Source organism: Salmo salar, chromosome 05 (genome assembly GCF_965601325.2).
Source record: "Salmo salar chromosome 05, fSalSal1, whole genome shotgun sequence".
Lineage (NCBI taxonomy): Eukaryota > Metazoa > Chordata > Actinopteri > Salmoniformes > Salmonidae > Salmo > Salmo salar.
In genome coordinates this window covers 84,454,863-84,599,041 of record NC_138295.1, presented here as the reverse complement: position 1 = coordinate 84,599,041, position 144,179 = coordinate 84,454,863, and the positions used below count along the sequence as shown (strand labels likewise).

Here is a 144,179-nt window from a genome sequence, read left to right as displayed (position 1 = left end):
CCCTGTTCAGAGTGTCCGGCAACAATGCCCTGTCCAGAGTGTCCAGCAACAGTGCCTCGTCCAGAGTGTCCGGCAACAGTGCCTCGTCCAGAGTGTCCGGCAACAATGCCCTGTCCAGAGTGTCCGGCAACAATGCCCTGTCCAGAGTGTCCAGCAACAGTGCCTCGTCCAGAGTGTCCGGCAACAGTGCCTCGTCCAGAGTGTCCGGCAACAGTGCCCCGTCCAGAGCTTCCGGCGACAGTGCCCTGTAGAGAGATGGCCCACAGTCCGGAGCCAGCAGAGACAGCCCACAGTCCGGAGCCGAGAGAGACGGCCCACAGTCCGGAGCCGAGAGAGACGGCCCACAGTCCGGAACCGAGAGAGACGGCCCACAGTCCGGAACCGAGAGAGACGGCCCACAGTCCGGAACCGAGAGAGTCACCCTACAGTCCGGAACCAGCGCAGCCAGAGTCGCCCTTCAGCCCGAGGTCTCCAGCAACGCACATCAGCCCGAGGTCTTCAGCGATGCGCCATAGCCCAGAGACTTCGGGAGGGGTAATATTTAATAAGTATTTAGCGGGGGTGGACAGGTTAGGTTGGGGAGTAAGGCCGGAGCCTGAGCCACCTCTGTAGGAGGAGGTTGGGGAGGGGGGGGGGGGTGTAGCACAAGAACCGTCGGTGACGGTGGCCACCCTCCCTTTCCTCCCTTTAGTTTGGGATTATTTTTGTTTTGGGGTTTATTTTTTTGTGTTTATTTTTTGTGTGAGGTGCATCTGGGGTCTGCACCTTTGGGGGGGTACTGTCACGTCCTGACCAGTATAAGGGGTTATTTGTTATTGTAGTTTGGTCAGGATGTGGCAGGGGGTGTTTGTTTAGAGTGTTTCGGGGTTTGTTGGGCTATGTTCTGTTTTAAGAGGGGTGTTTGTTTAGAGTGTTTCGGGGTTTGTTGGGCTATGTTATTATTTAAGAGGGGTGTTTGTTTAGAGTGTTTCGGGGTTTGTTGGGTTATGTTCTATGTTAGTATATTTCTATGTTTATCTAGTATGTCTAGTTCTAAGTTTAGTTAATGGGGTTGACCTTCAATTGGAAGCAGCTGCTCCTAGTGGCTTCTAATTGAAGGTCCTATTTAAGATGGGTGTTTTTCTGTGGGAGTTTGTGGGTAGTTGTTCCTTGTTTAGTGTTTGTTGCACCTGACGGGACTGTTTCGTGTTGTTCTTTTTTGTATACGTATTTAGTTGTTTTCCTTCTTCAAAATAAAAAGAAGATGAGTATACATATTCCCGCTGCATTTTGGTCAAATCCTTACGACACCCGTGACAGCCACACAGGACCATATACCCTGACATTCAAACTATCTTAGTGATACACATCAAGCTCTATTTCAGACTGCTCTCTGTCTGACCTCCTAGTATCTGACCATGTTGATGGCCCAGCTGCAGAGGCGGTGGACTTGGTCCTGACTAGGTCAGGGTGAAACTCTGGGTTCCTCATGTACTTCTGCTGCACCACCACCAGACATGACTCAGCGATGTACTCCTTGTCATACGACACCAGCGAAGGTCATCCACCTGGAAACCACAGGGAGACATGTTTGCATCAAGATACAATACCTATTCATGTAGAAAGGGTGATGTATTGTTGTCAGTCAAGTGGAACTAACACAGCTTTTGACTGTAAAACACGTCTTGCACATGTTGATGATGTCACAAGGCAGACTAATGTTGGATTGGTTGATGGACTTGTTGAGCCAACATAATAAAGACAATCCAAGAACATTCATCTTTGAGCCCAGAGGACCGTACAGTACAGTGGCGCTGGCTCCTTTCAGAACTATATTCAAAGAGCCATCATGCAGCTGAATTGTGAGGATGAGACATGCAGGGTACATACAGGGTCAAGGCCCAGACCCAGATTACACTGGCATCCCTCAGACAGACGATGATGTGATTGACACAGTGACGGGTGGTAACCTTGGTTACCTTGCCCCTAAAGGCCCGGGCTGCCTTCCAGCTCCTCTGCTTGGGAACGAAGCCACACGGAGCCAGCAGCACCATCACCGCCACCTTGATCACCGCCGCCGGAGGGTTTGGCGAACGATTTCAGCTCCTTGGACACAGATACAATGTACCACCAGGTAGTTATTGCAGAATATAATTGATCTATCAATGACTTTCCTGGCTTTATGACAGTTGAATAAATCAATCAAGAACCATATACAACAAACCAAAAGGATCATTAGCTTGATTTAGACACAGCAAGTACTGTAAATAACTGGTTCATTTACAGGTTGACTGGTTACCTTATTAGATATGTGGCTTAGCGACAATTGCTCTATAATCTATGACATGATTTGAGTATTGTACCTTGTTAAGGCTGTCCAGCACTGCAGTAGCAGCCTGCAGAACGGGCTCTGCCTTGGCCAGGTCAGTCTCACAGTCCCTATGCTTCAGTGAATCCTCTGTCTGGATGACAGACAGCTGAACAGAGGACACAGACAATGTCAGCTAAGTCACTTAGCTAAGTCACTCCTTCAACTGTGAGGGCTTGATCTTTTTTTGTGAAATAGTGAAATGAGTGAAATAATAGACCTGGGTGAAAAACATAATGTCAAGTATTTGTCTTGAAATATTTGAGATGCGCTTGATTGAGATTGGGGTTTGCACTTTTAGGACTATTCTATTGTCCATTGCACCGGGCAAAAGTAGATCAAGCGCGAATCAAGTATTAAAAATGCCATCTAGTAATATAGATATTTGATATGTAATTGAGCCATGTCTGATTGGATATTTAACAAGATGACCTGCTACATCTGCAGCCTCTCTCTGGTAGCTACATCTCAGTCTGCTGTCCAATCTAACTGACGAGAGCTTCTGCATCAGCGTTCTTCAGGGTCAGATCCTCTTCTTGGGATGCCAGTTTGGCTTTTAGCTCCTTAACCTACAGTAAACCACACAGTCCCATAAGAGGATCCCATCTCAGACTGCACCCTTTTCCCTATCTAGTGCACTACTTTTGACCAGAGTCCATAGGGCTGTGGTCAAAAGTAGGTCCCATAGGGCTGTGGTGACTTTTTCCACATTTTGTTACATTACAGCCTTACTCAACAACAAAAAATCTATACACAATCAATCTACACACAATACCCCATAATAACATCACAATACCCCATAATGACAAAGCAAAAACAGCCATTTCTGCACATTTATTAAAAATGTAAAACTGAAATATAACATTTACATAAGTATTCAGACTCTTTACTCAGTACTTTATTGAAGCACCTTTGGCAGTGATTACAACCTCGAGTCTTCTTGGGTATGATGCTACAAGCTTGGCACACCTGTATTTGGGGAGTTTCTCCCATTCTTCACTGCGGATCCTCTCAACCTCTGTCAGGTTGGATGGGGAAAGTCGCTGCACAGCAATTTTCAGGTCTCTCCAGAGATGTTCGATCGGGTTCAAGTCCGGGCTCTGGCTGGGCCACTCAAGGACATTCAGAGACTTGTCCCGAAGCCACTCCTGCATTGTCTTGGCTGTGTGCTTAGGGTCGTTGTCCTATTCGAAGGTGAACCTTCGCCCCAGTCTGAGGTCCTGAGCGCTCTGGATCTCTCTATAATTTTCTCAGTTCATCTTTCCCTTGATCCTGACTAGTCTCCCAGTCCCTGCCACTGAAAAACATCCCCACATCATGATGCTGCCACCACCATGCTTCACCGTAGGGATGGTGCCAGGGTTCCTCCAGACATAATGCTTGGCATTTAGGCCAAAGAGTTCAATCTTGGTTTCATCAGACCAGAGAATCTTGTTTCTCATGGTCTGAGAGTCCTTTGGGTGCCTTTTGGCAAACTCCAAGCGGCCTCTCATGTGCCTTTTACTGAGGAGAGGTGTCCATCTGGCCATTCTACCATAAAATCCAGATTGATGGAGTGCTGCAGAGATAGTTGTCTTTCTGGAAGGTTCTGCCATCTCCACAGAGGAACTCTGGAGCTCTGTCAGAGTGACCATCTGGTTCTTGGTCACCTCCCTGACCAAGGCCCTTCTCCCCCGATTGCATAATTTGGCCGGGCAGCCAGCTCTAGGAAGAGTCTGGATGGTTCTAAACTTCTTCCATTTAAGAATGATGGAGGGCACTGTGTTCTTGGGGACCTTCAATGCTGCAGACATTTTTTGGTATCCTTCCCCAGATCTGTGCCTCGACACAATCCTGTCTTGGAGCTCTACGGACAATTCCTTCAACTTCATGGCTTGGTTTTTGCTCTGACATACACTGTCAACTATGGAACCTTATATAGACAGGTGTGTGCCTTTCTAAATCATGTCCAATTAGTTGTATTTAACACAGGTGGACTCTAATCACATTGTAGAAACATCTCAAGGATGATCAATGGAAACAGGATGCACCTGAACTCAATTTCGAGTCTCATAGCAAAGGGTCTGAATACTTATGTAAATAAGGTATCTGTTTTGAAATTGTAATAAATTAGCAAAAATGTAAAAAATATCTGTTTCGCTTTGTCATTATGGGGTATAGTGTGTAGATTGATGACGACATGTTTTTTTATTTAATCCATTTTAGAATAAGGCTGTAAAGTAATAAAATGTGGAAAAAGTCAAGGGGTCTGAATACATTCTTAAGGCACCGTACAGTATATAGAGAATAGGGTACCATTTGAGCAATACATGAATATCATCATACTTTGGATAATGAATCTGATTTATGTCACGTCTGTGTTAATGATATTATAATACATCTTCTGATGGCATTTTTTTTTTTGCAATAAAAACTGATTAAATAAATGGAAATCCAATGTTGTACTCTTTCCGGCAATAGCTATAAAATGTGATTTACGTACATTTCAAGGTTTATCAGCAGCATTCAATCAGTGGAAAGGCAAAAGGCATTATACAAATGTGCTACTCAAACCTCCTCTGATCTCGTCCCACAGCCTTGAGGTTCTGATATTAACAAAACGTTAAAGCCTGCCTCTCAAATGGCACCCTATTCCCTACATTCCAAATGGCACCGTATTCCTTACATTCCAAATGGCACCCTATTCCCTACATTCCAAATGGCACCCTATTCCATACATTCCAAATGCACCCTATTCCCTACATTCCAAATGTCACCCTATTCCCTACATTCCAAATGGAACCCTATTCCATACAATCCAAATGCACCCTATTCCCTACATTCCAAATGGCACCCTATTCCCTACATTCCAAATGGCACCCTATTCCCTACATTCCAAATGGCACCCTATTCCATACATTCCAAATGGCACCCTATTCCATACATTCTAAATGGCACCATATTCCATACATTCCAAATGACACCCTATTGCATACATTCCAAATGGCACCCTATTCCCTACATTCCAAATGGCACCCTATTCCATACATTCCAAATGCACCCTATTCCATACATTCCAAATGGCACCCTATTTCCTACATTCCAAATGGCACCCTATTCCATACATTCCAAATGGCACCCTATTCCATACATTCCAAATGGCACCTTATTCCCTACATTCCAAATGGCACCTTATTCCCTATATAGTGCAGAGGGCCTGGTTTAAAGTAGTGCACCATAGGAAATAGGGTGCCATTTGGGACGCACTCAGACTCCTACCTGAGCGGCGGTAGTCTGGAGCTTCTGAAGGCCGCTGACGAGGCGCTTCATCTTCCCACGGATCTGAGCCCGGCTCTTCCCCAGGAACTTGCTGTACAGGGTGATCTGCTGGAGAAAGCTCTTTTGGAGTGGTGTAATTGTACTTCTTCTCATCGTGCCGGGTATTTTTCACTTGCCTGGTTGACACTGGTGTGAACATAGGCCATGAAAAGACTAATGGATTTCTGGACGGCTGGCTGTAAAAATAAGCAGAGGTGGGGAGGGGGGGAGGGAGAAGCACAGCAGGGGCTCTCTGGATTGAGTGGAGTTTAACGTCCCCAAGCTGATGGGCCCTGAAATATTATCTTCATAAATTCTGAATTCATCTACAAGTTTTGCCATTTTACTTGGCCAGCCTCGACTTACTCAATCTCAAATTTAGGGCCAGCTAGCAGGACTGATTAGGCTTTGAAACCACTGGGAAAATAATGTGTTTAAGGCCTGTGACATGCAGTGCATAACGCAGAGGCTCTGTTTACATTATCCCTCATGTCCTTCAACTTTCTTTTACACAGTACTCTACTACACACAGTGTTGAAGCTACAGCATAGCCCTACTGACTGGGTATTTATCATAGTACTGCTCAATGAACCACCATGTCACAATTAATCACATGCCATTAGCGATCAATTAATGCAAAAACAAAGTGGCACAGAGAACAGGGCTAAAACCTGAACATCACTCACAAAAGGCCATTGTACGTGATCCAGGAACCAGTGGGAAAAATCATTAGTAATTAAGATCTGACATAATGCCTTTTGACAAAGTGTTGCATGTTCAGTTGAGACGCGGAGCAGCAAAGTTCTCATTGATTTACCTAGTTCATCCATTATTTGTGGCTTGTGCATTTTTTAAACTCCATTTAATTGAGCATTTATTTAATTGGGTTTCGCTACTTCTTTAACAAGACAAACATGTTTAAATATTGATCGCTTTATATGTAATTTCTCACAAATAATTCTTTGATTTCAGGTTTCAACTTCTCATACAAGGCAGGCGTATTTCCATGTTTTCCTTTGATGGATGTTTTCAGCGCTGCCAGACTCAAGTGCTTGGAGTTGAGGCCAGTGACCCTCTGTTCAGCTGCTGGAAGTGGGTCATTCAAATCATACAGCTTTGGAGTAACACATTGTACTGGAGAAAAGGTCAATACCATTGCCACGTGCGCACACACAGTGAGAGAGACACAAATTCACACACACATACACTCCTACAGTCTTGTCCCACAGCTCTCCACAGCAGCAGCATGTAAAGGCCCTTCCTGTTAGTGCGGTGACAGCTGTGCCTCCTGAGAGGGTTGTCATTACCATATTAATCACTCTGCTCTTATTAACATAAATGATCCTGGGTACTGATCGTTCCACTGCCATGAGGGAAAACGATACGTCTACTCTGCACACACACACACACACACACACACACACACACACACACACACACACACACACACACACACACACACACACACACACACACACACACACACACACACACACACACACACACACACACACACAGTAGTCATCTGCCATGCGACCAGCCATTTGTCAGTAGCTCAGTGAGTCTCAGTGGAGAAGTAATGATGAGGGATCTATGGTAAAGTTAATACAGCTGCACTGCTGTAATTACAAGATGTTCATTAAAAGTCTAACTGACTAAGTCTTAAACCCTTTACGAGTGTCATTAGGAAGGACATGGCCAAAACACACTACAGCACAGTGTAAACTGTTGTTCTAATCTAGGACAGTAATTACAACTAACTACGTCTAACCTGTATAGCAGAATGCTGTAGTCAACCTGACTGTACTGTATGTAGCTCTATTCTTGTGTATTTTATTTCATTAATCTCCTTACTATTTTAATATTTTCATTGATTTCTTAACTCTGCGTTGTTGGGATGGGCTCGTAAGAAAGCAGTTCATGGTAAAGTCTACACCAGTTGTATTCCACGCATGTGAGAAAATGTACTTTGATTTGATTTGATTTTAACATAGACCACAGAGATAAAATCCAGATCAAAAACACCATCACATCAGTACAACTACACGGCCTTGTAGTGTTATTCATCTACAGGAACAGACCTGAGCTGTGTAAAACACCATCACATCAGTACAACTACACGGCCTTGTAGTGTCATTCATCTACTGGAACAGACCTGAGATGTGTAAAACACCATCACATCAGTACAACTACACGGCCTTGTAGTGTCATTCATCTACTGGAACAGACCTGAGATGTGTAAAACAACATCACATCAGTACAACTACACGGCCTTGTAGTGTCATTCATCTACTGGAACAGACCTGAGCTGTGTAAAACACCATCACATCAGTACAACTACATGGCCTTGTAGTGTCATTCATCTACTGGAACAGACCTGAGCTGTGTAAAACACCATCACATCAGTACAACTACACAGCCTTGTAGTGTCATTCATCTACAGGAACAGACCTGAGCTGTGTAAAACACCATCACATCAGTACAACTACACGGCCTTGTAGTGTCATTCATCTACTGGAATAGACCTGAGCTGTGTAAAACACCATCACATCAGTACAACTACACGGCCTTGTAGTGTCATTCATCTACAGGAACAGACCTGAGCTGTGTAAAACACCATCACATCAGTACAACTACACGGCCTTGTAGTGTCATTCATCTACTGGAACAGACCTGAGCTGTGTTAAACACCATCACATCAGTACAACTACACGGCCTTGTAGTGTCATTCATCTACTGGAACAGACCTGAGCTGTGTAAAACACCATCACATCAGTACAACTACACGGCCTTGTAGTGTCATTCATCTACTGGAATAGACCTGAGCTGTGTTAAACACATTTCACATAGTTTCGTAAATCACTCAAAATGTATGATGAATTTCGTCCGTTTTGAATTATTTAAAAGAAATGGAAAACAGTCTGAACCCAGCCCTGGTAAAGAAGACTACAGTACCTTGTTGAAAGTGTCCAGTACATTTAATAAAGCTGTCTAGTAGCTACCAGGCCTCACCTCAATGTCCTCAGTCTCCTGGATGAACCTGAGGCTGACAGACTGCAGGGCCTCAGGGGGCCAGCAGTGGAACCAGTCCATGGTGGTGCAGTGGACCAGCGCGGGGAAGAGACGGGCCCTGAGACGCAGGGCACTGCCCACAGGAGACAGACACAGAACAAGCTAGAGAGAGACACTATCCGCATGGCAGGAAGAAGGAAGTGAGGTTCAGACAGACATGGACACATGGCACCCTATTCCCTATTTAGTGCACTACTTTTGACCAGGCCCCATAGGGAGGCCCATATGGTCCTACTATGTTCATTGCGGCTGCGTCCCAAACAGCACCCTGTACTCCACAAACCATGAACATACAGGCCCTGGGAGAGACGGGGCTCTGGGTGGCTAACCACCAGACACTTTTGGCAGACATGGTAAACACACAGACACATATGTGCACATTTCCCAACACAGACATAAAAGGATGTATGCCCAAATGCACATACTGTATGACAACACACACGCAGTCATAGACCACTGAAATGGCAGATGCATCCAAATAGGAAACATCCTCTTTTAACAGAGTGAGACAAACTGGCAGCCTGTCCATTCTACCTCCCTCTCGCTTTCCCTCTCACTCTCCTTCCTTCCTTCCTTCCTTCCTTCCTTCCTTCCTTCCTTCCTTCCTTCCTTCCTTCCTTCCTTCCTTCCTTCCTTCCTTCCTTCCTTCCTTCCTTCCTTCCTTCCTTCCTTCCTTCCTTCCTTCCTTCCTTCCTTCCTTCCTTCCTTCCTGCCTTCCTGCCTTCCTTCCTTCCGCCTCCTTCCTTCCTTCCTCTCTTCCTCTCTTCCTCTCTCCCCCCTCTCCCTCACTCGCTCTTTCCATCTCTCGCTCTCTCCTTCTCTTTCAGTCCGTTGTGGGGCATGTCAGGCATGTGTAGTTTGGATCTAACAGACAGGACACCCCAGTAGAGGCCTATTGGGGTCCATGGATGGATTAGCTGGACCAGGAACATGTGCAGTGTCTGAGACAACTCGTTCCTTCCTCTCCTTCAGCCCCCGTGTCTCTGTCTGGCTCTGGCAAGGCATCGAAAAATAACAACCATTCAACAGGGCACAATTCAAGGAGCCATGTCTTAACCGACTATCTCCCTCTAGATTCTGAGGGGAATTTACGGGAAGCAAACTACCTACAGGTTAGAAAGAGTCAAGTGTCTGACTGAACTGGACCTTGAGTTTGAGCCGGACTTGGTCGATGAAAAATCTCCAGCAGTCGTCTCTGGTGTCCAGCAGGCCCAGCCCCTGGACCTCAGTCCTCCCCCTGCTACAATATCACTGAACAGGTCAGAGACCTCACCTGGAGAAACAGACACACAGTCAACACCACCAAAAGAGACAGGGGAGGGAGGGATTGATTGATAACTGTAATTCCCAGTGACTTGCAGGGTCAGTAGAGAACACAGTAACAGTCAGGGTCAGTAGAGACAGAACACAGTAACAGTCAGGGTCAGTAGAGAACACAGTAACAGTCAGGGTCAGTAGAGAACACAGTAACAGTCAGGGTCAGTAGAGAACACAGTAACAGTCAGGGTCAGTGAGAGAACACAGTAACAGTCAGGGTCAGTAGAGACAGAACACAGTAACAGTCAGGGTCAGTAGAGAACACAGTAACAGTCAGGGTCAGTAGAGAACACAGTAACAGTCAGGGTCAGTAGAGAACACAGTAACAGTCAGGGTCAGTAGAGAACACAGTAACAGTCAGGGTCAGTAGAGAACACAGTAACAGTCAGGGTCAGTAGAGAACACAGTAACAGTCAGGGTCAGTAGCAGAACACAGTAACAGTCAGGGTCAGTAGAGAACACAGTAACAGTCAGGGTCAGTAGAGAACACAGTAACAGTCAGGGTCAGTAGAGAACACAGTAACAGTCAGGGTCACTAGAGAACACAGTAACAGTCAGGGTCAGTAGAGACAGAACACAGTAACAGTCAGGGTCAGTAGAGACAGAACACAGTAACAGTCAGGGTCAGTAGAGAACACAGTAACAGTCAGGGTCAGTAGAGAACACAGTAACAGCCAGTGTCACTAGAGAACACAGTAACAGTCAGGGTCAGTAGAGAACACAGTAACAGTCAGGGTCAGTAGAGAACACAGTAACAGTCAGGGTCAGTAGAGAACACAGTAACAGCAGGGTCAGTAGAGAACACAGTAACAGTCAGGGTCAGTAGAGACAGAACACAGTAACAGTTCAGGGTCAGTAGAGAACACAGTAACAGTCAGGGTCAGTAGAGAACACAGTAACAGTCAGGGTCAGTAGAGAACACAGTAACAGTCAGGGTCAGTAGAGAACACAGTAACAGTCAGGGTCACTAGAGAACACAGTAACAGTCAGGGTCAGTAGAGACAGAACACAGTAACAGTCAGGGTCAGTAGAGAACACAGTAACAGTCAGGGTCAGTAGAGAACACAGTAACAGTCAGGGTCAGTAGAGAACACAGTAACAGTCAGGGTCAGTAGAGAACACAGTAACAGTCAGGGTCAGTGAGACAGAACACAGTAACAGTCAGGGTCAGTAGAGACAGAACACAGTAACAGTCAGGGTCAGTAGAGAACACAGTAACAGTCAGGGTCAGTAGAGACAGAACACAGTAACAGTCAGGGTCAGTATAGAACACAGTAACAGTCAGGGTCACTAGAGACAGAACACAGTAACAGTCAGGGTCAGTAGAGAACACAGTAACAGTCAGGGTCAGTAGAGACAGAACACAGTAACAGTCAGGGTCAGTAGAGAACACAGTAACAGTCAGGGTCAGTAGAGACAGAACACAGTAACAGTCAGGGTCAGTAGAGAACACAGTAACAGTCAGGGTCAGTAGAGCAGAACACAGTAACAGTCAGGGTCAGTAGAGAAGAACACAGTAACAGTCAGGGTCAGTAGAGAACACAGTAACAGTCAGGGTCAGTAGAGAACACAGTAACAGTCAGGGTCAGTAGAGAACACAGTAACAGTCAGGGTCAGTAGAGAACACAGTAACAGTCAGGGTCAGTAGAGAACACAGTAACAGTCAGGGTCATAGAGAACACAGTAACAGTCAGGGTCAGTAGAGACAGAACACAGTAACAGTCAGGGTCAGTAGAGACAGAACACAGTAACAGTCAGGGTCAGTAGAGAACACAGTAACAGTCAGGGTCAGTAGAGAACACAGTAACAGCCAGTGTCACTAGAGAACACAGTAACAGTCAGGGTCAGTAGAGAACACAGTAACAGTCAGGGTCAGTAGAGAACACAGTAACAGTCAGGGTCAGTAGAAAACACTAACAGTCAGGGCCAGTAGAAAACACAGTAACAGTCAGGGCCAGTAGAGAACACAGTAACAGTCAGGGTCACTAGAGAACACAGTAACAGTCAGGGTCAGTAGAGACAGAACACAGTAACAGTCAGGGTCAGTAGAGAACACAGTAACAGTCAGGGTCACTAGAGAACACAGTAACAGTCAGGGTCAGTAGAGACAGAACACAGTAACAGTCAGGGTCAGTAGAGAACACAGTAACAGTCAGGGTCAGTAGAGAACACAGTAACAGTCAGGGTCAGTAGAGAACACAGTAACAGTCAGGGTCAGTAGAGACAGAACACAGTAACAGTCAGGGTCAGTAGAGAACACAGTAACAGTCAGGGTCAGTAGAGACAGAACACAGTAACAGTCAGGGTCAGTAGAGAACACAGTAACAGTCAGGGTCAGTAGAGAACACAGTAACAGTCAGGGTCAGTAGAGACAGAACACAGTAACAGTCAGGGTCAGTAGAGAACACAGTAACAGTCAGGGTCAGTAGAGAACACAGTAACAGTCAGGGTCAGTAGAGAACACAGTAACAGTCAGGGTCAGTAGAGACAGAACACAGTAACAGTCAGGGTCAGTAGAGAACACAGTAACAGTCAGGGTCAGTAGAGAACACAGTAACAGTCAGGGTCAGTAGAGACAGAACACAGTAACAGTCAGGGTCAGTAGAGAACACAGTAACAGTCAGGGTCAGTAGAGAACACAGTAACAGTCAGGGTCAGTAGAGAACACAGTAACAGGCAGGGTCACTAGAGAACACAGTAACAGTCAGGGTCAGTAGAGAACACAGTAACAGTCAGGGTCAGTAGAGAACACAGTAACAGTCAGGGTCAGTAGAGACAGAACACAGTAACAGTCAGGGTCAGTAGAGAACACAGTAACAGTCAGGGTCAGTAGAGAACACAGTAACAGTCAGGGTCAGTAGAGAACACAGTAACAGTCAGGGTCAGTAGAGAACACAGTAACAGTCAGGGTCAGTAGAGAACACAGTAACAGTCAGGGTCAGTAGAGACAGAACACAGTAACAGTCAGGGTCAGTAGAGACAGAACACAGTAACAGTCAGGGTCAGTAGAGAACACAGTAACAGTCAGGGTCAGTAGAGAACACAGTAACAGTCAGGGTCAGTAGAGAACACAGTAACAGTCAGGGTCAGTAGAGAACACAGTAACAGTCAGGGTCAGTAGAGAACACAGTAACAGTCAGGGTCAGTAGAGAACACAGTAACAGTCAGGGTCAGTAGAGAACACAGTAACAGTCAGGGTCAGTAGAGAACACAGTAACAGTCAGGGTCAGTAGAGAACACAGTAACAGTCAGGGTCAGTAGAGACAGAACACAGTAACAGTCAGGGTCAGTGAGAGAACACAGTAACAGTCAGGGTCAGTAGCAGAACACAGTAACAGTCAGGGTCAGTAGAGACAGAACACAGTAACAGTCAGGGTCAGTAGAGAACACAGTAACAGTCAGGGTCAGTAGAGAACACAGTAACAGTCAGGGTCAGTAGAGAACACAGTAACAGTCAGGGTCAGTAGAGACAGAACACAGTAACAGTCAGGGTCAGTAGAGAACACAGTAACAGTCAGGGTCAGTAGAGACAGAACACAGTAACAGTCAGGGTCAGTAGAGAACACAGTAACAGTCAGGGTCAGTAGAGACAGAACACAGTAAGCAGAGCTGGTTGTTCTGTTTTTTTACTCCAGTCCTCAGCTAAATCCACCTACACTGTAGAGCATAAGAGTGTGTCGACCAGGAACCCAACAGAAGAAAAGGCTTAATGAAAGGGGAAGGGGTGTTCCCTCGTGTGCCATAATAAACACAACCCAGATAGACAGTGGAAACACTCTAACTATCTTCAAGCAGTGAAAGTTGTGGTGTAATCTGAAAATACACATTCAACACGATGGTGCTCATTGAAGAATTTGGAGGTGTCCAAGATCAATGAAGTGGCTCATCACCATGACGCTGCAGAGAGAGAGAGAGAGAGAGAGGACTCTGGTTTGCGTCCCAAATTGCAACCTATTCGCTATACAATGCTCTATAGGTCCTAGTCAAAAGTAGTGCACTACATAGGGAATTAGGAAGCCATTTGATAGGCAGATGTGATCTTTAAACAGATGATTAAAGAGATAAGGCATGCCTCACCAATGAGCTATTTAAATATTTTCCAGGGCTCTTTAATAGCATCTGACAATGATTCCTGTGGGAGTTGAGAGAGAAGAGAGAAAGAGAGAGTGAGAGAGAGAAAGAGAGAAAGAGAGAGAAAGAGAGAGTGAGAGAGAGAAAGAGAGAGAGAGAGAGATAGAGAGCGAGAGAGAAAGAGAAAGAGACAGAGAGAGAACAGAGTGAACAGGACTAGATGAGATCAATACAACTGCTAGCAGCCAGAGGGGTATTGATCCTAGAGAACTGTGTCTAAAAGAAACATTGATCTCTCTTAATGAATCACAGACATTTTGCATTATTATTCTCCTGTGCTGCGGTTCACCGCACAACATGGCGGATTGTGATTGGCCGGGATAAAGATATTTATTATACTACACAAAGTTTTAATATTGACAGATAAATGTCTCTTGGTGTTGAAATCCTGCTCTGCCGCGTGATATCTATTCACATATTCATTGTAATCACTTATCATGCAAAACGATCTACGATAAATTCTGTCAGGCTTTACATCCATTATTAATGACTATGTTAATCATGATGACCTCTCAAACCAAGAAGACCTTCTGTGTTTACCTTGAGGTTCTGTGTGGTGTAGGCCTTCCTCGGGTGTGTGTGTTTACCTTCAGATTCTGTGTGGTGTAGGCCTTCCTCGGGTGTGTGTGTTTACCTTCAGGTTCTGTGTGGTGTAGGCCTTCCTCGGGTGTGTGTGTTTACCTTGAGGTTCTGTGTGGTGTAGGCCTTCCTCGGGTGTATGTGTGTGTTTACCTTGAGGTTCTGTGTGGTGTAGGCCTTCCTCGGGTGTGTGTGTTTACCTTGAGGTTCTGTGTGGTGTAGGCCTTCCTCGGGGTGTGTGTGTTTACCTTGAGGTTCTGTGTGGTGTAGGCCTTCCTCGGGGTGTGTGTGTGTGTGTGTGTGTGTGTGTGTGTGTGTGTGTGTGTGTGTGTGTGTGTGTGTGTGTGTGTGTGTGTGTGTGTGTGTGTGTGTGTGTGTGTGTTGACCTTGAGGTTCTGTGTGGTGTAGGTCTTCCTTGGGTGTGTGTGTGTGTGTGTGTGTGTGTGTGTGTGTGTGTGTGTGTGTGTGTGTGTGTGTGTGTGTGTGTGTGTGTGTGTGTGTGTGTGTGTGTTGACCTTGAGGTTCTGTGTTTTGTGTAGGCCTTCGTCAGGGCATGACCTCACGGAGACTCCAGGATATAAATGACCCTACAGCTGTGGATGAACACAAAACATGCTCAACTCTATTGTCTTAAAAAACACTTCCTGAAAAGGGTGTTCCATGATCCTGCCTTCAAGACAACTGAGGTTACCTCATTGATAATACTTCTGAATACCTCCAGAAAAAAGATAGATGACTCAATTATGCTCTGTTTTGAAAAAAATCAGTTTGTCTGCTTATTTCAACGTTATACATTTTTTTGTGTTTTAAAAGATGTAAAAAAAAGAAAGTTGAAGCAATTCGTCTTCATCTTTAATGACACACAATATTTTGTGAAAACACTTTTACAGTGAGTTTATTATACTACCCGTTTTATAATACAGTGGTTCCCAAACTAAGGGTTGGGAGTCTAAGTTGGTCACGGGATGATTTTCTTTTTATCACACACTTTCGGTATGACAAAACACTTTCAGTGTAAATTGAAATGACGAAAAACCATATAGAAAGTGTGTACAAAGATAATGGACCTACAGTTGAAGTCGGAAGTTTACATACACTAAGTTGACTGTGCCTTTAAACAGCTTGGAAAATTCCAGAAAATTATGTCATGGCTTTAGAAGCTTCTGATAGGCTAATTGATATATTTTGAGTCAATTGGAGGTGTACCTGTGGATGTATTTCAAGGCCTACCTTCAAACTCAGTGCCTCTTTGCTTGACATCATGGGAAAATCAAAAGAAATCAGCCAAGACCTCAGAAAAAAATAATTTGTAGGCCTCCACAAGTCTGGTTCATCCTTGGGAGCAATTTCCAAATGCCTGAAGGTACCACGTTCATCTGTACAAACAATAGTACGCAAGTATAAACACCATGGGACCACGCAGCCATCATAAAAATAGAACTGTTTGGCCATAATGACCATTGTTATGTTTGGAGGAAAAAGGGGGAGGTTTGCAAGCCGAAGAACACCATCTCAACCGTGAAGCACGGGGGTGGCAGCATCATGTTGTGGGGGTACTTTGCGGCAGGAGGGACTGGTGCACTTCACAAAATAGATGACATCATGAGGTAGGAAAATTATGTGGATATATTGAAGCAACATCTCAAGACATCAGTCAAGAAGTTAAAGCTTGGTCAGAAATGGGTCTTCCAAATGGACAATGACCCCAAGCATACTTCCAAAGTTGTGTCAAAATGGCTTAAGGACAACAAAGTCAAGGTATTGGAGTGGCCATCACAAAGCCCTGACCTCAATCCCATCGAAAATTTGTTGGCAGAACTGAAAAAGCATGTGCGAGCAAGGAGGCCTACAAACCTGACTCAGTTACACCAGCTCTGTCAAGAGGAATGGGCCAAAATTCACCCAACTTATTGTGGGAAGCTTGTGGAAGGCTACCCGAAATGTTTGACCCAAGTTAAACAATTTAAAGGCAATGCTACCAAATACTAATTAAGTGTATGTAAACTTCTTACCCACTGGGAATGTGATGAAAGAAATTAAAGCTGAAATAAATTATTCTCTCTACTATTATTCTGACATTTCACATTCTTAAAATGAGGTGGTGATCCTAACTGACCTAAGACAGGGACTTTCTGCTAAGATTAAATGTCAGGAATTGTGAAAAACTGAGTTGAAATGTATTTGGTTAAGGTGTATGTAAACTTCCGACTTCAACTGTATATCTATATTTTTTTATAATAGCATAGAATCTTTGAGAATGTACAATCAACAAAATGAAACCTAGACAAACTGGCCCCTGTTGATTTGGTCATAAGGCAAGTCAGTTAAGAACAAGTTCTTATTTTCAATGATGGCCTAGGAACAGTGGGTTAACTGCCTTGTTCAGGGGCAGAATGACAGATTTTTACCTTGTCAGCTCAGGGATTCGATCTTGCAACTTCTCAGTTGCTAGTCCAGCACTTTACCACTAGGCTACCTGCCTCTAACCACTAAGCTACCTGCCTCTAACCACTAGGCTACCTGTCTCTAACCACTAGGCTACCTGCCTCTAACCACTAGGCTATCTGCCTCTAACCACTAGGCTACCTGCCTCTAAACACTAGGCTACCTGCCTCTAACCACTAGGCTACCTGCCTCTAAACACTAGGCTACCTGCCTCTAACCACTAGGCTACCTGCCTCTAAACACTAGGCTACCTGCTGCCATGTTTACCAGGTTTGGTACCAAACTCCAAAGCACTCTGTCAGCGTGTCCATCTGGAGTTTGGTGAAAAGCTGCAGGTCTCTGGTCTCCACCAGTCTGTCTGACTACACCCTGCTAGACTCATGGATCCACAGCTGTACCAGGTCACTGTCCTGTCTCACACACTCTGGCCCTAAAAACAGAAGGCCCTACAAACACACACATGACCAATGTTCATCAAAATACCACTTTTAACTTAGCATAGTTTATATTGATCATAGCTAAACGAAAAGATGTGTCAGATCCGTTCAAAGCAGGACAAGAGAACCGTGGGTGAATGTCTGCCGCCTGGACTTATTGTGAAAGGTGTCAGGTGATGTCACTTTTACAGTAGTGTTCAGGGTATATAGTGTTCAGGGTATATAGTGTTCAGAGTTTATAGTGTTTAGGGTATATAGTGTTTAGGGTATATAGTGTTTAGGGTATATAGTGTTTAGGGTGTATAGTGTTTAGGGTATACAGTGTTTAGGGTATATAGTGTTTAGGGTATGTAGTGTTCAGGGTATATAGTGTTTAGGGTGTATAGTGTTCAGGGTATGTAGTGTTTAGGGTATATAGTGTTTAGGGTATAGAGTGTTTAGGGTATATCGTGTTTAGGGTGTATAGTGTTCAGGGTATATAGTGTTCAGGGTATATAGTGTTCAGGGTATATAGGTTCAGGGTGTATAGTGTTTAGGGTATATAGTGTTTAGGGTATATAGTGTTCAGGGTATATAGTGTTCAGAGTTTATAGTGTTTAGGGTATATAGTGTTTAGGGTATATAGTGTTTAGGGTATATAGTGTTTAGGGTGTATAGTGTTTAGGGTATACAGTGTTAGGGTATATAGTGTTTAGGGTATATAGTGTTCAGGGTATATAGTGTTTAGGGTGTATAGTGTTCAGGGTATGTAGTGTTTAGGGTATATAGTGTTTAGGGTATATAGTGTTTAGGGTATAGAGTGTTTAGGGTATATCGTGTTTAGGGTGTATAGTGTTCAGGGTATATAGTGTTCAGGGTATATAGTGTTCAGGGTATATAGTGTTCAGGGTGTATAGTGTTTAGGGTATATAGTGTTTAGGGTATATAGTGTTTAGGGTATATAGTGTTCAGGGTATATAGTGTTCAGGGTATATAGTGTTTAGGGTGTATAGTGTTTAGGGTATATAGTGTTTAGGGTATTAGTGTTTAGGGTATATCGTGTTCAGGGTATATAGTGTTTAGGGTGTATAGTGTTTAGGGTATATAGTGTTCAGGGTATATAGTGTTTAGGGTGTATAGTGTTCAGGGTATATCGTGTTTAGGGTATATAGTGTTCAGGGTATATAGTGTTTAGGGTATAGAGTGTTTAGGGTATATTACTTTAACACAACCATCATCATTAGCTGAAAGATGTTGGCGAGGTCTCGTAGGTTGAAGATGTAATGGAACTTGACTGCAGTGGGGCAGGAAGTTGTGGAGCATGCTGTGGTGGAGGGCTACTGCAGTCTGGAGCACGGAGGGGGCTGTCTTCAACACAGCTGAGGGGGCCACCTGCTGCAAATGACCAATCCGGATGTGACTATAGATGGAGTCCTGCACCTCAGCCGACGGGAAGTTCACAGAAAACACTGAGACATGCCTCTTTATAGGGGAGAAAACTCCCCACATAGGAGTCAATAGGAGAACTGTCTCAGTCTTCAGTATCTATGCTGCAATAGTCTATGTGCCGGGGGGCTAGGGTCAGTCTGTCCTATCTGGTGTAATTCTCCTGTCTTATCTGGTGACCTGTGTGATCATAGGTATGCTCCCTCCCTCCCTCCCTCCCTCCCTCCCTCCCTCCCTCCCTCCCTCCCTCCCTCCCTCCCTCCCTCCCTCCCTCCCTCCCTCCCTCCCTCCCTCCCTCCCTCCTTCCCAGGGGACCTGAGCCTTAGGAACATGCTCTTCAGGACTACCTGGCCTGACGACTCCTGGCTATCCCTGTCCCCAGTCCTGCTTGTAGTGCTGCTGATCCAGTTTCAGCTGTTCTGCCTGCAGCTATGGAACCCTGACCTGTTCACCAGACATGCTACTTTAGGATATTTATAAAATAAGCTATTTATCCTCTGTGGCTACATTTTAGGCTTCCTCGTGGTGTAGTAGGCTATTCTGAATGATTACATTTCTTTCTAAACAGACAGCATTAACTCCATAACGTTGGCAAACTTATTTCAATTTATCAGGCGTCCTGCAAGTCTGCTGTTGATGAAGTATGTCATATACTTCCCCTGCCATTGTTTAGTTGAGGTACGCGCCACCTGGAAAATAATCTAGAGGAAACACTGATCTAACCACTGACACAGCACAATGACAACTGTTTGATTGATAGAGCAGTGTTCCATGCTGTGTCATGTAGGGATTAGGTATTATGGTGTGTCTCTTGAATCATGCATAGTAGAACAAGAAACGATTTGTATTTTTGTAGCTTTTATAACCTATAAAGCAAAACAAATTGTATGTGTCACACGCGCTGAATACAACCGGTGTAGACCTTACCGTGAAATGCTGTCACGTCCTGACCAGCAGAGGGGGCAATTGTATTAGTTTTGGTCAGGACGTGGCAGGTTTTTGTGTGTCAAGTGTTGTGTTGGTGATTAGGACTCCCAATTGAAGGCAGGTGTGTTGAGTTGCCTTTGATTGGGAGTCCTATATAGTATTGTGTGTTTTTCTTTGGGGTTGTGGGTAGTTGTTCTTGCATTGCGTTTCGTGTTCCTGCAAGACTGTTCCTGTCGTGAGTATCATTGATTGCTTTTTCCCTGTGGATGCTTTACTTTTGTATATTAAAAACTATGAGTATCCACATTCCCGCTGCGCCTTGGTCCATTTTTGAAGACAGCTGTTACAGAACTACCCACCACCAAGGGACAAAGCAGCGGACGAACGAGGAGGAAGGATGGACATGGGCAGAGTTAAAGATGAGCGTTTCCAGGGCTATGGAAGAGTTAAGTAAACTCGAGAGGCAGCCCCAATAATTTTTTTTGGGGGGGCACAAGGGCAGTTTTGCGGGGCAGGAATGGAGCCCCAGGCCAGCTCCCCGCACTAGCCCTGAGGTGCGTGTCTCCAGGCTGGCACGTCCAGTACCAGCCCCACGCATCAGGCGTCTAGTGTGTCAGCCCAGCCTCGCCAGTCAGGAGCTGCCAGAGTTTCCCGCCAGTCAGGAGTCGCCAGAGCTGCCCGCCAGTCAAGAGTCGCCAGAGCTGCCCGCCAGTCAGGAGTCGCCAGAGCTGCCCGCCAGTCAAGAGTCGCCAGAGCTGCCCACCAGTCAGGAGTCGCCAGAGCCGCCCGCCAGTCAGGAGTCGCCAGAGCCGCCCGCCAGTCAGGAGTCGCCAGAGCCGCCCGCCAGTCAGGAGTCGCCAGAGCCGCCCGCCAGTCAAGAGCCGCCAGAGCCGCCCGCCAGTCAGGAGCCGACAGAGCTGCCCGGAGATGCCAGAGTGGCCCGTCTGCCCGGAGATGCCAGAGTGGCCCGTCTGCCCGGAGATGCCAGAGTGGCCCGACTGCCCGGGTCTGCCAGAGTGGCCCGACTGCCCGTGTCTGCCAGAGTGGCCCGACTGCCCGGGTCTGCCAGAGTGGCCCGACTGCCCGGGTCTGCCAGAGTGGCCCGACTGCCCGGGTCTGCCAGAGTGGCCCGACTGCCCTCCGGGTCTGCCAGAGTGGCCCGACTGTCCTCCGGCCCTGCCAGAGTGGCCCGACTGTCATCCGGCCCAGCCCGAGTGGCCTGCCTGTCCTCCGGCCCAGCCCGAGTGGCCCGCCTGTCCTCCGGCCCAGCCAGAGTGGCCCGACTGCCCAGGTCTGCCAGAGTGGCCCGACTGCCCGGGTCTGCCAGAGTGGCCCGACTGCCCTCCGGGTCTGCCAGAGTGGCCCGACTGCCCTCCGGGTCTGCCAGAGTGGCCCGACTGCCCTCCGGGTCTGCCAGAGTGGCCCGACTGTCCTCCGGCCCTGCCAGAGTGGCCCGACTGTCCTCCGGCCCAGCCCGAGTGGCCCGCCTGTCCTCCGGCCCAGCCCGAGTGGCCCGCCTGTCCTCCGGCCCAGCCCGAGTGGCCCGCCTGTCCTCCGTCCAGCCCGAGTGGCCCGCCTGTCCTCCGTCCAGCCCGAGTGGCCCGCCAGTCCTCCGGCCCATTCCGAGTGGCCAGCCTGTCCTCCGGCCCAGCCCGAGTGGCCCGCCTGTCCTCCGGCCCAGCCCGAGTGGCCCGCCTGTCCTCCGGCCCAGCCCGAGTGGCCCGCCTGTCCTCCGGCCCAGCCCGAGTGGCCCGCCTGTCCTCCGGCGCAGCTATCAGCGCCACCGAAGTGGGCGACGCCGAAGGTGGAGCAAGGTCCATGTCCCGCACCTGAGCCACCTCCGTCGTTGACGGCAGCCACCCTCCCTTCCCTCCCTTATTGTTTAGGGGTTATTGTTTATGGGTTTAGTTGGGGTATTGGGGATTTTTTTTTTTTTGTAAGGTGCATTCCGGGGTCTGCACCTTGAGGGGGGGTACTGTCACGTCCTGACCAGCAGAGGGGGCAATTGTATTAGTTTTGGTCAGGACGTGGCAGGTTTTTGTGTGTCAAGTGTTGTGTTGGTGATTAGGACTCCCAATTGAAGGCAGGTGTGTTGAGTTGCCTTTGATTGGGAGTCCTATATAGTAGTGTGTGTTTTTCTTTGGGGTTGTGGGTAGTTGTTCTTGCATTGCGTTTCGTGTGCCTGCAAGACTGTTCCTGTCATGAGTATCATTGATTGCTTTTTTCCCTGTGGGTGCTTTACTTTTGTTTATTAAAAACTATGAGTATCCACATTCCCGCTGTGCCTTGGTCCATTTTTGAAGACAGCTGTTACAAATGCTTACTTACAAGCCCTTAACCAACAATGCAGTTTTAAGAAAAATAAAGTAAAAAAAAAGTAAGACAATAAAATAACTATGAGGCTATATATAGGTGGTACCGGTACGGAGTCAATGTACAGGTTAGTCAAGGTCATTTGTACATATAGGTAAAGGTAATGTGACTATGCATAGATAATAAACAGTGAGTAGCAGCAGTGTAAAATCAAGGGGTGTGGGTGGGTGGGCTCAATGCAAATAGTCTGGGTGGCCATTTGATGAATTGTTCAGCAGTCTTAGGGCTTGGGGGTAGAAGCTGTTAAGGAGTCTTTTGGACCTAGACTTGGCACTCCGGTACCGCTTGGTGTGCGGTAGCAGAAAGAACAGTCTATGAAATGGGTGCTTGGAGTCTTTGACAATTTTTTGGGCCTTCCTTTGACACCGCCTGGCATATAGATCCTGGATGGCAGGAAGCTTGGCCCTTGTTTATTTGGGGTAAGCGCCATCTGGGGTAAAACGCGTTGTCGTGCCCTCTTCACGACTTTCTTGGTGTGTTCGGACCATGATAGTTTGTTGGTGATTGTTGGTGATAACAAGCTAGGATTTGAAAAAGTACTAATTTCTATGTTATATAAGCAATAACTGACATACTTTTCTCTGTATGTATTTTTGAATTACTTTCAGTATTACACCAATGCAAATTAAAATGTCAATATGAACAATGAAGAACTAAAGAAAACTTACTTGTTGGTGTACATAAATATGTTTGAATTACTACCCAAGAAGGAGCAGGATTTGTCGGGAACTTGTGCCTCTATTTGGACCATGTAATTCAGTATGGAGAGCATATTTCATTGGAAGGTCAGCTAACTGAATGATACACAATAGCGTCTGGAGCAGAGTCCCAGGCCTGGCATTCCCAGGAGATGTGTGCACGGCGCCTATTGACTTTTAAATGAGCTGCGTTTGACATTGACCTTTTTGTACACCAGAGACAGAATACTAACAGACTGCTGTAATTCATTCAGGGCATGGTGATGTAGAGGAACTTATTCACAGAGATCCTACTGATACCTCTCTATGAAGAGCAGCTTCAGATTAGACCAGCCCTCCTTTATTTCTCTATGCTCTGTGTTATAGAGTCTGGTTATCAAGCCCTCTGGACTGAATTAAACCACACACAGAATGAGCAGACAACAACAGGATCATGTGATCCAGAGAAGAGGGGAAATGTAGCAAGTGAAGTTGACTTTCAGGATGAGCTAGATTAACTAGATGAACAAAACAAAACAACCCATAACCCAAATATTCTAAACATGGGGTCAGTAGTTTGATTGTACTGTCATTGAGTCATAGCCAGTGTCCCAAATGGCACCCTATTCCCTATACAGTGCACTTATTTTGATCAGGGCCCATATGGGGCTTATATAGAGAATAGTGTGCCCTTTGGGGTGCACCAAAGCCCCCAGGCGGGAGGTATAATGTCAGTGTTGGTGATGGATCTCTCTGGAGCTCTACTGTACGTCAGCGTTATGATGAAATATCACCCAGGGTTCACAGTCAAGGTTCTGATCGTATTCTCACCCAGAGAGGAATCTATTTTTTTTAAAATCTTCACAGAGAAAAGAGCATGCAGCACCTCAGAGATTAAACTAGTAGCCTATGCAATAATGATAATCAACCCTATATACAACTAACCATTTCATAATGTTCAGTTTAAACAGTGTACATTTAAATATGATCAATTTCATTGTTTGACATTGCTGATGTATACGGGGTGTTGTGGCTTGGGAAGGTGGGAGGTGGTGGTAAAATCACAAAGACGCCTCAAGCTGATGTGATGACAGTTGCCTGCTGGTGATAAAGGCTACGTCGCCGTCTGTTGGTCTTGTTCCATAGTACTCAGAGGGGAAAGACGTGACTCCTCTTTAAAGGTCCAATGCAGCCATTTGTATCTCAATGTCAAATCATTTCCCGGTAACAATTATGTACCTTATTAAAATGGTCAAAAATAAACAAAAATTAGTCTTACCATCTTAGCAAAATGCAATTTCTCAAGCAATAATTTTGCTAGGACTGTCTGGGAGTGGTCTTAGAGACGGTCATAATTGGAGGAGCCTAATGGGAGGGATGTGTAACCTGAAAATGTCCTGTTATTGGCAGAGAAGAGGGCAAACTCTTTGTTATTGGTCTATTAACTTATACAGCATGGTGATGTCACCAGGCGGTTCAAAAACCCCACCCAGCCACACAAGTTGAAATTCCACACAAGCTGACATTTCAGGAGGCCTTTTCAAACAGCTCTTACACTAAAAGTTCATTATCATAATTCTCCCAATTTCACAGTATTATTCCAACCTCATAGTGTGGAAATATATAAAAAACACAGGACCACATTTCTAACTGCACTGCCCCTTTAAAACCACACACCTGTGTGAAACGGATATGACTGATGCACATTTTGTGTTGTTAAACTCATTAAATTACACACTTCTATGAGCACATTCACCAATTAACGTCACCACGGTAATCTTTAGTTGGAGTCCCACATAGAAGGATTCTGTCTTCTCACCCGGTAACCAACGCACTCCGACGCAAATAGCTGTTGTCTTGCACTTAATTCCTTCCTGGGAGCCAAAGTGGCTTCTACACTGTCAGGCTACAACAACAGAACAGCCAGCAGATGGAAGATTGATTCTGTGGGTTTGTTGTATCCTCCACGGGGAAATGAAGCCTTCCCTCCGCTCTCTAGGGTTGTGTCCCAAATTGACAACCTATTCCCTCCCTACATAGTGCACTACTTTGGACCAGATGTAGTCCAAAAGTAGTGCACTATATAGGGAATAGGGTGCCATTTGGGACACAGCCTAGGTCTTCATCTGCCTCCTCTCTTCCCCCCATTAGCGTGCGGCGGCGGCAGCTAGGCATTGATTATGTGACGGGTAAATGAGGGGGTGCCCAGGATGTTGGGGAGGAAATGGCAGGGTGTACAGCCTGGCCCAGCAGGGGGAATGTTAGCAGAGGCATGTTAAAGGCCACACAGGGCACCTGGTTAAGGCCAATGAGGGCATCGGGCTGGGGCACAGATGCTTCTAGGGAACTGGAGGAAAGCTGGTCTTGTTTGTTGTTGTACTAGGCTGTATGCAAAGTGTGCAGATAGTAATATTTGATAGATTTTTGTTTGGTGAATAGCAACCTCGAGGATGAAGACTGAATATTTAAGGCATTATTTCTGAGAGAGCATGTTGTATTTTAGTTACGAAACCTGAAACCCAAAAAAGTTATTTAAAAAAAAATCTGAGTTAAGTGTTAACGTCAATGTCTGTGTTCATCGCTTGACCATATAGTGATAGTAGTTTCAGATTATGAATCAGCGTGAAGCGAACCCGCGCACATGCGCAGACGCTGTGCGACTGTGAGAACCAAGTCTTGCATCTCGCTCATCTCAATTCTGCGGTGCTGCTCGTGGCTGCGTCATTTCACTGAGTCTACCTAAATATGCATCCGCACTTCTTTCCAAAGAAACTCAACACACTGTATTCATAAAACAAAACATTTGATTTATTATTTAACATCTCAAAATAATTGTAAAAAATGAAAAGCATAAAGAAAATAGTGATGAGAGAGAGAAGAGCAGTGACTTTGTATTGCTTTTGTTGCCCTTTTGGAAATAATATTTGTTAGTACATGCTGATTTGGGCATTGTAGCGACATGTAGAATACAACTACTTCACAAGGAAATGTTTTTTGTTACATGCATATTTTTCTTGGTGGTCAATCCATGGCTTTACCACATCATGCAGACCAGTTCCTAACCCATTGGAACCCCACGGCAGGTAAAAAACAGCAAAATTATACCCTATTCCCTACATAGTACACTACCTGGTCAAAAGTAGTGCACAACGAGCAAATAAATAAGTATATTATTATAATAATAAATAATTCTCCAATCTCCATGTCCAACCAGGGAATGCACAACATACTACAGTATATAGATAGAATCTATAGTACATGACCAGCCTCTAAACACTATACACACCATAGATATAGAACTGTTCCATCTCTGTGATACACACGTTACATATCAGGGGAATCCACAACAGGAGAGCTGATGGTGCTATTGATGGTCTATATCATGGTCTAATTTCTTTTCAAAACCAGTGAAACATTCACAAAGAGGATTCTCTAGAATAGGATACGACATCCTGTAGGTGGATACATGTACAGTTTATTACAATGTTGGGAAGCCATTTCTATAAGATGAACTAATACTGAAAGAAAAAGGCAAAGGCATTTTAACTGGACAAGAATGTTCAAAGGCAAAAGTGTTGACTTGGTGTATTGCTGTTTCTTTATAGTGCCAGATACAGAGACATGACAGGCAATGTAAGGATCTGATGCCTCAAGCTATGTCTCTGATTGTCCACAGCTATGACCATAACTGTGACATAACCCTTCTACTACTGTTGAGGATGGTTTTATTACATTATCTGTAACTGTAACATAACCTTTCTGCTGTTGAGGATGGTTTAATTACATTATCTATAACTGTGACATAACCCTTCTACTACTGTTGAGGATGGTTTATTACATTATCTATAACTGTAACATAACCCTTCTGCTGTTGAGGCTGGTTTTATTACATTATCTATAGCTGTAACATAACCCTTCTACTGTTGGGGATGGTGTATTACATTATCTATAACTGTAAAATAACCCTTCTGCTGTTCAGGATGGTTTATTACATTATCTATAACTGTAACATAACACTTCTACTGTTGAGGATGGTGTATTACATTATCTATAACTGTAAAATAACCCTTCTGCTGTTCAGGATGGTTTATTACATTATCTATAACTGTAACATAACACTTCTACTGTTGAGGATGGTTTATTACATTATCTGTAGCTGTAAGGTTTATTACATTATCTATAACTGTAACAAAACCCTTCTGCTGTTGAGGATGGTTTTATTACCTCTCACTTTACTCAGAAAAAACATATACAAGAAACAGAATTTCAGTCATTGAGCCTATTTTGAATGCAAATTTTTTTCAGCATTTGGAAGTGACATTTATGCAATAATGACACACACACACACACACACACACACACACACACACACACACACACACACACACACACACACACACACACACACACACACACACACACACACACACACACACACACACACGTTTCAATATAGTTGTTTAAACCCATTTAGCTTAATAACAGCAGTCTAGTGTGTGGTGGTCCTGCACTGGAGGTCTGTCAAGTGTAGTGTCTTGGTGTTCAGGTCCACAGAAGGTTGATGCTTTCATTCATTGTGTGTAGATAGATAATCAAGGTGTGGTCACCTGTTTGGAAGCAGATAACAACAACCTGAAGCTATCAATACAGAGTGACTGAAGCAGGGTCCGTATTCATAAAGCATCTCAGAGTAGGATCATTGGTGTAGTGGAGGGTAAACGCAATGTACCCATCTTTTTGGGGGAGGGCCCCAACAATGTACCCACCTTTCACAGAAAAATGCATTGAAAGAATAGGAAGCGTTACTTTTTTCACTGCAACCAGCGATCCAAGTTCATCCACCTATTTATCTACCAGGACATCACTGAGTAGGAGTGCTGATCTAGGTCTCTGTCCATTCATTATGATCCAAAAGGCTAAACTGATCCTAGATCAGCACTCCTATTCTGGGATCCTTTGATCAATACGGGTCCAGATCTATTTGTTAAACTGAGAAGCTCTTTGGTTACCTCTGCTCCATCGTTGCTCAGTATTCCAGTATGCCTTTTGGCGCCATCTTGTGGTTGGCCAGCACCACACAGTCATCGCTCTGTCGGCTCTGGCCAACCCTTTACCTCGGGCTTTCGTTCCAGCCCTGCATTAACCAACCTAATTCAACTCATCAAAGTCCTGCTGTGTGTGCAGCTGATTAATAGAATCCGGTGTGTGTGTGTGTGTGTGTGTGTGTGTGTGTGTGTGTGTGTGTGTGTGTGTGTGTGTGTGTGTGTGTGTGTGTGTGTGTGTGTGTGTGTGTGTGTGGTGTGTGCGTGTGTGTGTGTGGGGGGGGGGGGGTGGTGTGTGTTTGCGTGTGTGTGTGTGTGTGGGGGGGGGGGGGGGTGGTGGTGTATGTGTGTGTTTGGTGTGTGTGTGTGTGGTGGGGGGGGGGGGGGTCTGTTAGAGCTGGGCTCTATAGGGTTGGCCAACCCATGTTTCTCTAAGTTGATAACAGAGTCCTGAGGGGTGTTTCCAGAGACTAGCTGGTACCCTTCTCCTTGGTGGTCTGACGTTGAGGGGTGGAGAGAGGGAGGGAGGCAGGCTCAGAGAGTGTATGTGTGGTCTATCTATACACGGGGTTCCAGTCTGTGGGACAGTTCAAACAGAGTCTGCTGATTGTCAATGATGTGAAGGTAATCGACATAGGCCTGCACCTCCGGACTGCTCTTCTGGGGCATCCCGTTCCCTAGGAGGTAAACCACACAGTAAATATACACACACACTTACAGACACACACACACACACACACACACACACACACACACACACACACACACACACACACACACACACACACACACACACACACACACACACACACACACACACACACACACACACACACACACACACACACACACACACACACACACACACACACACACACACACACACACACACACACACACACACACACACACACACACACACTTACACACACGCACTTACACACACACACTTACACACTTACACACACTTACACACATGCTAGCTGAGCATTATCCATGGCAGGAGATAGTTGTTGGTGCACAGTCTTCATTACTGTAAGTGACTGTGTACCGTAGGGAGTTCTCAGCATTAATGACTCAATCAATTTACTATAGTAACATATAATGCTGTTATTGATGAACTGATGATCTAATTGGATTCTGTTATTCTGCTGACTGCTGTAGTTGAGTCGTCTTTACTGTACAACAACTGTAGAAAGTCAACACTGTGACCTGTCTACTGTGTTATAGTGGATGACTGTAGAAAGTCAACACTGTGACCTGTTTACTGTGTTATAGTGGATGACTGTAGAAAGTCAACACTGTGACCTGTCTACTGTGTTATAGTGGATGACTGTAGAAAGTCAACACTGTGACCTGTTTACTGTGTTATAGTGGATGACTGTAGAAAGTCAACACTGTGACCTGTCTACTGTGTTATAGTGGATGACTGTAGAAAGTCAACACTGTGACCTGTTTACTGTGTTATAGTGGATGACTGTAGAAAGTCAACACTGTGACCTGTCTACTGTGTTATAGTGGATGACTGTAGAAAGTCAACACTGTGACCTGTTTACTGTGTTATAGTGGATGACTGTAGAAAGTCAACACTGTGACCTGTCTACTGTGTTATAGTGGATGACTGTAGAAAGTCAACACTGTGACCTGTCTACTGTGTTATAGTGGATGACTGTAGAAAGTCAACACTGTGACCTGTCTACTGTGTTATAGTGGATGACTGTAGAAAGTCAACACTGTGACCTGTCTACTGTGTTATAGTGGATGACTGTAGAAAGTCAACACTGTGACCTGTCTACTGTGTTATAGTGGATGACTGTAGAAAGTCAACACTGTGACCTGTCTACTGTGTTATAGTGGATGACTGTAGAAAGTCAACACTGTGACCTGTCTACTGTGTTATAGTGGATGACTGTAGAAAGTCAACACCGTGACCTGTTTACTGTGTTATAGTGGCTGACTGTAGAAAGTCAACACTGTGACCTGTCTACTGTGTTATAGTGGATGACTGTAGAAAGTCAACACTGTGACCTGTTTACTGTGTTATATTGGATGACTGCAGATAGTCAACACTGTGACCTGTTTACTGTGTTATAGTGGATGACTGTAGAAGGTCAACACTGTGACCTGTTTACTGTGTTATAGTGGCTGACTGTAGAAAGTCAACACTGTGACCTATTTACTGTGTTATAGTGGATGACTGTAGAAAGTCAACACTGTGACCTGACTACTGTGTTATAGTGGATGACTGTAGAAAGTCAACACTGTGACCTGACTACTGTGTTATAGTGGATGACTGTAGAAAGTCAACACTGTGACCTGTCTACTGTGTTATAGTGGATGACTGTAGAAAGTCAACACTGTGACCTGTTTACTGTGTTATAGTGGATGACTGTAGAAAGTCAACACTGTGACCTGTTTACTGTGTTATAGTGGATGACTGTAGAAAGTCAACACTGTGACCTGTTTACTGTGTTATAGTGGATGACTGTAGAAAGTCAACACTGTGACCTGTTTACTGTGTTATAGTGGCTGACTGTAGAAAGTCAACACTGTGACCTGTTTACTGTGTGTAAGTAATGACATGAGTATGGAGGTTCAAGGATAGCTCATCAAAGTTGATTGTCATTTCTGATCAAAGACTGTGTGAGAGTAAGACACACACACACACACACACACACACACACACACACACACACACACACACACACACACACACACACACACACACACACACACACACACACACACACACACACACACACACACTTCACCCACCCATGTGATCCTCCTGACAGTGTCTGATGAGACGCACCGTGTCGGCTATCATGTGCTGCAAGAGGAGATGGACACCATACACATCAAATACACATCCATCACATATTTTAGATGACCTGGTTCTGCGTTATAGACTGTCTATAGTTGAGGAAACATTGGGTACACTGACATGTTCAACCCCCTCCGTCATACTGGAGCAACTTACCAGCTTTTCAAAATTGACCAGGTTTTCGAGAAACGTTTTGTTGCCCTCGTGAATGAAGGTGATATCTGAGAGAAAGGGAACAATATAGCAGGGTTAAAATATTGAGTGCTAGATCATCGATCCTGATTTAGTTTAGCTCACAATATTTCTGTCTGCATTACAGACCACTGCAGGGTTTAGGAGGTAGTGATGACAGTAACGTTACAGACCACTGCAGGGTTCAGGAGGGAGTGATGACAGTAACATTACAGACCACTGCAGGGTTCATGAGGGAGTGATGACAGTAACATTACAGACCACTGCAGGGTTCAGGAGGGAGTGATGACAGTAACATTACAGACCACTGCAGGGTTCAGGAGGGAGTGATGACAGTAACATTACAGACCACTGCAGGGTTCAGGAGGCAGTGATGACAGTAACATTACAGACCACTGCAGGGTTCAGCAGGCAGTGATGACAGTAACATGACAGTAACATTACAGACCACTGCAGGGTTCAGGAGGCAGTGATGACAGTAACATGACAGACCACTGCAGGGTCCAGGAGACAGTGATGACAGTAACATTACAGACCACTGCAGGGTTCAGGAGGTAGTGATGACAGTAACATTACAGACCACTGCAGGGTTCAGGAGGCAGTGATGACAGTAACAGTACAGACCACTGCAGGGTTCAGGAGGCAGTGATGACAGTAACATTACAGTAACATTACAGACCACTGCAGGGATCAGGAGGCAGTGATGACAGTAACATGACAGTAACATTACAGACCACTGCAGGGTTCAGGAGGCAGTGATGACAGTAACATTACAGTAACATTACAGACCACTGCAGGGTTCAGGAGGCAGTGATGACAGTAACATTACAGTAACATTACAGACCACTGCAGGGTCCAGGAGACAGTGATGACAGTAACATTACAGACCCCTGCAGGGTTCAGGAGGTAGTGATGACAGTAACATTACAGACCACTGCAGGGTTCAGGAGGCAGTGATGACAGTAACATTACAGACCACTGCAGGGTTCAGGAGGGAGTGATGACAGTAAACTTACAGTAACATTACAGACCACTGCAGGGTTCAGGAGGGAGTGATGACAGTAACATTACAGACCACTGCAGGGTTCAGCAGGCAGTGATGACAGTAACATTACAGTAACATTACAGACCACTGCAGGGTTCAGGAGGCATTGATGACAGTAACATTACAGAAACATTAGACCACTGCAGGGTTCAGGAGGCAGTGATGACAGTAACATTACAGACCACTGCAGGGTTCAGGAGGGAGTGATGACAGTAACATGACAGTAACATTACAAACCCCTGCAGGGTTCAGGAGGCATTGATGACAGTAACATTACAGAAACATTACAGACCACTGCAGGGTTCAGGAGGGAGTGATGACAGTAACATGACAGTAGCATTACAGACCACTGCAGGGTTCAGGAGGCAGTGATGACAGTAACATTACAGTAACATTACAGACCACTGCAGGGTTCAGGAGGCAGTGATGACAGTAACATTACAGTAACATTACAGACCACTGCAGGGTCCAGGAGACAGTGATGACAGTAACATTACAGACCCCTGCAGGGTTCAGGAGGTATTGATGACAGTAACATTACAGACCACTGCAGGATTCAGGAGGCAGTGATGACAGTAACAGTACAGACCACTGCAGGGTTCAGGAGGCAGTGATGACAGTAACATTACAGAAACATTACAGACCACTGCAGGGTTCAGGAGGCAGTGATGACAGTAACATGACAGTAACATTACAGACCACTGCAGGGTTCAGGAGGCAGTGATGACAGTAACATTACATAAACATTACAGACCACTGCAGGGTTCAGGAGGCAGTGATGACAGTAACATTACATAAACATTACAGACCACTGCAGGGTTCACGAGGCAGTGATGACAGTAACATGACAGTAACATTACAGACCACTGCAGGGTTCAGGAGGCAGTGATGACAGTAACATTACAGTAACATTACAGACCACTGCAGGGTTCAGGAGGCAGTGATGACAGTAACATTACAGTAACATTACAGACCACTGCAGGGTCCAGGAGACAGTGATGACAGTAACATTACAGACCCCTGCAGGGTTCAGGAGGTAGTGATGACAGTAACATTACAGACCGCTGCAGGGTTCAGGAGGCAGTGATGATAGTAACAGTACAGACCACTGCAGGGTTCAGGAGGCAGTGATGACAGTAACATTACAGTAACAGTACAGACAACTGCAGGGTTCAGGAGGCAGTGATGACAGTAACATTACAGTAATATTACAGACCACTGCAGGGTTCAGGAGACAGTGATGACAGTAACATTACAGACCCCTGCAGGGTTCAGGAGGCAGTGATGACAGTAACATTACAGACCGCTGCAGGGTTCAGGAGGCAGTGATGACAGTAACATTACAGACCAGCTGCAGGGTTCAGGAGGCAGTGATGACAGTAACATTACAGTAACATTACAGACCACTGCAGGGTTCAGGAGGGAGTGATGACAGTAACATTACAGTAACATTACAGACCACTGCAGGGTTCAGGAGGCAGTGATGACAGTAACATACAGTAACATTACAGACCACTGCAGGGTTCAGGAGGCAGTGATGACAGTAACATGACAGTAACATTACAGACCACTGCAGGGTTCAGGAGGCAGTGATGACAGTAACATGACAGTAACATGACAGTAACATTACAAACCCCTGCAGGGTTCAGGAGGCATTGATGACAGTAACATTACAGAAACATTAGACCACTGCAGGGTTCAGGAGGCAGTGATGACAGTAACATTACAGACCACTGCAGGGTTCAGGAGGCAGTGATGACAGTAACATGACAGTAACATTACAGACCACTGCAGGGTTCAGGAGGCAGTGATGACAGTAACAGTACAGACCACTGCAGGGTTCAGGAGGCAGTGATGACACTAACATTACAGTAACATTACAGACCACTGCAGGGTTCAGGAGGCAGTGATGACAGTAACATGACAGTAACATTACAGACCACTGCAGGGTTCAGGAGGCAGTGATGACAGTAACATTACAGTAACATTACAGACCACTGCAGGGTTCAGGAGGCAGCGATGACAGTAACATTACAGTAACATTACAGACCACTGCAGGGTCCAGGAGACAGTGATGACAGTAACATTACAGACCCCTGCAGGGTTCAGGAGGTAGTGATGACAGTAACATTACAGACCACTGCAGGGTTCAGGAGGCAGTGATGACATTAACAGTACAGACCACTGCAGGGTTCAGGAGGCAGTGATGACAGTAACATTACAGTAACATTACAGACCACTGCAGGGTTCAGGAGGCAGTGATGACAGTAACATTACAGTAATATTACAGACCACTGCAGGGTTCAGGAGTGAGTGATGACAGTAACATTACAGTAACATTACAGACCACTGCAGGGTTCAGGAGGTAGTGATGACAGTAACATTACAGACCACTGCAGGGTTCAGGAGGCAGTGATGACAGTAACATTACAGACCACTGCAGGGTTCAGGAGGCAGTGATGCCAATAGCATTACAGTAAAATTACGGACCACTGCAGGGTTCAGGAGGCAGTGATGACAGTAACAGTACAGACCACTGCAGGGTCCAGGAGACAGTGATGACAGTAACATTACAGACCACTGCAGGGTTCAGGAGGCAGTGATGACAGTAACAGTACAGACCACTGCAGGGTTCAGGAGGCAGAGATGACAGTAACATTACAGTAACATTACAGACCACTGCAGGGTTCAGGAGGCAGTGATGACAGTAACATGACAGTAACATTACAGACCACTGCAGGGTTCAGGAGGCAGTGATGACAGTAACATGACAGTAACATTACAGACCACTGCAGGGTTCAGGAGGCAGTGATGACAGTAACATGACAGTAACATTACAGACCACTGCAGGGTTCAGGAGGGAGTGATGACAGTAACATGACAGTAACATGACAGTAACATTACAAACCCCTGCAGGGTTCAGGAGGCATTGATGACAGTAACATTACAGAAACATTAGACCACTGCAGGGTTCAGGAGGCAGTGATGACAGTAACATTACAGACCACTGCAGGGTTCAGGAGGCAGTGATGACAGTAACATGACAGTAACATGACAGACCACTGCAGGGTTCAGGAGGCAGTGATGACAGTAACATGACAGTCACATTACAGACCACTGCAGGGTTCAGGAGGGAGTGATGACAGTAACATGACAGTAACATAACAGACCACTGCAGGGTTCAGGAGGCAGTGATGACAGTAACATTACAGTAACATTACAGACCACTGCAGGGTTCAGGAGGCAGTGATGACAGTAACATTACAGTAACATTACAGACCACTGCAGGGTTCAGGAGGCATTGATGACAGTAACATTACAGAAACATTAGACCACTGCAGTGTTCAGGAGGCAGTGATGACAGTAACATTACAGACCACTGCAGGGTTCAGGAGGGAGTGATGACAGTAACATGACAGTAACATTACAAACCCCTGCAGGGTTCAGGAGGCATTGATGACAGTAACATTACAGAAACATTACAGACCACTGCAGGGTTCAGGAGGGAGTGATGACAGTAACATGACAGTAACATTACAGACCACTGCAGGGTTCAGGAGGCAGTGATGACAGTAACATTACAGTAACATTACAGACCACTGCAGGGTTCAGGAGGCAGTGATGACAGTAACATTACAGTAACATTACAGACCACTGCAGGGTCCAGGAGACAGTGATGACAGTAACATTACAGACCCCTGCAGGGTTCAGGAGGTATTGATGACAGTAACATTACAGTCCACTGCAGGATTCAGGAGGCAGTGATGACAGTAACAGTACAGACCACTGCAGGGTTCAGGAGGCAGTGATGACAGTAACATTACAGAAACATTACAGACCACTGCAGGGTTCAGGAGGCAGTGATGACAGTAACATTACAGACCACTGCAGGGTTCAGGAGGTAGTGATGACAGTAACATTACAGACCACTGCAGGGTTCAGGAGGCAGTGATGACAGTAACAGTACAGACCACTGCAGGGTTCAGGAGGCAGAGATGACAGTAACATTACAGTAACATTACAGACCACTGCAGGGTTCAGGAGGCAGTGATGACAGTAACATGACAGTAACATTACAGACCACTGCAGGGTTCAGGAGGCAGTGATGACAGTAACATGACAGTAACATTACAGACCACTGCAGGGTTCAGGAGGCAGTGATGACAGTAACATGACAGTAACATTACAGACCACTGCAGGGTTCAGGAGGGAGTGATGACAGTAACATGACAGTAACATGACAGTAACATTACAAACCCCTGCAGGGTTCAGGAGGCATTGATGACAGTAACATTACAGAAACATTAGACCACTGCAGGGTTCAGGAGGCAGTGATGACAGTAACATTACAGACCACTGCAGGGTTCAGGAGGCAGTGATGACAGTAACATGACAGTCACATTACAGACCACTGCAGGGTTCAGGAGGGAGTGATGACAGTAACATGACAGTAACATAACAGACCACTGCAGGGTTCAGGAGGCAGTGATGACAGTAACATTACAGTAACATTACAGACCACTGCAGGGTTCAGGAGGCAGTGATGACAGTAACATTACAGTAACATTACAGACCACTGCAGGGTTCAGGAGGCATTGATGACAGTAACATTACAGAAACATTAGACCACTGCAGTGTTCAGGAGGCAGTGATGACAGTAACATTACAGACCACTGCAGGGTTCAGGAGGGAGTGATGACAGTAACATGACAGTAACATTACAAACCCCTGCAGGGTTCAGGAGGCATTGATGACAGTAACATTACAGAAACATTACAGACCACTGCAGGGTTCAGGAGGGAGTGATGACAGTAACATGACAGTAACATTACAGACCACTGCAGGGTTCAGGAGGCAGTGATGACAGTAACATTACAGTAACATTACAGACCACTGCAGGGTTCAGGAGGCAGTGATGACAGTAACATTACAGTAACATTACAGACCACTGCAGGGTCCAGGAGACAGTGATGACAGTAACATTACAGACCCCTGCAGGGTTCAGGAGGTATTGATGACAGTAACATTACAGTCCACTGCAGGATTCAGGAGGCAGTGATGACAGTAACAGTACAGACCACTGCAGGGTTCAGGAGGCAGTGATGACAGTAACATTACAGAAACATTACAGACCACTGCAGGGTTCAGGAGGCAGTGATGACAGTAACATTACAGACCACTGCAGGGTTCAGGAGGTAGTGATGACAGTAACATTACAGACCACTGCAGGGTTCAGGAGGCAGTGATGACAGTAACAGTACAGACCACTGCAGGGTTCAGGAGGCAGAGATGACAGTAACATTACAGTAACATTACAGACCACTGCAGGGTTCAGGAGGCAGTGATGACAGTAACATTACAGTAACATTACAGACCACTGCAGGGTTCAGGAGGCAGTGATGACAGTAACATTACAGACCCCTGCAGGGTTCAGGAGGCAGTGATGACAGTAACATTACAGACCGCTGCAGGGTTCAGGAGGCAGTGATGACAGTAACAGTACAGACCACTGCAGGGTTCAGGAGGCAGTGATGACAGTAACATTACAGTAACATTACAGACAACTGCAGGGTTCAGGAGGCAGTGATGACAGTAACATTACAGTAATATTACAGACCACTGCAGGGTTCAGGAGACAGTGATGACAGTAACATTACAGACCCCTGCAGGGTTCAGGAGGTAGTGATGACAGTAACATTACAGACCACTGCAGGGTTCAGGAGGCAGTGATGACAGTAACATTACAGACCACTGCAGGGTTCAGGAGGGAGTGATGACAGTAACATTACAGTAACATTACAGACCAATGCAGGGTTCAGGAGGGAGTGATGACAGTAACATTACAGACCACTGCAGGGTTCAGCAGGCAGTGATGACAGTAACATGACAGTAACATTACAGACCACTGCAGGGTTCAGGAGGCAGTGATGACAGTAACATGACAGTAACATTACAGACCACTGCAGGGTATCAGGAGGGAGTGATGACAGTAACATGACAGTAACATGACAGTAACATTACAAACCCCTGCAGGGTTCAGGAGGCATTGATGACAGTAACATTACAGAAACATTATACCACTGCAGGGTTCAGGAGGCAGTGATGACAGTAACATTACAGACCACTGCAGGGTTCAGGAGGCAGTGATGACAGTAACATGCGTACACGCCCTGCAGGGCAGGGGCAGTGTGACAGCAGACGCCACTGCAGGGTTCAGGAGGCAGTGATGACAGTAACATTACAGTAACATTACAGACCACTGCAGGGTTCAGGAGGCAGTGATGACAGTAACATGACAGTAACATTACAGACCACTGCAGGGTTCAGGAGGCAGTGATGACAGTAACATTACAGTAACATTACAGACCACTGCAGGGTTCAGGAGGCAGTGATGACAGTAACATTACAGTAACATTACAGACCACTGCAGGGTTCAGGAGGCAGTGATGACAGTAACATTACAGACCCCTGCAGGGTTCAGGAGGTAGTGATGACAGTAACATTACAGACCACTGCAGGGTTCAGGAGGCAGTGATGACATTAACAGTACAGACCACTGCAGGGTTCAGGAGGCAGTGATGACAGTAACATTACAGTAACATTACAGACCACTGCAGGGTTCAGGAGGCAGTGATGACAGTAACATTACAGTAATATTACAGACCACTGCAGGGTTCAGGAGTGAGTGATGACAGTAACATTACAGTAACATTACAGACCACTGCAGGGTCCAGGAGACAGTGATGACAGTAACATTACAGACCCCTGCAGGGTTCAGGAGGTATTGATGACAGTAACATTACAGACCACTGCAGGATTCAGGAGGCAGTGATGACAGTAACAGTACAGACCACTGCAGGGTTCAGGAGGCAGTGATGACAGTAACATTACAGAAACATTACAGACCACTGCAGGGTTCAGGAGGCAGTGATGACAGTAACATGACAGTAACATTACAGACCACTGCAGGGTTCAGGAGGCAGTGATGACAGTAACATTACATAAACATTACAGACCACTGCAGGGTTCACGAGGCAGTGATGACAGTAACATGACAGTAACATTACAGACCACTGCAGGGTTCAGGAGGCAGTGATGACAGTAACATTACAGTAACATTACAGACCACTGCAGGGTCCAGGAGACAGTGATGACAGTAACATTACAGACCCCTGCAGGGTTCAGGAGGTAGTGATGACAGTAACATTACAGACCGCTGCAGGGTTCAGGAGGCAGTGATGACAGTAACAGTACAGACCACTGCAGGGTTCAGGAGGCAGTGATGACAGTAACATTACAGTAACATTACAGACAACTGCAGGGTTCAGGAGGCAGTGATGACAGTAACATTACAGTAATATTACAGACCACTGCAGGGTTCAGGAGACAGTGATGACAGTAACATTACAGACCCCTGCAGGGTTCAGGAGGTAGTGATGACAGTAACATTACAGACCACTGCAGGGTTCAGGAGGCAGTGATGACAGTAACATTACAGACCACTGCAGGGTTCAGGAGGGAGTGATGACAGTAACATTACAGTAACATTACAGACCACTGCAGGGTTCAGGAGGGAGTGATGACAGTAACATTACAGACCACTGCAGGGTTCAGCAGGCAGTGATGACAGTAACATGACAGTAACATTACAGACCACTGCAGGGTTCAGGAGGCAGTGATGACAGTAACATGACAGTAACATTACAGACCACTGCAGGGTTCAGGAGGGAGTGATGACAGTAACATGACAGTAACATGACAGTAACATTACAAACCCCTGCAGGGTTCAGGAGGCATTGATGACAGTAACATTACAGAAACATTATACCACTGCAGGGTTCAGGAGGCAGTGATGACAGTAACATTACAGACCACTGCAGGGTTCAGGAGGCAGTGATGACAGTAACATGACAGTAACATTACAGACCACTGCAGGGTTCAGGAGGCAGTGATGACAGTAACAGTACAGACCACTGCAGGGTTCAGGAGGCAGTGATGACAGTAACATTACAGTAACATTACAGACCACTGCAGGGTTCAGGAGGCAGTGATGACAGTAACATGACAGTAACATTACAGACCACTGCAGGGTTCAGGAGGCAGTGATGACAGTAACATTACAGTAACATTACAGACCACTGCAGGGTTCAGGAGGCAGCGATGACAGTAACATTACAGTAACATTACAGACCACTTCAGGGTCCAGGAGACAGTGATGACAGTAACATTACAGACCCCTGCAGGGTTCAGGAGGTAGTGATGACAGTAACATTACAGACCACTGCAGGGTTCAGGAGGCAGTGATGACATTAACAGTACAGACCACTGCAGGGTTCAGGAGGCAGTGATGACAGTAACATTACAGTAACATTACAGACCACTGCAGGGTTCAGGAGGCAGTGATGACAGTAACATTACAGTAATATTACAGACCACTGCAGGGTTCAGGAGTGAGTGATGACAGTAACATTACAGTAACATTACAGACCACTGCAGGGTTCAGGAGGTAGTGATGACAGTAACATTACAGACCACTGCAGGGTTCAGGAGGCAGTGATGACAGTAACATTACAGACCACTGCAGGGTTCAGGAGGCAGTGATGCCAATAGCATTACAGTAAAATTACGGACCACTGCAGGGTTCAGGAGGCAGTGATGACAGTAACAGTACAGACCACTGCAGGGTCCAGGAGACAGTGATGACAGTAACATTACAGACCACTGCAGGGTTCAGGAGGTAGTGATGACAGTAACATTACAGACCACTGCAGGGTTCAGGAGGCAGTGATGACAGTAACAGTACAGACCACTGCAGGGTTCAGGAGGCAGAGATGACAGTAACATTACAGTAACATTACAGACCACTGCAGGGTTCAGGAGGCAGTGATGACAGTAACATGACAGTAACATTACAGACCACTGCAGGGTTCAGGAGGCAGTGATGACAGTAACATTACAGTAACATTACAGACCACTGCAGGGTTCAGGAGGCATTGATGACAGTAACATTACAGTAACATTACAGACCACTGCAGGGTCCAGGAGACAGTGATGACAGTAACATTACAGACCCCTGCAGGGTTCAGGAGGTAGTGATGACAGTAACATTACAGACCACTGCAGGGATCAGGAGGCAGTGATGACAGTAACATTACAGACCACTGCAGGGTTCAGGAGGGAGTGATGACAGTAACATTACAGTAACATTACAGACCACTGCAGGGTTCAGGAGGGAGTGATGACAATAACATTAAATACCACTGCAGGGTTCAGCAGGCAGTGATGACAGTAACATGACAGTAACATTACAGACCACTGCAGGGTTCAGGAGGCAGTGATGACAGTAACATGACAGTAACATTACAGACCACTGCAGGGTTCAGGAGGGAGTGATGACAGTAACATGACAGTAACATGACAGTAACATTACAAACCCCTGCAGGGTTCAGGAGGCATTGATGACAGTAACATTACAGAAACATTAGACCACTGCAGGGTTCAGGAGGCAGTGATGACAGTAACATTACAGACCACTGCAGGGTTCAGGAGGCAGTGATGACAGTAACATGACAGTAACATTAAAGACCACTGCAGGGTTCAGGAGGCAGTGATGACAGTAACATGACAGTCACATTACAGACCACTGCAGGGTTCAGGAGGGAGTGATGACAGTAACATGACAGTAACATAACAGACCACTGCAGGGTTCAGGAGGCAGTGATGACAGTAACATTACAGTAACATTACAGACCACTGCAGGGTTCAGGAGGCAGTGATGACAGTAACATTACAGTAACATTACAGACCACTGCAGGGTTCAGGAGGCATTGATGACAGTAACATTACAGAAACATTAGACCACTGCAGGGTTCAGGAGGCAGTGATGACAGTAACATTACAGACCACTGCAGGGTTCAGGAGGCAGTGATGACAGTAACATGACAGTAACATTACAAACCCCTGCAGGGTTCAGGAGGCATTGATGACAGTAACATTACAGAAACATTACAGACCACCTCAGGGTTCAGGAGGGAGTGATGACAGTAACATGACAGTAACATTACAGACCACTGCAGGGTTCAGGAGGCAGTGATGACAGTAACATGACAGTAACATTACAAACCCCTGCAGGGTTCAGGAGGCATTGATGACAGTAACATTACAGAAACATTACAGACCACTGCAGGGTTCAGGAGGGAGTGATGACAGTAACATGACAGTAACATTACAGACCACTGCAGGGTTCAGGAGGCAGTGATGACAGTAACATTACAGTAACATTACAGACCACTGCAGGGTTCAGGAGGCAGTGATGACAGTAACATTACAGTAACAGTACAGACCACTGCAGGGTTCAGGAGGCAGTGATGACAGTAACATTACAGAAACATTACAGACCACTGCAGGGTTCAGGAGGCAGTGATGACAGTAACATGACAGTAACATTACAGACCACTGCAGGGTTCAGGAGGCAGTGATGACAGTAACATTACATAAACATTACAGACCACTGCAGGGTTCACGAGGCAGTGAAGACAGTAACATGACAGTAACATTACAGACCACTGCATGGTTCAGGAGGCAGTGATGACAGTAACATTACAGTAACAGTACAGACCACTGCAGGGTTCAGGAGGCAGTGATGACAGTAACATTACAGTAACATTACAGACAACTGCAGGGTTCAGGAGGCAGTGATGACAGTAACATTACAGTAATATTACAGACCACTGCAGGGTTCAGGAGGGAGTGATGACAGTAACATTACAGTAACATTACAGACCACTGCAGGGTTCAGGAGGTAGTGATGACAGTAACATTACAGACCACTGCAGGGTTCAGGAGGCAGTGATGACAGTAACATTACAGACCACTGCAGGGTTCAGTAAGCAGTGATGACAGTAACAGTACAGACCACTGCAGGGTTCAGGAGGCAGTGATGACAATAACATTACAGTAACATTACAGACCACTGCAGGGTTCAGGAGGCAGTGATGTCAGTAACATGACAGTAACATTACAGACTACTGCAGGGTTCAGGAGGCAATGATGACAGTAACATTACAGTAACATTACAGACCACTGCAGGGTTCAGGAGGCAGTGATGACAGTAACATTACAGTATCATTACAGACCACTGCAGGGTTCAGGAGGCAGTGATGACAGTAACATTACAGTAACATTACAGACCACTGCAGGGTCCAGGAGAGAGTGATGACAGTAACATTACAGACCCCTGCAGGGTTCAGGCGGTAGTGATGACAGTAACATTACAGACCGCTGCAGGGTTCAGGAGGCAGTGATGACAGTAACAGTACAGACCACTGCAGGGTTCAGGAGGCAGTGATGACAGTAACATTACAGTAACATTACAGACAACTGCAGGGTTCAGGAGGCAGTGATGACAGTAACATTACAGTAATATTACAGACCACTGCAGGGTTCAGGAGGGAGTGATGACAGTAACATTACAGTAACATTACAGACCACTGCAGGGTTCAGGAGGTAGTGATGACAGTAACATTACAGACCACTGCAGGGTTCAGGAGGCAGTGATGACAGTAACATTACAGACCACTGCAGGGTTCAGGAGGCAGTGATGACAGTAAAAGTACAGACCACTGCAGGGTTCAGGAGGCAGTGATGACAGTAACATTACAGTAACATTACAGACCACTGCAGGGTTCAGGAGGCAGTGATGACAGTAACATGACAGTAACATTACAGACTACTGCAGGGTTCAGGAGGCAGTGATGACAGTAACATTACAGTAACATTACAGACCACTGCAGGGTTCAGGAGGCAGTGATGACAGTAACATTACAGTAACATTACAGACCACTGCAGGGTCCAGGAGACAGTGATGACAGTAACATTACAGACCCCTGCAGGGTTCAGGAGGTAGTGATGACAGTAACATTACAGACCACTGCAGGGTTCAGGAGGTAGTGATGACAGTAACAGTACAGACCACTGCAGGGTTCAGGAGGCAGTGATGACAGTAACATTACAGTAACATTACAGACCACTGCAGGGTTCAGGAGGCAGTGATGACAGTAACATTACAGTAATATTACAGACCACTGCAGGGTTCAGGAGGGAGTGATGACAGTAACATTACAGTAACATTACAGACCACTGCAGGGTTCAGGAGGTAGTGATGACAGTAACAGTACAGACCACTGCAGGGTTCAGGAGGCAGTGATGACAGTAACATTACAGTAACATTACAGACCTCTGCAGGGTTCAGGAGGCAGTGATGACAGTAACATTATAACATTACAGACCACTGCAGGGTTCAGGAGGCAGTGATGACAGTAACATTACAGTAACATTACAGACCACTGCAGGGTTCAGGAGGCAGTGATGACAGTAACATTACAGTAACATTACAGACCACTGCAGGGTTCAGGAGGCAGTGATGACAGTAACATTACAGTAACATTACAGACCACTGCAGGGTTCAGGAGGCAGTGATGACAGTAACATTATAGTAACATTACAGACCACTGCAGGGTTCAGGAGGCAGTGATGACAGTAACATTACAGTAAAATTACGGACCACTGCAGGGTTCAGGAGGCAGTGATGACAGTAACATTACAGTAACATTACAGACCACTGCAGGGTTCAGGAGGCAGTGATGACAGTAACATTACAGTAACATTACAGACCACTGCAGGGTTCAGGAGGCAGTGATGACAGTAACATACAGTAACATTACAGACCACTGCAGGGTTCAGGAGGCAGTGATGACAGTAACATTACAGACCCCTGCAGGGTTCAGGAGGCAGTGATGACAGTAACATTACAGAAACATTAGACCACTGCAGGGTTCAGGAGTCAGTGATGACAGTAACATTACAGACCACTGCAGGGTTCAGGAGGCAGTGATGACAGTAACATGACAGTAACATTACAGACCACTGCAGGGTTCAGGAGGCAGTGATGACAGTAACATTACAGTAACATTACAGACCACTGCAGGGTTCAGGAGGCAGTGATGACAGTAACATTACAGTAACATTACAGACCACTGCAGGGTCCAGGAGACAGTGATGACAGTAACATTACAGACCCCTTCAGGGTTCAGGAGGTAGTGATGACAGTAACATTACAGACCACTGCAGGGTTCAGGAGGCAGTGATGACAGTAACATTACAGACCACTGCAGGGTTCAGGAGGGAGTGATGACAGTAACATTACAGTAACATTACAGACCACTGCAGGGTTCAGGAGGGAGTGATGACAGTAACATTACAGACCACTGCAGGGTTCAGGAGGCAGTGATGATAGTAACATGACAATAACATTACAGACCACTGCAGAGTTCAGGAGGGAGTGATGACAGTAACATGACAGTAACATGACAGTAACATTACAAACTCCTGCAGGGTTCAGGAGGCATTGATGACAGTAACATTACAGAAACATTAGACCACTGCAGGGTTCAGGAGTCAGTGATGACAGTAACATTACAGACCACTGCAGGGTTCAGGAGGCAGTGATGACAGTAACATGACAGTAACATTACAGACCACTGCAGGGTTCAGGAGGCAGTGATGACAGTAACATGACAGTAACATTACAGACCACTGCAGGGTTCAGGAGGGAGTGATGACAGTAACATGACAGTAACATGACAGTAACATTACAAACCCCTGCAGGGTTCAGGAGGCATTGATGACAGTAACATTACAGAAACATTATACCACTGCAGGGTTCAGGAGGCAGTGATGACAGTAACATTACAGACCACTGCAGGGTTCAGGAGGCAGTGATGACAGTAACATTACAGTAACATTACAGACCACTGCAGGGTTCAGGAGGGAGTGATGACAGTAACATGACAGTAACATTACAGACCACTGCAGGGTTCAGGAGGCAGTGATGACAGTAACATTACAGTAACATTACAGACCACTGCAGGGTTCAGGAGGCAGTGATGACAGTAACATTACAGTAACATTACAGACCACTGCAGGGTTCAGGAGGTAGTGATGACAGTAACATTACAGACCACTGCAGGATTCAGGAGGCAGTGATGACAGTAACAGTACAGACCACTGCAGGGTTCAGGAGGCAGTGATGACAGTAACATTACAGAAACATTACAGACCACTGCAGGGTTCAGGAGGCAGTGATGACAGTAACATGACAGTAACATTACAGACCACTGCAGGGTTCAGGAGGCAGTGATGACAGTAACATTACAGTAACATTACAGACCACTACAGGGTTCAGGAGGCAGTGATGACAGTAACATTACAGTAACATTACAGACCACTGCAGGGTCCAGGAGACAGTGATGACAGTAACATTACAGACCCCTGCAGGGTTCAGGAGGTAGTGATGACAGTAACATTACAGACCGCTGCAGGGTTCAGGAGGCAGTGATGACAGTAACAGTACAGACCACTGCAGGGTTCAGGAGGCAGTGATGACAGTAACATTACAGTAACATTACAGACCACTGCAGGGTTCAGGAGGCAGTGATGACAGTAACATTACAGTAATATTACAGACCACTGCAGGGTTCAGGAGGGAGTGATGACAGTAACATTACAGTAACATTACAGACCACTGCAGGGTTCAGGAGGTAGTGATGACAGTAACATTACAGACCACTGCAGGGTTCAGGAGGCAGTGATGACAGTAACAGTACAGACAACTGCAGGGTTCAGGAGGCAGTGATGACAGTAACATTAAAGTAACATTACAGACCTCTGCAGGGTTCAGGAGGCAGTGATGACAGTAACATTAGAGAAATGTTACAGACCACTGCAGGGTTCAGGAGGCAGTGATGACAGTAACATTACAGTAACATTACAGACCACTGCAGGGTCCAGGAGACAGTGATGACAGTAACATTACAGACCCCTGCAGGGTTCAGGAGGTAGTGATGACAGTAAAATTACAGACCACTGCAGGGTTCAGGAGGCAGTGATGACAGTAACAGTACAGACCACTGCAGGGTTCAGGAGGCAGTGATGACAGTAACATTACAGTAACATTACAGAACACTGCAGGGTTCAGGAGGCAGTGATGACAGTAACATTACAGACCACTGCAGGGTTCAGGAGGCAGTGATGACAGTAACATTACAGTAACATTACAGACCACTGCAGGGTTCAGGATGCAGTGATGACAATAGCATTACAGTAAAATTACAGACCACTGCAGGGTTCAGGAGGCAGTGATGACAGTAACAGTACAGACCACTGCAGGGTTCAGGAGGCAGTGATGACAGTAACATTACAGTAACATTACAGACCACTGCAGGGTTCAGGAGGCAGTGATGACAGTAACATTACAGAAATGTTACAGACCACTGCAGGGTTCAGGAGGCAGTGATGACAGTAACATTACAATAATATTACAGACCACTGCAGGGTTCAGGAAGCAGTGATGACAGTAACATTACAGTAACATTACAGACCACTGCAGGGTCCAGGAGACAGTGATGACAGTAACATTACAGACCACTGCAGGGTTCAGGAGGCAGTGATGACTGTAAAATTACAGACCACTGCAGGGTTCAGGAGGCAGTGATGACAGTAACAGTACAGACCACTGCAGGGTTCAGGAGGTAGTGATGACAGTAACATTACATTAACATTACAGACCACTGCAGGGTTCAGGAGGCAGTGATGACAGTAACATTACAGTAATATTACAGACCCCTGCAGGGTTCAGGAGGCAGTGATGACAGTAACATTACAGTAACATTACAGACCACTGCAGGGTTCAGGAGGTAGTGATGACAGTAACATTACAGACCACTGCAGGGTTCAGGGGGCAGTGATGACAGTAACATTACAGTAACATTACAGACCACTGCAGGGTTCAGGAGACAGTGATGACAATAGCATTACAGTAAAATTACAGACCACTGCAGGGTTCAGGAGGCAGTGATGACAGTAACAGTACAGACCACTGCAGGGTTCAGGAAGCAGTGATGACAGTAACATTACAGTAACATTACAGACCACTGCAGGGTTCAGGAGGCAGTGATGACAGTAACATTACAGTAACATTACAGACCACTGCAGGGTTCAGGAGGGAGTGATGACAGTAACATTACAGAAACGTTACAGACCACTGCAGGGTTCAGGAGGCAGTGATGGAAGTAACATTACAGACCACTGCAGGGTTCAGGAGGCAGTGATGACAGTAACATTACAGTAACATTACAGACCACTGCAGGGTTCAGGAGGCAGTGATGACAGGAACATTACAGACCACTGCAGGGTTCAGGAGGCAGCGATGACACTAACATTACAGTAACATTACAGACCACTGCAGGTTTCAGGAGGCAGTGATGACAGTAACATTACAGACCACTGCAGGGTTCAGGAGGCAGTGATGACAGTAGCATTACAGACCCCTGCAGGGTTCAGGAGGCAGTGATGACAGTAACATTACAGTAACATTACAGACCACTGCAGGGTTCAGGAGGCAGTGATGAGAGTAACATTACAGACCCCTGCAGGGTTCAGGAGGGAGTGATGACAGTAACATTACAGTAACATTACAGACCACTGCAGGGTTCAGGAGGCAGTGATGACAGTAACATTACAGACCACTTCAGGGTTCAGGAGGCATTGATGACAGTAACATTACAGTAACATTACAGACCACTGCAGGGTTCAGGAGGTAGTGATGACAGTACCATTACAGTAAAATTACAGACCACTGCAGGGTTCAGGAGGCAGTGATGACAGTAACAGTACAGACCACTGCAGGGTTCAGGAAGCAGTGATGACAGTAACATTACAGTAACATTACAGACCACTGCAGGGTTCAGGAGGCAGTGATGACAGTAACATTACAGTAACATTACAGACCACTGCAGGGTTCAGGAGGGAGTGATGACAGTAACATTACAGAAACGTTACAGACCACTGCAGGGTTCAGGAGGCAGTGATGGAAGTAACATTACAGACCACTGCAGGGTTCAGGAGGCAGTGATGACAGTAACATTACAGTAACATTACAGACCACTGCAGGGTTCAGGAGGCAGTGATGACAGGAACATTACAGACCACTGCAGGGTTCAGGAGGCAGCGATGACAGTAACATTACAGTAACATTACAGACCACTGCAGGTTTCAGGAGGCAGTGATGACAGTAACATTACAGACCACTGCAGGGTTCAGGAGGCAGTGATGACAGTAGCATTACAGACCCCTGCAGGGTTCAGGAGGCAGTGATGACAGTAACATTACAGTAACATTACAGACCACTGCAGGGTTCAGGAGGCAGTGATGAGAGTAACATTACAGACCCCTGCAGGGTTCAGGAGGGAGTGATGACAGTAACATTACAGTAACATTACAGACCACTGCAGGGTTCAGGAGGCAGTGATGACAGTAACATTACAGACCACTGCAGGGTTCAGGAGGCATTGATGACAGTAACATTACAGTAACATTACAGACCACTGCAGGGTTCAGGAGGTAGTGATGACAGTACCATTACAGTAACATTACAGACCCCTACAGGGTTCAGGAGGGAGTGATGACAGTAACATTACAGACCACTGCAGGGTTCAGGTGATAGTGATGACAGTAACATTACAGTAACATTACAGACCACTGCAGGGTTCAGGAGATAGTGATGACAGTAACATTACAGACCACTGCAGGGTTCAGGAGGTAGTGATGACAGTAACATTACAGACCACTGCAGGGTTCAGGAGGGAGTGATGACAGTAACATGCAATGTTTTCTGAGGCACCTTTCAGTAGCAGAGGAAGGAAAGGGATCTTCGGCGTTTTGGTCTTCCTGAAAGTGTCCCTGTAGGCTTTGTGGTTGAGAGAGGGGTCCTGTGAAGACATGTTGAGACAGATGTGATGCTTGTCTTTGGGGAGAAACGTGGTCTTCTGCGTCCCAAATGGCAACATATTCCCTATATAGTGAATACTTATGATCAGGGCCCATAGGGATCTGGTCAAAAGTAGAACACTATGTAAGGCATAGGATGCCATTTGGGACTCAAATATGTGCACTGCAGAAGCCCTCACAACCCCTAACATCTGTTACTGTGTCCCAAGAGACCAGACCTAGTGATAATTAACAAGCCTCCTGCTTTTATTAACTCAACAGTGAAAACAAATAGCCTATTTAATGACCAGATAACCCAATATGTTCCCAGTACTATACGTACAACCCAGAATTCCATGGATAGTCCCATTCATTATTACAGGATCTCTACACAATACAAAATCATGAACTTACCGTCAACATCTCCAGCTCCAAAAACACTTTTTTCAATTTTCCTGGAACTTTCTGATGGAAAGAAAAACAGGTTGAGTTGCCACAACATTTACTGGATCTCCTCAGACCTCCTCCTTGTCCTGTGAAAAGATTTGCACACCCTCCTCCCTCATACAATATTATTACCACCATAAATAACAATGACTGTGGCAACCCTGTGTTTATAAACGTAGATATCAACTTTGCTACTTCAGCATGGTTTGTTGGTACAGTTGATGCCACGCAGGGATATGGGCCAGAAGGTTGAGGGTTCGTCGACCACCACAGACGAGCTCACTCTCCCTGCTTGTCTCATTACACTACGATCAGAGCCGGCAGCAGACAATGATCAGCTAAGAGGAAATCAGATTTTTAACAGTTTGATGCTATATTTATAATTATATAAAATATTTGCAGTGAATTTTCCAACAGTGGAGGCTGCTGATGGGAGGACGGCTCATAATAATGGCCAGAAAGGAGAAAATGGAATGTCGTCAAACACCTGGAAACCATGCATTTCATGTATTTGATACCATCCCACTAATTCTGCTCAGGCCATTACCACAAGCCCGTCCTCCCCAATTAAGGTACCACCAACCTCCTGTGTTTTCCACCAACAGGTTTCTGTGCCAATGCACCACACACAACCAATATGAAATGCATAAATGCATACTGCTTACTGACTGAGCGCTTATCATCATGGTTTGTGTTTTCAACTCCACAAGTAGAGAATGTCTATCTGACAGAGAACATCCCCCCTACCTTATAGACTTACTCAGTATCGAAGGCTTGGCTTCACAATCTACGAATGTCATTCAACTTTTTGCTGTTTTGAAACAGATGTCTCTTTCCATTGATCGAATGGCCGTTGCTCAGTTAAGATGCTGGAATTACACTGAGTGTACAAAACATTAGGAACTGCTCTTCCCATGATATAGACTGACCAGGTGAATCCAGGTGAAAGCTATGATCCCTTATTGACGTCACTGTTAAATCCACTACAATCAGTGTAGATGAAGGGGAGGAAACAGGTTAAAGAAGGATTTCTAAGCTTTGAGACAATTGAGATATGGATTGTGTATGTGTTCCATTCAGAGGGTGAATGGGCAAGACAAAGATTTAAGTGCCTTTGAACAGGGTATGGTAGTAGGTGCCAGGCACACCAGTTCGTGTGTCAAGAACTGCAATGCTGCTGGGTTTTCACAATCAACAGATTCCTGTGTGTATCAAGAATGGTCTACCTTCCAAAGGACATCCAGCCAACTTGACACAACTGTGGGAAACATTGGAGTCAACATGGGAGAGCATCCCTGTGGAACGCTTTGGACATCTTGTAGTGTCCATGCCCCGACGAATTGAGGCTGTTCTGAGGGCAAAATGGGGTGCAACTCAATATTAGGAAGGTGTTCCTAATGTTTTCTACAGTCAGTGTATAGTGGGGGGTGCAACTCAATATTAGGAAGGTGTTCCTAATGTTTTGTACACTCAGTGTATAGTGGGGGGGTGCAACTCAATATTAGGAAGGTGTTCCTAATGTTTTGTACACTCAGTGTATAGTGGGGGGTGCAACTCAATATTAGGAAGGTGTTCCTAATGTTTTGTACACTCAGTGTATAGTGGGGGGGGTGCAACTCAATATTAGGCAGGTGTTCCTAATGTTTTGTACAGTCAGTGTATAGTGGAGTGGGGTGTGCAACTCAATATTAGGAAGGTGTTCCTAATGTTTTGTACACTTGGTGTATATTCGAGTGGAGTGGATGAATGTGAGCAGGTAGCCTACAGGAGACTTTTGAAGTAGCGTTATCAGGCTGAAACATTGTGACTATATTTAGGCGTTAGGTTCTAGGTCTAGAAATAGATGGGAAAGGAGGCAGAACGCATGTTAAGTTTCCCTGAATAACTGGGCCTGCTGGGAGCACAGGCCTATGTGGAGAAGACTTAGGAGAATGATGATCCGTATCAGAAGTAAAAATCCAGCCAGACTGACCTGCTACTGTGCTTTTCTAGAATCTGTCCAGAGTCGACCCACAACTGATCCATGGAATGAAACATTCAATTAACAAGGCTATTGCGCCATTATTCAAATGGAATTTTCACTGCCGATTACAGCCTAGAGTAGAATTGTACTCAATTGAAAACAGTAATGCACTTTTTCATTGCATTGTGGTGTTGTACTGTACTATAATCTAGGTAAGATAACTGTATTGTCCCTAAACAAGATCAATAGGGGAGGTTTTTGAGCTGCATGTTTCAGGTCTTCACTGTTCTTTGATGATGTAATGATGCCTCTCAGCTACTCTTCTATCGAGTGGATTTACATTGAACATTGGTGAAGATTTGAATGATTTTATGTGTGGTATGATTGCTAATTAGCATTTTGCAGATCTGGATAAACATCCACCCACCGCTACTGTCGCTATGAATAGAGGACAGGATAGACAGTTGACGGGTAGACTATATATGATTCATCTACTACTGTAGTCACTATGAATAGAGGACAGGATAGACAGTTGACTGGTAGACAATATATGATTCATCTACTACTGTAGTCACTATGAATAGAGGACAGGATAGACAGTTGACTGGTAGACAACATTGACATATGGTTTAGTAAGAGTGTAGAAAAGCATAGTGCATAAGGGATGTACCAAAACATCTCCTCTGTGCCCAATAAAAACACACTACCCTCCTCTGTGCCCATTAAAAACACACTACCCTCCTCTATGCCCAATAAAAACACACTACCCTCCTCTGTGCCCAATAAAAACACACGACCCTCCTCTATGCCCAATAAAAACACACTACCCTGCTCTGTGCCCAATAAAAACACACTACCCTTCTCTGTGCCCAATAAAAACACACCACCCTCCTCTGTGCCCAATAAAAACACACTACCCTCCTCTGTGCCCAATAAAAACACACTACCCTCCTCTATGCCCAATAAAAACACACTACCCTACCCTCTGCCCAATAAAAACACACTACCCTCCTCTGTGCCCAATAAAAACACACTTCCCTCCTCTGTGCCCAATAAAAAACACACTACCCTCCACTCTGCCCAATAAAAACACACTACCCTCCCCTCTGCCCAATAAAAACACACCACCCTCCTCTGTGCCCAATAAAAACACACTACCTTGCTCTGTGCCCAATAAAAACACACTACCCTCCTCTGTGCCCAATAAAAACACACTACCCTCCCCTCTGCCCAATAAAAACACACTACCCTCCTCTGTGCCCAATAAAAACACACTACCCTCCTCTGTGCCCAATAAAAATTCACTACCCTGCTCTAGTGCCCAATAAAAACACACTACCCTCCTCTGTGCCCAATAAAAACACACTACCCTGCTCTAGTGCCCAATAAAAACACACTACCCTCCTCTGTGCCCAATAAAAACACACTACCCTTCTCTATGCCCAATAAAAACACACTACCCTGCTCTGTGCCCAATAAAAACACACAACCCTCCTCTGTGCCCAATAAAAACACACTACCCTCCTCTGTGCCCAATAAAAACACACTACCCTGCTCTGTGCCAAATAAAAACACACTACCCTCCTCTGTGCCCAATAAAAACACACTACCCTCCTCTGTGCCCAATAAAAACACACTACCCTGCTCTATGCCCAATAAAAACACACTACCCTCCTCTATGCCCAATAAAAACACACTACCCTCCTCTATGCCCAATAAAAACACACTACCCTCCTCTGTGCCCAATAAAAACACACTACCCTGCTCTGTGCCCAATAAAAACACACAACCCTCCTCTGTGCCCAATAAAAACACACTACCCTCCTCTGTGCCCAATAAAAACACACTACCCTCCTCTGTGCCCAATAAAAACACACTACCCTCCTCTGTGCCCAATAAAAACACACTACCCTCCTCTGTGCCCAATAAAAACACACTACCCTGCTCTATGCCCAATAAAAACACACTACCCTCCTCTATGCCCAATAAAAACACACTACCCTCCTCTATGCCCAATAAAAACACACTACCCTCCTCTGTGCCCAATAAAAACACACTACCCTGCTCTGTGCCCAATAAAAACACACAACCCTCCTCTGTGCCCAATAAAAACACACTACCCTCCTCTGTGCCCAATAAAAACACACTACCCTCCTCTGTGCCCAATAAAAACACACTACCCTCCTCTGTGCCCAATAAAACACACTTCCCTCCTCTGTGCCCAATAAAAACACACTACCCTCATCTGTGCCCAATAAAAACACACTACCCTCCTCTGTGCCCAATAAAAACACACAACCCTCCTCTGTGCCCAATAAAAACACACTACCCTCCTCTATGCCCAATAAAAACACACTACCCTACCCTCTGCCCAATAAAAACACACTACCCTCCTCTGTGCCCAATAAAAACACACTTCCCTCCTCTATGCCCAATAAAAATACACTACCCTCCACTCTGCCCAATAAAAACACACTACCCTCCCCTCTGCCCAATAAAAACACACCACCCTCCTCTGTGCCCAATAAAAACACACTACCTTGCTCTGTGCCCAATAAAAACACACTACCCTCCTCTGTGCCCAATAAAAACACACTACCCTCATCTGTGCCCAATAAAAACACACTACCCTCCCCTCTGCCCAATAAAAACACACTACCCTCCTCTGTGCCCAATAAAAACACACTACCCTCCTCTGTGCCCAATAAAAATTCACTACCCTGCTCTAGTGCCCAATAAAAACACACTACCCTCCTCTGTGCCCAATAAAAACACACTACCCTGCTCTAGTGCCCAATAAAAACACACTACCCTCCTCTGTGCCCAATAAAAACACACTACCCTTCTCTATGCCCAATAAAAACACACTTCCCTCCTCTATGCCCAATAAAAACACACTACCCTCCACTCTGCCCAATAAAAACACACTACCCTCCCCTCTGCCCAATAAAAACACACCACCCTCCTCTGTGCCCAATAAAAACACACTACCTTGCTCTGTGCCCAATAAAAACACACTACCCTCCTCTGTGCCCAATAAAAACACACTACCCTCCCCTCTGCCCAATAAAAACACACTACCCTCCTCTGTGCCCAATAAAAACACACTACCCTCCTCTGTGCCCAATAAAAATTCACTACCCTGCTCTAGTGCCCAATAAAAACACACTACCCTCCTCTGTGCCCAATAAAAACACACTACCCTGCTCTAGTGCCCAATAAAAACACACTATCCTCCTCTGTGCCCAATAAAAACACACTACCCTTCTCTATGCCCAATAAAAACACACTACCCTGCTCTGTGCCCAATAAAAACACACAACCCTCCTCTGTGCCCAATAAAAACACACTACCCTCCTCTGTGCCCAATAAAAACACACTACCCTGCTCTGTGCCCAATAAAAATACACTACCCTCCTCTGTGCCCAATAAAAACACACTACCCTCCTCTGTGCCCAATAAAAACACACTACCCTGCTCTATGCCCAATAAAAACACACTACCCTCCTCTATGCCCAATAAAAACACACTACCCTCCTCTATGCCCAATAAAAACACACTACCCTCCTCTGTGCCCAATAAAAACACACTACCCTGCTCTGTGCCCAATAAAAACACACTACCCTTCTCTATGCCCAATAAAAACACACAACCCTCCTCTGTGCCCAATAAAAACACACTACCCTCCTCTGTGCCCAATAAAAACACACTACCCTCCTCTGTGCCCAATAAAAACACACTACCCTCCTCTGTGCCCAATAAAAACACACTACCCTCCTCTGTGCCCAATAAAAACACACCACCCTCCTCTGTGCCCAATAAAAACACACAACCCTGCTCTGTGCCCAATAAAAACACACTACCCTCCTCTGTGCCCAATAAAAACACACAACCCTCCTCTGTGCCCAATAAAAACACACTACCCTCCTCTGTGCCCAATAAAAACACACTACCCTCCTCTGTGCCCAATAAAAACACACTACCCTCCTCTGTGCCCAATAAAAACCCACTACCCTCCTCTGTGCCCAATAAAAACACACTACCCTCCTCTATGCCCAATAAAAACACACTACCCTCCTCTATGCCCAATAAAAACACACTACCCTCCTCTATGCCCAATAAAAACACACTACCCTGCTCTGTGCCCAATAAAAACACACTACCCTCCTCTATGCCCAATAAAAACACACTACCCTCCTCTGTGCCCAATAAAAACACACTACCCTCCTCTGTGCCCAATAATAACACACTACCCTCCTCTGTGCCCAATAAAAACACTCTACCCTCCTCTGTGCCCAATAAAAACACACTACCCTCCTCTATGCCCAATAAAAACACACTACCCTGCTCTGTGCCCAATAAAAACACACTACCCTGCTCTGTGCCCAATAAAAACACACTACCCTGCTCTATGCCCAATAAAAACACACTACCCTGCTCTATGCCCAATAAAAACACACTACCCTCCTCTATGCCCAATAAAAACACACTACCCTCCTCTGTGCCCAATAAAAACACACTACCCTCCACTGTGCCCAATAAAAACACACTACCCTCCTCTGTGCCCAATAAAAACACACTACCCTCCTCTGTGCCCAATAAAAACACACTACCCTCCTCTGTGCCCAATAATAACACACTACCCTCCCCTCTGCCCAATAAAAACACACTACCCTGCTCTGTGCCCAATAAAAACACACAACCCTCCTCTGTGCCCAATAAAAACACACTACCCTCCTCTGTGCCCAATAAAAACACACTACCCTCCTCTATGCCCAATAAAAACACACTACCCTCCTCTATGCCCAATAAAAACACACTACCCTGCTCAGTGCCCAATAAAAACACACTACCCTCCTCTATGCCCAATAAAAACACACTACCCTCCTCTGTGCCCAATAAAAACACACTACCCTCCTCTGTGCCCAATAATAACACACTACCCTCCTCTGTGCCCAATAAAAACACACTACCCTCCTCTGTGCCCAATAAAAACACACTACCCTCCTCTATGCCCAATAAAAACACACTACCCTGCTCTGTGCCCAATAAAAACACACTACCCTGCTCTGTGCCCAATAAAAACACACTTCCCTTCTCTGTGCCCAAAAAAACACACTACCCTCCCCTCTGCCCAATAAAAACACACTACCATGCTCTGTGCCCAATAAAATCTAAAATAAAATAATCCTCAAAGCAACAACAAAACGTTAGACAACTCTCTCCTATTTTGAACTAACCAGCACATTTCAAACTGTCCCTTGGCAAAAGACAATCAAGACTAGTTTATTTGAAAAGCTTAAAAGACATCCCATCACAAATAGTCACATACAGAAGCAGACAAACACTGACCTCCCAGGTCTGACTTAGGCGGCTAACTGCTGCTGTGTTCAGACCCATAACGATGGCAAAGAAAGAGTTGAGGTTCCTCTGGGCTTTACAGCTGAAGAAACAAAGAGTGACACTGTTAACACCAGCTTCATACAGTAATGATACAGGAATACAAACTGTAATTCCTCACTAAACCACAGGAGGGGGCATCCTGTCCATGCATACCTCACTATAATAGAGTATTGTGCAGAGTTCTGTAGTTGACGTATTGGGCCCTTAGTGAAATGGACCAGTCATACTGCTCTACTTCTGTAGAAGAAAACTTTAGCACATTTTGAGGATGTAACAACTCTGCTCTAAATGCTGGATCCCACTATGTTGTGGTCAGAGAGGAGAGGATAGGAGAGGAGAGGATAGGAGCTCACTGGGCAGCGATCTTGATGAACTTCTTGATGAGTTGGACTCTGTTGCAGAGCGTAGGACACATCAGGACTTCTGTCATCACCCACAGCTGTACCTCATTGCAGCGCTGCAGCAGCAGCTCCAGCGCCACCGTGTGGCCACCGCTGGCATGACGGCTGAACGTGAAGTACACCAGCTCTTGCTGTAGTGGAGAGAGACAGGACAGGGCAGGACAGGACAGGGCAGGACAGGACAGGGCAGGACAGGGCAGGACAGGACAGGACAGGGCAGGACAGGACAGGGCAGGACAGGGCAGGACAGGGCAGTACAGGACAGGGGTGAGCTTGTAGAAAGCTTTGAATCACTAATATATTTAACTATGTCCTAAATGGCACCCTATTCCCTTTATAGCGCACTACTTTTGACCAGAGCTCTATTGGCCCTGGTAAAAACAAAAGGTGCACTATAGTGAATCGGGTGCCAATTGGGACGCATACATAGTGTAGGTGATGGACAAAAGATGATGTCACGGACCTCATGTATTGAGTTGAAGACACTCCAGTCAAAGTTTGTAAGGGTGACAGCCACGTCCCATGTGTTCATACTCAGCATGCGAGCTGACCTCTGTTGTAGCTCTGCGTTGTCTGTGAACGGGTTCTGAGAGGAGAAATGAATATGATATATGTTCTGTCGGGTTATGTAAGAACATGTTCTTTTCTGGTGTGATATGACCCTGTGGGATATAGGCTGGAAGCATATCCAGTAGGAATCAGGTATATAATGTGATAAACCAAATGCAGAAGTAGCTTGATAGGAGGCCTGAGGACTGTCACCTCTGCTAGATTCATTCACATTGTAGCCTGCTGAGGAACTGCATTGAAGTGGACTCATTGTGATTCCTACCATGACTTCACTCAGATCCTTTCTGCACACATGCAGCCTCCCCACTGCTGTCAGCGAATCAGAGTAGAGCCTGTCCTGAGGCTTCAGGAGGAGTTTCTCTGGAGAGAGGAAGCATCACACACAGCACAGCCGTTATAAATATGTCAGCCAGCGTGTCACCTGCTATCTGGGGTAGATAAGTGTCCCAGTGCCGGGTTGGTTCTGTTCTGCAGTAGTCAGTCAGTGTAGGGTTGGTTCTGTTCTACAGTAGTCAGTCAGTGTAGGGTTGGTTCTGTTCTGCAGGACTCAGTCAGTGTAGGGTTGGATCTGTTCTGCAGGACTCAGTCAGTGTAGGGTTGGTTCTGTTCTGCAGTAGTCAGTCAGTGTAGGGTTGGTTCTGTTCCACAGTAGTCAGTCAGTGTAGGGTTGGTTCTGTTCTGCAGGACTCAGTCAGTGTAGGGTTGGTTCTGTTCCACAGTAGTCAGTCAGTGTAGGGTTGGTTCTGTTCCACAGTAGTCAGTCAGTGTAGGGTTGGTTCTGTTCTGCAGGACTCAGTCAGTGTAGGGTTGGTTCTGTTCTGCAGGACTCAGTCAGTGTAGGGTTGGATCTGTTCTGCAGGACTCAGTCAGTGTAGGGTTGGTTCTGTTCCACAGTAGTCAGTCAGTGTAGGGTTGGTTCTGTTCCACAGTAGTCAGTCAGTGTAGGGTTGGTTCTGTTACGCAGGACTCAGTCAGTGTAGGGTTGGTTCTGTTCTGCAGGACTCAGTCAGTGTAGGGTTGGTTCTGTTCTACAGTAGTCAGTCAGTGTAGGGTTGGTTCTGTTCTGCAGGGGTCAGTCAGTGTAGGGTTGGTTCTGTTCTACAGTAGTCAGTCAGTGTAGGGTTGGTTCTGTTCCACAGTAGTCAGTCAGTGTAGGGTTGGTTCTGTTCTGCAGGACTCAGTCAGTGTAGGGTTGGTTCTGTTCTACAGTAGTCAGTCAGTGTAGGGTTGGTTCTGTTCTGCAGGACTCAGTCAGTGTAGGGTTGGTTCTGTTCTGCAGGACTCAGTCAGTGTAGGGTTGGTTCTGTTCTGCAGGACTCAGTCAGTGTAGGGTTGGTTCTGTTCTACAGTAGTCAGTCAGTGTAGGGTTGGTTCTGTTCTGCAGGACTCAGTCAGTGTAGGGTTGGTTCTGTTCTGCAGGGGTCAGTCAGTGTAGGGTTGGTTCTGTTCTACAGTAGTCAGTCAGTGTAGGGTTGGTTCTGTTCTACAGTAGTCAGTCAGTGTAGGGTTGGTTCTGTTCTGCAGGACTCAGTCAGTGTAGGATTGGTTCTGTTCTACAGTAGTCAGTCAGTGTAGGGTTGGGTCCTGTTCTACAGTAGTCAGTCAGTGTAGGGTCGTTTCTGTTCTACAGTAGTCAGTCAGTGTAGGGTTGGGTCCTGTTCTACAGTAGTCAGTCAGTGTAGGGTTGGTTCTGTTCTACAGTAGTCAGTCAGTGTAGGGTTGGTTCTGTTCTACAGTAGTCAGTTAGTGTAGGGTTGGTTCTGTTCTACAGTAGTCAGTCAGTGTAGGGTTGGTTCTGTTCTGCAGTAGTCAGTCAGTGTAGGGTTGGTTCTGTTCTACAGTAGTCAGTCAGTGTAGGGTTGGTTCTGTTCTACAGTAGTCAGTCAGTGTAGGGTTGGTTCTGTTCTGCAGGACTCAGTCAGTGTAGGGTTGGTTCTGTTCTACAGGACTCAGTCAGTGTAGGGTTGGTTCTGTTCTGCAGGACTCAGTCAGTGTAGGGTTGGTTCTGTTCTACAGTAGTCAGTCAGTGTAGGGTCGGTTCTGTTCTACAGTAGTCAGTCAGTGCAGGGTCGGTTCTGTTCTGCAGTAGTCAGTCAGTGTAGGGTTGGTTCTGTTCTACAGTAGTCAGTCAGTGTAGGGTTGGTTCTGTTATACAGTAGTCAGTCAGTGTAGGGTTGGTTCTCTTCTAAAGTAGTCAGTCAGTGTAGGGTTGGTTCTGTTCTGCAGTAGTCAGTCAGTGTAGGGTTGGTTCTGTTATACAGTAGTCAGTCAGTGTAGGGTTGGTTCTGTTCTGCAGGACTCAGTCAGTGTAGGATTGGTTCTGTTCTACAGTAGTCAGTCAGTGTAGGGTTGGTTCTGTTCTACAGTAGTCAGTCAGTGTAGGGTTGGTTCTGTTCCACAGTAGTCAGTCAGTGTAGGGTTGGTTCTGTTCTACAGTAGTCAGTCAGTGTAGGGTTGGTTCTGTTCTGCAGGACTCAGTCAGTGTAGGGTTGGTTCTGTTCTGCAGGACTCAGTCAGTGTAGGGTTGGTTCTGTTCTACAGTAGTCAGTCAGTGTAGGGTTGGTTCTGTTCTACAGTAGTCAGTCAGTGTAGGGTTGGTTCTGTTCTACAGTAGTCAGTCAGTGTAGGGTTGGTTCTGTTCTACAGTAGTCAGTCAGTGTAGCCACAGCGGCTGACAACAGAAAACGACTACATGTCGGGACAGCAGGACTTTGTTCATTCCTGCTCGCTTTAGGTGGACAGACTTTATATGTGTATACTGTATCCTAGTCCAGGCTCATCCTATATAACTACTGCTGTACACACCTTTTCTATTCATATACTGTCCATACTGTCTTTACACATCATTATATGTACATAATATACATGCACAGTATCAGTCAAAAGTTTGGACACAACTACTCATTCAAGGGATTATCTTTATTTGACTATTTTGTATATTGTAGAATAACAGTTAAAACATCAAACTATCAAATTACACATGGAATCATGTAGTAACCAAAAATGTATTTTATACTTGAGATTATTCAAAGTAGCCACCCTTTGCCGCCTTGATGACAGCTTTGAACACTCTTGGCATTCTCTCAACCAGCTTCATGAGGAATGTTTTTCCAACAGTCTTGAAGGAGTTCCCACATATGCTGAGCACTTGCTGGTTGCTTATAATTTACTCTGCGGTCCAACTCATCCCAAACCATCTCAATTGGGTTGAGGTTGGGTGATTGTGGAGGCCAGGTCATCTGATGCAGCACTCCATCACTCCCCTTCTTGGTCAATTAGCCCAAATGGGCATTGTCCTATTAAAAAACAAATTATAGTCTCACTAAGCACAATCCAGATGGGATGGTGTATCGCTGCAGAATGCTGTGGTAGCCATGCTGGTTAAGTGTGCCTTGAATTCTAAATAAATCACAGACAGTGTCACCAGCAATGCAGCCCCACACCATCACACCTCCTCCTCCATGCTTCACGGTGGGAACCACACATGCTGAAATCATCCATTCACCTACTCTGCATCTCACAAAGACATGGCAGATGGAAGCATAAAATCTCAAAGGACAGATTTCCACTGGTCTAATGTCCATTGCTCGTGTTTCTTGGCCCACACAAGTCTCTTCTTCTTATTGGTGTCCTTTAGTAGGGGTTTCTTTGCAGCAATTCGCCCATGAAGACCTGATTCACTCAGTCTCATCTGAACAGTTGATGTTGAGATGTCTGTTACTTGAACTCTGTGAAGTATTTATTTGGGCTGCAATCTGAGGTGCAGTTAACTCTAATGAACTCTAATGAATCTTCTGCAGCAGAGGTAACTCTGGGTCTTCCTTTCCTGTGGCGGTCCTCATGAGAACCAGTTTCTTCATAGCGCTTGATGGTTTTTGCGACTGCACTTCAAGAAACTTTCTTGAAGTTCTTGAAATGTTCCGCATTGACTGACCTTCATGTCTTAAGGTAATGATGGACTGTCATTTCTCTTTGCTTATTTGAGTTGTTCTTGCCATAATATGGACTTGGTCTTTTACCAAATAGGAATATCTTCTGTATACCACCCCTACCTTGTCACAACACAACTAATTGGCTCAAACGCATTAAGAAGGAAAGAAATTCCAGAAATTAACTTTTAACAAGGCACACCTGTTAATTGAAATACATTCCAGGTGACTACCTCATGAATCTGGTTGAGAGAATGCCAAGAGTGTGCAAAGCTGTCATCAAGGCAACGGGTGGCTACTTTGAAGAATCTCAAATATAACATTGCTTGTTCTGATATTTCTTGAGTTCTCTGTATTTTTTGGGATTCTCTGTGTGTGTGTATTGTGTTTTTATTTATATTATGTTTTGTATTGCTAGGTATTACTGCACTGTTGGAGCTAGAAACACAAGCATTTCGCTGCACTTGTGGTAACATCTGCAAATCTGTGTACGCGACCAATAAACTTTTGATTTGATAGGATTTCAACAAGCAGGCAGTCAGACAGACAGACCATTGGAACTCTGGTGAATCCCTGTGTGTGTTATGTTGTGGTTAGTTACCTCAACGGTAAATGACAACCAACAGGACCAGCTACTCCAGGTATGGTTAGGTTAGGGTAAGATTAGATACCTCCAGGGTAGGTGACAGTCAGTAGGATCATTTCCTCCAGTGTGTTGTGTATGGTTAGGTTAGGGTTAGATTAGATACCTCCAGGGTAGGTGACAGTCAGCAGGATCATTTCCTCCAGTGTGCTGTGTATGGTTAGGTTAGGGTTAGATTAGATACCTCCAGGGTAGGTGACAGTCAGCAGGATCATTTCCTCCAGTGTGTTGTGTATGGTTAGGTTAGGGTAAGATTAGATACCTCCAGGGTAGGTGACAGTCAGCAGGATCATTTCCTCCAGTGTGTTGTGTATAGTTAGGTTAGGGTTAGATTAGATACCTCCAGGGTAGGTGACAGTCAGCAGGATCATTTCCTCCAGTGTGTTGTGTATGGTTAGGTTAGGGTTAGATTAGTTACCTCCAGGGTAGGTGACAGTCAGTAGGATCATTTCCTCCAGTGTGTTGTGTATGGTTAGGTTAGGGTTAGATTAGATACCTCCAGGGTAGGTGACAGTCAGCAGGATCATTTCCTCCAGTGTGCTGTGTATGGTTAGGTTAGGGTTAGATTAGATACCTCCAGGGTAGGTGACAGTCAGCAGGATCATTTCCTCCAGTGTGTTGTGTATGGTTAGGTTAGGGTAAGATTAGATACCTCCAGGGTAGGTGACAGTCAGCAGGATCATTTCCTCCAGTGTGTTGTGTATAGTTAGGTTAGGGTTAGATTAGATACCTCCAGGGTAGGTGACAGTCAGCAGGATCATTTCCTCCAGTGTGTTGTGTATGGTTAGGTTAGGGTTAGATTAGTTACCTCCAGGGTAGGTGACAGTCAGCAGGATCATTTCCTCCAGTGTGTTGTGTATAGTTAGGTTAGGGTTAGACTAGATACCTCCAGGGTAGGTGACAGTCAGCAGGATCATTTCCTCCAGTGTGTTGTGTATGGTTAGGTTAGGGTTAGATTAGATACCTCCAGGGTAGGTGACAGCCAGCAGGACCAGCTCCTCCAGGGGGACATCCAGTCTCTCAGCCACCTCCTGCAGCAGCCCCTGGGCCACAACACTGGCCAGGCTCCTCACACTCAGATATGAGTCCATGCTCACGTACACATGACACAACACTGAGGAGGGAGGGAGAGGGAGAGGAAGGAAGGAACGAGAGACAGAGCGAGAAAGAGAACACTGTTTATCCCATAGAAGTAGAACGAATAGAATGGAGTTCGAACTACTGACCATAGCAATTTGAATGGTCAACTTATGGGTGTTCTCAAATGGCTAACCTGCTACATAAAGTGGTACATGAGGTGATGTGTGTGAAGAGGCTGGACCGACTGACACTTTTCTGAACAATGAAATTCTCAATGCTTTCATGTTCAATGATGTCATAATTCACATGCATCACCTCATGTACTGACATCATTGAACATGAAAGCATTGGGATTTTCATTGTTCAGAAAAGTCTCATTCTGCCCAGCCTCAAGGATTTCCATTGTTACTCTGTCTACTCACAGTGCTTGCTACCTTAAAAAGAATGGCTCTGAGATGCTCTATACAGAACGTCATCAGCCGACACAAACTTTGGAAACAATGCATGTTGGGAGGAATGTAGGAAGAAGAAATAGAAAGACAGGGGCTGCATCCCAAATGGCCATAGGGCCCTGCTCAAAAGTAGTGCACTATATAGGGAATAGGGTGCCATTTGAGACGCAGGCAGATTTTAGGACCGACTCACCTTCCCTGGTCTCCCTTTGTGTTCTTCTGGACGGGAGCCCGTTCTCTTTCAGGCTCAGTTGGTGGGAAAGAGCTTTGCTCTAAATGGAAGGACATACAGGGAATTCAGAACACATTCATACTGTGTGAGTAAACATTCTAACTCTTCTGGACTCTTGTGGTTTCTGCAGGAAACAAGAGGACAATAGTATTTAATGACCCAAACGGTTGCAAATAGGCTATAAGGAAACCTGGCTATTTAAAAGTAAACACATCCCTACAACATATCCTCAACTAGATTCAGCCGCGGGCCCATTTTTTTCTTGAGCGGATGATTAGGAGGCCAGAACATAATTACAAATAATTTGTAGACTGTAAATTGACCGCAAGAAGCCCAAACTGTCACATCCTGACCAGAAAAGGGGCTGTTTGTTATTGCAGGTTGGTCAGGGCGTGGCAGGGGGTGTTTGTTTAGGGTGTGTCGGGGTTGTTTGGGTTATGTTCTATGTTAGTGTATTTCTATGTTATTTCTAGTTGGTATATTTCCTCTGTTTCACTTTCTGTTGGTTAGGTCTACGTTAGGCACGCACCTGTTTTGTATTAGTTGTTAGTGGGGGGGGGGTCTATTTAGTCTAGCTAGGTAGGATTGTTTTTTGTGCGTGATTGTTCTATGTCAGGACGTATGTTGTTTGAGGAACAAGTGTTACCCTCTGCCTGTGATTTTCGCAGAGGTTATTGTGGGCTGCGTCCCTGCATTGTGTTGGGCTGGGTTTTTGAGCATTTGTTTTATGCGGCCTGCCCTACCTAGTTTTCGGTCTGAGTGGATACCCATTAAAAGTGTGTTCACAGATTTTTCTGTCTCCTGCGCTTGACTTCACCTCTCCTGCTTCCTTGAGCCACCCCCTGACACTAACAGATTTCCAGAATGAAAAACCACGGTGCTGATTTGCTGTAGTTTTAACTCAGAAAACTTGGGGGCCAACTCTTACCACAGGGGGTTGGTGGAACCTTAATTAGGGAGGATGGGCTCGTGGTAATGGCTGGAGTGGAATGGTATCAAGTACATCCAACACATGGTTTCCATGGTTTCCATGTGTTTGATGCTATTCCATTCGCTGTCCTCCCCTCAGCAGCCTCCTGTGACTCATACAATAGCTCCATTACCTCTCATGCAGTTTGTCCTCTTACCTTTCTGTGGGGTGAATACTCATCTCATGCAGTTTTGTCCTCTTACCTTTCTGTGGGGTGAATACTCATCTCATGCAGTTTGGCCTCTTACCTTTCTGTGGGGTGAATACTCATCTCATGCAGTTTTGTCCTCTTACCTTTCTGTGGGGTGAATACTCATCTCATGCAGTTTGGCCTCTTACCTTTCTGTGGGGTGAATACTAATTTCATGCAGTTTTGTCCTCTTACCTTTCTGTGGGGTGAATACTCATCTCATGCAGTTTGGCCTCTTACCTTTCTGTGGGGTGAATACTCCTCCGCTGTACTGGAGAGAGAAACAAAATCAAACAATTAGACCATGAGACAAGAACGACAAAAAAAAACAATACACACACTCGTTTGGACCGTTTCAATCAACTCTTTTTTTTTTTTTTTTTTCACCTTTATTTAACCAGTTAGGCAAGTTGAGAACAAGTTTTCATTTACAATTGCAACCTGGGCAAGATAAAGCAAAGCAGTTTGACACATACAACAACACAGAGTTACACATGGAGTAAAAACAAACCTACAGTCAATAATAGTAGTAGAAAAATAAGTCTATATACAAAGTGAGCAAATGAGGTGAGATAAGGGAGGTAAAGGCAAAAAAGGCCATGGTGGCGAAGTAAATACAATATAGCAAGTAAAACACTGTAATGGTAGATTTGCAGTTTAAGAAAGTGCAAAGTAGAAATAGAAATAATGGGGTGCAAAGGAGCTAAATAAATAAATAAATACAGTAGGGGAAGAGGTAGTTGTTTGGGCTAAATTATAGCTGGGCTAAGTACAGGTGCAGTAATCTGTGAGCTGCTCTGACAGCTGGTGCTTAAAGCTAGTGAGGGAGATAAGTGTTTCCAGTTTTAGAGATTTTTTATGTTCGTTCCTGTCATTGGCAGCAGAGAACTGGAAGGAGAGGCGGCCGAAGGAGGAATTGGCTTTGGGGGTGACCAGAGAGATATACCTGCTGGAGCGCGTGCTACAGGTGGGTGCTGCTATGGTGACCAGCGAGCTGAGATAAGGGGGGACTTTACCTAGCAGGGTCTTGTAGATGACCTGGAGCCAGTGGGTTTGGCGACGATTATGAAGCGAAGGCCAGCCAACGAGAGCGTACAGGTCGCAGTGGTGGGTAGTATATGGGGCTTTGGTGACAAAACGGATGGCACTGTGATAGACTGCATCCAATTTATTGAGTAGGGTATTGGAGACTATTTTGTAAATGATGTCGCCGAAGTCGAGGATCGGTAGGATGGTCAGATTTACGAGGGTATGTTTGGCACCATGAGTGAAAGATGCTTTGTTGAGAAATAGGAAGCCAATTCTAGATTTAACTGGATTGGAGATGTTTGATGTGAGTCTGGAAGGAGAGTTTACAGTCTAGCCAGACACCTAGGTATTTGTAGTTGTCCACATATTCTAAGTCATAACCGTCCAGAGTAGTGATGCTGGACGGGCGGTAGTACTGTGATTTTAACCTGGTAGTACTGTGATTTACCATTTATCAACTAGTAACCTGGTAGTACTGTGATTTTCCATCAATCAACTAGATTAGTCAAGGCTAGGTGACATGAGTCACGGTCCTGATTAGAAAAGTCAAGGTTAGGTGACATGGGTCATGGTCCTGATTAAAGGTGCAATATGTAGAAAACGGTCCACCATTTCCTGGTTGCTAACATTCAAATAGTTTGCCTAATTTCAGTTTATGTGACAAAACAAGCAATGTATGGTGTAGAGAATCATTGTACCATCTAAACCGCTGTGAAATATATTTTCAATAACCAAAAATATTGTATTTTCAGCTGTTTGAAGCTGGTGTACAAAACCGAAAGTAATCTCAAAAACGGGAAGCACAGAAATAGCACCCATAGAACAGATTTACCACTCCTTAGACTTGCTTTCAATTATAATAACAGATTTATAACTCACATTTCTATGTGAATTTGGTAGGGAGGGAGTAGGTGAGGAGAAGGAAGGTAGGAGGGATGAGGGGAGGGTTGACATGGGATGTGTCCCACTCAATGGACACATGTTCTATATTCTGGGTGTTCTTGGATGTGTGCGTTTGTCAGCAAGGAAGGAATCCTCAATGCTATTGGCAATATTAGAACCAACAGTAGAAATGGAACAACAGGCCTCTCTGTCACAGGTTGTGCTTTCCCAGATATTCTTCCTACGTGTCTTAGACCCCGGATACAGAAGGAGAGGAACTCAGAGACCCCAACAGCACAACAACACATACCCCAAACAGTACAACAACACAGCCCCAAACAGTACAACAACACAGCCCCAAACAGGACAACAACACAGCCCCAAACAGGACAACAACACATCCCCAAACAAGACAACAACACAGCCCCAAACAGGACAACAACACAGCCCCAAACAGGACAACAACACAGCCCCAAACAGTACAACAACACAACTCCAAACGGGACAACAACACATCCCCAAACAGTACAACAACACAGCCCCAAACAGGTTGACAACACAGCCCCAAACAGTACAACAACACACTCCCCAAACAGTACAACAACACTCTCCCCAAACGGGACAACAACACAACCGCAAACGAGACAACAACACAGCCCCAAACAGTACAACAACACAGCCCCAAACAGTACAACACAGCTCCAAACAGCACAACAGCACAGCCACAAACAGCACAACAACAACAGCCCAAATTAGCACAACAGCCCCAAACAGAGCAACAACACAGGCCCAAACACTGCAACTACTCTTAATTTATCAATGGATTAATTTAGTATGAATACAGTTGAGATCATAAAAACAGCCCTCGACAGTACATGTTTCCATTCATGGGTGGTGGTGTTGGAGGACACATGACTCTCTCTGCCTCTAGGACAGTTGATCTATATTCATAAGTGTTTTCAGTTTTGACTCACTCTTTTAGTACAAAAAAACGCATCTCAAATGTCACCCTATTCTCTTTACAGGCCAATAGGGAGTAGTGTGATAGGCCTATAGGGCTCTGGTCAGAATTAATGCACTATACAGGGAAAAGTGTGCCATTTGACATGCACACAAAGTCACATTTCCTATTTACCAGCTACATGTTCGGAATTCACACTTAGGAGAAATAATCCACACATACATTACACATAAACACACTATATATCCAAAAGTGTGTGGACACCCCTTGAAATTAGTGCATTCGGCTATTTCAGCTATCTCAGCCACACCTGAAATAGCCAGTGTATAAAATCAAGCACATAGCCATTTCCATAGACAAACATTGGCAATAGAATGGCCTTACTGAAGAGCTCAACATGGGGCTGTCATAGGATGCCACCATTCTAACAAGTCAGTTAGTAAAAATGTGTGCCCTGCAAGAGCTGCCCTGGTCAACTGTAATTGCTGTTATTGTGAAGTGGAAATATCTAGGATCAACAACGGCTCAGCCGCGAAGTGGTAGGCCACACAAGCTCACAGAACGCGTAGCTCTTCTGTTCTCGGTTGCATCACTCACCACTGATTTCCGAACTGCCTCCGGAAGCAATGTCAGCACAAGAACTGGTCATCGGGAGCTTCATGAAATGGGTTATTGTGGCCGAGCAGCTGCGTACAAGCCTAAGATCACCATGCGCAATGCCAAGCATCGGCTGGAGTGGTGTAAAGCTAGCCGCCATTGTAATCTGGAGAAGTGGAAACACGTTCTCTGGAGTGATGAATCACGCTTCACCATCTGGCAGTCCGACAGACTAATCTGGATTTGGCAGATGCCAGGAGAACGCTACCTGCACGAATGCATAGTGCCAACTGTAAAGTTTGGTGGAGGATGAATAATGGTCTGGGGCTGTTTTGCATGGTTTGGGCTAGGCCACTTAGTTCCAATGAAGGGAAATCTTAACGCTACATTATACAATGACATTCTAGACGATACTGTGCTTCCAACTTTCAAATCAAATAAAATCAAATGTATTTATTAAGCCCTTCTTACATCAGCTGATATCTCAAAGTGCTGTACAGAAACCCAGCCTAAAACCCCAAACAGCTAGCAATGCAGGTGTAGAAGCACGGTGGCTAGGAAAAACTCGCTAGAAAGGCCAGAACCTAGGAAGAAACCTAGAGAGGAAGCAGGCTATGAGGGGTGGCCAGTCCTCTTCTGGCTGTGCCGGGTGGAGATTTGTGGCAACAGTTTGGGGAAGGCCCTTTCCTGTTTCAGCATGACAATGCCCCCCTGCACGAAGCAAGGTCCATACAGAAATGGTTTGTCGAGATCGGTGTGGAAGAGCTTGACTGGCCTGCACAGAGCCCTGACCTCAACCCATCAAACACCTTTCAGAAGAATTTGAACGCCGACTGTGAGCCAGGACTAATTGCTCAACATCAGTGCCCGACCTCACTAATGATCGTGTGGCTGAATGGAAGCAAGTCCCCGCAGCTATGTTCCAACATCTATTGGAAAGCCTGGAGGCTGTTATAGCAGCAAAGGGGGGGGGGGGCAACTCCATATTAATGTCAATGATTTTGTAATGAGATGTTCGACGAGCAGGTGTCCACATACCTTTGGTCATGCAGTGTAACTAATTCATCATATAACATTTTTCCATTATTCAATTCCTATGGCCACTCACTGTCTGCGATGCAGCCGCAAGAGTTTCTGTAGGTCCTTCTGCTCCTTCTCTAGAGTTGGATACTCATAAAGGTCATCCAGGAGGAAACGATACAATGTCTGAAACACAAAGACAACATCTAATGTCTGTTTTCAATGTCTGATACACAAAGACAACATCTAATGTCTGTTTTCAATGTCTGAAACACAAAGACAACATATAATGTCTGTTTTCAATGTCTGATTCACAAAGACAACATCTAATGTCTGTTTTCAGCCTCCCATATACAAAGACAACATCTAATGTATGTTTTCACCCTCCCATATCATCATGATATCACTTATTTTAGGGTCATCTCACTGTCCCATATCCTTAGCCTAGCCCCACATTTGTCTTCCCAACTCCTTATAAATGACTAGAGGAGTTTGAAAGAAAGCACAAACAAATCTGGAAACAGGCTATAATACCCCTTCTTCTTCTCCTCCCTCGCTCTGTCATACCTTCATGAAGAGTTTAACATGCTCGTCTTCTCGTAGGAAGTCTCTGTACAGTGTTGTCCACTGTGTCACCAGGTGCAGGACCTGACGTTTCCTGTCCAGAACCTCCTTCCCTTTGTCTTTCCCCTGGTGGTGTCTCCTTGAACAATAGGTGGGCTCCATGAGTTAAGGCATCAGCACAGCAGGAGAGCGGGCTCGCAGTAGGCGTTGTGTGTATTGACATTAGCTAGGCCAACATGATCAACACCGCTATTTTTAATGTAGTCTAGAGGTATACTGTAGTCTAGAGATAAGGGTTGTGTACTGTAGTCTAGAGGTAAGGGTGGTATACTGTAGTCTAGAGGTAGGGGTGGTATACTGTAGTCTAGAGGTAATGAAGTGTAGTCTAGAGGTAAGGGTGGTATACTGTAGTCTAGAGGTAATGTACTGTAGTCTAGAGGTAAGGGTGGTATACTGTAGTCTAGAGGTAATGTACTGTAGTCTAGAGGTAAGGGTGGTATACTGTAGTCTAGAGGTAATGTACTGAAGTCTAGAGGTAAGGGTGGTATACTGTAGTCTAGAGGTAATGTACTGTAGTCTAGAGGTAAGGGTGGTATACTGTAGTCTAGAGGTAATGTACTGTAGTCTAGAGGTAAGGGTGGTGTACTGTAGTCTAGAGGTAATGTACTGTAGTCTAGAGGTAAGGGTGGTATACTGTAGTCTAGAGGTAATGTACTGTAGTCTAGAGGTAAGGGTGGTGTACTGTAGTCTAGAGGTAATGTACTGTAGTCTAGAGGTAAGGGTGGTATACTGTAGTCTAGAGGTAATGTACTGTAGTCTAGAGGTAAGGGTGGTGTACTGTAGTCTAGAGGTAATGTACTGTAGTCTAGAGGTAAGGGTGGTATACTGTAGTCTAGAGGCTACAGTATATCACCCTTACCTCTAGACTACAGTACACAACCCTTATCTCTAGACTACAGTATACCACCCTTACCTCTAGACTACAGTACACAACCCTTATCTCTAGACTACAGTATACCACCCTTACCTCTAGACTACAGTACCTTGCCTCTAGACTACAATACCTTACCTCTAGACTACAGTACCTTGCCTCTAGAATACAGTACCTAATCTCTAGACTACAGTACCTTACCTCTAGTCTAGAGGTGAAGTACTGTAGTGTAGAGGTAAGGTACTGTAGTCTAGAGATAAGGTACTGTAGTCTAGAGGTAAGGTACTGTAGTCTAGAGATAAGGTACTGTATTCTAGAGGTAAGGTACTGTAGTCTAGAGGTAAGGTACTGTAGTCCAGAGATAAGGTACTGTAGTCTAGAGATTAGGTACTGTATTCTAGAGGTAAGGTACTGTAGTCTAGAGGTAAGGTACTGTAGTCTAGAGGCAAGGTACTGTAGTCTAGAGGTAAGGGTGGTATACTGTAGTCTAGAGATAAGGGTTGTGTACTGTAGTCTAGAGGTAAGGGTGGTATACTGTAGTCTAGAGATAAGGGTTGTGTACTGTAGTCTAGAGGTAAGGGTGATATACTGTAGTCATGAGGTAAGGGTGGTATACTGTAGTCTAGAGGTAAGAGTTGTGTACTGCAGTCTAGAGGTAAGGGTTGTGTATTGTAGTCTAGAGAAAAGGTACTATAGTCTAGAGGTAAGGGTTGTTTACTGTAGTCTAGAGGTAAGGGTTGTATACTGTAGTCTAGAGTTAAGGGTGATATACTGTAGTCTAGAGGTAAGAGTTGTGTACTGTAGTCTAGAGGTAAGGGTGGTATAGTGTAGTCTAGAGTTAAGGGTGATATACTGTAGTCTAGAGGTAAGAGTTGTATACTGTAGTCTAGAGGCAAGGTACTGTAGCCTAGAGATGAGGTACTGTAGTCTAGAGGCAAGGTACTGTAGTCTAGAGGTGAGGTACTGTAGTCTAGAGGTGAGGTACTGTAGTGTAGAGTTAAGGTACTGTAGTCTAGAGATAAGGTACTGTAGTCTAGAGGTAAGGTACTGTAGTCTAGAGGTAAGGTACTCTAGTCTAGAGATAAGGTACTGTAGTCTAGAGGTGAGGTACTGTAGTGTAGAGGTAAGGTACTGTAGTCTAGAGATAAGGTACTGTAGTCTAGAGGTAAGGTACTGTAGTCTAGAGATAAGGTACTGTATTCTAGAGGTAAGGTACTGTAGTCTAGAGGTAAGGTACTGTAGTCTAGAGATAAGGTACTGTAGTCTAGAGATTAGGTACTGTATTCTAGAGGTAAGGTACTGTAGTCTAGAGGTAAGGTACTGTAGTCTAGAGGCAAGGTACTGTAGTCTATAGGTAAGGGTGGTATACTGTAGTCTAGAGATAAGGGTTGTGTACTGTAGTCTAGAGGTAAGGTACTGTAGTCTAGAGGTAAGGGTGGTATACTGTAGTCTAGAGATAAGGGTTGTGTACTGTAGTCTAGAGGTAAGGGTGGTATACTGTAGTCTAGAAATAAGGGTTGTGTACTGTAGTCTAGAGGTAAGGGTGGTATACTGTAGTCTAGAGGTAATGGTGGTATACTGTAGTCTAGAGGTAAGGTACTGTAGCCTAGAGATACGTTACTCTAGTCTAGAGGTAAGGGTGGTATACTGTAGTCTAGAGATAAGGGTTGTGTACTGTAGTCTAGAGTTAAGGATGGTATACTGTAGTCTAGAGATAAGGGTTGTGTACTGTAGTCTAGAGGTAAGGGTGATATACTGTAGTCTAGAGGTAAGAGTTGTGTACTGTAGTCTAGAGGTAAGGGTTGTGTATTGTAGTCTAGAGAAAAGGTACTATAGTCTAGAGGTAAGGGTTGTGTACTGTAGTCTAGAGGTAAGGGTTGTTTACTGTAGTCTAGAGGTAAGGGTTGTATACTGTAGTCTAGAGGTAAGGGTGGTGTACTGTAGTCTAGAGGTAAGGGTTGTATACTATAGTCTAGAGGTAAGGGTGGTATACTGTAGTCTAGAGGTAAGGGTTGTGTACTGTAGTCTAGAGATAAGGGTGGTATACTATAGTCTAGAGGTAAGGGTGGTATACTGTAGTCTAGAGGTAAGGGTTGTTTACTGTAGTCTAGAGGTAATGGTGGTATACTGTAGTCTAGAGGTAAGAATTGTGTACTGTAGTCTAGAGGTAAGGGTTGTGTATTGTAGTCTAGAGAAAAGGTACTATAGTCTAGAGGTAAGGGTTGTGTACTGTAGTCTAGAGGTAAGGGTTGTTTACTGTAGTCTAGAGGTAAGGGTTGTATACTATAGTCTAGAGGTAAGGGTGGTATACTGTAGTCTAGAGGTAATGGTGGTATACTGTAGTCTAGAGGTAAGGGTGGTATACTGTAGTCTAGAGATAAGGGTTGTGTACTGTAGTCTAGAGGTAAGGTACTGTAGTCTAGAGGTAAGGGTGGTATACTGTAGTCTAGAGATAAGGGTTGTGTACTGTAGTCTAGAGGTAAGGGTGGTATACTGTAGTCTAGAAATAAGGGTTGTGTACTGTAGTCTAGAGGTAAGGGTGGTATACTGTAGTCTAGAGGTAATGGTGGTATACTGTAGTCTAGAGGTAAGGTACTGTAGCCTAGAGATACGTTACTCTAGTCTAGAGGTAAGGGTGGTATACTGTAGTCTAGAGATAAGGGTTGTGTACTGTAGTCTAGAGGTAAGGATGGTATACTGTAGTCTAGAGATAAGGGTTGTGTACTGTAGTCTAGAGGTAAGGGTGATATACTGTAGTCTAGAGGTAAGAGTTGTGTACTGTAGTCTAGAGGTAAGGGTTGTGTATTGTAGTCTAGAGAAAAGGTACTATAGTCTAGAGGTAAGGGTTGTGTACTGTAGTCTAGAGGTAAGGGTTGTTTACTGTAGTCTAGAGGTAAGGGTTGTATACTGTAGTCTAGAGGTAAGGGTGGTGTACTGTAGTCTAGAGGTAAGGGTTGTATACTATAGTCTAGAGGTAAGGGTGGTATACTGTAGTCTAGAGGTAAGGGTTGTGTACTGTAGTCTAGAGATAAGGGTGGTATACTATAGTCTAGAGGTAAGGGTGGTATACTGTAGTCTAGAGGTAAGGGTTGTTTACTGTAGTCTAGAGGTAATGGTGGTATACTGTAGTCTAGAGGTAAGAATTGTGTACTGTAGTCTAGAGGTAAGGGTTGTGTATTGTAGTCTAGAGAAAAGGTACTATAGTCTAGAGGTAAGGGTTGTGTACTGTAGTCTAGAGGTAAGGGTTGTTTACTGTAGTCTAGAGGTAAGGGTTGTATACTATAGTCTAGAGGTAAGGGTGGTATACTGTAGTCTAGAGGTAATGGTGGTATACTGTAGTCTAGAGGTAAGAGTTGTGTACTGTAGTCTAGAGGTAAGGGTTGTGTATTGTAGTCTAGAGAAAAGGTACTATAGTCTAGAGGTAAGGTAGTGTAGTCTAGAGGTAATGGTTGTGTACTGTAGTCTAGAGGTACGGGTTGTTTACTGTAGTCTAGAGGTAAGGGTTGTATACTATAGTCTAGAGGTAAGGGTTGTGTACTGTAGTCTAGAGGTAAGGGTGGTATACTGTAGTCTAGAGGTAAGGGTTGTATACTGTAGTCTAGATGTAAGGGTGGTATACTGTAGTCTAGAGGTAAGGGTTGTATACTGTAGTCTAGAGGTAAGGGTTGTATACTGTAGTCTAGAGGTAAGGGTTGTATACTGTAGTCTAGAGGTAAGGGTTGTATACTGTAGTCTAGAGGTAAGGGTGGTATACTGTAGTCTAGAGGTAAGGGTTGTGTACTGTAGTCTAGAGGCAAGGGTTGTGTACTGTAGTCTAGAGGTAAGGGTGGTATACTGTAGTCTAGAGGTAAGAGTTGTATACTGTAGTCTAGAGGTTAGGGTTGTGTACTGTAGTCTAGAGGTAAGGGTGGTGTACTGTAGTCTAGAGGTAATGGTTGTATACTGTAGTCTAGAGGTAATGGTTGTATACTGTAGTCTAGAGGTAAGGGTTGTATACTCTAGTCTAGTGATAAGGGTGGTGTACTATATTCTAGAGGTGACCACCACAGCCGGAAGTAGAAGGATATTGTCCCAGAAGAGCTTGACACAGATCACTGGTTGACATGAACACCAGGTATGTCAGCAGGAAGTCATCCAGGAGGGGCTCTGTAAAACAGGAAACACATAATTTACAACAGCATCCAATAGAACTGGCTAAAACTCAGTAGTGGAAAAAGTACTCAATAGTAATACTTAAGTAAAAGTAAAGACACCTTCATAGAAATGACTCAAGTAAAAGTGAAAGTCACCCAGTAAAATACTACTTGTGTAAAAGGCTAAAAGTATTTGGTTTTAAATATACTTAAGAGTCAAAAGTAAATGGAATTGCTAAAATGTACTTAAGTATCAAAAGTAAAAGTATAAATAATTTCAAATTCCTTATATTAAGCAAACCAGACAGATCAAATAGCCAGGGGTACACTTCAACACTCAGATATAATTTACAAACGAAGCATTTGTGTTTAGTGAGTCCGCCAGATCAGAGGCAGTAGGGATGACCAGGGATATTCTCTTGATAAGTGTGTGAATTGGACAATTTTTGGGTGTCAGGCTAAATGTATGGAGTAAAAATTATATTATTTTCTTTAGGAATGTAAAAGTAAAAAAAATATAAATAGTAAATTACAGATACTCAAAAAAACAACTAAAGAAGTACTTTAAAGTATTTTTACTTAAGTAGTTTACACCACTGCTAAAACGTATTCAAATCCAATGTAATTGGATAGAATTGAATGAATTGAATACATTTATTAAACATTTTAAATGTAAAGCTTGTATGATCATTAAAGCTACCTTCAAGTATCAGTAGGTTTCTTCAAAGATGCAGACCATCCAAAAATGTGCTCATAAATATATATATATATATTTCTGATCTCTGAAAAGTGAATTCCACCCTCTGACCTCTTTTGTAACGTTGATCTTTTCCTATATGAATCTAAACTCCTCCCACCGCCTGTTACGGTTGGCTCCAACGCCATCCAGCTCTCTGCTCCACCTACAGCCTCTCTATGTTCCCACTGTGTCCAGCTCTCCTCCCACTTACAGCCTCTCTATGTTCCCACTGTGTCCAGCTCTCCTTCCACCTACAGCCTCTCTATGTTCACACTGTGTCCAGCTCTCCTTCCACCTACAGCCTCTCTATGTTCCCACTGTGTCCAGCTCTCCTTCCACCTACAGCCTCTCTATGTTCCCACTGTGTCCAGCTCTCCTTCCACCTACAGCCTCTCTATGTTCACACTGTGTCCAGCTCTCCTCCCACCTACAGCCTCTCTGTGTTCCCACTGTGTCCAGCTCTCCTTCCACCTACAGCCTCTCTATGTTCCCACTGTGTCCAGCTCTCCTTCCACCTACAGCCTCTCTATGTTCCCACTGTGTCCAGCTCTCTGCTCCACCTACAGCCTCTCTATGTTCCCACTGTGTCCAGCTCTCCTTCCACCTACAGCCTCTCTATGTTCCCACTGTGTCCAGCTCTCTGCTCCACCTACAGCCTCTCTATGTTCCCACTGTGTCCAGCTCTCTGCTCCACCTACAGCCTCTCTGTGTTCACACTGTGTCCAGCTCTCCTTCCACCTACAGCCTCTCTATGTTCCCACTGTGTCCAGCTCTCTGCTCCACCTACAGCCTCTCTATGTTCCCACTGTGTCCAGCTCTCCTTCCACCTACAGCCTCTCTGTGTTCCCACTGTGTCCTGCTCTCCTCCCACCTACAGCCTCTCTATGTTCACACTGTGTCCAGCTCTCTGCTCCACCTACAGCCTCTCTATGTTCCCACTGTGTCCAGCTCTCTGCTCCACCTACAGCCTCTCTATGTTCACACTGTGTCCAGCTCTCCTTCCACCTACAACCTCTCTGTGTTCACACTGTGTCCAGCTCTCCTTCCACCTACAGCCTCTCTATGTTCCCACTGTGTCCAGCTCTCCTTCCACCTACAGACTCTCTATGTTCACACTGTGTCCAGCTCTCCTTCCACCTACAGCCTCTCTATGTTCCCACTGTGTCCAGCTCTCCTTCCACCTACAGCCTCTCTATGTTCATACTGTGTCCAGCTCTCTGCTCCACCTACAGCCTCTCTATGTTCCCACTGTGTCCAGCTCTCCTTCCACCTACATCCTCTCTATGTTCCCACAGTGTCCAGCTCTCTGCTCCACCTACAGCCTCTCTATGTCCCCACTGTGTCCAGCTCTCTGCTCCACCTACAGCCTCTCTATGTTCCCACTGTGTCCAGCTCTCTGCTCCACCTACAGCCTCTCTGTGTTCCCACTGTGTCCAGCTCTCCTCCCACCTACAGCCTCTCTATGTTCCCACTGTGTCCAGCTCTCCTTCCACCTACAGCCCTCTATGTTCCCACTGTGTCCAGCTCTCTGCTCCACCTACAGCCTCTCTGTGTTCCCACTGTGTCCAGCTCTCCTTCCACCTACAGCCTCTCTATGTTCCCACTGTGTCCAGCTCTCTGCTCCACCTACAGCCTCTCTATGTTCACACTGTGTCCAGCTCTCCTTCCACCTACAGCCTCTCTGTGTTCCCACTGTGTCCAGCTCTCCTTCCACCTACAGCCTCTCTATGTTCCCACTGTGTCCAGCTCTCCTTCCACCTACAGCCTCTCTGTGTTCCCACTGTGTCCAGCTCTCCTTCCACCTACAGCCTCTCTATGTTCCCACTGTGTCCAGCTCTCTGCTCCACCTACAGCCTCTCTATGTTCACACTGTGTCCAGCTCTCCTTCCACCTACAGCCTCTCTATGTTCCCACAGTGTCCAGCTCTCTGCTCCACCTACAGCCTCTCTATGTTCACACTGTGTCCAGCTCTCCTTCCACCTACAGCCTCTCTGTGTTCCCACTGTGTCCAGCTCTCTGCTCCACCTACAGCCTCTCTGTGTTCCCACTGTGTCCAGCTCTCTGCTCCACCTACAGCCTCTCTATGTTCCCACTGTGTCCAGCTCTCTGCTCCACCTACAGCCTCTCTATGTTCACACTGTGTCCAGCTCTCCTCCCACCTACAGCCTCTCTATGTTCCCACTGTGTCCAGCTCTCCTTCCACCTACAGCCTCTCTATGTTCCCACTGTGTCCAGCTCTCCTTCCACCTACAGCCTCTCTATGTTCCCACAGTGTCCAGCTCTCCTTCCACCTACAGCCCTCTATGTTCCCACTGTGTCCAGCTCTCTGCTCCACCTACAGCCTCTCTATGTTCCCACTGTGTCCAGCTCTCTGCTCCACCTACAGCCTCTCTATGTTCCCACTGTGTCCAGCTCTCCTTCCACCTACAGCCTCTCTATGTTCCCACTGTGTCCAGCTCTCCTTCCACCTACAGCCTCTCTATGTTCCCACTCTGTCCAGCTCTCCTTCCACCTACAGCCTCTCTATGTTCCCACTGTGTCCAGCTCTCCTCCCACTTACAGCCTCTCTATGTTCCCACTGTGTCCAGCTCTCCTTCCACCTACAGCCTCTCTATGTTCCCACTGTGTCCAGCTCTCCTTCCACCTACAGCCTCTCTATGTTCACACTGTGTCCAGCTCTCCTCCCACCTACAGCCTCTCTGTGTTCCCACTGTGTCCAGCTCTCCTTCCACCTACAGCCTCTCTATGTTCCCACTGTGTCCAGCTCTCCTTCCACCTACAGCCTCTCTATGTTCCCACTGTGTCCAGCTCTCTGCTCCACCTACAGCCTCTCTATGTTCCCACTGTGTCCAGCTCTCCTTCCACCTACAGCCTCTCTATGTTCCCACTGTGTCCAGCTCTCTGCTCCACCTACAGCCTCTCTATGTTCCCACTGTGTCCAGCTCTCTGCTCCACCTACAGCCTCTCTGTGTTCACACTGTGTCCAGCTCTCCTTCCACCTACAGCCTCTCTATGTTCCCACTGTGTCCAGCTCTCTGCTCCACCTACAGCCTCTCTATGTTCCCACTGTGTCCAGCTCTCCTTCCACCTACAGCCTCTCTGTGTTCCCACTGTGTCCTGCTCTCCTCCCACCTACAGCCTCTCTATGTTCACACTGTGTCCAGCTCTCTGCTCCACCTACAGCCTCTCTATGTTCCCACTGTGTCCAGCTCTCTGCTCCACCTACAGCCTCTCTATGTTCACACTGTGTCCAGCTCTCCTTCCACCTACAGCCTCTCTGTGTTCACACTGTGTCCAGCTCTCCTTCCACCTACAGCCTCTCTATGTTCCCACTGTGTCCAGCTCTCCTTCCACCTACAGACTCTCTATGTTCCCACTGTGTCCAGCTCTCCTTCCACCTACAGCCTCTCTATGTTCATACTGTGTCCAGCTCTCTGCTCCACCTACAGCCTCTCTATGTTCCCACTGTGTCCAGCTCTCCTTCCACCTACATCCTCTCTATGTTCCCACAGTGTCCAGCTCTCTGCTCCACCTACAGCCTCTCTATGTCCCCACTGTGTCCAGCTCTCTGCTCCACCTACAGCCTCTCTATGTTCCCACTGTGTCCAGCTCTCTGCTCCACCTACAGCCTCTCTGTGTTCCCACTGTGTCCAGCTCTCCTCCCACCTACAGCCTCTCTATGTTCCCACTGTGTCCAGCTCTCCTTCCACCTACAGCCCTCTATGTTCCCACTGTGTCCAGCTCTCTGCTCCACCTACAGCCTCTCTGTGTTCCCACTGTGTCCAGCTCTCCTTCCACCTACAGCCTCTCTATGTTCCCACTGTGTCCAGCTCTCTGCTCCACCTACAGCCTCTCTATGTTCACACTGTGTCCAGCTCTCCTTCCACCTACAGCCTCTCTGTGTTCCCACTGTGTCCAGCTCTCCTTCCACCTACAGCCTCTCTATGTTCCCACTGTGTCCAGCTCTCCTTCCACCTACAGCCTCTCTGTGTTCCCACTGTGTCCAGCTCTCCTTCCACCTACAGCCTCTCTATGTTCCCACTGTGTCCAGCTCTCTGCTCCACCTACAGCCTCTCTATGTTCACACTGTGTCCAGCTCTCCTTCCACCTACAGCCTCTCTATGTTCCCACAGTGTCCAGCTCTCTGCTCCACCTACAGCCTCTCTATGTTCACACTGTGTCCAGCTCTCCTTCCACCTACAGCCTCTCTGTGTTCCCACTGTGTCCAGCTCTCTGCTCCACCTACAGCCTCTCTGTGTTCCCACTGTGTCCAGCTCTCTGCTCCACCTACAGCCTCTCTATGTTCCCACTGTGTCCAGCTCTCTGCTCCACCTACAGCCTCTCTATGTTCACACTGTGTCCAGCTCTCCTCCCACCTACAGCCTCTCTATGTTCCCACTGTGTCCAGCTCTCCTTCCACCTACAGCCTCTCTATGTTCCCACTGTGTCCAGCTCTCCTTCCACCTACAGCCTCTCTATGTTCCCACAGTGTCCAGCTCTCCTTCCACCTACAGCCCTCTATGTTCCCACTGTGTCCAGCTCTCTGCTCCACCTACAGCCTCTCTATGTTCCCACTGTGTCCAGCTCTCCTTCCACCTACAGCCTCTCTATGTTCCCACTGTGTCCAGCTCTCCTCCCACTTACAGCCTCTCTATGTTCCCACTGTGTCCAGCTCTCCTTCCACCTACAGCCTCTCTATGTTCACACTGTGTCCAGCTCTCCTTCCACCTACAGCCTCTCTGTGTTCCCACTGTGTCCAGCTCTCCTTCCACCTACAGCCTCTCTATGTTCCCACTGTGTCCAGCTCTCCTTCCACCTACAGCCTCTCTATGTTCCCACTGTGTCCAGCTCTCCTTCCACCTACAGCCTCTCTATGTTCCCACAGTGTCCAGCTCTCTGCTCCACCTACAGCCTCTCTATGTTCCCACTGTGTCCAGCTCTCCTTCCACCTACAGCCTCTCTATGTTCCCACTGTGTCCAGCTCTCCTTCCATCTACATCCTCTCTATGTTCCCACAGTGTCCAGCTCTCTGCTCCACCTACAGCCTCTCTATGTTCCCACTGTGTCCAGCTCTCCTTCCACCTACAGCCTCTCTGTGTTCCCACTGTGTCCAGCTCTCTGCTCCACCTACAGCCTCTCTGTGTTCCCACTGTGTCCAGCTCTCCTTCCACCTACAGCCTCTCTATGTTCCCACTGTGTCCAGCTCTCCTTCCACCTACAGCCTCTCTGTGTTCCCACTGTGTCCAGCTCTCCTCCCACCTACAGCCTCTCTATGTTCACACTGTGTCCAGCTCTCTGCTCCACCTACAGCCTCTCTATGTTCACACTGTGTCCAGCTCTCCTTCCACCTACAGCCTCTCTATGTTCCCACTGTGTCCAGCTCTCTGCTCCACCTACAGCCTCTCTATGTTCCCACTGTGTCCAGCTCTCCTTCCACCTACAGCCTCTCTATGTTCCCACTGTGTCCAGCTCTCTGCTCCACCTACAGCCTCTCTATGTTCCCACTGTGTCCAGCTCTCCTTCCACCTACAGCCTCTCTATGTTCCCACTGTGTCCAGCTCTCTGCTCCACCTACAGCCTCTCTATGTTCCCACTGTGTCCAGCTCTCCTTCCACCTACAGCCTCTCTATGTTCACACTGTGTCCAGCTCTCCTTCCACCTTCAGCCTCTCTGTGTTCCCACTGTGTCCAGCTCTCCTTCCACCTACAGCCTCTCTATGTTCCCACTGTGTCCAGCTCTCCTTCCACCTACAGCCCTCTATGTTCCCACTGTGTCCAGCTCTCTGCTCCACCTACAGCCTCTCTATGTTCCCACTGTGTCCAGCTCTCCTCCCACCTACAGCCTCTCTATGTTCCCACTGTGTCCAGCTCTCCTTCCACCTACAGCCTCTCTGTGTTCACACTGTGTCCAGCTCTCCTTCCACCTACATCCTCTCTATGTTCCCACTGTGTCCAGCTCTCCTTCCACCTACAGCCTCTCTATGTTCCCACAGTGTCCAGCTCTCTGCTCCACCTACAGCCTCTCTATGTTCCCACTGTGTCCAGCTCTCTGCTCCACCTACAGCCTCTCTATGTTCACACTGTGTCCAGCTCTCTGCTCCACCTACAGCCTCTCTATGTTCCCACTGTGTCCAGCTCTCCTTCCACCTACAGCCTCTCTATGTTCCCACTGTGTCCAGCTCTCCTTCCACCTACAGCCTCTCTATGTTCCCACTGTGTCCAGCTCTCCTTCCACCTACAGCCTCTCTATGTTCCCACTGTGTCCAGCTCTCCTCCCACTTACAGCCTCTCTATGTTCCCACTGTGTCCAGCTCTCCTTCCACCTACAGCCTCTCTATGTTCCCACTGTGTCCAGCTCTCCTCCCACCTACAGCCTCTCTGTGTTCCCACTGTGTCCAGCTCTCCTTCCACCTACAGCCTCTCTATGTTCCCACTGTGTCCAGCTCTCCTTCCACCTACAGCCTCTCTATGTTCCCACTGTGTCCAGCTCTCCTTCCACCTACATCCTCTCTATGTTCCCACTGTGTCCAGCTCTCCTTCCACCTACAGCCTCTCTATGTTCACACTGTGTCCAGCTCTCCTCCCACCTACTGCCTCTCTGTGTTCACACTGTGTCCAGCTCTTCTTCCACCTACAGCCTCTCTGTGTTCACACTGTATCCAGCTCTCCTTCCACCTACAGCCTCTTTGTGTTCACACTGTGTCCAGCTCTCCTTCCACCTACAGCCTCTCTATGTTCATACTGTGTCCAGCTCATTTAGTACTGACCTGGAAGAACACCATGGAGTTTTTCAATCACTACACTATTGAAAGTATTGAAAGTAATGTCTATTGAAATTAATTTCTTCATTGAGCAATGTGTAAAATGTATTAGCAAACCTTTGGACGGACACAAAATAAGGACCAATCTGGCAACCCCAATGCATTGTGGGGAAAAAAAGTTACATTTGAAAATATTAATACAATCATTGAGAAAAGCATCCCCCATGCAGAGAATTTATGAATATTTATCCCCTACACAATGTCTAAGTGTTGTGATAGCAATATGCAAAAGCACATTGGCTTAAAGAAATCATTAAGGAAAAAGGATTTTAATTAGATAAGGGTGACAGGTCTCAACCAGTGAAAGTAATGACTCCTAACAATCAGTGAAAGATCCTCGTGCAATGTGAAAATGACTCTGGAACACATATAGAGCCCGTCCCAAATGGCAACTTATTCCCTTGTGTTCCACTTTTGACCAGGGCCCATCTAGGGAATTGGGTCCTATTTGGGACACAGCTTATAGACTTTGGAAATGAGAATGTTAATTAATGAACACAGGAATGGAACACAGGTTGACAGAGAGAGAGAGATTGAGAGGGGATCTGAATGTGTGTGAGTTGATCTTTCTACTGGTCCTGACCTAGTCGACTCATCGTTATTCTAAGTTACTCAGGTAATGACTCACACGCTTTCCAATGATGATTGTTCCATTTTCATTTGCTCCCTGGATACTTAAGCTATGTCCAATGACTTTCTCCTTCCCCTGTAGCCTGACGTTACTGGTCTGTTCTGTCTGCTACAGGAAGTACCAGGGAAGATAAGGCAATAGGTTGTCAAGCTGCTGCTTGACTCTCTAACCGCCAGTGCAGTCGATGCTCTAAATCAAATTAGATTTGTTGTGGCAATCTGATGTTTGCCTAGCCTTAACCCATTGCTTTAATGTGTTTTCAAGCATCATTGACGTCGCTGCGTCCTTGTGTGCAGACATCTCAAGGTTACAGGACATGTCATTCCTAGATATTGGCTTTGATTTCATTCTTAACAAGGTCTCTGAACGTGGGTTCAGGTGAGGATGATCTAATTAACAGATTTGTCAATGTGAATATACCAACTCAGCTAGAAAATCTATTCATTTTAGTTTTTTTTAAATAATTTGTTGTGTGTTTCTTTGGTGAAAGTGCACCATTGTGAAAATAAACCGTTCCATTTGAGAGGAATTTCAAGGGATCTCATCAGAGAACTAGTCCGTGATTATTTGCTGTGTTTGTCAGTGGCATTAAGAGGTTTGTTGTTTGTTTGTAACTGCATATTTATGTCTTGAGCGTCCCGGAAACTATTATTACATAGGAAACAGGAGAAGAAGACATTTGGAAGTCCAAAAGCTTGGGGTGGGTTGACATTCTGTGTCGTGCAGGGCCAGAACTGATCGTCCAAGTTATGCAAGTCATTGAGAGGAAGGAGAGTGCCTGTGCCTGTGAGTGTGTGTGTGTGTGTTTGTGCATGCCTGTGAGTGTGTGTGTGTGTCGGTGCATATGCTTGTGAGCGTGTGTGAGTTTGTCTGTGCATGCCTGTGAGTGTGTGTCTGTGCATGCATGTCAGTGTGTGTGTGTCTGTGTGTGTCTGTGCATGCCTGTGAGCATGTGTGTGTGTCTGTGGATGCATGTCAGTGTGTGTATGTCTGTGCATGCCTGTGAGTGTATGTGTGTCTGTGCATGCCTGTGAGTGTGTGTGTGTCTGTGCATGCCTGTGAGTGTGTGTGTGTCTGTGCATGCCTGTGAGCATGTGTGTGTGTTTCCAGAAAGGGTGCCATGCCGCCAGGCCACAGAGTAAAGACAAGCTGTTCAAATCCTATTAGTCAGAATGTATTCCCTCCTCAGCTCTGTGTAAGTGTGCCTCACAGCCCAGTATTGTACATTCTCCCCTTTAATTTCACACTTACTTCCCAGGGCTTTGTGTGCTGCGTTCAGCTCCACAGAACACTACTCCCACCCTCACGTCATTATGTTAATCCACAGCACAGCATACAGCTGTAGACACATCAGTCACTCAGCTCTTTATGAGGAGAAACATGCCCACAGAGCTACATTCAACACACACACTAAAACACTGCATACTGGTACTGGCTACTACAGCAGACAACTCCCAAGACCCAGACACACATCTTGTATGATGTGCAAGAACACACACACACACACACACACACACACACACACACACACACAAGCTAATGCACACACACACACACACACACACACACACACACACACACACACACACACACACACACACACACACACACACACACTTCTTGTACAGTTGTGAATAAAATGACATTAAATTAAATCTCTTGTGCCTGTTCTTTCCAGATAACCCTGACCTGACCCGTCTGAGCAGTATCCATAATAAACACTACTATCCACTGACCTGACCCGTCTGAGCAGTATCCATAATAAACACTACTATCCACTGACCTGACCTGTCTGAGCAGTATCCATAATAAACACTACTATCCACTGAGCTGACCCGTCTGAGCAGTATCCATAATAAACACTACTATCCACTGAGCTGACCCGTCTGAGCAGTATCCATAATAAACACTACTATCCACTGAGCTGACCCGTCTGAGCAGTATCCATAATAAACACTACTATCCACTGAGCTGACCCGTCTGAGCAGTATCCATAATAAACACTACTATCCACTGACCTGACCCGTCTGAGCAGTATCCATAATAAACACTACTATCCACTGACCTGACCCGTCTGAGCAGTATCCATAATAAACACTACTATCCACTGACCTGACCCGTCTGAGCAGTATCCATAATAAACACTACTATCCACTGACCTGACCCGTCTGAGCAGTATCCATAATAAACACTAATACCACTGAGCTGTAGGATGGACCAGCAGTATCCATAATAAACACTAATACCCACTGAGCTGTAGGATGGGTCAGCAGTATCCATAATAAACACTACTATCCACTGAGCTGTAGGATGGGCCAGCAGTATCCAACCTGGTATGATGACTCCTTGCTGTCCCCAGTCCACCTGGCCGTGCTGCTGCTCCAGTTTCAACTGTTCTGCCTGCGGCTATGGAACCCTGACCTGTTCACCGGACGTGCTTGTTGCACCCTCGACAACTACTATGATTATTATTATTTGACCATGCTGGTCATTTATGAACATTTTAACATTTTAACATTTTGACCATGTTCTGTTATAATATCCACCCTGCACAGCCAGAAGAGGACTGGCCACCCCTCATAGCCTGGTTCCTCTCTAGGTTTCTTCCTAGGTTTTTGGCCTTTCTAGGGAGTTTTTCCTAGGGAGTTTTTCCTAGCCACCGTGCTTCTTTCACATGCTTTGCTTGCTGTTTGGGGTTTTAGGCTGGGTTTCTGTACAGCACTTTGAGAATATCAGCTGATGTACGAAGGGCTATATAAAAATAAATTTGATTTGATTTGATTTTGATTAATAACCACTGAGCTGTAGGATGGACCAGCAGTATCCATAATAAACACTACTATCCACTGAGCTGTAGGATGGGCCAGCAGTATCCATAATAAACAATACTATCCACTGAGCTGTAGGATGGACCAGCAGTATCCATAATAAACACTAATACCCACTGAGCTGTAGGATGGGTCAGCAGTATCCATAATAAACACTACTATCCACTGAGCTGTAGGATGGACCAGCAGTATCCATAATAAACACTACTATCCACTGACCTGACCCGTCTGAGCAGTATCGATAATAAACACTACTATCCACTGACCTGACCCGTCTGAGCAGTATCCATAATAAACACTACTATCCACTGACCTGACCCGTCTGAGCAGTATTCATAATAAACACTGCTATCCACTGACCTGACCCGTCTGAGCAGTATCCATAATAAACACTACTATCCACTGACCTGACCCGTCTGAGCAGTATCCATAATAAACACTACTATCCACTGAGCTGACCCGTCTGAGCAGTATCCATAATAAACACTGCTATCCACTGACCTGACCCGTCTGAGCAGTATCCATAATAAACACTACTATCCACTGACCTGACCCGTCTGAGCAGGATCCATAATAAACACTACTATCCACTGAGCTGACCCGTCTGAGCAGTATCCATAATAAACTCTACTATCCACTGAACTGACCCGTCTGAGCAGTATCCATAATAAACACTACTATCCACTGACCTGACCCGTCTGAGCAGTAGCCATAATAAACACTACTATCCACTGAGCTGACCCGTCTGAGCAGTATCCATAATAAACACTACTATCCACTGAGCTGACCCGTCTGAGCAGTATCCATAAAAAAACACTACTATCCACTGAGCTGTAGGATGGACCAGCAGTATCCATAATAAACACTACTATCCACTGAGCTGTAGGATGGACCAGCAGTATCCATAATAAACACTACTATCCACTGAGCTGTAAGATGGACCAGCAGTATCCATCATAAACACTACTATCCACTGAGCTGTAGGATGGACCAGCAGTATCCATAATAAACACTACTATCCACTGAGCTGTAGGATGGACCAGCAGTATCCATAATAAACACTACTACCCACTGAGCTGTATGATGGACCAGCAGTATCCATAATAAACACTACTATCCACTGAGGTTTAGGATGGGCCAGCAGTATCCATAATAAACACTACTATCCACTGAGCTGTAGGATGGACCAGCAGTATCCATAATAAACACTAATACCCACTGAGCTGTAGGATGGACCAGCAGTATCCATAATAAACACTAATACCCACTGAGCTGTAGGATGAGCCAGCAGTATCCATAATAAACACTACTATCCACTGAGCTGTAGGATGGACCAGCAGTATCCATAATAAACACTACTATCCACTGAGCTGTAGGATGGGCCAGCAGTATCCATAATAAACACTAATACCCACTGAGCTGTAGGATGGACCAGCAGTATCCATAATAAACACAACTATCCACTGAGCTGTAGGATGGGCCAGCAGTATCCATAATAAACACTAATACCCACTGAGCTGTAGGATGGGCCAGCAGTATCCATAATAAACACTACTACCCACTGAGCTGTAGGATGGGCCTGCAGTATTCATAATAAACACTACTATCCACTGAGCTGTAGGATGAGCCAGCAGTATCCATAATAAACACTACTATCCACTGAGCTGTAGGATGGACCAGCAGTATCCATAATAAACACTAATACCCACTGAGCTGTAGGATGGGCCAGCAATATCCATAATAAACACTAATACCCACTGAGCTGTAGGATGGGCCAGCAGTATCCATAATAAACACTACTATCCACTGAGCTGTAGGATGGACCAGCAGTATCCATAATAAACACTACTATCCACTGAGCTGTAGGATGGACCAGCAGTATCCATAATAAACACTACTACCCACTGAGCTGTAGGATGGACCAGCAGTATCCATAATAAACACTACTATCCACTGAGGTGTAGGATGGGCCAGCAGTATCCATAATAAACACTACTATCCACTGAGCTGTAGGATGGACCAGCAGTATCCATAATAAACACTAATACCCACTGAGCTGTAGGATGGGCCAGCAGTATCCATAATAAACACTAATACCCACTGAGCTGTAGGATGGACCAGCAGTATCCATAATAAACACTACTATCCACTGAGCTGTAGGATGGACCAGCAGTATCCATAATAAACACTACTATCCACTGAGCTGTAGGATGGACCAGCAGTATCCAGTAATAAACACTACTACCCACTGAGCTGTAGGATGGGCCTGCAGTATCCAGTAACAAACACTACTACCCACTGAGCTGTAGGATGGGCCTGCAGTATCCATAACAAACACTACTATCCACTGAGCTGTAGGATGGGCCAGCAGTATCCATAATAAACACTACTATCCACTGAGCTGTAGGATGGGCCAGCAGTATCCATAATAAACACTACTACCCACTGAGCTGTAGGATGGGCCAGCAGTATCCATAATAAACACTACTACCCACTGAGCTGTAGGATGGGCCAGCAGTATCCATAATAAACACTACTATCCACTGAGCTGTACCCGGCTGGACCAGCAGTATCCATAATAAACACTACTATCCACTGACCTGACCCGTCTGAGCAGTATCCATAATAAACACTACTATCCACTGACCTGACCCGTCTGAGCAGTATCCATAATAAACACTACTATCCACTGACCTGACCCGTCTGAGCAGTATCCATAATAAACACTACTATCCACTGACCTGACCCGTCTGAGCAGTATCCATAATAAACACTACTATCCACTGACCTGACCCGTCTGAGCAGTATCCATAATAAACACTACTATCCACTGAGCTGACCCGTCTGAGCAGTATCCATAATAAACACTACTATCCACTGACCTGACCCGTCTGAGCAGTATCCATAATAAACACTACTATCCACTGACCTGACCCGTCTGAGCAGTATCCATAATAAACACTACTATCCACTGAGCTGACCCGTCTGAGCAGTATCCATAATAAACACTACTATCCACTGACCTGACCCGTCTGAGCAGTATCCATAATAAACACTACTATCCACTGACCTGACCCGTCTGAGCAGTATCCATAATAAACACTACTATCCACTGACCTGACCCGTCTGAGCAGTATCCATAATAAACACTACTATCCCCTGAGCTGTAGGATGGGCCAGCACTATCCATAATAAACACTAATACCCACAGAGCTGTAGGATGGGCCAGCAGTATCCATAATAAACACTAATACCCACTGAGCTGTAGGATGGGCCAGCAGTATCAGTAATAAACACTACTACCCACTGAGCTGTAGGATGGGCCTGCAGTATCCATAACAAACACTAATAACCACTGAGCTGTAGGATGGACCAGCAGTATCCATAATAAACACTACTATCCACTGAGCTGTAGGATGGGCCAGCAGTATCCATAATAAACACTACTATCCACTGAGCTGTAGGATGGACCAGCAGTATCCATAATAAACACTAATACCCACTGAGCTGTAGGATGGGTCAGCAGTATCCATAATAAACACTACTATCCACTGAGCTGTAGGATGGACCAGCAGTATCCATAATAAACACTACTATCCACTGACCTGACCCGTCTGAGCAGTATCCATAATAAACACTACTATCCACTGACCTGACCCGTCTGAGCAGTATCCATAATAAACACTACTATCCACTATGCTGACCCGTCTTTGCAGTATCCATAATAAACACTACTATCCACTGACCTGACCCGTCTGAGCAATATCCATAATAAACACTACTATCCACTGAGCTGACCCGTCTGAGCAGTATCCATAATAAACACTACTATCCACTGACCTGACCCGTCTGAGCAGTATCCATAATAAACACTACTATCCACTGACCTGACCCGTCTGAGCAGTATCCATAATAAACACTACTATCCACTGACCTGACCTGTCTGAGCAGTATCCATAATAAACACTACTATCCCCTGAGCTGTAGGATGGGCCAGCACTATCCATAATAAACACTGATACCCACAGAGCTGTAGGATGGGCCAGCAGTATCCATAATAATCACTACTACCCACTGAGCTGTAGGATGGGCCTGCAGTATCCATAATAAACACTACTATCCACTGAGATGTAGGATGGGCCAGCAGTATCCATAATAAACACTACTATCCACTGAGCTGTAGGATGGACCAGCAGTATCCATAATAAACACTAATACCCACTGAGCTGTAGGATGGGCCAGCTGTATCCATAATAAACACTAATACCCACTGAGCTGTAGGATGGGCCAGCAGTATCCATAACAAACACTACTATCCACTGAGCTGTAGGATGGACCAGCAGTATCCATAATAAACACTAATACCCACTGAGCTGTAGGATGGGCCAGCAGTATCCATAATAAACACTAATACCCACTGAGCTGTAGGATGGGCCAGCAGTATCCATAATAAACAGTACTATCCACTGAGCTGTAGGATGGACCAGCAGTATCCATAATAAACACTAATACCCGCTGAGCTGTAGGATGGGCCAGCAGTATCCATAATAAACACTACTATCCACTGAGCTGCAGGATGGGCCTGCAGTATCCATAATAAACAATACTATCCACTGAGCTGTAGGATGGGCCAGCAGTATCCATAATAAACACCACTATCCACTGAGCTGTAGGATGGGCCAGCAGTATCTATAATAAACACTACTACCCACTGAGCTGTAGGATGGGCCTGCAGTATCCATAATAAACACTACTATCCACTGAGCTGTAGGATGGGCCAGCAGTATCCATAATAAACACTAATACCCACTGAGCTGTAGGATGGACCAGCAGTATCCATAATAAACACTACTATCCACTGAGCTGTAGGATGGGCCAGCAGTATCCATAATAAACACTACTATCCACTGAGCTGTAGGATGGACCAGCAGTATCCATAATAAACACTAATACACGCTGAGCTGTAGGATGGGCCAGCAGTATCCATAATAAACACTACTATCCACTGAGCTGCAGGATGGGCCTGCAGTATCCATAATAAACACTACTATCCACTGAGCTGTAGGATGGGCCAGCAGTATCCATAATAAACACTACTATCCACTGAGCTGTAGGATGGGCCAGCAGTATCCATAATAAACACTAGTATCCACTGAGCTGTAGGATGGGCCAGCAGTATCCATAATAAAGGATGGGCCAGCAGCATCCATAATAAACACTAATACCCACTGAGCTGTAGGATGGGTCAGCAGTATCCATAATACATACTACTATCCACTGAGCTGTAGGATGGACCAGCAGTATCCATAATAAACACTAATACCCACTGACCTGTAGGATGGGCCAGCAGTATCCATAATAAACACTACTATCCACTGAGCTGTAGGATGGGCCAGCAGTATCCATAATAAACACTACTATCCACTGAGCTGTAGGATGGGCCAGCAGTATCCATAATAAACACTAATACCCACTGAGCTGTAGGATGGGCCAGCAGTATCCATAATAAACACTACTATCCACTGAGCTGTAGGATGGACCAGCAGTATCCATAATAAACACTACTATCCACTGAGCTGTAGAATGGGTCAGCAGTATCCATAATAAACACTACTATCCACTGAGCTGTAGGATGGACCGGCAGTATCCATAATAAACACTACTATCCACTGACCTGACCCGTCTGAGCAGTATCCATAATAAACACTACTATCCACTGACCTGACCCGTCTGAGCAGTATCCATAATAAACACTACAATCCACTGACCTGACCCGTCTGAGCAGTATCCATAATAAACACTACTATCCACTGACCTGACCCGTCTGAGCAGTATCCATAATAAACACTACTATCCACTGACCTGACCTGTCTGAGCAGTATCCATAATAAACACTACTATCCACTGAGCTGTAGGATGGGCCAGCAGTATCCATAATAAACACTACTACCCACTGAGCTGTAGGATGGACCAGCAGTATCCATAATAAACACTACTATCCACTGAGCTGTAGGATGGGTCAGCAGTATCCATAATAAACACTACTATCCACTGAGCTGTAGGATGGGCCAGCAGTATCCATAATAAACACCACTATCCACTGAGCTGTAGGATGGGCCATCAGTATCCATAATAAACACTACTACCCACTGAGCTGTACGATGGGCCTGCGGTATCCATAATAAACACTACTATCCACTGAGCTGTAGGATGGGCCAGCAGTATCCATAATAAACACTTATACCCACTGAGCTGTAGGATGGACCAGCAGTATCCATAATAAACACTACTATCAACTGAGCTGTAGGATGGACCGGCAGTATCCATAATAAACACTACTATCCACTGAGCTGTAGGATGGGCCAGCAGTATCCATAATAAACACTACTATCCACTGAGCTGTAGGATGGACCAGCAGTATCCATAATAAACACTAATACCCGCTGAGCTGTAGGATGGGCCAGCAGTATCCATAATAAACACTACTATCCACTGAGCTGCAGGATGGGCCTGCAGTATCCATAATAAACACTACTATCCACTGAGCTGTAGGATGGGCCAGCAGTATCCATAATAAACACTACTATCCACTGAGCTGTAGGATGGGCCAGCAGTATCCATAATAAACACCACTATCCACTGAGCTGTAGGATGGGCCAGCAGTATCCATAATAAACACTACTATCCACTGAGCTGTAGGATGGGCCAGCAGTATCCATAATAAACACTACTATCCACTGAGCTGTAGGATGGGCCAGCAGTATCCATAATAAAGGATGGGCCAGCAGCATCCATAATAAACACTAATACCCACTGAGCTGTAGGATGGGTCAGCAGTATCCATAATACATACTACTATCCACTGAGCTGTAGGATGGACCAGCAGTATCCATAATAAACACTAATACCCACTGACCTGTAGGATGGGCCAGCAGTATCCATAATAAACACTACTATCCACTGAGCTGTAGGATGGGCCAGCAGTATCCATAATAAACACTAATACCCACTGAGCTGTAGTATGGGCCAGCAGTATCCATAATAAACACTACTATCCACTGAGCTGTAGGATGGACCAGCAGTATCCATAATAAACACTACTATCCACTGAGCTGTAGGATGGGTCAGCAGTATCCATAATAAACACTACTATCCACTGAGCTGTAGGATGGACCGGCAGTATCCATAATAAACACTACTATCCACTGACCTGACCCGTCTGAGCAGTATCCATAATAAACACTACTATCCACTGACCTGACCCGTCTGAGCAGTATCCATAATAAACACTACAATCCACTGACATGACCCGTCTGAGCAGTATCCATAATAAACACTACAATCCACTGACCTGACCCGTCTGAGCAGTATCCATAATAAACACTACTATCCACTGACCTGACCCGTCTGAGCAGTATCCATAATAAACACTACTATCCACTGACCTGACCTGTCTGAGCAGTATCCATAATAAACACTACTATCCACTGAGCTGTAGGATGGGCCAGCAGTATCCATAATAAACACTACTATCCACTGAGCTGTAGGATGGGTCAGCAGTATCCATAATAAACACTACTATCCACTGAGCTGCAGGATGGGCCTGCAGTATCCATAATAAACACTACTATCCACTGAGCTGTAGGATGGGTCAGCAGTATCCATAATAAACACTACTATCCACTGAGCTGCAGGATGGGCCTGCGGTATCCATAATAAACACTACTATCCACTGAGCTGTAGGATGGGCCAGCAGTATCCATAATAAACACTAATACCCACTGAGCTGTAGGATGGACCAGCAGTATCCATAATAAACACTACTATCCACTGAGCTGTAGGATGGACCGGCAGTATCCATAATAAACACTACTATCCACTGAGCTGTAGGATGGGCCAGCAGTATCCATAATTAACACTACTATCCACTGAGCTGTAGGATGGACCAGCAGTATCCATAATAAACACTAATACCCGCTGAGCTGTAGGATGGGCCAGCAGTATCCATAATAAACACCACTATCCACTGACCTGACCGTCTGAGCAGTATCCATAATAAACACTACAATCCACTGACCTGACCCGTCTGAGCAGTATCCATAATAAACACTACAATCCACTGACCTGACCCGTCTGAGCAGTATCCATAATAAACACTACTATCCACTGACCTGACCTGTCTGAGCAGTATCCATAATAAACACTACTATCCACTGAGCTGTAGGATGGGCCAGCAGTATCCATAATAAACACTACTACCCACTGAGCTGTAAGATGGACCAGCAGTATCCATAATAAACACTACTATCCACTGAGCTGTAGGATGGGTCAGCAGTATCCATAATAAACACTACTATCCACTGAGCTGTAGGATGGACCGGCAGTATCCATAATAAACACTACTATCCACTGACCTGACCCGTCTGAGCAGTATCCATAATAAACACTACTATCCACTGACCTGACCCGTCTGAGCAGTATCCATAATAAACACTACTATCCACTGACCTGACCCGTCTGAGCAGTATCCATAATAAACACTACTATCCACTGAGCTGTAGGATGGACCAGCAGTATCCATAATAAACACTAATACCCACTGAGCTGTAGGATGGGCCAGCAGTATCCATAATAAACACTAATACCCACTGAGCTGTAGGATGGGTCAGCAGTATCCTTAATAAACACTACTATCCACTGAGCTGCAGGATGGGCCTGCAGTATCCATAATAAACACTACTATCCACTGAGCTGTAGGATTGGCCAGCAGTATCCATAATAAACACTACTATCCACTGAGCTGTAGTATGGGCCAGCAGTATCCATAATAAACACCACTATCCACTGAGCTGACCCGTCTGAGCAGTATCCATAATAAACACTACTATCCACTGACCTGACCCGTCTGAGCAGTATCCATAATAAACACTACTATCCACTGACCTGACCCGTCTGAGCAGTATCCATAATAAACACTACTATCCACTGAGCTGTAGGATGGACCAGCAGTATCCATAATTAACACTAATACCCACTGAGCTGTAGGATGGGCCAGCAGTATCCATAATAAACACTAATACCCACTGAGCTGTAGGATGGGCCAGCAGTATCCATAATAAACACTAATACCCACTGAGCTGTAGGATGGGTCAGCAGTATCCATAATAAACACTACTATGCACTGAACTGTAGGATGGACCAGCAGTATCCATAATAAACACTACTATCCACTGACCTGATCCGTCTGAGCAGTATCCATAATAAACACTACTATCCACTGACCTGACCCGTCTGAGCAGTATCCATAATAAACACTACTATGCACTGACCTGACCCGTCTGAGCAGTATCCATAATAAACACTGCTATCCACTGACCTGACCCGTCTGAGCAGTATCCATAATAAACACTACTATCCACTGACCTGACCCGTCTGAGCAGTATCCATAATAAACTACTATCCACTGAGCTGACCCGTCTGAGAAGTATCAATAATAAACACTGCTATCCACTGACCTGACCCGTCTGAGCAGTATCCATAATAAACACTACTATCCACTGACCTGACCCGTCTGAGCAGTATCCATAATAAACACTACTATCCACTGACCTGACCTGTCTGAGCAGTATCCATAATAAACACTACTATCCACTGAGCTGTAGGATGGGCCAGCAGTATCCATAATAAACACTACTACCCACTGAGCTGTAGGATGGACCAGCAGTATCCATAATAAACACTACTATCCACTGAGCTGTAGGATGGGTCAGCAGTATCCATAATAAACACTACTATCCACTGAGCTGTAGGATGGGCCAGCAGTATCCATAATAAACACCACTATCCACTGAGCTGTAGGATGGGCCATCAGTATCCATAATAAACACTACTACCCACTGAGCTGTACGATGGGCCTGCGGTATCCATAATAAACACTACTATCCACTGAGCTGTAGGATGGGCCAGCAGTATCCATAATAAACACTTATACCCACTGAGCTGTAGGATGGACCAGCAGTATCCATAATAAACACTACTATCAACTGAGCTGTAGGATGGACCGGCAGTATCCATAATAAACACTACTATCCACTGAGCTGTAGGATGGGCCAGCAGTATCCATAATAAACACTACTATCCACTGAGCTGTAGGATGGACCAGCAGTATCCATAATAAACACTAATACCCGCTGAGCTGTAGGATGGGCCAGCAGTATCCATAATAAACACTACTATCCACTGAGCTGCAGGATGGGCCTGCAGTATCCATAATAAACACTACTATCCACTGAGCTGTAGGATGGGCCAGCAGTATCCATAATAAACACTACTATCCACTGAGCTGTAGGATGGGCCAGCAGTATCCATAATAAACACCACTATCCACTGAGCTGTAGGACGGGCCAGCAGTATCCATAATAAACACTACTATCCACTGAGCTGTAGGATGGGCCAGCAGTATCCATAATAAACACTACTATCCACTGAGCTGTAGGATGGGCCAGCAGTATCCATAATAAAGGATGGGCCAGCAGCATCCATAATAAACACTAATACCCACTGAGCTGTAGGATGGGTCAGCAGTATCCATAATACATACTACTATCCACTGAGCTGTAGGATGGACCAGCAGTATCCATAATAAACACTAATACCCACTGACCTGTAGGATGGGCCAGCAGTATCCATAATAAACACTACTATCCACTGAGCTGTAGGATGGGCCAGCAGTATCCATAATAAACACTAATACCCACTGAGCTGTAGTATGGGCCAGCAGTATCCATAATAAACACTACTATCCACTGAGCTGTAGGATGGACCAGCAGTATCCATAATAAACACTACTATCCACTGAGCTGTAGGATGGGTCAGCAGTATCCATAATAAACACTACTATCCACTGAGCTGTAGGATGGACCGGCAGTATCCATAATAAACACTACTATCCACTGACCTGACCCGTCTGAGCAGTATCCATAATAAACACTACTATCCACTGACCTGACCCGTCTGAGCAGTATCCATAATAAACACTACAATCCACTGACATGACCCGTCTGAGCAGTATCCATAATAAACACTACAATCCACTGACCTGACCCGTCTGAGCAGTATCCATAATAAACACTACTATCCACTGACCTGACCCGTCTGAGCAGTATCCATAATAAACACTACTATCCACTGACCTGACCTGTCTGAGCAGTATCCATAATAAACACTACTATCCACTGAGCTGTAGGATGGGCCAGCAGTATCCATAATAAACACTACTATCCACTGAGCTGTAGGATGGGTCAGCAGTATCCATAATAAACACTACTATCCACTGAGCTGCAGGATGGGCCTGCAGTATCCATAATAAACACTACTATCCACTGAGCTGTAGGATGGGTCAGCAGTATCCATAATAAACACTACTATCCACTGAGCTGCAGGATGGGCCTGCGGTATCCATAATAAACACTACTATCCACTGAGCTGTAGGATGGGCCAGCAGTATCCATAATAAACACTAATACCCACTGAGCTGTAGGATGGACCAGCAGTATCCATAATAAACACTACTATCCACTGAGCTGTAGGATGGACCGGCAGTATCCATAATAAACACTACTATCCACTGAGCTGTAGGATGGGCCAGCAGTATCCATAATTAACACTACTATCCACTGAGCTGTAGGATGGACCAGCAGTATCCATAATAAACACTAATACCCGCTGAGCTGTAGGATGGGCCAGCAGTATCCATAATAAACACCACTATCCACTGACCTGACCGTCTGAGCAGTATCCATAATAAACACTACAATCCACTGACCTGACCCGTCTGAGCAGTATCCATAATAAACACTACAATCCACTGACCTGACCCGTCTGAGCAGTATCCATAATAAACACTACTATCCACTGACCTGACCTGTCTGAGCAGTATCCATAATAAACACTACTATCCACTGAGCTGTAGGATGGGCCAGCAGTATCCATAATAAACACTACTACCCACTGAGCTGTAAGATGGACCAGCAGTATCCATAATAAACACTACTATCCACTGAGCTGTAGGATGGGTCAGCAGTATCCATAATAAACACTACTATCCACTGAGCTGTAGGATGGACCGGCAGTATCCATAATAAACACTACTATCCACTGACCTGACCCGTCTGAGCAGTATCCATAATAAACACTACTATCCACTGACCTGACCCGTCTGAGCAGTATCCATAATAAACACTACTATCCACTGACCTGACCCGTCTGAGCAGTATCCATAATAAACACTACTATCCACTGAGCTGTAGGATGGACCAGCAGTATCCATAATAAACACTAATACCCACTGAGCTGTAGGATGGGCCAGCAGTATCCATAATAAACACTAATACCCACTGAGCTGTAGGATGGGTCAGCAGTATCCTTAATAAACACTACTATCCACTGAGCTGCAGGATGGGCCTGCAGTATCCATAATAAACACTACTATCCACTGAGCTGTAGGATTGGCCAGCAGTATCCATAATAAACACTACTATCCACTGAGCTGTAGGATGGGCCAGCAGTATCCATAATAAACACCACTATCCACTGAGCTGACCCGTCTGAGCAGTATCCATAATAAACACTACTATCCACTGACCTGACCCGTCTGAGCAGTATCCATAATAAACACTACTATCCACTGACCTGACCCGTCTGAGCAGTATCCATAATAAACACTACTATCCACTGAGCTGTAGGATGGACCAGCAGTATCCATAATTAACACTAATACCCACTGAGCTGTAGGATGGGCCAGCAGTATCCATAATAAACACTAATACCCACTGAGCTGTAGGATGGGCCAGCAGTATCCATAATAAACACTAATACCCACTGAGCTGTAGGATGGGTCAGCAGTATCCATAATAAACACTACTATGCACTGAACTGTAGGATGGACCAGCAGTATCCATAATAAACACTACTATCCACTGACCTGATCCGTCTGAGCAGTATCCATAATAAACACTACTATCCACTGACCTGACCCGTCTGAGCAGTATCCATAATAAACACTACTATGCACTGACCTGACCCGTCTGAGCAGTATCCATAATAAACACTGCTATCCACTGACCTGACCCGTCTGAGCAGTATCCATAATAAACACTACTATCCACTGACCTGACCCGTCTGAGCAGTATCCATAATAAACTACTATCCACTGAGCTGACCCGTCTGAGAAGTATCAATAATAAACACTGCTATCCACTGACCTGACCCGTCTGAGCAGTATCCATAATAAACACTACTATCCACTGACCTGACCCGTCTGAGCAGTATACATAATAAACACAACTATCCACTGACCTGACCCGTCTGAGCAGTATCCATAATAAACACTACTATCCACTGACCTGACCATTCTGAGCAGTATCCATAATAAACACTACTATCCACTGAGCTGTAGGATGGACCAGCAGTATCCATAATAAACACTAATACCCACTGAGCTGTAGGATGGACCAGCAGTATCCGTAATAAACACTACTATCCACTGAGCTGTAGGATGGGCCAGCAGTATCCATAATAAACACTACTATCCATTGAGCTGTAGGATGGGCCAGCAGTATCCATAATAAACACTACTATCCAGTGAGCTGTAGGATGGGCCAGCATTATCCATAATAAACACTACTATCCACTGAGCTGTAGGATGGGCCAGCAGTTTCCATAATAAAGGATGGGCCAGCAGCATCCATAATAAACACTAATACCCACTGAGCTGTAGGATGGGTCAGCAGTATCCATAATACATACTACTATCCACTGAGCTGTAGGATGGACCAGCAGTATCCATAATAAACACTAATACCCACTGAGCTGTAGGATGGGCCAGCAGTAACCATAATAAACACTACTATCCACTGAGCTGTAGGATGGGCCAGCAGTATCCATAATAAACACTACTATCCACTGAGCTGTAGGATGGGCCAGCAGTATCCATAATAAACACTAATACCCACTGAGCTGTAGGATGGGCCAGCAGTATCCATAATAAACACTACTATCCACTGAGCTGTAGGATGGACCAGCAGTATCCATAATAAACACTACTATCCACTGAGCTGTAGGATGGGCCAGCAGTATCCATAATAAACACTACTATCCACTGAGCTGTAGGATGGGCCAGCAGTATCCATAATAAACACTACTATCCACTGAGCTGTAGGATGGGCCAGCAGTATCCATAATAAACACTACTATCCACTGAGCTGTAGGATGGGCCAGCAGTATCCATAATAAACACTACTATCCACTGAGCTGTAGGATGGGCCAGCAGTATCCATAATAAACACTACTATCCACTGAGCTGTAGGATGGGCCAGCAGTATCCATAATAAACACTACTATGCACTGAGCTTTAGGATGGACCAGCACTATCCATAATAAATACTAATACCCACTGAGCTGTAGGATGGGCCAGCAGTATCCATAATAAACACTAATACCCACTGAGCTGTAGGATGGGCCAGCAGTATCCATAATAAACACTACTATCCACTGAGCTGTAGGATGGACCAGAAGTATCCATAATAAACACTAATACCCGCTGAGCTGTAGGATGGGCCAGCAGTATCCATAATAAACACTACTATCCACTGAGCTGCAGGATGGGCCTGCAGTATCCATAATAAACACCACTATCCACTGAGCTGTAGAATGGGCCAGCAGTATCCATAATAAACACTACTATCCACTGAGCTGTAGGATGGGCCAGCAGTATCCATAATAAACACTACTATCCACTGAGCTGTAGGATGGGCCAGCAGTATCCATAATAAAGGATGGGCCAGCAGCATCCATAATAAACACTAATACCCACTGAGCTGTAGGATGGGTCAGCAGTATCCATAATACATACTACTATCCACTGAGCTGTAGGATGGACCAGCAGTATCCATAATAAACACTAATACCCACTGACCTGTAGGATGGGCCAGCAGTATCCATAATAAACACTACTATCCACTGAGCTGTAGGATGGGCCAGCAGTATCCATAATAAACACTAATACCCACTGAGCTGTAGTATGGGCCAGCAGTATCCATAATAAACACTACTATCCACTGAGCTGTAGGATGGACCAGCAGTATCCATAATAAACACTACTATCCACTGAGCTGTAGGATGGGTCAGCAGTATCCATAATAAACACTACTATCCACTGAGCTGTAGGATGGACCGGCAGTATCCATAATAAACACTACTATCCACTGACCTGACCCGTCTGAGCAGTATCCATAATAAACACTACTATCCACTGACCTGACCCGTCTGAGCAGTATCCATAATAAACACTACAATCCACTGACCTGACCCGTCTGAGCAGTTTCCATAATAAACACTACAATCCACTGACCTGACCCGTCTGAGAAGTATCCATAATAAACACTACTATCCACTGACCTGACCCGTCTGAGCAGTATCCATAATAAACACTACTATCCACTGACCTGACCTGTCTGAGCAGTATCCATAATAAACACTACTATCCACTGAGCTGTAGGATGGGCCAGCAGTATCCATAATAAACACTACTATCCACTGAGCTGTAGGATGGGCCAGCAGTATCCATAATAAACACTACTATCCACTGAGCTGTAGGATGGGCCAGCAGTATCCATAATAAACACTACTATCCACTGAGCTGTAGGATGGGCCAGCAGTATCCATAATAAACACTACTATCCACTGAGCTGTAGGATGGGCCAGCAGTATCCATAATAAACACTACTATCCACTGAGCTGTAGGATGGGCCAGCAGTATCCATAATAAACACTACTATCCACTGAGCTGTAGGATGGGCCAGCAGTATCCATAATAAACACTACTATCCACTGAGCTGTAGGATGGGCCAGCAGTATCCATAATAAACACTACTATGCACTGAGCTTTAGGATGGACCAGCACTATCCATAATAAATACTAATACCCACTGAGCTGTAGGATGGGCCAGCAGTATCCATAATAAACACTAATACCCACTGAGCTGTAGGATGGGCCAGCAGTATCCATAATAAACACTACTATCCACTGAGCTGTAGGATGGACCAGCAGTATCCATAATAAACACTAATACCCGCTGTGCTGTAGGATGGGCCAGCAGTATCCATAATAAACACTACTATCCACTGAGCTGCAGGATGGGCCTGCAGTATCCATAATAAACACCACTATCCACTGAGCTGTAGAATGGGCCAGCAGTATCCATAATAAACACTACTATCCACTGAGCTGTAGGATGGGCCAGCAGTATCCATAATAAACACTACTATCCACTGAGCTGTAGGATGGGCCAGCAGTATCCATAATAAAGGATGGGCCAGCAGCATCCATAATAAACACTAATACCCACTGAGCTGTAGGATGGGTCAGCAGTATCCATAATACATACTACTATCCACTGAGCTGTAGGATGGACCAGCAGTATCCATAATAAACACTAATACCCACTGACCTGTAGGATGGGCCAGCAGTATCCATAATAAACACTACTATCCACTGAGCTGTAGGATGGGCCAGCAGTATCCATAATAAACACTAATACCCACTGAGCTGTAGTATGGGCCAGCAGTATCCATAATAAACACTACTATCCACTGAGCTGTAGGATGGACCAGCAGTATCCATAATAAACACTACTATCCACTGAGCTGTAGGATGGGTCAGCAGTATCCATAATAAACACTACTATCCACTGAGCTGTAGGATGGACCGGCAGTATCCATAATAAACACTACTATCCACTGACCTGACCCGTCTGAGCAGTATCCATAATAAACACTACTATCCACTGACCTGACCCGTCTGAGCAGTATCCATAATAAACACTACAATCCACTGACCTGACCCGTCTGAGCAGTTTCCATAATAAACACTACAATCCACTGACCTGACCCGTCTGAGCAGTATCCATAATAAACACTACTATCCACTGACCTGACCCGTCTGAGCAGTATCCATAATAAACACTACTATCCACTGAGCTGCAGGATGGGCCTGCAGTATCCATAATAAACACCACTATCCACTGAGCTGTAGAATGGGCCAGCAGTATCCATAATAAACACTACTATCCACTGAGCTGTAGGATGGGCCAGCAGTATCCATAATAAACACTACTATCCACTGAGCTGTAGGATGGGCCAGCAGTATCCATAATAAAGGATGGGCCAGCAGCATCCATAATAAACACTAATACCCACTGAGCTGTAGGATGGGTCAGCAGTATCCATAATACATACTACTATCCACTGAGCTGTAGGATGGACCAGCAGTATCCATAATAAACACTAATACCCACTGACCTGTAGGATGGGCCAGCAGTATCCATAATAAACACTACTATCCACTGAGCTGTAGGATGGGCCAGCAGTATCCATAATAAACACTAATACCCACTGAGCTGTAGTATGGGCCAGCAGTATCCATAATAAACACTACTATCCACTGAGCTGTAGGATGGACCAGCAGTATCCATAATAAACACTACTATCCACTGAGCTGTAGGATGGGTCAGCAGTATCCATAATAAACACTACTATCCACTGAGCTGTAGGATGGACCGGCAGTATCCATAATAAACACTACTATCCACTGACCTGACCCGTCTGAGCAGTATCCATAATAAACACTACTATCCACTGACCTGACCCGTCTGAGCAGTATCCATAATAAACACTACAATCCACTGACCTGACCCGTCTGAGCAGTTTCCATAATAAACACTACAATCCACTGACCTGACCCGTCTGAGCAGTATCCATAATAAACACTACTATCCACTGACCTGACCCGTCTGAGCAGTATCCATAATAAACACTACTATCCACTGACCTGACCTGTCTGAGCAGTATCCATAATAAACACTACTATCCACTGAGCTGTAGGATGGGCCAGCAGTATCCATAATAAACACTACTATCCACTGAGCTGTAGGATGGGTCAGCAGTATCCATAATAAACACTACTATCCACTGAGCTGCAGGATGGGCCTGCAGTATCCATAATAAACACTACTATCCACTGAGCTGTAGGATTGGCCAGCAGTATCCATAATAAACACTACTATCCACTGAGCTGTAGGATGGGCCAGCAGTATCCATAATAAACACCACTATCCACTGAGCTGTAGGATGGGCCAGCAGTATCCATAATAAACACTACTACCCACTGAGCTGTACGATGGGCCTGCGGTATCCATAATAAACACTACTATCCACTGAGCTGTAGGATGGGCCAGCAGTATCCATAATAAACACTAATACCCACTGAGCTGTAGGATGGACCAGCAGTATCCATAATAAACACTACTATCCACTGAGCTGTAGGATGGACCGGCAGTATCCATAATAAACACTACTATCCACTGAGCTGTAGGATGGGCCAGCAGTATCCATAATTAACACTACTATCCACTGAGCTGTAGGATGGACCAGCAGTATCCATAATAAACACTAATACCCGTTGAGCTGTAGGATGGGCCAGCAGTATCCATAATAAACACCACTATCCACTGACCTGACCGTCTGAGCAGTATCCATAATAAACACTACAATCCACTGACCTGACCCGTCTGAGCAGTATCCATAATAAACACTACAATCCACTGACCTGACCCGTCTGAGCAGTATCCATAATAAACACTACTATCCACTGACCTGACCCGTCTGAGCAGTATCCATAATAAACTACTATCCACTGAGCTGACCTGTCTGAGAAGTATCAATAATAAACACTGCTATCCACTGACCTGACCCGTCTGAGCAGTATCCATAATAAACACTACTATCCACTGACCTGACCCGTCTGAGCAGTATACATAATAAACACAACTATCCACTGACCTGACCCGTCTGAGCAGTATCCATAATAAACACTACTATCCACTGACCTGACCCGTCTGAGCAGTATCCATAATAAACACTACTATCCACTGAGCTGTAGGATGGACCAGCAGTATCCATAATAAACACTAATACCCACTGAGCTGTAGGATGGACCAGCAGTATCCGTAATAAACACTACTATCCACTGAGCTGTAGGATGGTCCAGCAGTATCCATAATAAACACTACTATCCACTGAGCTGTAGGATGGGCCAGCAGTATCCATAATAAACACTACTATCCACTGAGCTGTAGGATGGGCCAGCAGTATCCATAATAAACACTACTATCCACTGAGCTGTAGGATGGGCCAGCAGTTTCCATAATAAAGGATGGGCCAGCAGCATCCATAATAAACACTACTATCCACTGAGCTGTAGGATGGGCCAGCAGTATCCATAATAAACACTACTATCCACCGAGCTGTAGGATGGGCCAGCAGTATCCATAATAAACACTAATACCCACTGAGCTGTAGGATGGGCCAGCAGTATCCATAATAAACACTACTATCCACTGAGCTGTAGGATGGACCAGCAGTATCCATAATAAACACTACTATCCACTGAGCTGTAGGATGGGCCAGCAGTATCCATAATAAACACTACTATCCACTGAGCTGTAGGATGGGCCAGCAGTATCCATAATAAACACTACTATCCACTGAGCTGTAGGATGGGCCAGCAGTATCCATAATAAACACTACTATCCACTGAGCTGTAGGATGGGCCAGCAGTATCCATAATAAACACTACTATCCACTGAGCTCTAGGATGGGCCAGCAGTATCCATAATAAACACTACTATCCACTGAGCTGTAGGATGGGCCAGCAGTATCCATAATAAACACTACTATCCACTGAGCTGTAGGATGGGCCAGCAGTATCCATAATAAACACTACTATCCACTGAGCTGTAGGATGGGCCAGCAGTATCCATAATAAACACTACTATCCACTGAGCTGTAGGATGGGCCAGCAGTATCCATAATAAACACTACTATGCACTGAGCTTTAGGATGGACCAGCACTATCCATAATAAATACTAATACCCACTGAGCTGTAGGATGGGCCAGCAGTATCCATAATAAACACTAATACCCACTGAGCTGTAGGATTGGCCAGCAGTATCCAAAATAAACACTACTATCCACTGAGCTGTAGGATGGGCCAGCAGTATCCATAATAAACACTACTATCCACTGAGATGTAGGATGGACCAGCAGTATCCATAATAAACACTAACACCCACTGAGCTGTAGGATGGTCCAGCAGTATCCATAATAAACACTACTATCCACTGAGCTGTAGGATGGACCAGCAGTATCCATAATAAACACTAATATCCACTGAGCTGTAGGATGGGCCAGCAGTATCCATAATAAACACTAATACCCACTGAGCTGTAGGATGGGCCAGCAGTATCCATAATAAACACTACTACCCACTGAGCTGTAGGATGGGCCTGCAGTACCTCCATAATAAACAGTAATACCCACTGAGCTGTAGGATGGACCAGCAGTATCCATAATAAACACTACTATCCACTGAGCTGTAGGATGGGCCAGCAGTATCCAAAATAAACACTACTATCCACTGTGCTGTAGGATGGACCAGCAGTATCCATAATAAACACTAATACCCAATGAGCTGTAGGATGGGTCAGCAGTATCCATAATAAACACTACTATCCACTGAGCTGTAGGATCGACCGGCAGTATCCATAATAAACACTACTATCCACTGACCTGACCCGTCTGAGCAGTATCCATAATAAACACTACTATCCACTGACCTGATCCGTCTGAGCAGTATCCATAATAAACACTACTATCCACTGACCTGACCCGTCTGAGCAGTATCCATAATAAACACTACTATCCACTGAGCTGACCCGTCTGAGCAGTATACATAATAAACACTGCTATCCACTGACCTGACCCGTCTGAGCAGTATCCATAATAAAAGCACCTATCCACTGACCTGACCCGTCTGAGCAGTATACATAATAAACACAACTATCCACTGACCTGACCCGTCTGAGCAGTATCCATAAGAAACACTATTATCCACTGACCTGACCTGTCTGAGCAGTATCCATAATAAACACTACTATCCACTGAGCTGTAGGATGGGCCAGCAGTATCCATAATAAACACTAATACCCACTGAGCTGTAGGATGGGCCAGCAGTATCCATAATAAACACTACTACCCACTGAGCTGTAGGATGGGCCTGCAGTATCCATAATAAACACTACTATCCACTGAGCTGTAGGATGGGCCAGCAGTATCCATAATAAACACTACTATCCACTGAGCTGTAGGATGGACCAGCAGTATCCATAATAAACACTAATACCCACTGAGCTGTAGGATGGGCCAGCAGTATCCATAATAAACACTACTATCCACCGAGCTGTAGGATGGGCCAGCAGTATCCATAATAAACACTACTATCCACTGAGCTCTAGGATGGGCCAGCAGTATCCATAATAAACACTACTATCCACTGAGCTGTAGGATGGGCCAGCAGTATCCATAATAAACACTACTATCCACTGAGCTGTAGGATGGGCCAGCAGTATCCATAATAAACACTACTATCCACTGAGCTGTAGGATGGGCCAGCAGTATCCATAATAAACACTACTATCCACTGAGCTGTAGGATGGGCCAGCAGTATCCATAATAAACACTACTATGCACTGAGCTTTAGGATGGACCAGCACTATCCATAATAAATACTAATACCCACTGAGCTGTAGGATGGGCCAGCAGTATCCATAATAAACACTAATACCCACTGAGCTGTAGGATTGGCCAGCAGTATCCAAAATAAACACTACTATCCACTGAGCTGTAGGATGGGCCAGCAGTATCCATAATAAACACTACTATCCACTGAGATGTAGGATGGACCAGCAGTATCCATAATAAACACTAACACCCACTGAGCTGTAGGATGGTCCAGCAGTATCCATAATAAACACTACTATCCACTGAGCTGTAGAATGGACCAGCAGTATCCATAATAAACACTAATATCCACTGAGCTGTAGGATGGGCCAGCAGTATCCATAATAAACACTAATACCCACTGAGCTGTAGGATGGGCCAGCAGTATCCATAATAAACACTACTACCCACTGAGCTGTAGGATGGGCCTGCAGTATCCATAATAAACAGTAATACCCACTGAGCTGTAGGATGGACCAGCAGTATCCATAATAAACACTACTATCCACTGAGCTGTAGGATGGGCCAGCAGTATCCATAATAAACACTACTATCCACTGTGCTGTAGGATGGACCAGCAGTATCCATAATAAACACTAATACCCAATGAGCTGTAGGATGGGTCAGCAGTATCCATAATAAACACTACTATCCACTGAGCTGTAGGATCGACCGGCAGTATCCATAATAAACACTACTATCCACTGACCTGACCCGTCTGAGCAGTATCCATAATAAACACTACTATCCACTGACCTGATCCGTCTGAGCAGTATCCATAATAAACACTACTATCCACTGACCTGACCCGTCTGAGCAGTATCCATAATAAACACTACTATCCACTGAGCTGACCCGTCTGAGCAGTATACATAATAAACACTGCTATCCACTGACCTGACCCGTCTGAGCAGTATCCATAATAAAAGCACCTATCCACTGACCTGACCCGTCTGAGCAGTATACATAATAAACACAACTATCCACTGACCTGACCCGTCTGAGCAGTATCCATAAGAAACACTATTATCCACTGACCTGACCTGTCTGAGCAGTATCCATAATAAACACTACTATCCACTGAGCTGTAGGATGGGCCAGCAGTATCCATAATAAACACTAATACCCACTGAGCTGTAGGATGGGCCAGCAGTATCCATAATAAACACTACTACCCACTGAGCTGTAGGATGGGCCTGCAGTATCCATAATAAACACTACTATCCACTGAGCTGTAGGATGGGCCAGCAGTATCCATAATAAACACTACTATCCACTGAGCTGTAGGATGGACCAGCAGTATCCATAATAAACACTAATACCCACTGAGCTGTAGGATGGGCCAGCAGTATCCATAATAAACACTACTATCCACCGAGCTGTAGGATGGGCCAGCAGTATCCATAATAAACACTAATACCCACTGAGCTGTAGGATGGGCCAGCAGTATCCATAATAAACACTACTATCCACTGAGCTGTAGGATGGACCAGCAGTATCCATAATAAACACTACTATCCACTGAGCTGTAGGATGGGCCAGCAGTATCCATAATAAACACTACTATCCACTGAGCTGTAGGATGGGCCAGCAGTATCCATAATAAACACTACTATCCACTGAGCTGTAGGATGGGCCAGCAGTATCCATAATAAACACTACTATCCACTGAGCTGTAGGATGGGCCAGCAGTATCCATAATAAACACCACTATCCACTGAGCTGTAGGATGGGCCAGCAGTATCCATAATAAACACTAATACCCACTGAGCTGTAGGATGGGCCAGCAGTATCCATAATAAACACTACTATCCACTGAGCTGTAGGATGGACCAGCAGTATCCATAATAAACACTACTATCCACTGAGCTGTAGGATGGGCCAGCAGTATCCATAATAAACACTACTATCCACTGAGCTGTAGGATGGGCCAGCAGTGTCCATAATAAACACTACTATCCACTGAGCTGTAGGATGGGCCAGCAGTATCCATAATAAACACTACTATCCACTGAGCTGTAGGATGGGCCAGCAGTATCCATAATAAACACCACTATCCACTGAGCTGTAGGATGGGCCAGCAGTATCCATAATAAACACTACTATCCACTGAGCTGACCCGTCTGAGCAGTATCCATAAAAAACACTACTATCCACTGAGCTGACCCGTCTGAGCAGTATCCATAATAAACACTACTATCCACTGGCCTGACCCGTCTGAGCAGTATCCATAATAAACACTACTATCCACTGACCTGACCCGTCTGAGCAGTATCCATAATAAACACTACTATCCACTGAGCTGTAGGATGGGCCAGCAGTATCCATAATAAACACTACTATCCACTGAGCTGTAGGATGGGCCAGCAGTATCCATAATAATGGATGGGCCAGCAGCATCCATAATAAACACTAATACCCACTGAGCTGTAGGATGGGTCAGCAGTATCCATAATACATACTACTATCCACTGAGCTGTAGGATGGACCAGCAGTATCCATAATAAACACTAATACCCATTAGCTGTAGGATGGGCCAGCAGTATCCATAATAAACGCTACTATCCACTGAGCTGTAGGATGGGCCAGCAGTATCCATAATAAACACTACTATCCACTGAGCTGTAGGATGGACCGGCAGTATCCATAATAAACACTACTATCCACTGAGCTGTCGGATGGGCCAGCAGTATCCATAATAAACACTACTATCCACTGAGCTGTAGGATGGTCCAGCAGTATCCATAATAAACACTAATACTCACTGAGCTTTAGGATGGACCAGCAGTATCCATAATAAATACTAATACCCACTGAGCTGTAGGATGGGCCAGCAGTATCCATAATAAACACTAATACCCACTGAGCTGTAGGATGGGCCAGCAGTATCCATAATAAACACTACTATCCACTGAGCTGTAGGATGGGCCAGCAGTATCCATAATAAACACTACTATCCACTGAGCTGTAGGATGGACCGGCAGTATCCATAATAAACACTAACACCCACTGAGCTGTAGGATGAGCCAGCAGTATCCATAATAAACACTACTATCCACTGAGCTGTAGGATGGACCAGCAGTATCCATAATAAACACTACTATCCACTGAGCTGTAGGATGGGCCAGCAGTATCCATATTAAATACTAATACCCACTGAGCTGTAGGATTGGCCAGCAGTATCCATAATAAACACTACTATCCACTGAGCTGTAGGATGGACCAGCAGTATCCATAATAAACACTACTATCCACTGAGCTGTAGGATGGACCAGCAGTATCCATAATAAACACTACTACGCACTGAGCTGTAGGATGGGCCAGCAGTATCCATAATAAACACTACTATCCACTGAGCTGTAGGATGGGCCAGCAGTATCCATAATAAACACTACTATCCACTGAGCTGTAGGATGGGCCAGCAGTATCCATAATAAACACTACTATCCACTGAGCAGGCCAAGCCGTCTTCTATGAGTTATTAAAACTATTGCGTCTTAATTGGCACCTGGCCAAAACAGTTGCACTATAGGGAATAGGATGCCTAAACCAGCCAATGAATATTTAATTATGGGATGGGGCTAGACTCTGCAAGAGGCTTAGCTCATTAGCAGGTTCTGCTTCCCATCATGTACTTCTCTACAGTATGAAGCACTCTGCTCTCGTGGCATATTTAGGTCAATAGTACCATGGCATCCTGAAATGAGTCTTCCTGCTTATACAAAAAATATTACATTAAAAAGAGAAACATACACACATACACACCTCTTGTGCTGCTGGTACGACATTACATCTCTTGTGTCTGTTCATTCCAGATAACCCTGAACTGACCCCAGTCTGAGGAGTATCCATAAAAACACTCTATTTTTTATGTAACCTTTATTTAACTGGCAAGTCAGTTAAGAACTAATTCTTATTTACAATGTCGGCGTACAATTGTGAAACCCAGACGACACTGGGCCAATTGTACGCCGCCCTATGGGTCTCCCAATCACGGCCAGTTGTGATAAAGCCTGGATTTGAACCAGGGTAAGTTATCTTCTATGAGAAGATGGCTCCAATCGTCCCATGACATCCTGAAATGAGTCTCCCTGCTTGTACAAAAAATATTACATTAAAAAGAGAAAATCCAACTCGTATGTATGGTGAGGTCCAACGGCAATAACTACTGTAATCCTGCAATGTTAGAAATAGGAGTCCCACTAGCGGTGAAACTGGAGGGCGCAATTCAAATAAATAATCTTAAATATTATGGATTTTAAACCTTTATGTACATATAAGTGTCTTATATCGGCTGAAAGCTTAAATTCCTGTTAATCTAACTGCACTGTCCGATTTTACAGTAACTATTACAGCAAAAACATGCCATGCGATTGTTTGAGGATGGCGCCACACATCAAAATATCTTTCCACGGGCACAGGTTTCATACATTCACAAATAACGATTAAATGTTCAGTTACTTTTTGAAAATCTTCCTCTGATCTGTCATCCAAATGGTCCCAGCTATAACATGTTGTGTTGTTTTGTTAGTTAAAATCCTTCTTTATATCCCAAAAAGTTTGTTTAGTTGGCGCCATCGATTTGAGTAATCCACTCGTTCAGCATTTTCTCCTACCATATCTATTGTGTTATATTCTCTTACATTATTTTAACATTATATGCATATCCTGGCTTCAGGGCCTGAGCTACAGGCAGTTTACTTCGGGCACGTCATTCAGACAGGATGTGGAGAAAAAAGGGGCCTAGCCCTAAGACGCTTTAGGAAACCACAGCAAATGAAAGAATAGGCTATGGGCTGAGCAATGCTTGGGCTTGTAAAATTCTCAGGTTTTCCTGAAATCCCAGTTTGAAAGATCCTGGATTCAGGAGGATAGAAGCAGGAAGTCCAGAATCCTCCAAACAGAATTCCTAGGAATATTAGGAAAGTTACCATCATTTTGCAAGTCTAGCCATGCTGGAAATATCTCTTACATTATAAATATTACTCACAGCTAACTACAATAAGAGCCCAGGTCTTCCTCCTTACTGTTTTCATGCTGAAGCAGTCTGCAGGATCAGTGAATGGCCTGGGGACATAGACTCTATTCTATTAACCAACGGTCAGTCAATCTCTCTGTGTCCCAAATGGCACCCTTTTCCCTTTATAGTGCATTACTTCTGACCAGTGTCCATAGGGCTTTGGTCAGAAGTAGTACGCTACATAGGGTATAGGGTGCCATTTGGGACACAGACTCTGTTCTGCCTTTACTTCACTGAACACAGCACAGATAGGCCCACAGCCCCTGTTACTACCACTAGAACTTGACCAGGGAGAGATTAGTTGAGGACACAGTCCATATCTTCCACTTAATCGAGGAAGGAGAGAAAGAAGCAAATGGATTTGCATGCAAATTGCATGAGAAATTGTACATTGATGTTATTCATCTATATCTCTATGTACTATGGGCATTGATATCTATTCATATTCTCCCTACAAGTAAAGTTACTTGGAAGAGAAAGCTAACGTGGAATGAATATGTAAGTAAAATTGTAAGTGTGCGATTATTATATTACTGTAGCATGTGCATGCAAATCTATCATACAATAGCCATGACTTCATCCAAACACTCACGTCAAACCAGATTTACTTTCCCATTACACAACAAGCATCCCAGCTATGCATTTCAATAAGCAGTCATCTCTGAAATTATACCAGCAGTCATCTCTGATAATGTACCAGTAGTCATCTCTGATATTATACCAGCAGTCATCTCTGACAATACACCAGTAGTCATCTCTGATATTATACCAGTAGTCATCTCTGATAATACACCAGTAGTCATCTCTGATATTATACCAGTAGTCATCTCTGATATTATACCAGTAGTCATCTCTGACAATACACCAGTAGTCATCTCTGATATTATACCAGTAGTCATCTCTGACAATACACCAGAGAGCAATTACATACAGTGGGGGAAAAAAGTATTTGATCCCCTGCTGATTTTGTATGTTTGCCCACTGACAAAGAAACAAAAAAATCCAGAAAAACGCATGTTAAAAATGTTATAAATTGATTTGCATTTTAATGAGGGAAATAAGTATTTGACCCCCTCTCAATCAGAAAGATTTCTGGCTCCCAGGTGTCTTTAATACCTGTAATGAGCTGAGATCAGGAGCACACTCTTAAAGGGAGTGCTCCTAACCGCAGCTTGTTACCTGTATAAAAGACACCTGTCCACAGAAGCAATCAATCAATCAGATTCCAAACTCTCCACCATGGCCAAGACCAAAGAGCTCTCCAAGGATGTCTGGGACAAGATTGTAGACCTACACAAAGCTGGAATGGGCTACAAGACCATCGCCAAGCAGCTTGGTGAGAAGGTGACAACATTTGGTGCGATTATTCGCAAATGGAAGAAACACAAAATAACTGTCAATCTCCCTCGGCCTGGGGCTCCATGCAAGATCTCACCTCGTGGAGTTGCAATGATCATGAGAACGGTGAGGAATCAGCCCAGAACTACACGGGAGGATCTTGTCAATGATCTCAAGGCAGCTGGGACCATAGTCACCAAGAAAACAATTATTAACACACTACGCAGTGAAGGACTGAAATCCTGCAGCGCCCGCAAGGTCCCCCTGCTCAAGAATACATATACATGCCGGTCTGAAGTTTGCCAATGAACATTGAATGATTCAGAGGACAACTGGTGAAATTGTTGTGGTCAGATGAGACCAAAATAGAGCTCTTTGGCATCAACTCAACTCGCCGTGTTTGGAGGTGGAGGAATGCTGCCTATGACCCCAAGAACACCATCTCCACCATCAAACATGGAGGTGGAAACATTATGCTTTGGGGGTGTTTTTCTGCTAAGGGGACAGGACAACTTCACCGCATCATTTGACGGGGCCATGTACTGTCAAATCTTGGGTGAGAACCTCCTTCCCTCAGCCAGGGCATTGAAAATGGGTCATGGATGGGTATTCCAGCATGACAATGACCCAAAACACATGGCCAAGGCAACAAAGGAGTGGCTCAAGAAGAAGCACATTAAGGTCCTGGAGTGGCCTAGCCAGTCTCCAGACCTTAATCCCATAGAAAATCTGTGGAGGGAGCTGAAGGTTCAAGTTGCCAAACGTCAGCCTTGAAACCTTAATGACTTGGAGAAGATCTGCAAAGAGGAGTGGGACAAAATCCCTCCTGAGATGTGTGCAAACCTGGTGGCCAACTACAAGAAACGTCTGAACTCTGTGATTGCCAACAAGGGTTTTGCCACCAAGTACTAAGTCATGTTTTGCAGAGGGGTCAAATACTTATTTCCCTCATTAAAATGAAAATCATTTTATAACATTTTTGACATGCGTTTTTCTGGATTTTTTTGTTGTTATTCTGTCTCTCACTGTTCATATAAACCTACCATTATAATTATAGACTGATAATTTCTTTGTAAGTGGGCAAACATACAAAATCAGCAGGGGATCAAATACTTTTTCCCCCCACTGTAGATTCATAATGAAGGCATTGAATCACATACAACAACGTGTGCATAATGCAGTGGTCTGATTATTAAAAATAACACATTAAAAAGAATCTAGGCCTACCATGCGTGTGTCCTAAATGTTCCCCTATTCCTTTTGTAGTGCACTACTTTTAAAGAGAGCTCGGGTCAACAGTAGTGCACTATAGGGAGTAGGATGCCATTTGGGACACATTCCACAGAAGCAGAATTGCAATGCATTATGGGTTAAGAATCAGTCTGCTCGTTAGTGAACAGGACAGACCTCAAACCAAAACATCAATCTTCTTTGTTGACAATCTCTTCTCTCGTTAAGTAGATGGTAACACAATGTTCCAGTTGGACTTTGTTTGTTTTGTGATGTGTACTTTCTGGTAATGAGTGAATCTGTGCTGAGGGGGAATCAATAGCAGCACTCAGAGGTTTGGCTCAGGGAGAGAAGGCAAGTGTGAACACTACCCAACACTGAGCGATGGTTGCATCCCACATGGTACCCTATTCCCTTTATAGTGTACTACATTTGACAAGAGCAGTGGTATTCAAACTGTTTCAGTTGGGATCCCGTAACTTCTCGAGACCCCACCCCAAATCCAATGACGCAAGCTTGAAATCGGTACATTTAGGTTTTACATCAAAAAATGATCTTCAAAATTAAAAGAAACCAATAGATACATTTACTCAATAAAATTAAGTGTCATTATCTTTCTCAAAAACATGTGTATATTGTCCCATACAGTAATCTGTACTCTTATTTCTTTGTTCCCCCCCAAAAAACAGTTCATTTTTTTGGTGGGGCGGGGGGGTTCCCCCGTGACCCCACTAAGGGTCATGACCCCGACTTTGAATAACACTGGGATAAGGTATATAGTAGAATACAATGATGTGTAGAGCTGTACATTACATTATCGGCTTATGGTGATCACATCTTCCTCAAACATGCCTGTGGTGTTCTTTAAAAAAAGTGCTCTCTGGCAGAAAGATATCTTTTGCATTCTTTATAATGTCTGGGTTAGCCTGGGTATCTGGGAACTAACCCTCAACAGCTATAGCAGCTTGCATATTATATTTGTAAAGATTGTTCTTTTCACTTCATTGAGATATCAATTATATATGAGGAGATTTATATTAGCTCTGCTTATCATCAACCCCCAACACATTGACTACAACGTCCTAAATGGCATCCTATTCCCTAAGTAGTGCACTACTTAGAGAACAGGGTACCATTTGGAACATAGCCATATGTCTTCACATGGCCGGCTGCCTTCGTGAAGCAAATGACTTCTCATCAGAACATCACCATCTCCTCATGACAGGTTTAGTAGAGACAATATTTTATAGTTGCATGGTTTTTAGTGAAGCTGAGATTCCATATTATCCCGTATGATCTCCCCCCCTTGTTATTCTGGAGGGAGCAGTGAGAGCCGCCCAGGGCCCCAACAGTAGCATTAGCAGGGTTGCAGAATGAACAGAGAGAGAGCGAGGGTAGGGGGAGAAAACAGGGAGGGAGAGGAGAGAGTGATGACTAGTTTAGAGGAGCCAGGACTGAATGGACTCTGGAGTTACTGTATGAAGGATCTTTGTCAGGCGATCAGTGTCTCATTGGGACATACAGAGCTGAGTCCCTATCCCCTGCTTATAGAACACCGATCTGAACATCAAATTGACTCAAAAATCACAATTTCCTGATACGTCCTCTACACTGCTTCTTGCATTTGCTCGTGATTCTCGTGACCTCTAGAGAAGGTCTAAGTGTTCAGATAAGTTCAGTGACGCCACAAACACACACTTACTCATCAGAATGAGCAATGATGTGGTCTGGCAGGAGCAAGGCATGGAGCAGGCAGCCTGATAGGGAACTAATCTTGGACCGGCTGCATCTATCTCCCATCTCCCACTGCTCTATATATCATTCTCCCTTCTCCCATCTCCCACTGCTCTGTATATCAGCCTCCCTTCTTCCTTCTCCTATCTCCCACTGCTCTGTATATCAGCCTCCCTTCTTCCTTCTCCTATCTCCCACTGCTCTGTATATCAGCCTCCCTTCTTCCTTCTCCCATCTCCCACTGCTCTATATATCAGCCTCCCATCTCCCATTTCCCACTGCTCTATATATCAGCCTCCCATCTCCCTTCTCCCATCTCCCACTGCTCTGTATATCAGCCTCTCTTCTGTCATCTCCCACTGCTCTGTATATCAGCCTCCCTTCTCCCTTCTCCCATTTCCCACTGCTCTATGTATCAGTCTCCCATCTCCCTTCTTTCATCTCCCACTGCTCTATATATCAGCCTCCCACCTCTCTTCTCCCATTTACCAACGCTCTATATATCACTCTCCCAGGAGCAGCCTGCATCTCTCACTTTATCTCTCTCAATCTAGTCTCTCTCTTTCTCTATCACCCTATTTCCTCATCACCATACATAGTCATTTATCCCTCTTTAGTAAGAGACACTCCTCTCTCTCGCTCTCTCTCTCTCTCTCTTCAATTTAAGGGGCTTTATTGGCATGGGAAACATATGTTTACATTGCCAAAGCAAGTGAAATAGATAATAAACAAAAGTGAAATATACAATAAAATATGAACAGTCTATCTCTCTCACGCCTCTTTAAAAATATTCACATAGTTTAGCATAGATTAACATAGATTAACATAGATTAAAAGTAGTAGCCAGAGGCCAAGAAATATTGATTTGGGGGGGTAAGTGACTGACCTGACTCCTTAGTCTGCTGTGTGTTCTCCTGGTCATCACGGTGGTTGTCCAGCCTCAGGACAGACAGCAGGTGTTCTAGGATCTTCTCTGGGGTCCCTGACACCACCACGTACCTGTCAGAGACAACACTGTCACTGGACGAGTCGTCCTCGATGGAGGACAGAGAGCGACTGCTGCTCCACACCTCCTGTCCATCCCCCTCTCCCTCTGACTCCTCCTCGTCTATGTAGCGGAAGTAGGGGACATCGAAGGTGGGGACTTTGGTGGCCTTGGCCCCTTCCTCTGCCCAGCTGGCGCTGTCACTGCCCCCGCTTCCACTGCTGCCTTCCTCTGAGTCTTCCTCCTCATCCTCCTCCTGCTCCACCAGAGCCACCGCTGCCAGCAGCCTGCCCTCCTCCCGCTGCCGCAGGTCCGGGGGTGGCCGCGGCCGAGTGCCCATCCTCAGCATGTCCCTGTGCCCCTTACAGCCGGTAACACTGTTGCCGTGGTTACTGCTGCATGCCTTCCCTCAGCCACCCATTGGCCCATCCGCCTAGCTGTCCACCTGCTGCAGCTGCTATAGAGCCCTGGGAGAACCCTGGTCCTGTGGTCTCCCTACCCCAGAGAGAGTTCTCCACACCCAGCCTGAGACGGTGACACTCTCCCCTGTGTCTACACAGCCAGTCAGCCAGTCAGCCAGTCAGCCAGTCAGCCAGCTACGGCTCACTCCCGGCTTACTCACTCTCTCTCACACACACGCTAGCTCCATCCATCTGTGTGCTGTGAGCTGCAATGCAAGCACACGCCGCCTGTGTTTAGAAGTGTATGTGTGTGTGTGTGTGTGTGTGTGTGGAGACTGAGGAGGAGAACGACTAGAAGGAGGGCGGAAAGAGAGAGAGTGAGAGGGAGGGGTGAAAGCGGAGCGACAGAGAGGCTTACCTCCTGTCCCCCTCCTCTGGTCTCCCCCCTCCCCTGGCCGATGCAGAGGGGGCTGGCCGCTGTGACGACACTCTCTGGAGCACCAGCACCTCCTGGCCCCGCTCCCGCAGACACACACGGACTGCCTCGTCACTGTGGGCCTGGAGGGAGGGAGGGAGGGAGGGAGGGAGGGAGGGAAGAGAGAGGGAAGGAGGGAGGAGCATAATCACTAAGGAGATTCCCTGTCTTTTCTTTTCCTCTCACCGCATCCCATTGATTTCCATCACAATAGCCCTGTCACATCCAGTCCTCTGAATGAAAGACCCTCTCCATAGATTACAAAAATCATTCATTTTTATCAGTAAACCCCAGTCAGGAATTGTATTTACATTCACATAATCAAACGAATGCATATTTTAATGAACAATTGTTCTTTAGAGGATATGAATGCTGTTTAGACCGTGATTTATCTATCTTCCTTCCGTAACACTTTGGATGTGTTTTATGTGAGGAGCAGGTCTTAGTGTGTTGTAAAAACACTGGGTTTAAAGGGTTTGCTGTTGGCCTCAGATGAGACAGCTCTGGGTTTTCTAATGTCACCCCTGTGTGCTCTGTGTGAGGGTTTCATAAGAAAGAGAGATAGGGACTGGTGCAGAACACACGTTCACACACAGGAACACACACACACACCGCGATGGCAATGTCACGTCATCACCAGAGTGTTATCAATCTTTCCCAGCCTTCAGGCACATAGGGAAAACACTTAACTGGTGATCTCTCTCTCTCACTCCATCCCCCCTTCACTGTTTCTCCCTCCCCCCTCTCTTTCCACCCACACAGGAACAACAAAGTCCTCTGCTGTGAATGCCTCTCCTCTAGTCACCCAGTCTCATGTAGTCATGGGTCAAGGATAGCAGTTTAACCCACTGAGACAATTACCACAACAACAACTACAACTTATGACTGTTCCTCACATGCAGTAGAGCAGAATAAGTTGTGAAGCAAAATCTATACAGTTCCTCCATGTATATTCAGTAGTAGTCACATTATGCAGTCGACTCTCTCTGTGGGAATACCCAGGGGTTGAGTTGGGATATTGTAGTAGTAACTGTCCCAGATAATGGTGTTAAATATTATTGCTAGGTTATGACTAGGTTATTAAAAACTAAGAGGCAATGAAAGTGTGTGTGTGTGTGTGTGTGTGTGTGTGTGTGTGTGTGTGTGTGTGTGTGTGTGTGTGTGTGTGTGTGTGTGTGTGTGTGTGTGTGTGTGTGTGTGTGTGTGTGTGTGTGTTCGCATGCTGTGTCGAACTGTTATGTTTTTTTCCCCTTAAGTCCTAATCAAGAGTTCATTATCTTTATCAATACGATTGGTTCAATAAGACAATAATGTCTTGAAGGGTGTGTAAATTAGAAAGAGAGTTCCATCACCACTATAATCTGCATGGAGGGTTAACACCGGCACCAATGCAGACAAAGGGGAAGAAACAAATTGAACCAATTAGGCCGGGGGATATTGGCTGCAGTGGAAACCAAGGGACACATGAAGGCCCTTTTAGGAATCGAGGTTGGGATGATGTGCAAGAGAAGTGTAGTGGGGGGTTGTGGGAACTGGGAAAAGGAAGTCACATTCAACCATTTGTAGCTGTTTGGCTCATAACTGAACAAACACAAACACACACGGATGCATAAATACCAGATGGAAATCACTATTCAGTTACCTCAGAGAGGATTAGGGATTAGTAGAGGGAGTAGATGAATACTGGAAAACATTAATACATAAGCACAAAAAAAATAGTATTCTTCAACAAAATAGCCTGTGATGGTGATTGTAATGGACCTGTAATGGTGATTGTAATGGACCTGTAATGGTGATTGTAATGGACCTGTAATGGTGATTGTAATGGACCTGTAATGGTGATTGTAATGGACCTGTAATGGTGATTGTAATGGACCTGTAATGGTGATTGTAATTGACCTGTAATGGTGATTGTAATGGACCTGTAATGGTGATTGTAATGGACCTGTAATGGTGATTGTAATTGACCTGTAATGGTGATTGTAATGGACCTGTAATAGTGATTGTAATGGACCTGTAATGGACCTGTAATGGTGATTGTAATTGACTGGTTGAACCAGGACTAGTGATTCTACATCTCTCTTCCATTCCATCTCATTATTTCTCTCATCAGATGTCTGAACATGTCAGCTTTGCAAGTAGCCATGCATGATGATTTCTGCCAAGTATACAGTTTGCATAATAAACCAATTAAATGAATGGTTGAAGCATTTGACATTCAGTAAAGTCGGTGATATTTAGGCAGTAGATACAGAGCCAGAATAGTACCCTATTCCCTGTATAGTGCACTACTTTTGGTAGGGGGATGGGAATAGGGTGCCATTTGGGATGCACATTATTAATAGGTGGTAGAGTACAGTAGATTAATCGATGGTAGATTACAGTAGATTACTAGATGGTAGATTACAGTAGATGAATAGATGGTAGAGTACATTAGATTACTAGATGGTAGATTACAGTAGATGAATAGATGGTAGAGTACATTAGATTACTAGATGGTAGAGTACAGTAGATTACTAGATGGTAGATTACAGTAGATGAATAGATGGTAGATTACAGTAGATGAATAGATGGTAGAGTACAGTAGATGAATAGGTGGTAGAGTACAGTAGATTACTAGATGGTAGAGTACAGTAGATTAATAGATGGTAGAGTACAGTAGATGAATAGATGGTAGATTACAGTAGATTAATAGGTGGTAGAGTACAGTAGATTAATAGATGGTAGATTACAGTAGATTAATAGATGGTAGAGTACAGTAGATTAATAGGTGGTAGAGTACAGTAGATTAATAGATGGTAGAGTACAGTAGATGAATAGATGGTAGATTACAGTAGATTAATAGGTGGTAGATTACAGTAGATTAATAGGTGGTAGAGTACAGTAGATTAATAGATGGTAGAGTACAGTAGATTAATAGGTGGTAGAGTACAGTAGATTAATCGGTGGTAGAGTACAGTAGATTCATACGTAGTAGAGTACTGTAGATTACTAGATGGTAGATTACAGTAGATTAATAGATGGTCAGGTACAGTAGATTAACAGATGGTAGAGTACAGAAGATTAATAGGTGGTAGATTATAGTAGATTAATAGATGGTAGAGTACAGTAGATTAATAGGTGGTAGAGTACAGTAGATTAATAGGTTCTAGAGTAGGTGGTGGAGTATAGTAGATTAATAGGTGGTGGAGTACAGTAGATTAATAGGTGGTGGAGTATAGTATATTAATAGGTGGTAGATTACAGTAGATTAATAGGTGGTGGAGTATAGTAGATTAATAGGTGGTAGATTACAGTAGATTAATAGGTGGTGAGTACAGTAGCCATGCACATTCTAATCATGTCTGTTGCTGGTGTAATTGGTGCCTGTTGAATGACTGACACTGCTGGGTCTAGACTGGAGTACTTAGTGTTTCATAATGAGGAGTCTACTGCATGCTACACGCACGCACACACACGCAGACGCACGCAGACACACGCGCACACACGCGCACACACGCACACACACACACACACACACACACACACACACACACACACACACACACACACACACACACACACACACACACACACACACACACACACACACACACACACACACACACACACACACACCAGTCAACACAAGCCTCTGCATGCCATTAGGCAGGCAGACAGGCTGGAAGTGGCTGCAGTTTTCTGCTCTAATTGACTATTGCACTGAGGCATCCAGGGACCTTCAGCACAGCACCACTTCCTGACACACTTCAACTGATCCCTAAGCATGGCCACACACACATACATACACAAACTTATGCACATCCACACAAGTAAAAAGCTGTCCATCAATGAGCAGAGCACTTTCCCCAACACAGGCAGTACAATCAGATCTGGGCTGCATCCCAAATGGCAGCCTATCTCCCTGGTCAAAGGGAGTGCACTGTATAGGGAAAAGGGTGCCGTCTCTGATGCAGATCTTACAGGGAGGGATTTTTTTCATGCGTATCCAAAAAGACCATTAATGGTAATGTTATTGGCAGTTCCTTACACAGTACAGTGGCTGTGTCCCAAATGGCACCCTATTACCTACATAGTGCATTGCTTTTGATCAGGGCCCATAGGGGCTTTGGTGACAAGCAGTGCACTATGTAGGTAATAGGGTGCCATTTGGGATGCAGGCAGTGAGTCAAGGTGGGATTTGCAGAACATAACAGTTTCCCAGAATCTGAGTGCTGTGCTTCTCGGCATCCTGCTTCACACCATAACGAAAGCTTAACAACACAGCTGCTTTCTATGAACCCAGTGACAGGCGCTGTGACAGACTAGTGCCCTGTCCAGGGGGTTTACTTGTACATCAAGGTGCTGCACACTACAGAAACAGGGGCTAGGCTCCTGTTCCTATGGGGCATTCTGGCTCGGACAAGGCTTACTTAATCTGAAACCTACATGGGGATGTCACCTCATGTACGTTTCCAACCATAGGTTGTACAGTATTTAACATCATCAGATTATCCACTGATCCACAGCAATCAACAGCTTGGCAGTGCATGACGTGTAATGTCACTGTGGACTGATGGACGGATGAGCATCAAGGCTTTTAGAGATACTTGTAACCCTTTCCAGCTGCATGCAAGTCAACAATTCTTAATCTTACGTCTTCTGAGATCTCTTTTGTTCGAGGCATGGTTCACATCAGGCAATGCTTCTTGAAGAATTTGCTATCACAAAAGGGGTCCCTGGCCCCAAAACGTTTGAGAACCCCTTCTCTAAAAAAACAACCTTTAAGGACAGACACTGTATTTTGTGCTATGGCACCTTGAACAGTAAACCTAACTCGGGTGTAGAATCAGAGAGTGCCTTTGACCGGTCAACCAGCATCAGGCCAGGCGTGTGTCCCCCCCCCCCCCCCCCCCCCCCAAACAGTTATTGATCCTGTCTTTGCAGCTGCTGTGCTACTCTGTGGATGGGCTGGCCTCTGTGATCACAAGTGTCCATCTATAAACAATGGCACTGGCCTCCACTCCAGACTGGATGCTTTTAATGAGGCAGAGTGCAACTCTCTCTTCTCTCCTCTCTCTCCTCTCTCTCTCTTCTCTCTCTCCACTCTCTCTCCTATCTCTCTTTCTCTCCTCTTTCTCTCCTCTCTCTCTCTCCTCTCTCTCCTCTCTTTCTCTCTTCTCTCTCTCTCTCTCTCTCTCTCTTCTCTCTCTCCTCTCTCTCTCTCCTCTCTCCTCTCTCTCTCTCTCTCTCTCTCTCTCCTCTCTCTCTCTCCTCTCTCCTCTCTCTCTCTCTCCTCTCTCTCTCTCTCCTCTCTCTCTCCTCTCTCTCTCTGTCTGGGACACAGTGTTCCTGTAGAAGTGGTGGAGGTGACCTCCAGTACCACTAGAATGTTTCCTAACATAAACACTGTGGAGGAGAAACACTATCTGTCCAGTTTGGCTGAACTCCTAACCCACTACTGTGGCTAACCAGTAAAGCTCCCTCTGTTGGCTTGCTTTAGTTATTTCAAATTTCAAAATTGACTGCTTAGAAATGTTAAGTTATGTGAAATCCGAAGAAATCAAGTTGAGCTGACAAAACGTACGTGTGATAGGTTGATACCACTTAACATTTTAAGTCAGGGTAGTAACAGCTTTCTAAATGGAAACACTCCAGACGGTATTTTCCCGTCCAGAGGCACCATGCAGGCTTAAGGGATGCTGAGTGTCGGCATTCTCTGTGTAACCACGGCTGAGGCAGCTCAAACATGTTCGCTATGAAGTCCATACACATATAATTCTCTCTCTCACTGAGAAGACTTTACATCCGAGGACTGTGGAAGAAGACCTTAAGGTGCACATCGTTAGAGTATGTGGTTTTTACTGAAGTAATATGACGCAAGTCTGTCTGGGTTACTATCCAGAAGTGAGTTACTCAAATTCCTGCTTAGGCCGTTAACCTCCAGTCCGTCTCTAGGAATTGGCACTGTGATGAAAATAGATAAACATGGCATCTGCACATTATCTCAAACTGTTCTATTCTGCAAGTGGACAAACATGTTTTTTTAAATGAACAAGAAAACAAAGAAGACTGTCTGACGATCAAAACATTGATCCACTGTTACAGAATCCTTTAGGAAAACATAGCAGCTATCTAAGATAGGGAAACATAAGCTTGTGGAATATTTATGACCTGGCAGCAATAACCTTCCATATCAACACAGGCTTCCCAGTAAGAAGACAAGTCTCATAATCAGTACCATACATTATGCTGTGCTGGCAGACTTGAAAAATCACCAATTCACAACAACATGTAGGACACTGGCTTTAGTGCTAAGATACTGTATGTACTGTACTGTGGAGAGTTATCTCTGTGTTCAAAATGGATTTGTCCTGGTAGGCTAGGAATGAAAAATGCTCAGCAAGTGCATTTTCTATGGAGGTGCTATAGATTACAACGGCGTTAGAGGGAGCAATACGAGTATGCACAGAGATAAGTACACAGCTGCCCCTGAAAATGCAAGGCATAGAACTACAACGGTAACAGACTAGAATAGGTGTAGAATACATGGAATGCATTATTATTCTTCATGAAGGAAATGTTTTTCTAACTGCATTTCAGAACATGTTGCTTTAGCATTCAGACTACGTTCAAGCCAGATCCTGTAATAAAAACATATTTTTGAGTGGTATTTTCCATAAGAATTAGTCAAGCTGTAAAGATGAAGGATTTTCAAGGAGCAACATGTCACTTTTTCATACCTTTGTTTAACTAGGCAACTCAGTTAAGAATGGATTCTTATTTTCAATGATAGCCTAGGAACAGTGGGTTAACTGTCTTGTTCAGGTGCAGAATGACAGATTTTTAATTTGTCAGCTCAGGGATTCGAACTTGCAACCTTTCGGTGACTTGCCCAATGCTCTAACCACTAGGCTACCTGCTGCCCCACTTGCCACAGCATCATCATGATGATGCATTTTGCATTACTATGATGACATGGCAAGTGACACTGCTTCTTGAGAGTCCAACCGACTTCCTTCCTATATACAGTAATTCAACTCCCCAACAGGTCGATGTAAACAGAACATCTATCAGAGCAAGAACTGCACCACTTTCCAGGTTTAGTAGGACACTGCTAGGATGTTTTCATGAGGGTAGAGGTCAGTGTATGTTACGGAGAGTACTGTATACTGTAAAGAGTACTGTATACTGTATGTGCTGTAGCGTCTTTTCATAATTCCTTTCCTTTAAACTGGAACTCTTCATATTTCAAAGCCATGCCCTGCCTGCAATCTTATCTATTATAAACCAACTCAAATCCCACCAACAAAACATGTTCTCCTTTCTTTTGATGTGGGCTATATTAAAAAGGTTGAGAATAAAAATAGGTTTGAGGGCACAGACCTACTTGAGACACCCACTTGACGTAGAAGAGTTAGTCCTATTGATTAAGAAGGTGACATTTACTGAAAGAACACACAACGACAAGGAGATGTTATCACATCTAAGATGGCATTTAAGGCCATGCTACGGTGTACAGTAGAGTCACGTTCATTGTGGTGAATTATGACAGGCAGGGCAACAGTAACCAACCCTGCTCCAGGCTGAGTCCCAAATGGATCCCTATATAGTGACCTACAGTACTTTGACCAGGGTCCATAGGGCTCTGGTCAATCGTAATGCACTATATAGGGAAAAAGGTGCAGTTTGGGACTCATCTCCAGTGTTTTGGAGAAAAGGTCAGGGACCTGCAGCATTGAAATCCACCCTGAAACCAACTCAATGTCTTTGCATGGTGGGGAGACTGAGGGGCCAGCCCACGGTGGGGCCAGCCAGGGGCCTGTGGAACTTACGTCAGCTCTTCCTGCCATTGTTGTTGTGCCGTTCTGCTGCACAGATAGACACAGCTGGCCAGGCAGGAAGGGAAGAACTGAGGCCATCATGGACTCAGCGCTCCAGGGTGGTTCTAGGTACAGACCTAGGATCAGCTTCCCTCCCGCAGTCCTGACCTTAACCATTAGTGGGCAAAATGCTACATTTTCCTGAGATCAGCATCTAGGGGCAACTTCACCCTACACCGACCTAGCCAATCAGGACACCACCTCCTCTCAAGCGTTCCAATAGGCTGTTGGATTTTGACACAAAATTGAGTGAGCACTCTTAACCACCCAATAACACTGATAAAGCACAGATTGGATTCAGTTAACGGTATTGACGTTATGGTGGTTCTAAGTATACGGTTGTTAGGAACAAAATGAATCTCATTTGTTTTTAACAGGTTAATAAGGCAGTCACAGTAGCTAGCTAGAGGTTTGTCAATCATTACCATATAGCTCTTACAGTAGGTGTATTCCAAGGTAACTGAATGGAGTGTTACGTAGGACTTAATAATACTCCCCTCACAGATCCTTCTAGTTCTCAGAATAACAAGTGAGTGGGCAGGCAGTAGGCTTGGTTCACTAGGGCAGGCCCCCCGTTCCTGGGGCCCCCGGAGGTCCCCTGTTCCTGGAGAGAGACCCTCCTGGAGGTTTTCACTATAACCGCCTGGGGTCCCTCCTGGAGGCACCCGCCGGAGGAGCCCTCCTGGAGGTTTTCACTATAACCCTGTTCCTGGAGAGAGACCCTCCTGGAGGTTTTCACTATAACCCTGTTCCTGGAGAGATACCCTCCTGGAGGTTTTCACTATAACCCTGTTCCTGGAGAGATACCCTCCTGGAGGTTTTCACTATAACCCTGTTCCTGGAGAGAGACCCTCCTGGAGGTTTTCACTATAACCCTGTTCCTGGAGAGAGACCCTCCTGGAGGTTTTCACTCCAACCCTGTTCCTGGAGGGATCCTCCTGGCAGAGGCATTACCGGATATGAGCCATCCAATAATACCAGATGACAAGTTAAGATCATTTGGATGAATGGTTGGCTCTAGAGGGAGTGGTGCTCTAGAGGGAGTGGTGCTCTAGAGGGAGTGGTGCTCTAGAGGGAGTGGTGCTTATAGAGGTAGTGGTGCTTATAGAGGGAGTGGTGCTCTAGAGGGAGCGGTGCTCTAGAGGGAGAGGTGCTCTAGACGGAGTGATGCTTATAGACGGAGTGATGCTTATAGAGGGAGTGGTGCTCTAGAGGGAGTGGTGCTTATAGAGGGAGTGGTGCTTATAGAGGGAGTGGTGCTCTAGAGAGATTGGTGTTCTAGAGGGAGTGGTGCTTATAGAGGGAGTGGTGCTCTAGATAGATTGGTGTTCTAGAGGGAGTGGTGCTCTAGAGGGATTGGTGCTTATAGAGGGAGCGGTGCTCTAGAGGGAGTGGTGCTCTAGAGGGAGTGGTGCTCTAGAGGGAGTGGGGCTCTAGAGGGAGCGGTGCTCTAGAGGGAGTGGTGCTTATAGAGGGAGTGGTGCTTATAGAGGGAGCGGTGCTCTAGAGGGAGCGGTGCTCTAGAGGGAGTGGTGCTTATAGAGGGAGTGGTGCTTATAGAGGGAGTGGTGCTCTAGAGGGAGTGGTGCTTATAGAGGGAGTGGTGCTTATAGAGGGAGTGGTGCTTATAGAGGGAGTGGTGCTCTAGAGGGAGTGGTGCTCTAGAGGGAGTGGTGCTTATAGAGGGAGTAGTGATCTAGAGGGAGTGGTGCTTATAGAGGTAGTGGTGCTTATAGAGGTAGTGGTGCTCTAGAGGGAGTGGTACTCTAGAGGGAGTGGTACTCTAGAGGGAGTGGTGCTCTAGAGGGAGTGGTGCTTATAGAGGGAGTGTGGTGCTCTAGAGGGAGTGGTGCTCTAGAGGGAGTGGTGCTCTAGAGGGAGTGGTGCTCTAGAGGCAGTGGTGCTTATAGAGGGAGTGGTGCTCTAGAGGGAGTGGTGCTCTAGAGGGAGTGGTGCTCTAGAGGTAGTGGTGCGTATAGAGGGAGTAGTGATCTAGAGGGAGTGGTGATCTAGAGGGAGTGGTGCTCTAGAGGGAGTGGTGCTTATAGAGGGAGAGGTGATCTAGAGGGAGTGGTGCTCTAGAGGGAGAGGTGATCTAGAGGGAGTGATGCTTATAGACGGAGTGATGCTTATAGAGGGAGTGGTGCTCTAGAGGGAGTGGTGCTTATAGAGGGAGTGGTGCTTATAGAGGGAGTGGTGCTCTAGAGAGATTGGTGTTCTAGAGGGAGTGGTGCTCTAGAGAGAGTGGTGTTCTAGAGGGAGTGGTGCTCTAGAGGGATTGGTGCTTATAGAGGGAGCGGTGCTCTAGAGGGAGTGGTGCTCTAGAGGGAGTGGGGCTCTAGAGGGAGCGGTGCTCTAAAGGGAGCGGTGCTTATAGAGGGAGTGGTGCTTATAGAGGGAGTGGTGCTTATAGAGGGAGTGGTGCTTATAGAGGGAGCGGTGCTCTAGAGGGAGTGGTGCTTATAGAGGGAGTGGTGCTTATAGAGGGAGTGGTGCTTATAGAGGGAGTGGTGCTTATAGAGGGAGTGGTGCTTATAGAGGGAGTGGTGCTCTAGAGGGAGTGGTGCTCTAGAGGGAGTGGTGCTTATAGAGGGAGTGGTGCTTATAAGCATTATGAATCAACACACAGTACAGCATACACTCATGCAACACACACATGCAACACACATACATATACAAGCACACACACGGTACTGTACAGGAACTGTATGCCCCAGAGTCAGACATCTAATGTAGTGGGACTATGTGTTAGAGAATGTCAGACATCTAATGTATCTAATGTAGTGGGACTGTGTGTTAGAGAATGTCAGACATCTAATGTATCTAATGTAGTGGGACTGTGTGTTAGAGAATGTCAGACATCTAATGTATCTAATGTAGTGGGACTGTGTGTTAGAGAATGTCAGACATCTAATGTATCTAATGTAGTGGGACTGTGTGTTAGAGAATGTCAGACATCTAATGTATCTAATGTAGTGGGACTGTGTGTTAGAGAATGTCAGACATCTAATGTATCTAATGTAGTGGGACTGTGTGTTAGAGAATGTCAGACATCTAATGTATCTAATGTAGTGGGACTGTGTGTTAGAGAATGTCAGACATCTAATGTATCTAATGTAGTGGGACTGTGTGTTAGAGAATGTCAGACATCTAATGTATCTAATGTAGTGGGACTGTGTGTTAGAGAATGTCAGACATCTAATGTATCTAATGTAGTGGGACTGTGTGTTAGAGAATGTCAGACATCTAATGTATCTAATGTAGTGGGACTGTGTGTTAGAGAATGTCAGACATCTAATGTAACTAATGTAGTGGGACTGTGTGTTAGAGAATGTCAGACATGGTATCTAATGTAGTGGGACTGTGTGTTAGAGAATGTCAGACATGGTATCTAATGTAGTGGGACTGTGTGTTAGAGAATGTCAGACATGGTATCTAATGTAGTGGGACTGTGTGTGTTAGAGAATAGTATGCTAATTGGGATAGATACAATTAGAATACAAGATAAGAGTATCATTTGAATTAGAGACTTATTGATGCACCCACTCAGCATCAGGCAGCTGATACTGTCCTGATAAAATAATGCTTTGTGCAATTTAGCGTGAGATAAACTGGGACTATGTTTCTTCATTAAGATTGTGCTTTCATCTCCTACATTATTGAATTACAGTAGTAACAAAGCCAATAGTCACAACTTCTGTATGAGGAATCCCCACTCTCCAAAACATTTTGTCCCCACATGCTTTTACTTTCATTCATATGAAATAGATGCACTGACTAAATTACTTGTCGAATGATGTACATGTGTCATCTCAGGACGGCTCACAATCATAAAACAGACACTTTTGTGTATTGTTCAAACTGATAACTAGTTTTGCTACAGTACACACATGCCTTTTCCTTCCCCCTCGTTCAGTCATACAGAACACTCTTAGAGAAAAAGCTGCTAAATAGAACCATGCAGGGTTCTTCGGTTTGTTCCCATATGGGAACCTTTTTTAGTGCTGGGTAGAATCCTCTATGAAGGGTTCTGCTTAGATCCGTTTATGAAGGGTTTTTCAGAGAACCCTTTTATCTTTGGACGGTTCTTCCTAGGATCCTCTATAAATGGTTTAACCAGACAATTGTATTATTTTTGACAATACATAACATATATCATAAGGCCTTTATTTGAGGGCCTAGTTATATCCTAACACAGTGATGTTAGGATAATTCCTACTGGAACCCAGACAGTGTTAGGATATCCAACATTGTTAATCACCTGCAACCTGTATTCAAAATGACTGCCAGGATAGGGAAGACTGAATACTGAGGTTACCTCATTCATCTAAACTGGAACAACCATTTCAGTAACGGGTGCAATAAATCCAACAGAAAGGATATGTTATTTATCATTGTGTAGCATAAAGTTAATCCAAATTAATAAATGTACATGCAAAACAAAGATATTACAGTAAAACCAAACATCTGAAAATCTCCCTGCAATAGAGCTGGGAAATATTATATCTGGTTCTATGTAAAACCCTACTTGCCTTCCAAAGAACCCTTTCTTCCAAAAACGGTTCTTAGGATGTTAAAGGTTCTAGGTAGAACCCTTTGCCTTACAAAGAACACTGGTTTTCCAAAACAGTTCTTCTGATCAAAACGGTTCTTGGTAGAACCCCATCCCTCCGCAAAGAACCCTTTTGGAACCCTTTTTTCTAAGACTGTAGTGTTTTAGTGTCTGGTGATTTCTCGAGACTAACTCTGTCACAGTGTTAGAGCGTGTGATGATTTCTCTAGACTAACTCTGTCACAGTGTTTTAGTGTCTGGTGATTTCTCTAGACTAACTCTGTCACAGTGTTTTAGTGTCTGGTGATTTCTCTAGACTAACTCTGTCACAGTGTTTTAGTGTCTGGTGATTTCTCTAGACTAACTCTGTCACAGTGTTTGAGCATGTGATGATTTCTCGAGACTAACTCTGTCACAGTGTTTGAGTGTCTGGTGATTTCTCTAGACTAACTCTGTCACAGTGTTTTAGTGTCTGGTGATTTCTCTAGACTAACTCTGTCACAGTGTTTGAGTGGCTGGTGATTTCTCTAGACTAACTCTGTTACAGTGTTTGAGTGTCTGGTGATTTCTCTAGACTAACTCTGTCACAGTGTTTGAGTGTCTGGTGATTTCTCTAGACTAACTCTGTCACAGTGTTTGAGCATGTGGTGATTTCTCTAGACTAACTCTGTTACAGTGTTTGAGTGTCTGGTGATTTCTCTAGACTAACTCTGTCACAGTGTTTGAGTGTCTGGTGATTTCTCTAGACTAACTCTGTCACAGTGTTTGAGCATGTGGTGATTTCTCTAGACTAACTCTGTTACAGTGTTTGAGTGTCTGGTGATTTCTCTAGACTAACTCTGTCACAGTGTTTGAGTGGCTGGTGATTTCTCGAGACTAACTCTGTCACAGTGTTTGAGTGGCTGGTGATTTCTCTAGACTAACTCTGTCACAGTGTTAGAGTGTGTGATGATTTTTCTAGACTAACTGTCAAAGTGTTTGAGCGTGTGATGATTTCTCTAGACTAACTCTGTCACAGTGTTTGAGCGTGTGATGATTTCTCTAGACTAACTCTGTCACAGTGTTAGAGTGTGTGATGATTTTTCTAGACTAACTGTCAAAGTGTTTGAGCGTGTGATGATTTCTCTAGACTAACTCTGTCACAGTGTTTGAGCGTGTGATGATTTCTCTAGACTAACTCTGTCACAGTGTTTGAGTGTCTGGTGATTTCTCTAGACTCTGTCACAGTGTTTGAGCGTGTGATGATTTCTCTAGACTAACTCTGTCACAGTGTTTGAGCGTGTGATGATTTCTCGAGACTAACTCTGTCACAGTGTTTGAGTGTCTTTTGATTTCTCTAGACTAACTCTGTCACAGTGTTTGAGTGTCTGGTGATTTCTCTAGACTAACTCTGTCACAGTGTTTGAGTGGCTGGTGATTTCTCTAGACTAACTCTGTTACAGTGTTTGAGTGTCTGGTGATTTCTCTAGACTCTGTCACAGTGTTTGAGCGTGTGATGATTTCTCTAGACTAACTCTGTCACAGTGTTTGAGCGTGTGATGATTTCTCGAGACTAACTCTGTCACAGTGTTTGAGTGTCTGGTGATTTCTCTAGACTAACTCTGTCACAGTGTTTGAGTGTCTGGTGATTTCTCTAGACTAACTCTGTCACAGTGTTTGAGCATGTGGTGATTTCTCTAGACTAACTCTGTTACAGTGTTTGAGTGTCTGGTGATTTCTCTAGACTAACTCTGTCACAGTGTTTGAGTGGCTGGTGATTTCTCGAGACTAACTCTGTCACAGTGTTTGAGTGGCTGGTGATTTCTCTAGACTAACTCTGTCACAGTGTTAGAGTGTGTGATGATTTTTCTAGACTAACTGTCAAAGTGTTTGAGCGTGTGATGATTTCTCTAGACTAACTCTGTCACAGTGTTTGAGCGTGTGATGATTTCTCTAGACTAACTCTGTCACAGTGTTAGAGTGTGTGATGATTTTTCTAGACTAACTGTCAAAGTGTTTGAGCGTGTGATGATTTCTCTAGACTAACTCTGTCACAGTGTTTGAGCGTGTGATGATTTCTCTAGACTAACTCTGTCACAGTGTTTGAGTGTCTGGTGATTTCTCTAGACTCTGTCACAGTGTTTGAGCGTGTGATGATTTCTCTAGACTAACTCTGTCACAGTGTTTGAGCGTGTGATGATTTCTCGAGACTAACTCTGTCACAGTGTTTGAGTGTCTTTTGATTTCTCTAGACTAACTCTGTCACAGTGTTTGAGTGTCTGGTGATTTCTCTAGACTAACTCTGTCACAGTGTTTGAGTGGCTGGTGATTTCTCTAGACTAACTCTGTTACAGTGTTTGAGTGTCTGGTGATTTCTCTAGACTCTGTCACAGTGTTTGAGCGTGTGATGATTTCTCTAGACTAACTCTGTCACAGTGTTTGAGCGTGTGATGATTTCTCGAGACTAACTCTGTCACAGTGTTTGAGTGTCTTTTGATTTCTCTAGACTAACTCTGTCACAGTGTTTGAGAGTGTGATGATTTCTCCAGCTCTGTCACAGTGTTAATATTCTGTGAATGCAGCGTGATGTTGTCTCTCACCTCTGCTGTCCTCTCCGGGGCGGCCTTGCTGCTGTTGTTGTGGTTCTGGAGGAAGCGGCATCCGTCCTTGGCCAGTCTCTGGACCATCTCCAAACGGGACAGGTCCTCCTTGTCGTGCAAGGCACACACACCCCCACCCCCCGGCTGCAGCGCCGGGGACACAGAGAACATGTACTTCAGTCCACAGTCCCACGACATTACTATAGAGTAGAACCAGCACGGTGTACTCCTCTCCTCCTCTCTCACAGTGTACTCCAAAGGTGTGTGTGAGGGGGATGGGCCGGGCAACCTTGAGTGTGTTTAGTTGTCTGGCTGTTTGTCTGTGAGCGCAGGTGAGTTACGGCCTCTTCTCACTGAGCTAAAGCAGATCCCTGTAGAAGCACCAACAACAGCTCCGGCTGGCTCTCTGGTTGGCCTGCAGATGCAGAAATAGAGGGATAGAGAGGGCTATGAAGCAGCAAGGACTCCAGGTGCCTCTGTTCTATATGACTAGATCCAGTGGGAGAGAGAGACTGACTGCTACTCCCTCCTTCCCTTCCCTTTCACTGCTGGGGAAGGAGGAAGGGAGGGGAGAGAGGGAGGGAAAGAGAGAGGGAGGGGAGGGAGGGAGGGAAGGAAGGAAGAGAGGGAGGGAGGTAGGGAGGGAGGGAGAGAGGGCGAGAGAGAGGGGGAGAGAGGGGATCAGGAAACATCTGGTAAAGCACTCAAGACCAGCCCCTGCAGAGGAAGTTCCACTATCTCTACCTCCCCCTGTCCATGCTGGCTGAGGTGGGCTGGGCCTGGGTGGGTGAACACTGGGGGTGTGGTAGACAGGGGGAGGTGGGGGGGGGGGGGGTGGACCCCGTGAGAGAACACAGAGGTAAACACAGTGGAAGAATCTGGGTTCACTTTCCAACAATGACCGACACAACAAGATATTTTAGATGTTAGATATTTTCAGAAGAACATTCAGTGCTGCTGTCACAGGGTGGTCTGTCACAGAGTGGTCTGTCACAGGTTGGTCTGCTGTTGTGCTCGTCCTCTCCTTGCTCCGTTCTGTACTTTCTGTTATTGAATAGGTGGGCCAGACTGAAGAGTTGGGTCTAAGGGACATTGAAAGTCCTTTACACACCCTAGCTCCTACAGAACCCCTTCGGGATGCATGTGATGATGGCTGGGTAGGTCTCATTTGTAAATAGATTTAAAAAAATATTGCCTTAGAATCTTTACAGGATCCGCCACTTTTTTTCACATTTTCGCCTAAAATTACATACCCAAATCCAACTGCCTGTAGCTCAGGCCCTGAAGCAAGGATATGCATATTCGTGGTATGTCACGATTCCTACCGACGGTGGCGCCCCCTCCTGCTCGGGTGGCGCTCGGCGGTCGTCGTCACCGGCCTATTAGCTACCACCGATTCCCTTTTTGTTTTTCCCTTTTTTTTATGTTTTCTCACCTGCCCTGAGTTAGTCATTAAGAGGGCTATTTAGTTCAGCTGGCCCGCTCCCTATTGTGCGGGATTGTCTTTCTGTGTGTCGACTGCGTTTTGTTCGACTGTGCTTGTCGAGTGAATTTTCCCTGTTGTTGGGAAACCTTTTATTTTGTGCTTGTGGTTTATTAAAATTACCACACAGTGTTCGCTGCTTCCTGCGCTTCTTTCCGCCACACAACAGACAAGCCGTTACATGGTACCATTTGAAAGGAAACCCTTTGAAGTTTGTGGAAATGTGAAAGGGATGTAGGAGAATATAACACAACAGATCTGATAAAAAAATAATACAAAGAAAAAAACCAACCGTTCTTTTGTATTTTTTGTACCATCATCTTTGAAATGCAAGAGAAAGGCCATAACGTATTATTCCAGCCCAGGTGCAATTTAGAATTTGGCCACTAGATGGCAGCAGTGTATGCGCAACGTTTTAGGCTGATCCAATGAACCATTGCATTTCTGTTCAAATTTTTTTATCAAGACTGCCCAAATGTGCCTAATTTGTTTATTAATAACTTTTGATGTTCAAAATTAGGCACTCTCCTCAAACAATAGCATGGTATTCCTTCACTGTAATAGCTACTGTAAATTAGACACTGCAGTTAGATTAACAAGAATTTAAGCTTTCTGCCAATATCGGATATGTCTATGTCCTGAGAAATGATCTTGTTACTTACAACCTCATGCTAATCGCATTAGCCTATGTTAGCTCAACCGTCCCGTGGAAGGGACACCGATCCCGAAGAAGATGGGTCACTTCTTTAGTGCCCACATAATAATCATATAAGCCAATTACAATATCACTCACACTCTATGACATACAGATGTAGGATCTTAATTTGATCACTCTGTTGCAGGAGAACTAAACATATAGTGTATTTGAGGTTAAAAAAAGCTTCTTTCACTTGATTTTCCCTTACGAAAAATGTATCAACCCCTACAAAAATGTTAATTCATTATAATCCACATAATAATTCACATTTTCTGTTGCTGCAGGATTATTTTCCTGCTGTAGCAAACTGGCTCAAATTAAGATCCTTCATCTGTACTGCTGCTATGTGGAATATTTTGATAAGGAAACTATGCAAAAAATAAATAGGAAATCCTATTTCTCCAGAATTACATTTCCTCTTTAATGCACTTTGTCCAATTAAACATGTATTTTCTGGGCAGAAATTATAATCATACAATGAAAGACCTTTGTGACCTTCTCCTCTCTAATCCACTTAATAATAATAGTTGATAAGGTTTACATCCCAAAGGGCTCCATATTTCCTATGTAGTGCACTACTTTTGACAAGAGCACATAGGTCTATGGTTAAAAGAAGTGTACTATATCGGAAACAGGGTGCCATTTGGGACGAAGGTAACGTCTGCTGAAGAAAGCCAGGGCTTTAACTACCGTACATTATGCATTTACCACTATGGTCTATATATCATTTGACCCCTCTTCCTCTTATTATAGAAAACCTCTCAACCCTGTCTCAAACATGCTTACATTTTGTGTGATGAACGGAAACACATAGTAAGTCAATGAGGTCATGAATCTAAACAACCAAGCCTTGACATTATAGATGTCATGCATTGAGCTACAGTAGTGTACTGATATCTCTGCCTCTGTTGGCTGTGCTACACAACCTAGGGTGTGTATTAAACAAACAATTCTCTGGTATCAGCACAGTCTATTCCTGGTCTGAATAGCTGACCACCACCACCCACTGACTGTACAGTACCAGACAAAAGGGAGATGTGGGTCCTGTCAACTGGGCAATGCCAGGTGCGCTCTCATTCCTAATGTGAACAAACCAAAGCATAGACCACATCAGAGAGATTCCCCCTCGAGTCTTCTTAGCCTCCTTGGTTTTCTACCATCCACTCAGTCCAAAAGATGTAGCTGTTGACAAGGCCCTATCCCAGCTGTTGGTGGGTATGTACTATACAGGCAACAGGGTGCCATTTGGGACGCAGTCATGGTCTTTCTTGTGTTGAACTGCAAGTCTCTCCAGAGATGTTTGATCGGGTTCCAGTCCGGGCTCTGCCTCGGTCACTCAAGGACATTCAGAGACTTGTCACGAAGCCACTCCTGCCTTGTCTTGGCTGTGTGCATAGGGTCGTTGTCCTGTTGGAAGGTGAACCTTCGCCCCAGTCTGAGGTCCTGGGCACTCTGGAGCAAGTTTTCATCAAAGAGCTCTCTGTACTTTGCTCCGTTCATCTTTCCCTCGATCCTGACTAGTCTCCCAGTCCCTGCCGCTGAAAAACATCCCCAAATCATGGTGCTGCCACCACCATGCTTCATCGTAGGGATGGTGTCAGGTTTCCTCCAGACATGATGCTTGGCATTCAGGCCAAAGAGTTCTATCTTGTTTTCATCAGACCAGAAAATCTTGTTTCTAATGGTCTAAGAGTCTTTTGGTGTCTTTTGGCAAAATCCAAGCGTGCTGTCAAGTGCTTTTTACTGAGGAGTGGCTTCTGTTTGGCCACTCTACCATAAAGGTCTGATTGGTGGAGTGCTGCAGGGATGGTTGTCCTTCTGGAAAGTTCTCCCATCTCCACAGAGGAACTCTGGAGCTGTGTCAGAGTGACCATCGGGTTCTTGGTCACCTCCCTGACCAATTCCCTTCTCCCCAGATTGCTCAGTTTGGCCGGGCAGCCAGCTCTTGGAAGAGTCTTGGTGATTCAAACTTCTTCCATTTAACAATGATGGAGGCCACTGTGTTCTTGGGGACTTTCAATGCTGCAGAAATGTTTTGGTACCCTTCCCCAGATCTGTGCCTCGACACAATCCTGTCTTAGAGCTCTACGGACAATTCCTTCGACCTCATGGTTTGATTTTTGCTCTGACATGCACTGTCCACTGTGGGACCTTATATAGACAGGTGTGTGCCTTTCCAAATCATGTTCAATCAATTGAATTCATCACAGGTGGACTCCAATCAAGTTGTAAAAACTTCTCAGGGATGATCAATGGAAACAGGATGCACCTGAGTTCAATATCGAGTCTCATAACAAAGGGTCTGAATACTTATGTAAATAAGATATTTTCGTTTTTTTACTTTCAATATGTTTGCAAAAATGTCTAAAAACCTCTTTTCGTTTTGTCATTATCGGGTATTGTGTGTAGATTGATGAATAAATAATTTTATAATAAGGCTGTAAGGTAACAAAACGTGGAAAAAGTCTGAATACTTTCCAAATTAACTGTACATAGGACATTTGAAAACCAAAAGTGACAGGACAGATGATAGTTTGATCGTAGCGGGAACAGAGAAACACGTGCTCCTCGGTAGAGTGTGGTAGGATATATGGACATATTTCCCTTTTTAAAAGACCGTGACATTTCTTAATAAACTTAATTTGAATGTCCTTGGTTACTGCTCCTATTACCAGACATTATATAATTATATAGGGCTCTATTCAATCCGCATCGCGGGACTTCAGCTTTAGAGCGTGAATGAAATTGAAAGGCAACGCTCACACTTTTTAGCGGAGGCTGCATTCAGGTTAAATGGAAATTCAATAGTCAATAGGAAATTACCTTAACGTTTTCTATTGCGGAATCCTTAATCCTTCAGCTTTATGATTGAATAGAGCCCCTAGTCTCAGATTCATGGACATGTCAAATCAGATATTAACTGCTCAAATTAAGCTTGTCTGGAGCCCTATGTAATTACATATAGACTGACGCGCACATATGTGCTAGAGCAGGCTAAAACAAGGACATTCATTCTCAGTATGATATGTGCTAGAGCAGGCTAAAACAAGGACATTCATTCTCAGTATGATGTGTGCTAGAGCAGGCTAAAACAAGGACATTCATTCTCAGTATGAACGCTTTATCTATCGCTCTAATATTTTTTTTTTACTCTGTCAGCAATGTGTTGCTTGACTGGGTCTTAGCAAAGCCCTTCAACTGTACTGTGATAGTTGACTGGGTCTTAGCAAAACCCTTCAACTGTACAGGAAAAGAAACTGCTGATGCACACAAAAGCTAAATGAGAAATACCCCTCTTCTCTTCTCTGGTCTCCAGTATGGGAAGGGGTATCCTCCCTGTATCCTCCACCATGTGAGCTTCAGTTGAGTTCCATGAGGACATGTTCCTTTTTGTTCTTCCAAAGCCACGAGGAATTGGCAGGTGTCCTCCCATCCTTCTCTTTGAGAATCCATAACTGGCCATTTCTACTACATTTATAGGCTGCGTCTCAAATTGTACCCTATTCCCTATGTAGTGCACTACTTTTGATCAGGGTCCATAGTGCTATGTATATGGAGTAGGGTGCCATTTGGGACGCACACATAGATAGACTACACAGCACATTCATCTCTTCTCTTATTTCTCATGTTTTTAAAAAATGTGATACTGTATATTTTTTGTTAGTTATACTATTTTGATTTTGAATACTGCAGGACTTGCAAGTTAAGCATTTCCCTGAACTGGTGCTTGTGACAAATAAAAACTTGAAACATTCATCTATCTGTTTTTTACTGGAGGAACAAAACAAGGACTTCATCGCTAGAGCCTTGGTTTAAAGTCTCCTTCTTAACCAGACAGATCAGCTAGTCTTTAGAAGGGCTGTCCCTCAGCGGTTATGGGCTGAGGAGGAACGTCAGCTGCACAATGAATACAAATGCATCTGATACAGATGGGAAGGCAGATACGCTGTCACCACAGTCAGGCCGGAGTAACCAAGGGGAATGGAAGGGGAACGGGGGTGTTTAGGGATCCTCAAGCAGCAGACACCTGTCAATACTCCTACATCCCCATAGGTATTGGCTTGCTGTTGTGGCCCTTTATGCCAAAGGTGATGGTGTGTGTCGGGTTGGCTGCATCACCGGTTGCTGAGAGTAACAAATGGCTATTGTCATAAGCAGATAAATTGCTAAAATCCCATAAAATGACAACATTACTAAAGCAGAGGATAACATCTGATGCATGCTAAGTGTACTGGTCTCACTATGAGTCAAGAAAGGTGTGTTTACCACAGTTTTGACAAGGCATTATGTTATTACATAATTCATATTATTTGTGACAAAAACAAGTGGGTTTATGTGAATTAAACTGTTAAGGGCTCTCTGAGTCTCTCAGCAAGATCTAGTGCTATGGGAAAAACTACCCACCCGATAGTTTGTCTGAGGAAACACTACCCACCTGATAGTTTGTCTGAGGAAACACTACCCACCTGATAGTTTGTCTGAGGAAACACTACCCACCTGATAGTTTGTCTGAGGAAACACTACCCACCCGATAATTTGTCTGAGGAAACACTACCCACCCGATAGTTTGTCTGAGGAAACACTTTGCTCATCAAGTGTTTCCTCAGTAAAACAATGTTCTACAATGTTGTAGGTAGTCTGGGAGCAGACTCAGTGGAGGAAGAGGAGGAGTAGTCTGGGAGCAGACTCAGCGGAGGAAGAGGAGGAGTAGTCTGGGAGCAGACTCAGTGGAGGATGATGAAAAGACTATGCCACATCCCCCAGGTATTCATGCAAATGCAGAGCTCTGTGTCTCAAATGGCACCCTATTCCCTACATAGTGCACTCATTTTGACCAGTCTAACTATAGAGCCACTAGGATATCATTACTATCATTTTAATAAACACAGTCTAACTATAGAGCCACAAGGATATGCTTACTACCTCTTAATTAACCTCTACGGGATCGGTGTCCCGGGATCGGTTGAGCTAACGTAGGCTAATGTGATTAGAATGGGGTTGAAAGTAACAACAAAAAAATCCCAGGACATAGACATATCTGATATGGGCAGAAAGCTTACATTCTTGTTAATCTAACTGCACTGTCAAATTTACAGTAGCTATTACAGTGAAAGAATACCATGCTATTGTTTGAGGAGAGTGCACAGTTATGAACTTGAAAATGTATTAATTAACCAGTTATGCACATTTGGGCAGTCTTGTTACAACATTTTGAACAGATATACAATGGTTCATTGGATCAGTCTTACACTTTCCACATACACTGCTGCCATCTAGTGGCCAAATTCTAAATTACGCTTGGGCTGAAATAATACATTATGGCCTTTTTCTTGCATTTCAAAGATGATGGTACAACAAAAAAATCTTTGTATTACCTTCACCAGATCTATTGTGTTATATTCTCCTCATTAATTTCACATTTACACAAACTTCAAAGTGTTTCCTTTTAAATATGGATATATGCATATCCTTGCTTCAGGGCCTGAGCTACAGGCAGTTAGATTTGTGTATGTCATTTTAGGCGAAGATTGAAAAAAAGGGTTGGATCCTTACCAAGTCTAACTATAGAGCCACAAGGATATCATTACTACCCTCTTAATTAACACAGTCTAACTATAGAGCCACAAGGATATCATAACTACCCTCTTAATTAACACAGTCTAACTATAGAGCCACAAGGATATTATAATTACCCTCTTAATTAACACAGTCTAACTATAGAGCCACAAGGATGTCATAACTACCCTCTTAATTAACACAGTCTAACTATAGAGCCACAAGGATATCATAACTACCCTCTTAATTAACACAGTCTAACTATAGAGCCACAAGGATATTATAATTACCCTCTTAATTAACACAGTCTAACTATAGAGCCACAAGGATGTCATAACTACCCTCTTAATTAACACAGTCTAACTATAGTGCCACAAGGATATTATAATTACCCTCTTAATTAACACAGTCTAACTATAGAGCCACAAGGATGTCATAACTACCCTCTTAATTTACACAGTCTAACTTGTATGTCTTAGATGTGGTAGAACATGTGCTGACTTAATCAATTACCAAAAGTACACTTAGTATACAAAACATTAAGAACACCTTCCTAATATTGAGTTGTGCCCTCAGAACAGCCTCAATTCATCGGGGCATGGACTCTACACGGTGTCGAAAGCGTTCCACAGGGATGCTGGCCCATGTTGACTTCATTGCTTCCCACATAGTTTGTCTGAGGAAACACTACCCACCTGATAGTTTGTCTGAGGAAACACTACCCACCCGATAGTTTGTCTGAGGAAACACTACCCACCCGATAGTTTGTTTGAGGAAACACTACCCACCTGATAGTTTGTCTGAGGAAACACTACCCACCCGATAGTTTGTCTGAGGAAACACTACCCACCTGATAGTTTGTCTGAGGAAACACTACCCACCCGATAGTTTGTCTGAGGAAACACTACCCACCCGATAGTTTGTCTGAGGAAACACTACCCACCCGATAGTTTGCCTGAGGAAACACTACCCACCCAGTAGTTTGTTTGGCTGAATGTCCTTTGGGTGGTGAACGATTCTTGATACTGTTGGGAAACTGTTGAGTGTGGAAAAACCCAGCAGCGTTGTAGTTCTTGACACAAACCAGTGCACCTGGCACCTACTGTACTACCATACCCCGTTCAATGGCACATATATATTTTGTCTTGCCCATTTACCCTCTGAATGGCACACATACGGTACACAATCCATGTCTCAATTGTCTCAAGGCTTAAAAATCCATA

General features: G+C 45.1%; 1 protein-coding gene and 1 long non-coding RNA gene across 2 annotated transcripts; both read right to left on the bottom strand.

The window, feature by feature from the left end:
• Positions 1–25,813: 25,813 nt before the first annotated feature.
• LOC123743187 (uncharacterized) lies at positions 25,814–28,338 on the bottom strand. Its single transcript, XR_006770014.2, has 2 exons — positions 28,037–28,338; positions 25,814–27,634 (listed from the first exon to the last, which is right to left on the bottom strand). It is a non-coding gene; the product is annotated as an uncharacterized LOC123743187 (long non-coding RNA).
• A 75-nt stretch (positions 28,339–28,413) lies between these two features.
• LOC106596065 (rap guanine nucleotide exchange factor 5) lies at positions 28,414–135,721 on the bottom strand. Its single transcript, XM_082975792.1, has 18 exons — positions 135,221–135,721; positions 120,171–120,310; positions 119,253–119,365; positions 76,285–76,363; positions 71,290–71,437; positions 70,811–70,908; positions 66,474–66,504; positions 65,035–65,113; positions 64,274–64,423; positions 59,000–59,097; positions 58,631–58,753; positions 58,120–58,298; positions 57,716–57,806; positions 50,368–50,418; positions 49,868–49,955; positions 31,050–31,114; positions 30,845–30,899; positions 28,414–28,746 (listed from the first exon to the last, which is right to left on the bottom strand). The coding sequence occupies exons 1-18, from the start codon at positions 135,416–135,418 to the stop codon at positions 28,628–28,630; spliced, it is 1,905 nt and encodes a 634-aa protein (XP_082831918.1). The 5' UTR covers positions 135,419–135,721; the 3' UTR covers positions 28,414–28,627.
• Between the last annotated feature and the right edge of the window lie 8,458 nt (positions 135,722–144,179).

What these genes read in the sequence shown, in the direction of transcription:
- LOC106596065 (XM_082975792.1), bottom strand. Translation starts at nt 135,418, where the DNA reads ATGTCGTGGGACTGTGGACTGAAGTACATGTTCTCTGTGTCCCCGGCG. An exon ending in GCCTAAGTCAGACCTGGGAG is followed by an intron (nt 50,419 to 57,715) that starts GTCAGTGTTTGT and finishes TCTTTCCATCAG; the next exon opens with AAAGTTCCAGGAAAATTGAA. An exon ending in TGGAGCTGGAGATGTTGACG is followed by an intron (nt 49,956 to 50,367) that starts GTAAGTTCATGA and finishes ATGTCTTCACAG; the next exon opens with GACCCCTCTCTCAACCACAA.